The sequence below is a fragment of the Sceloporus occidentalis genome, unplaced genomic scaffold (genome assembly GCF_023333645.1).
Source record: "Sceloporus occidentalis isolate IW3139 unplaced genomic scaffold, rSceOcc1.0.p SCAF_82, whole genome shotgun sequence".
In the NCBI taxonomy this organism is placed as follows: domain Eukaryota; kingdom Metazoa; phylum Chordata; class Lepidosauria; order Squamata; family Phrynosomatidae; genus Sceloporus; species Sceloporus occidentalis.
The window spans coordinates 2,781,692-2,925,870 of NW_028317062.1; the positions used below are offsets into that span (position 1 = coordinate 2,781,692).

At 40.3% G+C, this 144,179-nt stretch overlaps 9 protein-coding genes across 9 annotated transcripts in view; 3 read left to right on the forward strand and 6 right to left on the reverse strand.

Moving 5' to 3' along the window:
* Nucleotides 1-2,766, reverse strand: part of LOC149285261 (disco-interacting protein 2 homolog B-like) — an 82,751-nt gene extending 79,985 nt beyond the window's left edge. The window contains exon 1 of the mRNA XM_089495612.1: nucleotides 2,682-2,766. Coding sequence (XP_089351738.1) covers nucleotides 2,682-2,766 — 85 coding nt within the window. The remainder of the gene's footprint in view (nucleotides 1-2,681) is intronic.
* Nucleotides 2,767-13,673: 10,907 nt separating this feature from the next.
* Nucleotides 13,674-33,907, reverse strand: LOC149285262 (la-related protein 4-like). Its single transcript, XM_089495613.1, has 15 exons — nucleotides 33,890-33,907; nucleotides 30,809-30,957; nucleotides 27,967-28,142; nucleotides 24,094-24,151; nucleotides 23,603-23,739; nucleotides 22,298-22,401; nucleotides 21,651-21,761; nucleotides 21,514-21,567; nucleotides 19,080-19,183; nucleotides 17,917-18,144; nucleotides 17,635-17,683; nucleotides 17,143-17,301; nucleotides 16,822-16,946; nucleotides 16,086-16,248; nucleotides 13,674-14,003 (listed from the first exon to the last, which is right to left on the reverse strand). The coding sequence occupies exons 1-15, from the start codon at nucleotides 33,905-33,907 to the stop codon at nucleotides 13,674-13,676; spliced, it is 1,965 nt and encodes a 654-aa protein (XP_089351739.1).
* Nucleotides 33,908-42,589: 8,682 nt separating this feature from the next.
* Nucleotides 42,590-72,444, reverse strand: LOC149285263 (ATP-dependent 6-phosphofructokinase, muscle type). Its single transcript, XM_089495546.1, has 22 exons — nucleotides 72,387-72,444; nucleotides 70,423-70,496; nucleotides 70,256-70,333; nucleotides 65,850-66,039; nucleotides 64,852-65,017; nucleotides 59,225-59,269; nucleotides 58,250-58,358; nucleotides 56,345-56,440; nucleotides 55,528-55,620; nucleotides 55,118-55,243; nucleotides 51,816-51,880; nucleotides 50,972-51,035; nucleotides 50,083-50,229; nucleotides 48,782-48,852; nucleotides 47,984-48,071; nucleotides 46,257-46,409; nucleotides 45,336-45,500; nucleotides 45,188-45,249; nucleotides 44,933-45,044; nucleotides 44,545-44,644; nucleotides 44,350-44,455; nucleotides 42,590-42,734 (listed from the first exon to the last, which is right to left on the reverse strand). The coding sequence occupies exons 2-22, from the start codon at nucleotides 70,492-70,494 to the stop codon at nucleotides 42,590-42,592; spliced, it is 2,253 nt and encodes a 750-aa protein (XP_089351672.1). The 5' UTR covers nucleotides 70,495-70,496; nucleotides 72,387-72,444.
* A 12,463-nt stretch (nucleotides 72,445-84,907) lies between these two features.
* Nucleotides 84,908-96,358, forward strand: LOC149285264 (sentrin-specific protease 1-like). The gene is made up of 16 exons (XM_089495614.1): nucleotides 84,908-85,001; nucleotides 86,696-86,881; nucleotides 88,496-88,676; nucleotides 89,150-89,300; nucleotides 89,762-89,862; nucleotides 90,031-90,278; nucleotides 90,448-90,508; nucleotides 90,904-90,942; nucleotides 91,036-91,120; nucleotides 91,879-92,010; nucleotides 92,405-92,536; nucleotides 93,165-93,368; nucleotides 93,564-93,643; nucleotides 94,025-94,109; nucleotides 94,206-94,301; nucleotides 96,296-96,358. Exons 1-16 carry the CDS (start codon nucleotides 84,908-84,910, stop codon nucleotides 96,356-96,358), a joined length of 1,938 nt encoding a protein of 645 aa, XP_089351740.1.
* A 6,498-nt stretch (nucleotides 96,359-102,856) lies between these two features.
* Nucleotides 102,857-103,789, forward strand: LOC149285265 (olfactory receptor 5AR1-like). Its single transcript, XM_089495615.1, has one exon. It carries the CDS (start codon nucleotides 102,857-102,859, stop codon nucleotides 103,787-103,789), a length of 933 nt encoding a protein of 310 aa, XP_089351741.1.
* Nucleotides 103,790-106,563: 2,774 nt separating this feature from the next.
* LOC149285266 (olfactory receptor 5G9-like) lies at nucleotides 106,564-112,521 on the forward strand. The gene is made up of 2 exons (XM_089495616.1): nucleotides 106,564-107,445; nucleotides 112,477-112,521. The coding sequence occupies exons 1-2, from the start codon at nucleotides 106,564-106,566 to the stop codon at nucleotides 112,519-112,521; spliced, it is 927 nt and encodes a 308-aa protein (XP_089351742.1).
* Nucleotides 112,522-113,217: 696 nt separating this feature from the next.
* LOC149285267 (olfactory receptor 5T9-like) lies at nucleotides 113,218-113,982 on the reverse strand. Its single transcript, XM_089495617.1, has one exon. It carries the CDS (start codon nucleotides 113,980-113,982, stop codon nucleotides 113,218-113,220), a length of 765 nt encoding a protein of 254 aa, XP_089351743.1.
* A 4,887-nt stretch (nucleotides 113,983-118,869) lies between these two features.
* LOC149285268 (olfactory receptor 5AP2-like) lies at nucleotides 118,870-119,805 on the reverse strand. The gene has a single exon (XM_089495658.1). The coding sequence runs from the start codon at nucleotides 119,803-119,805 to the stop codon at nucleotides 118,870-118,872; it is 936 nt and encodes a 311-aa protein (XP_089351784.1).
* A 16,584-nt stretch (nucleotides 119,806-136,389) lies between these two features.
* LOC149285269 (E3 ubiquitin-protein ligase TRIM39-like) lies at nucleotides 136,390-141,497 on the reverse strand. The gene is made up of 6 exons (XM_089495618.1): nucleotides 141,078-141,497; nucleotides 140,117-140,212; nucleotides 138,641-138,871; nucleotides 137,595-137,626; nucleotides 137,008-137,078; nucleotides 136,390-136,910 (listed from the first exon to the last, which is right to left on the reverse strand). Exons 1-6 carry the CDS (start codon nucleotides 141,495-141,497, stop codon nucleotides 136,390-136,392), a joined length of 1,371 nt encoding a protein of 456 aa, XP_089351744.1.
* Nucleotides 141,498-144,179: the final 2,682 nt, after the last annotated feature.

Here is a 144,179-nt window from a genome sequence, read left to right on the forward strand (position 1 = left end):
AGTGGTAGAGGCGAATACAGTAAGGGAATTTCAACATGCATGGGATAGGCTTAGAGTTATCCTGAATCTAAGACGAGCAAAAAACGATCAAAGTTTAGGTCGTAACATCAGGAAAATTGGAATGGAAATTCTGTGTTAGAAACGAATGGCTGAACATACAGATAATATAATTACGCAAAACATTCTCTTATCCATCAACGCGCTCGTATTCTCGCAAATATTTGTGAAAGACAATGGAGAGCTGACACCCCGGGCATTATTAATTAAGCAGCATGGAAACATTTCATCATTCCGAATAATCGAGCGCAAATAAAAAGGAATGCGACGGGAACACCCAAAAGATTAGAAAAACGCTCACAGGAAGTAGATACCTGCTAACCCGGAATTAAACAAACAATCAATCGTGTCATAAATCCGGCCCGGGGACTCATTACCCACAATAAGAAATACTTAAAATTAATCATTATTCCATCCCATGGCACTACGCGATAAACACTAGAGCCCAAAACGCCATTCTGGAGTATATAACACAAAGCGAATACCCTGGCTGCGGACTGAACCCAATCACAAAAATATTACTAATGTAAATTGTATATCGGCTTCTGTAAATATTTGAAATATGCGTGGAAGTGCCCACATATGGCATACATTTTTTCCCTACGCTATTTATAGGGCCATAGTTCCTCTACCATTTACAATTTCTAAAAATAATCTATGCAATCTATGAAAAACAGGCTCAGATGTAAAGGGTTGGCCGTAATTTAAACCCGACTAGGTCCAAACACCGTAAAGATCCTAAAGATCGCTCTGAACAACAACAAAAAAAAAAGACTATAAAAACTATAAATTTGCATCAAGCTAAATGCACGGCCGTCAGCAATTTCCATGAAGATCATCACTGTGGGTGATGGGAGTAGCGGCCTCACACTGGCTGGGGGCTGCCGTTTTGCTGACCCTGATCTGTAAACGTTCAGCCATTATTTATTGATCACCCCGACTGCTGCACTTCCACAGATTTAAAGGACCTTGTCACCGGAGATCCCTTTAGCCAAAGCGCCTTCTTTGATGAATAAGCCTTCGCTTCATTTTAGAAACCATAATAACACTCGCTGTACTGGCACTCAAAGGGTTGACTCCATGGCATCGTGGGATGCTGAGCGGAAAAAACCTAATTAATGCTAATCGTTTTAAAGCATAAATGTGTTACAAGCCCACATGTAAGCAAAAGAAATGGTCAACCATGTATCACCTGCGACACACCGCCATGTAAAAGTGGCTACTTATTAACACCAAATACCAGGTATCCGTCCTACGGGAGAGAATAAACATTCCTATATAAAGCCACGTAGGTCAACTAAACTGACCGCTTCACCAAAATAATAATAAAATAGCTGCCAGCCATTTGGGGGACGATGACCAAGTCCACGAGGTCCTAAGTGATGACCACAACCCCGACCTTCTGAAAATTCATTACTAGCATCAGCCGTAGGTATTTAAGGTTTCCGTTGAGCCGCTTGCGTTAAATACTATGTTTCCTAAAGCGCAGAACTTTAGAAACAAAGAATCAAAATAAGGAAATAACACACAACGGACTGCGAGTGAAAGTCAGGCAATATCTGCTGGCCTCCTGGAATATAAATGTTATGCGTCTTCCAAGCATGAAGGAGCACCGAGACCTGGAGGTCATCTAATCACCCAGCGCTGACACAGATGTGAGATGTCCCTTAAATACTGGTGTTACCCCCCTAAAAAAACACACGGCATCCAATAATAATGCAAATTAAAAGGCAGCAAAAGCTTCTGTTTGAGGAAACCGCTCGTTGGTTCTATGGGTGATTTGCATATAGATGCCATTGTCATAGAGCGCATGAATCGGTGGATAGGCACAAAGGGGGCCCCTTGCCGGTTTGCTACAAAGCCTGTGGTCCTTCTGAAGCCACACAGAGCAGTGTGTCTGGAGGCCACGTAAAATAAACACATACATATCATACAAAGCTGAACACGGCCTGCTCCCCGAGCTGCGCTGATCTACTAAGTGAGGAGGCTGCAGGACTGTCACGTCTCCTGTCTGGCACTCTACAGTCAAAGGGACCCTCTTTGTTTTACCAGCAGATGGAAACCTCACCCACCGCCAACTTAATTCATACTTATTGATAAGGTGCCAACACATTCCGCAGCTCGCTACCAATGAAGCGAAAGACAAAAGCAAGGCCAACAAAAATAAATCACAATGGAACCCGGTCCGTAGAGGAGAGAAGGTGGTCGCCGGCGCCGTACAGAATCACTCGGTAATATTACAGATATTCACCCATTCATCTCTACAGCAGATACAGCGCAGCGGATATCAGGCGTAATATTGTGTCTTGTCACCAGCGGGGTCACAATACAGGGTTACGTGTCATGCGTCCTCGCTATGCGGTGATCAGAGTCGTTTATTTCATGATTTAGCACAAAAAAATACATTTAATCAATTTCCCAACTGCAACCCCCCCCCCTCAGTTGGCACCCCCGCCGGCTCCATGGGGTAACCAGGAGTGTCAAGCTGTGGGCGCCCGCATTGACCCTCTTACTGCTTTTACTGAGATGCCAATGCACCCCCGATCACCGGAGAGGTAAAATGATCTCCCGATCTCAATGGATCCCGAGGCTGTGCATGCAGCCCGGCTCTTTCGCTCTCTTACCTTCTGACAGCTCGAGCTCCAACTCTGCCATCTGCTCCCTCACCTCCTTGGGGAGGGCGGACACGTCAAAGCCTCTTTCCGCCATGGAGCTGCCCTGAAACAATATACGGTTGGGATTTGATTCACCGGAGCTCAGTGCATAGCCTTCAACACGGCCGCCATGCCAGGCCCAGCCTCATGTCACATGACCACAGACTCTGTTAGACATCCCCAGCTACCGGAATAGAGCCTCCGATGAGTACGCCTGCCACCTGCCGAATACTGCTTGTATTGCAGCGTAGGCGCTTAGAAGACGCCTGAAGCACGGGAGCGAGGCTTTGCGCAGCGCAGGGACGTGGCTGACACCTACAGGGAAGAAGTGGAGCTACACTCAATCTTCCAACAGATAGAAGGAACTTTACTACTAATAAAAAAAACAAAAAACAAAAAAAAAAAACAGGTACCTGAAGAAGGGACCTCAGTGTCTTGGAAGCTTGCGTTCAATATTATACTCTCAGTCAGCCATTAAAATGCACATTTTTATTGCAAATATACCTTTACCCCACATCATAATTGCCAAGTGTCCCATTTTAAGCACTGAAGCAAAACTCAACAAGATGTCAATACCCGGGAAGTCTCTGGGTGAGGTTCTGCTTCCCTTACGGGGTTTTGTTCTATTTATCCTGCTGGCTAATCGCTACAATCCTATCTATGGATTTCTCTGGGAAGTGAGAGCTCAGTGGGTCGCATAACACAACAATAAATTGAGCCAGGTACCTGACAGATATGCTGATCGGGAGTATGGGTTTTGTACATGGGGGTCTACTTAGCCCCAGGTCAAAATGTGCCAGCCATTCACTGTGCCTAGCAGCAATTAATTACACAGGAGATGTAATTATTTCCAGCTTCAATGGGCATATTTGGGCACAAGAATGCCTTTGGACCCCCAACATTATGTGGGCCACATTGCCACACCTGGGATCTCTTTGCCTGTAGCCTCTGGAAACCAAAGTTGATTAGTAGCCCTTCCAAGGTCCACCATCCCGCATATATATCCTGACGATTTCAATTATTTTGGAAACTACTCTCATCCCTATGGGTGGGTAGCCCAACCATCATAGTTCACACACCCCATTCCTGCCTCCTATAAGGAGCACGAGAGCTCTGGCCTTTTACTTACATTTTACGTAAAACCCTGATGATGTCATCAAGCAGCAGTGTGACATATCCTTACATTTCCTTTAGAAAACTGTTGATGTGGGTGATCTTATCACTTTATTTTATTGACCTTTAAAGCAATTTTACTACATTCCAAAAAAATCTTATCTATTTTCTGCACCGATCCCATGAGCCATTAGCAAGCCATCCTATTGTCGCTTTTGCTAAACGCCTCTACTATCGCCATTAAAAAAACGCTCAGTTTGCAGCAATGAATCATTAATGAGCTATTAAAACTATATTTGTCATCATGCACTATTCATGCCCAAATGATTACATTGAATTCCAAAAATACAATTGAGAGAATACCAACATATTGTTAAAATATCAATTAATTGGATTTGGATATTCCAAAAGTTAAATGGATTTACGTAGATGTTAAAAATGTTTTAAGAGATCTCACTATACTTTACTATGCCAGTACTTGGCTGCAGCATGACAAGATTACTTGGATTACAAATCCTACAGAAGAAAGTCTGGAATTCAGACGTCATTAAAGGGCAGCATGGACTATTGAAAACATGGAAGGATAAAGTACCAAACAATACATTTTGATTTTTCTGGCACCATAACCACTCAGGACATGTGGTTGCAGATTCACCAGGGAGGTATACAAAATAACTGATGTAGGCAAAGACCAACACTGAGGGTAAGGGAGGATTCCAAGATTTCCTGCCCTACCAGGAAAAGCAGAGGAATAGGCTGTAAGAAATATCTGCATTTTAATTAAAAAAGATGGAGCAATTAGTACCAATTACATTAAAATTATAATACAGAATAAGAAGAAGAAAGCAGGACAAATATCAAAGAAGTGGGTTTAAAGGAGAAATGAGATAAACATGAAAAGAAGAGAAACAGGAATGTGTCAGCAAATACTGGGTTTTAAAACTGGGAAATAAGGTTGAAAAAGGGGGTTAAAGGGAGGGAGAGAGGGGGGAGGGGGAGAGAGGAATGGCTGCTTGCATGTCAGGAGTCCCAGGTACGTGTGTGTGTGTGTGTGTGTGTGTGTGTGTGTGTGTGTATGTGTGTGTGTATGTGTGTGTATGTGTGTGTGTGTGTGTGTATATATATATATATATATATATATATATATATATATATATATATATATATATATATATATATATATATATATATATATATATATGCACTGGGACCACTGAGTTTCTTCTGTGGTTCTGTGGGTTCCCTGCATAGCATATTCCATAACATATTACATGGATACAAGATTCAGTTAGAAATATAGGCACTACAGTAATTTTACTTTTTGCTGAGTGGGGGAATGAATAGTGTGAATGACTGAGAGAATGAATGAGAGAATGAATTGTGGATGCATTAGATAATTAATGTGTGGATGATTTGCTTGAATGATTTGTGTGAAAGAGTGGGATAATTAATGATTGTGTGAATGAAAGAGTGAATGAGTGAGTGACTGTATAAGTGTCTGTGTGTATCACAGATGTATAAGCGATTTGGGGAAAGGCAAAGATGGCACAAGCAGGGTGTTTGAGACTTGGGGACAAAGACGACACAGGGCAGGCTGGTTGGGGCAAAGATGTCTTATTGCGGTCTGTTTGGGGACAAATATGGCTCACGCTGGGCTGTTTGGGGACAAAGTTTGCTCAGACTAGGCTGTTTGGAGACAAAGATGGCAAGTCCTATGTGTGTAATCTGGGTGCTGGTCAGTTTCTATGTGGGCAATGTGGACGCTGGGGCTGGTCTTTGGGGTGTGCAACCCCAAATTCTTGCAGGTGGTATAGCTGCCCATTCATCATGGCAAAATGCATGAACCGCACGGTTGAGATCTCCCCAGAGTGGCTCAATGATATTAAAGTCAGGAGACTGTGATGGCCATTCGGGAACTTGCAAATTGCCTGCCAGTATTTTCTAACATGCTGCATTCATCTTGCCATCAATTTTCACAAGATTCCCTGTGCCTAGAGGTCACACACCCCAAAACATCAGTGAGCCACCACCATGCTTCACAGTGGGGATGGTATTCTTTTCGTTTTAGGCCTTGTTGACCCCTCTCCAAACATAGTGCTTATAGTTGTGATCATTAAGCTCTATTTTTGGTCTTGTCATCCAAAATTACAGTGTCCCGGAAGCTGTTAGGCGTGTTAAGGTGTCGTCTGGCATATTGTAGCCAGGCTTTTTTTGTGGCATTTGCACAGTAAAGGCTTCTTTCTGGCACGCAGCACATTTTTGTTCCGGTATCATCGGATTGTCCTCCTTGACACAACCACACTGTCTTTTTCCAGAGCAGCCTGTTTTTCTCCTAAGGTTACCTGTGGGTTTTCTTTGTATCTGCCTTGGCTTGGTTTCAAGAGAACCAAATTTTCCACTTCTTAATAAGTGATTGAACAGCATTTTCAAGGATCTGGATATCTTTTTATATCCTTTTCTATCTTTGTAAAGTTACATTACCTCGTTACGCAGGTCTTATCATAGTTCTTTTCTGCTCCCAATGGCTCAGTATTTAGCCTGCTCAGTGCATCCACATGAGAGCTAACAAACTCATTGACTATTTATACACAGACACTAATTGCAATTTAAAAAGCCACAGGTGTGGGTAATTAACCTTTAATTGCCATTTAACCTGTATGTGTCATCTTGTGTGTAACAAAGCCAAACATTCAAGGGTATGTAAACTTTTGATCAGGGCCATTTGGGTGATATCTGTAGTTGTGATTTAAAAAGGTTTAAATATGATAGCTAGCCTTAATTAAAAGAAAGTTTTTGCATGAGCAGTCATATTTTTAAAATCAATGCCAACATTTCACAATGTTTGCCAGGGTATGCAAATAAATACTATTGGCCAAATGTACACTATATGAACTAAAGTATTGGTACACCCGTCCATTACACCAACAGGGACTTTGATGACATTGCATTCTAAATACATAGACAAATTGATAAAACATGTTTTGGGGATATCTTCTGATTAAAGTATATCTTGCACCCGACTGACAAACTAAGCCACATTTGTTAATTTACATATCAGACCTCTAAAGGCTTTTCTGGCAGAATACGCTTTTGTTGTGGCCAGGCTGCACTGGGCGCAGAAAAGCAACCTCCTGTTTTGTAGATGATGTAGCCCTAGCAGCTTTAGACACAAAATACTGTTGTGTGAAGCAGAGGTGAGCCTAGGGTCAGTCGTCGCCGAGTGCAGTGTTTCTTTGGAGCGCCCGTTCGTAACTAACATACACACACATACTAACACAGAAATCCCCGCCAAAATGCTCTTCCCCAGGCACAATTAACCACAGGCTCACTTCTGACACTCTCAACACCACGTACCTTATACATACCACCTGTGTACACACGCCCTAAGAGAATATCATAAACATCATACACCTGCATATACACTCACTCTAACATACTGTCTCTCTCCTAGCGCAGAGCCCTGTCTTCCATACCACAGGTCAAGTAATGCACTACGTGACCCTACAGCTTCCTACGTGGAAAAAGAAATCCCTGCCATCACAAACTATGCTTCACCTACTATTGCTCGTAATCTCCGCTCATACAATGATCTCCGTCTTTCCTCTACTCTGATTCCCCCCCCCACCCCCTTTAGCAAGCCTTTCATACAAGCTTACAAGATTTCTCAAGAGCTCTCCCTATTCTCTGGAATGCCCTCACCCGGCCTATCCCCCTCTCCCCTGGCTTCGGTCCTTTAGCTCACCTTTCCTAGTCCCTCTCCTTCCTTCATACAATACTTATACTAGTGTGGCTGCTCCATCCCTAACAGCAGCACTAGATTATAAGATCATTTGAGCAGGGCCTTCCTTGCCTCCTGTTTCAATTATGCTATTAACTACTTGTTACGTCCTGTCTACCTATTATACAGCACTGCGGAATACAATGGCACTCAGGGCAGGACTGGCAATGAAAAGCAGCCCTGGAATTATTTGGACACCATGTATTGTATCGCGGGGTGGAGCTCTTGTGCTCACACACCACACCCCTAACACACGCCTATCTGAGCCAAATGGCTATAAATCATTCTTTTTAAAACTATATTAAATTTTTCCTTTATGGTAACAGAATACCACATTATTTTTCAAATCCCAGGAACCAAAAGTGTTAAAAGGCCCAAACAAGTACCTGGGAATGGACAGAATCTTAACAGAATGCTGCCTCGGAGTGACCCTAGACTCAAACCTATCTTTTATCCCTCACATCAAATCACTCTCTGAATCCTGCCACAGCCAACTATGCAACATTTCCAAAATGTGTCCATCCCTGACTGCCTGCACTGCAAAACAACTAATCCACTCCCTCGTAATCTCCCGTCTAGACTACTGTAACAACCTACTTACCGGCCTCCCTCTCTCCCGACTATCCCCCTTCCAGTCTGTCCTCAATGCCTCTGCCAGGCTAAATCTATCTCACCTGACGCTCTGCATCTAAGGAACCTCTCTGCGAGTCCCTCCACTGGCTCCCCATCCATGGCAGAATTAAATTCAAAATACCAACTATCCTATAAAGCTCTCACTAACACTGCTCCCCTCTACCTATCCTTTCTCATCAGCAAATATACTCCAGCCCGCCCTCTAAGATCCAACAACGACCTCCTCCCACACCCGCCTACAGGACTTCTCTTGCGCAGCATCAACCTTCTGGAACTCTCTTCCACGTGCTGTCCGACTCTCATCAACTCTACCCTCCTTCAAACGCTCCTTAAAAGCTTTTCTCTTCAGGGAAGCCTACCACTGACACAAACATCAAAACTTCTCTCTCACCCACTTACAACCCTTATCTCGCCCTACATTTACATCATTCACAACCACGCAGTCCTCACCTTCTGTTTCTCACCCCTTATCCACCTAGATTGTAAGTTCCTGCGGGAACAAGGCCCTTCATTCCTCTTGTATCTGTATGTAAATTGCTGTATTGTACTTGTCGTTTTCTGCAACATTTTCATCTTGTACAGCGCTGTGGAATCTGTTGGCTCTTTATAAAGTATAATAACTTCTCACCACCCATGTGTGCTGGATAAAGATGACATCAAAGCTCTGCAGATATATAAGACAATCTTATGTGATGGGATCTTAAAGTCATGATACACCTGAAGCCACAATCTAGTGCCACTAATCCTTTTAAATAAAATATACAGATTGAAATAGGGTGAACACAAATCCTTTACTTTTTCTCACTGATTTCTGGGCCACGAATGTTTTGTTCTCTGAAGTGACTACAAATTCAGTTTTATCTCTAGATAAGTAAATAGTTACATTTATTCCCACAGTAAGTAAAGTGCCAGGAAACAGATGACCAAAAACACACCAGGACGGGCTCTGCCACACCAACACCCAAAACACAGACCAAGAAAGGCTCTATCAAACGGGACACCTGAAGCAGATATGCAGATTGAAACAGGAGTAAACAAAACGTTTACTTCTCCTCTCACTGATTTCTGGGCCGAGAAACAATAGGACAGGCTCTGCCACAGCGACACCAAAACACACACCATTGCATTAGCGTCAACCACTGTTGATGGGTGGCTGTTTAATTTATCTACCACCCCTTACATATCCTTCGGGGTCTTAGAATTTAGTGCATACCCAGCAAATACTACTCAAAAACACCCAAAAGGCATAAATGTTGGGGATTCCACCACACTATATAGCCATATTTCACTGAGCCTGTCACTATGTTAAAGCATCAAGTTTGGCAAGTCCTACCTAATTTTTTTATGTCTAGATTGATTAAACAAGGAGCTGAGTCAGTGGGACTGCTCTGCATTTTAACCCAAGCAATTTAAAGCCTTCTCTGGACACCATTAATAAGGCACCTGTGTGGCAGGAGGGGCTGCTTAACCCCAAGGTTTGGCCAGAACCTACAAATATACACAGCAACGAATATACAAATTAGGGGGGCTCGCAAGCTAAAAAGAATGGCAGTCACATTCAGATTCCTGGGTTGTTGCTAGAATAATAATGACCAATAAATACACAAAAAGCAAGAAGTCTGCATGCCACTACATGGTCACATACTGCTTAGACCGCCATACATAAAGTAAACCAAAAAAACTTTGTGGAGTTGCTGACCAAGCCTGCACCCTGACTTTTGTCAATTTGCCCCCTATCTTGAGATCCTGAGCCTGTGTGGTATATTTCTCTCAAAATATCGATGTTTCGGAAGGATATCTACAGCACACATTGAAGATTCAGATTGAATGATGTTAGAAGTGAAGACTAGGAGAGCCAAACCCTTCTAGTGGAGTGTACCATTTGACTGCATTACTCCACCACGCTCAACGGAAGTATCTGGATGGTATCAAATAATGAGATGTGACATTTCACAGCAAAAAATAGGAAAAGCCTCAATAAGCATTTTATAGTCGCCCCAATGGGATCCCAGCTTTATTAGCCACTATCGCTTCAAATCTTTAGGACGCCAGTCAGGAGCCAAGCTTTTTCGATCACGCATTTGTATAAAATAGATTTTTTCCCATTTAAAATATTTCAAATAAATGCTACTCACTTTACGCACACAAGCTTTGGAGGTTAAATAAAACTGGGGTCTCTATCAAGCGTAGTCATTTACAAGACCTCATTCAAAGCACTTACCAGTTTGAGCTATAATCAGTTATGTGACTGGACCAGGGCTTAATCTACACTAAAGTGCTTTATAAATACAATGTTTGCATGAAATCATAATTATCCCCCAAGTAATAAAGTTACACGAAAATAAGTCAGTGATCAGGCAGACATTTTACCCTTTGAATCAGCTTTATTCGTCTAATTCTGTGTTATTTCAATATTTTTATAGCACCTTGGCAATGTCCAGAAGAATACAAATACATGTATTTTAACAATTAAAGCCATGAACTTCACGATTTTGAATTTGGACAATAGAATTAACTGGAACAATGTAATGCAAAAAGAAAACCAAATATTGTGTGCATATGTTTTATATATATATATATATTATCTGATATATGTCTATATACACACACAGCAGAATGCCAAGGTAAGTTAGAATTACCAAGAAATTGATGCACATATGATTGTTGCTTAACCTAAAAAGCAGGACTGTTAGAATACAGTTCAAGTTTAAACACAAGCTGTATTAATATGTGCCAAAAGGCCTATTAAACATGAATAAGTGTTTCTCAGGTAAACCAGATTCAATATCATTCAAAATTAACAATATAATCATACTATGTATTCCTTTATCATTCATATTTAGAACACATTTAGATAATACAAAGCTGACATCTCTATGGTACCATAGTAAAGGAAGCCCTGAACAAAAACATACAAAAGCCACGATTATGATTCTCGCACACTAGTGTGACTGTACCAGAATAAAAACAAACAAAAATAGATTTCACAATCTATTGTAAATAAAAATGTATAAAAGGTTTCCTTCACCTAGTGCATTTTCCACAGACAATGGTGCATTGTACAAAAAAATAAATTCAAAGAAAAACTTGGATATTTTATGTTCGGCCCATACTTTGTGTCAAAGTTGTAGTTAGAATTAACTTTGAAAAAGATCTAAACAAGTCCTACAATCCAATTGCAACGGCACATTGTCTGCTTTTATGCACAAAAAGGAATGTAGTAATACACCAAGTTAGATGTAACTCGTATGCTTTAAATTCCGCAGTGTACTGTAACATCCATAGTGCTAGAAACACTAGTCTGGATAAGGAAACAAAATCATGATCATAATACACAAAAATATGGTCTACTTGAAAAGGGGGGGGGATATGTACAGCCAACAAATTTGATTGCAATTAAGGTAGTGACTAGTAGTCAAAGCAGTCTGGCCCAGTATGATTATTGAGCGTTGCTTCAACCGTTGACCAAGCAATACAGACCAGAGATTTGATGGACAAGTGAAGCTAAGGACATGAACAACGATTGTTAGTCGATCAGTAAGCCATGTGCTCGTCATGCAACATACTGTCTTTGCAGAAGTTTACACACACACAAAGTATTTTCACAGCCTTGAGTAGAATTTGATAGCCCCAGTTCACAAAAAGGAATACCTAAAAAGGGTACAGAGAATTCAAATAAATACCTTAATTTTATGAAAGACCATTGTGTAGAGCTTAAGCTGGAAAAGCCACAATCCATAGGCGTTTTCTGTACAGGAGTTGTAATGTCGCTCAAAAAAAGCTATACACTACTTTAAAGCACATAGCATATCAGCTTTCATTATAGGACTTGCATCAGTCACGAAGCAATGAAAATTTATTTGACATCTATTGAAAAAAATATATAATGTACACTTGTTAGAAATGCTCAAGTATTCCCCCCCCCCAATGAAAACTTAAATGCACTAAATTGGACATTCTGCCAGGCCCTACAGAGAGTTGAGATGTTAGACTACATTTGCCCCAGGCTGCTGCCAGGACCAACACAGACGGGTCCAATCCATGGATAACAGTAGCCGTAGCTTAAGTTTGGCTGGCAGAGCCAAGGAGCCATACATAATGCAAGCATTACTCTGAACAAACCTCTGGCAGCAAAACAAATGCCATAAATATGAACAAAACGGCACCTTGTAGGCATTATCCAAAATGCAATACAAAGGCGACAACTTAATGAAAGGTGCAGACAAAAGGTGAAAAAAAAAGTCCATAAAAACCAAATTATATATATATATATATATATATATATATATATATATCTCACTCGTTCAGAGACAAACATCGATCATGATGAGACCCTTCTGCGGTCTTTAACGAACCATTTAAGTTATGCTTTTCTCCATGCGCTATCATGGACTGTAAGCATTTACAATTGCAGCTATATTAGTTTTGTTTTTATACTTTGGGGGGGAAGGAATAAAAAAAAAAAAAAAAAAAAAAAAAAAGGAAAAGAAACCAAATATATCTCATATACTGAAGAATATTTGGGCACTGCAAAGTCTACACTGAAGCTGCATCAGCATATATACACATATATAGCAAGAATGTGTAGGTCAAGAATAAAGCATTTTACTCTTCATTCCCATGAAACCCACTTAAAAGTCGTAAATCCCTTATGCATAGCCCTTTCTTTAACAAGACGTACATACACACACAGGTTGCATTTGTAGATTAGTAGCATGAAAACCATGCATAACATGGGGGGGGGAGAGATAGTTACAACAGTAAAGAAATGTGAAATAAAAACAAACAAGAGTTTACTGAATTACATGCTATTTAAACAAAACCTTCTCTACCATCTTGCAAAAGAGTGGAATATTCCCGATTTGTAAGACGGCTTATAAAGGAAGTAAAAGCTTGGGTAGAAATTCTAGTAAGGTCAAAAGACAAACTACATTTCCAGCCAATAAGGAAACAGCAGTACATTCAGTTATTATACCACCGACACAACCACCCGGCCATAGTTGACACACCGAGGACATTGATGGCGTTTAGAAAACGTATATGACCAACAAAGCCTTAAATAGATAATAAAAAAAAAAAAAGTTTAAACATTTCAAAAATATTTTCTCACCCTCTTTCTACACAGAAAGTTTCTTATATATCTGCACCCTGAAACTTAACAGGCATGTCATCTCTGCAACTTAAAATGTTAATTAAAAAAGAAAAAAAAGAAAATCCAATCCCCCAGAACTAAATTGCTCTGTTTTGAACTGCTATTCACCACTTCAAAAGCCACGGAGATGAATTTAGTAATTTCATTATGTCCATATTCATTGGTTTTTTTTTTTTTGTTTTTTTTAACAAAGTCAGTCCTTACGGCTGAGTATTTCAGAGTTCATTCCACCGCTGACATCAGTCCAGTTAAAGTTTGAGTTCTTTTTTTTTTTTGTTTGTTTTGATTACTTTGGTGATCTTGGTGGCACGTATTGCTCCTTGCCATTACGCCGTGTTGCTCCCTGAGGTGAAGACCTGCGCACAAACTGGCGCCTCTGATCCCTGATTTTCCCCGCACCACTTCTGGGCGTTCCATTGTTGCGATGTCCTGGAGAATCCTTTACTTTTCCTTCAAGCTTCTCTTGAGATTTTTCAACATTCTTTTCCGGAACAGCATTTTCGTCATTTTTGGCTGGCGGGGAGATATTTGAACGCAGTTCGCGGAGCGGCTGTACAGGAGCGGGAGTTTGTGGGGGCTTCTGACATACTTCGGCATAACTTAATTTCCTAGGCTCCTTTAAACAAAATGCAACAGTGAGAATTCACATATTTTTATCTAAATTGTAAAAACACATCCTTTGGAACACAGTGTATGAAATATGGTTTTGGAGGATTTAACTCAAACTGTCATGTTGGATACAAAAAAAACATTTCTCAGAGTAAGGCATTTAGAACTAGGGCTGAAACAACGAATCGATAAAATCGATAATAATCAACGGAAATCGTTGTCGACGATTTCCGTTATCGATTAATCGAGTGATCGATTCGTTGTTGGCGCACTCGGCTCCTTTTACTTACCTCCGCGAGCGTTCCCCGCTTCCGCTGCACTCTCCGCCTTCTTTTAGTTGCGTGTGGCTCCGTTCGCACAGAGCGGTTCGCTCTGTGCGAGTGGCTCCGTTCGCACAGAGCGGTTCGCTCTGTGCGAGTGGCTCCGTTCGCACAGAGCGGTTCGCTCTGTGCGAGTGGCTCCGTTCGCACAGAGCGGTTCGCTCTGTGCGAGTGGCTCCGTTCGCACAGAGCGGTTCGCTCTGTGCGAGTGGCTCCGTTCGCACAGAGCGGTTCGCTCTGTGCGAGTGGCTCCGTTCGCACAGAGCGGTTCGCTCTGTGCGAGTGGCTCCGTTCGCACAGAGCGGTTCGCTCTGTGCGAGTGGCTCCATTCGCACAGAGCGGTTCGCTCTGTGCGAGTGGCTCCATTCGCACAGAGCGATTCACGGGGGTGGGGGTGGGGTTTCAGGGGATGCAGGGCAGAGTGGGGGTGGGGGGGCAGGCCAGGGTAGGAGACTGAGTGCAGGGCAGAGTGGGGGTGGGGATGCAGGGCAGGGTGTGAGTGTGGGGGCAGGGCAGGAGACTGGGTGCAGGGCAGAGTTGGAGACTGGGTGCAGGGTGTGAGTGTGGGTGCAGGGCGTGAGTGCGGGTGCAGGGCGTGAGTGCGGGTGCAGGGCGTGAGTGCGGGTGCAGGGCGTGAGTGCGGGTGCAGGGCGTGAGTGCGGGTGCAGGGCGTGAGTGCGGGTGCAGGACAGAATGTGGGGGCAGGGCTGGGTGCAGGGCAGAGTTGGAGACTGGGTGCAGGGGCACAGTGCAAAGGGCTGGGGGCAAAGTGCCAGGGGGCAAAGTGCCAGGGCTGGGGGCAAAGTGCCGGGTGCAAAGTGCCAGGGCTGGGGGCAAAGTGCCGGGTGCAAAGTGCCAGGGCTGGGGGCAAAGTGCCGGGTGCAAAGTGCCAGGGCTGGGGGCAAAGTGCCAGGGCTGGGGGCAAAGTGCCAGGGCTGGGGGCAAAGTGCCAGGGCTGGGGGCAAAGTGCCAGGGCCGGGGGCAAAGTGCCAGGGCCGGGGGCAAAGTGCCAGGGCCGGGGGCAAAGTGCCAGGGCCGGGGCAAAGATTCTTGAACAGTAATAGTCCACCTCTTTTCAGAATGTTTGGGGTTATTTTGTTTCATAAATATTGTGTTTGGGTTTTTGTACTTTGAACATATTGTTTTTTTATTACATCATAACAAAATAAGAATGTTAATGTAAATTTTAAGTTGTTTTTTAACATCCAGTTCATTAAATTTTAAACAAAAAATTTGCATATTTTTTTTTTATCCGATTAATCGAAAAAATAATCGGCCAACTAATCGATTATTAAAATAATCGTTAGTTGCAGCCCTATTTAGAACATTAGATTCTTTGAGGATCCCTCCCCACCCCATGTTCTACACAAATTGGCTGGTAGAGCCTTATACACACACATTATATACACACACACATATACATATATACACATATACACACATATACACATATACACACATATACATATATATACACATATACATATATATACACATATATATATATATACACATATATATATATATACATATACATATATATACACATATATATATATATATACATATACATATTATATATATATATTATATATATATATATACATATTATATATATATATTATATATATATATATACATATATATATATATATATATACATACATATATGACATCCTGCAGTTATAAAAGAGGAATATTAGGGGAGTAAAGGGGGGACCGAATGATTTGGGTGACAAAGGACAGAGTTACAGGTGGAATTATGTTACCTGTGTATTCAATGACGGTGAGACAGAAGCTGATGACACAGCAGCATTTGTTTTATGTGGTTTTAATGTAGGAGTAGATGCAGGTAATACGGCAGGGGTCTGGCTCGCAACGTCCTTATGACATGATAACTCTGTAGGCTTCTTGTCATGAAGAACTGTGTTACTGAAGAAAATAAAGGAACTGGTTAACAGACAAGAAGCCATAACATACCTAAAGCCAAACATTCAGTTTTGCATATTCAGTACATGAGCGCATCAAATGGTTCATATGTAATATTTGCCCTCAGATCTCATAATCTTGCGATCATTGGAGGGACAATGCAAACACAGCCCAAGCAGAGAGGGAGAGAGAGATCTAAGAACAAGTGAAAGACAGAAAAGAGATTAAGCCGGAAAAGAAAAGAACTCAGGCTTGTGACCACATGTCCTTTTACCTCTAAGCGCGATACTTGATCATCACTGGGCACAGTTATACAAAAATTATGAAAAATATTCATAAGCTAAAGATTACACGGTGCATCAACTGTCAGAAGGCGCTTGGGTGGCAAGATGAAAACCTTATTGATCTATGCTATACTTAGAGCCATCTGGACATGAACAAGGTTTCAGATAATCTTAGTCTTAATTGGAGCTCTTTACAGTGTGTAATTAAGCCGTTTGTATGCTTGTAGTGTGGTTTGCAGGTGAAGGACACAATTTCGATCGATGAGCGTTCTTTTTTACGGCACACTCTCACCTTGGCAGTGGGGTCGTTTCCTCTGTGGTACGGGGAGTTGTGCATGCGACAGGCTGCTGGAGGGGAGTTTTTGCAGGTTCTTCCTGAGCTTGTGTTGACAAATTTGCAGGTAATTCCTTATTCTCCTAAAAAAACAAACAAAAAAAAAAAAATACACATTATGCATCTCAACACACAAAATGAAAAGGCTCATAATGTGTTTTAAATTAAGCTCACCACAAAGCATGTTTGCGGTATACCAAACATTCACTCAAAAAAGTTAAGAATCCAAAAGATTAAAAAACACCACCACAGGAAGGCTACAATCACTTATTCATTTACCTTTTCTTTGCAAATTCCTTTCACAACATCAGCCATCCTGCTTTCTAGGACGGGTTCCCCAGGGGTGCTGGCTATACTCCCGGGTAACGGAGGGAAATTAGATGCTAGCAGGTCAAACTTTGGTGCGGGTGCAGCTTCTTCCATTGTTGACAAGGGCCGCTAAAAAAAAAAAAAAAAATGAAAATTTGATTAGCTTTTTCATTTGAAGCTTTGAGAACTTATTAGCTGCTTTCTGGGTATATAGGCCCTCAGATCTCATAATCTTGGGATCATTGAGAAGGCCAAGCAGACAGACACTAAGGAACAGAAACAGAAGTAGAAGAGAAATAAGAACTAGATTGTAGAGTAGATGTGAGAAATGAGGTAAGAAAAAGAATCTGGATGCCGGCCCATTTCCCTCTAAGCGCGATACTTGATCATCACTGGGCTTCCACAACTTGATGCATTAAACAAAAAAACAACTAAAGTCAAACACCTCAGAAGCCTACTCACCGAAATACGATCCTCTTCTCTTCGTCTTCTACCTCTAAAGGCATTTCGCCTTAAAAGAAAAGGTGTTTTTTTTTTTATTCAAGGCATAGATTTCCATACAAAATCACAGATTATGAAAAGTGTCTATGCACTTATGGCATGCAAAGTTTAGAACCAAAACCAACTGCTCAACCGACAATCATTTAAGAAAAAATATTTTACTGATTAAGGTGCCAACCAAAAAAAAAAAAATAAAATAAAAAAAAAAGCTTTGCAACCAAGCAGCAGTTCGGAGATAAATACCTTCCACGGCCAGCTCCATCCGAACCATTCTGTTCTATCTGTAACGACTGTGTGTCCTTTGGAGAGAACCCAAGATCTAGGTGCCCTGCCGCTGTATGTCGATCAGATGGAAAACCCCTGGAGTTGAGTCTGCTTAAAGGTGCCTCTGTTAAGGATGCTGGAGCCGTTGTAGGCCCGCTGTCAGAAGTCCGATCAGAGTTTGAAGACGTTCGAAACGGGGGCTTGACACTACAAAAGATGGTTTACGTTAAACTACCCCATTTCTCTGGAGTTAACTTCATATGAAGTTATTTGATATTAATACTAAGATCCTACACGAACAATAACAAAAAGGTACACAAGATGACCGTTACAACTTTCACTGTTGTACAGCCTGATTACGAGTAACATAACTAGAAGTTCAGTTCTACTTAAGCCCTCAGATCTCATAATCTTGCAATCATATGGGAGAACCAACAATTCATATGCCAGAGGACATTAGGACTAATATTGTTCCACTGTCAGGAACAATAATGTATTACGTTACTGAACCTGGCATGGAAGACGTAAACCAATTTTAGAAAAACTAACTTAAAGTCCAATTCCTTAGCATAGGAATGCCGGCCTTTTACCCATCAAGCGCAAGCTGTCATCACTGGGCCAGTGCAAAGCTTTAATGTTAGAATTTCTCAGACTAGTGGATGGAAAAAAGTCAAATGAAACAGACAAAATTATGGTGTAAAAGCTGGTAAACCAGGCACCTGGGGAACACTAATCAGTCCACTAACCTCCTGGCACATAGTAAATTATATCCCTGTTAGAACAAGCAACGTAGACACTGAGAATTAGTGCAGCGCTCCCCAAGCTTGGCAAAGATGCATTTTCACACTGACCGTGACCTCATATCTTATCCAGTCATTAACAAATGAGATGCTAACTGGAAAATTCCAGAAAGCCGGCATCATACAGATTCAAACAATAGCCTGGAAAAAAATCGCTAAAAACTCAATTCTTTTGTTTGGAGAATTAAACGTCTACATGCTTTATAGATGCCAGGCAAATACTTTGTTTATCAAAACTATTTGCACTTAAGCAGAAATCACTAACAGGCTCAGAACGTTTAGAAACCCTGCATAACATTGACTCGATTGTCACCATTTGGGGAAAACCCCCACACCGCTTACCGATTTCGATGGAACGGCCTTCCTACACCCAACGAAGCAGCGCTTGATTTGTAAGATCCTGAAGAATTAAAACCATTTGCAAATCCACTGTTGGGAAATGGAGCCTGCACAGGGGAGATAAGAAAACAATCCAGATAACCACTAACAATTCAAGGAAGGATCCAAAACAGACATCCTAACACAAAGCATTGACCCGCTGCCAACGGCACCAAGCAAGAAACTGATCTGTTTAAAGAGATTACCGTATTTGCTCGATTATAAAAGACGCCCCCAATTATAAGACGCCCCCCAAAATCTGAATATTAATTTAGGGAAAAAAAGCCTGAATATAAGACAACCCTATAGGAAAAAAGCTTTACCAGTAAATGTTAATTCATGTAAACTATGTGAACAATTTCTTTTTTTAATAAAAGCTATGATTGAGAAAAAGATTGTTTAATTTTCCAACCTCCCCCCAGTTATGCACATCTGCCCCCAGGCTTGTCACTCTGCCCCAGAAATGCCTTAAACCCCCTATATGCCACTGTGCCCCATGATATGCCTTTTAACCCCCTTAATGCCAAGCTGGCATACAGAGGGTTAAAAGGCATTTCTGGAGGCAGAGTGGCATTAAGGGGGTTAAAAGGCATATCAGAGCACTCTGCCTACAGAAATGCCTTATGCCCCCCATTTAACACCCCCCCCCCAAAAAAAATAATTTACCGGTGCTTCGGACTCCCGGTGTGTTGTCAGGTCTGATTATAAGACGACCCCGATTAGAAAACGAGGGGTATTTTTCAGAGCATTTGCAAATACGGTACATCGGTAAATGGCGCTGAACATTTCAAATGGAAGGAGCTCTAGTTGGGGGTTTGCACTGCGCCCCCTGAAAGCTGGCAGGCTCTGACTAAGATGGAAAGCATTTAGGCAACATAACTGCAATGGTGCTTTTCACAGTCCAGATATTTTATGGGGTAGTAACTGATTTTTAAAACACAATGGCGGAGTCACGTGAATTTATGCCACGTCACATGACTCTGCTCTGTTCCTGCTTGCCTTGGCCAGCACAAGAGAATAGACGCTGTGTGCGAGCAACGCAAAGGCAGCCTTGCGAGAGTGCGCAGGAAATCTGCAGTTCAGGTAAGGGAGTTGGGTTTGTATTAATGAGTATGCGAGAGAGAATGCGAGAGTGAAAGAGAGAGAATGCGAGAGTGAAAGAGAGAGAATGCGAGAGTGAAAGAGAGAGAATGCGAGAGTGAAAGAGAGAGAATGCGAGAGTGAAAGAGAGAGAATGCGAGAGTGAAAGAGAGAGAATGCGAGAGTGAAAGAGAGAGAATGCGAGAGTGAAAGAGAGAGAATGCGAGAGTGAAAGAGAGAGAATGCGAGAGTGAAAGAGAGAGAATGCGAGAGTGAAAGAGAGAGAATGCGAGAGTGAAAGAGAGAGAATGCGAGAGTGAAAGAGAGAGAATGCGAGAGTGAAAGAGAGAGAATGCGAGAGTGAAAGAGAGAGAATGCGAGAGTGAAAGAGAGAGAATGCGAGAGTGAAAGAGAGAGAATGCGAGAGTGAAAGAGAGAGAATGCGAGTGTGAAAACCTGGAAACCTCAGTAAATTCATATAAAATTGATAACATTGGTATATGTACCAAATAACATTGGCTGGAGGCGGAATGTTGTATTAGATAGTTGCAGCAATCTTAAATTGATAAGCCCTCAGATCTCATAATCTTGCAATCATTGGGTAGGATCAACAATCCAAGCTGGAGTCAATGAGATAAAAAAAAAATCATTCCGCTACCGGAACAGCAACGTATTACTGTGCCTGGCATGGAATAACTTAAAAGCAAAATAAGATTATTAACAAAAATTCCAGACACTGGAATGTTACCCTTTTACCCATCAAGCGCAATTTCTCATCACGGGGCCAGACTGTAAATATGGTTAACAAAGCTTATCAAATGTAAGATGAAGTCTAGGAGGAATTTCATTGTAAGACTTACCAGTGGAGTTTCGAAATAAGGTGCTGGGTTTGGTGACCACGTTTGAGGCACAATGTTATAAATGGAGTACTGCTGATGAGGATTAAATACAGGCTGCATAAAAAGTGGAGAGGCAAACTGTGCTTGGGACTGAACCGGCTGAGCGTACACACTGGACTCTACGGACCGATATCCATTCTTTGCAAAGAATGTGTTGATGGCTTTTATCCTAGCCTGGTGGGAAAACATACAAGTTGGAGGATTAAAGCAAAAAATGTCTACTACTACTGGAGGCATTACACAGGGAAACTGCAGAAATGGCCAGGTTTAAAAAGATTGCACCTCTTGCAAAAATTTTAAAGCGTTACTATGTTATATAAAGTTTTATATCACAATGTTAAAAACCAAGGCCATCAGAAAACAAAGCTTTGAGAACGGTTTCACCATGCTAACAAAATCTACTAAACACACAGACTTACCATTATAGGCTTGTCCTGAAAAGTTTTCACTTCTTCCCGTAGATATTTAAATGCCTGCGCAATATAAAATTGATTCAGTGCAGTGAAGAGACTTACAATGGATAAAAGGAGAATACACTTTGGGTGGTGGATCTTACCTGTTGGGCATCGGTATCTGACTGGAATGTAACATACCAGTTGTTATTGTGAGCAAACTCACAACTTATAACTTTGGGACAATTTTCATTGTCAAAGAGTGCTTTAACTTCCTGGTGGGAGGGAGAAGAAATGCACAAAGACTTTAGGAAATGCTTTGAACGCACCATTTTTGAATATTCCAGGTTCAGTACCACAGTTAAAAGCCCTCTCCTTAAGGACTGGAGCTGATTTTATGGCAGATTGTTACAGCATTCAACAGTATCAAAAACAATGTTCCTTAGTGCTGTATTTCATTAAAAAAAAAAAGTGTAGGTGGAACAGCAGCTTTAAGAAAACAAACAGACGTAAAGCACAAACATGACCACATGGGAAAATAAAATATATGTTTTGTTAAACTGATCTAGCATCAAATAGGTTGATGGTGGTACTCACAGTAATCTCATCTTTGGGGTTCATAGATTCGAAAGACTTCCTCCTAATTTACATTCTTACAAACTACTGATGGCAGATAACTAGTTGTAGTGGCATTTTAAGGGTTAAAGTTATAGTTTTGCAGAAAAAAACCCCTGAAAAAATGATCTATACAGATGGGAGCTTTAGAGGTTAAGCTTGATACTTCTAAAACAAAAAAAACCACAACAAATACCTCTACAGGAGTAGTTTCTGGGATTTCACGAAGAATGATGATACACCGTTTATGATTCGGTCGCACTTTCTCCCCTTTTTCATCAACCTGCACCACAGGAGTAGCTAAAAGGAACACGGGTGGGATTGGTCGGGTGAGAGAAGAAAAAAAATTCAGTATTTATCCCGAGATGTAATGATGTAACTGATACAGCTTGAGAGATATATAGATATATTATTTAGGTGTCAATATTCGCAGCATTTACTTTTGTGGTAAGAAATATGAAAGTAACTTGGTTATGACTGGTAGAGAGCATAAGTACATGCAGCCTACACACAATCCATATGGAAGAACCAGTATTTCAGATGTGTACCAAAACTGTTTTGGTAGCAACATCAAGCAAAAAAATAAAAAAAAAAGTGCAGTGGTTTCTGTGCTCAACACAAAGATACGGCACTTTTGTGCTAGGTAGAAAAGGTATTGTTAAGGCAAAAGTGTAACAGTATAGGAGAAGACTCCATGTGCTGCCGATGAATGCATGAGATGTAAAGATGACGGCTTCATTTGATGGTGGGAACAATAAAACATGCAGGCTTTACAACATAAACGGACGTGTTTTGGGTCCTAAGGAGTGCACAGATTTATACAAGCAGCCTACAGCTGTGGATAACGAGAGGAGATCCTGCAAATCAATTATGAGGGGGGGTAGTCTAGTGTCCAAGGAAGCCTCCACTATGGCTGCTTATTACAGTGTTTGCAAGTATATTAATATGCTTTTTTTTTTTTTTTTAACCTATTTGGGGATGAGACCATCTAAAAAATCTGCAGCCAGTCAGCGGTAGGAAAGCACTCCCACTGAAATCAATGGGACGCTGTCTGCACATGCCCTTGGGCCCATTGCTGAGCCAGAGCAGACTGGTGGAGAGTCTTCCATGTGGAAGCAGGCAGGTGTGTCTAGCCAAACATGTCGCCAAGAAGCCGAATAGCCAAGGGCATGCAGGTTTTGCAGAAGGGGGGGTGGGGGGGGGGGGCACCGCCAATATACGCAGGAAAGAGCATTTGGTAGCTAGATCGGTACAGCAACCCAGCGAATGCTCACTTATCTAACTTAACCTCATCTCAAGTGTACAGATGAAGTTACATTGGACTGTCTAGACACCCATCCCAGCCAGTGTTATTTCAGTTATACACATGACCTGGCAGTCTACTTTTGCATTAAACCCACCATGTCTCCCTCACTTTTTGGCGAGTGAGGGCACCTGTGGCCACAGACATCAGAATAGTTCAAGTCAATACATTTTTGTTAATAAAGCTGTTCATACTTACAACGCAATACTTCCAGGATGAGGTCCATGTCAGTGGTCAGTTTCTTGATTCCTTCCATATTTGCTATTGTCCATATAGGTACAAACTGATCACTATCCATTTGTGACATCAAATAGAGATCTTTAGAAAGATTCTCTCTACAGAAGGGAGGAAAAATACCAGTTCTGTAAACGCTTCCATAAAGTGGCCTAAAAACAGCTCATATAACGTATATTCAGTAACAAAACTTACACAGAGCAGGCGCCAACACACAAGGTTTAAGTTTTGAGACACTATACAGTGACGGCATGGTTTACTTAATCTATTACTGTTGGACAGCCATTCACCCAACTTCAGACGGGACCATATGTACTAGTGTTGGCATATTCTCTAGATTAATAAAAGACCATTGGGGTGCCCAAAGCCTGCGCAACATAACGAGTCTATCGTCTCTTGGGCAAATACAGTAAAATGCAATTTTCTTACAGTAACATGCGTAGATAGGATCTTACCGTGAAAAGCAAAACTCAAGTTGCTTTTTGAGACATTCTTTTAGATCTTCGGCAGAAACTTCCTCTGGAACGGTAGAAGTGCCATCACCTAAAAAAGGAGGAGTTGTTGTGTAAACACACACCATTGGTTTTTGTGATCTTATCTCTACATATACATTTTTAAAACAATCCCACAGCTGTGTATTTGTTGTGTGCAAGTTTTTGGGTCTGTTGTCTGAAAATTCACTAGAGCCGAACGGTATAAGCTTTAGTAAGCCATTTGTTCTCTGCAAGCCGGGGGCCAGATTCAGGCCTTCCTAATGAATACAAACAAATAGTAAAAGTAAGCGCCACTCAACAAAATTCCTTAAACACCGCTGCGCAATGAAAAAAACCCAAAAAGCAAAAAAACTCGTACGCGATCATAAAGGCACAAAAGCCAGAGGAGCCTATGAATAGTTTTGCCGAGCGCCGCTTACCTTTGCTGTCTGTCTTTGCCCAGCCTACTCAATACCATAAACCCTTTTACTCTGTAGTAAACCTAATAGCCAACTCAACCACCCAGCGGAACCTCCAACCTATACCAGAGGTGATGCACTTCATAGGATAAGCGGGACCTCATTTTCATCCCCACGAAGTATAAGTCGAGTGGGGCATTTCACAGCCTCCCGGTGTGTAGAAGTTTAATGGAAGAAAAGCTACCATATTTATATGCCGAGTACTGAAACTTACCGAGCCGGACTGGAGAATCTCGAATCTCTAGGGGAGGGGCGAGCGGAGAACCCGCCTCCCCTGGGCCAGTCTTCAGGGCCACGCCGAGGTAGGTGCAAGATCGTGATCTCCCCAGCTAGCCCTGATCAGCAGGCGCCCGATGAGCAGGGCTGGTTGGGGAGATCACAACCTCCCTCTAACTAGCCCAGCATTAGGGAGCTCGAGGTCTAGCAGGGTTAGGATACAGATCCCCCGCAGCGGTGCAGGGGACCTGCATCCTACTCTCCGACACAGACAGCCTCCCGTGCTGTCACTTTCCGTTAGCGGCGATGCACGTAAACCCCCGCTGCCGGCACGTCTGCTCGGTGTGCTTTAACAATCTCCCTTGCCGGGAATTCCCACAGGGGGAGTCCCGGCAAGGGAGATTGTTAAAGCACATCGTGCAGACATGCTGGCAGTGGAGGTTGTTTACGCTCGCCGGTGAACGTCTGCGCGGTAAGCTTTAACCCCTTCGTGACAAAGGCTGATTCTATTTTTTGTACCCTTCGTGACAATGGCTGTTTTATCGTTTCTGCGGTGTTTGTGTTTAGCTGTAATTTTCTCTTAACCCATTTACTAAACCCACACAAGTTATATATTGTTTTTTTCAGGACAAGAAGGGCTTTCTTCAGACACCATATTTTTTTTATATATGATGTAATTTTCTATAATAAAAATAATAAAATATGACGAAAAATTGAAAAAAAAAAATTCTCACTTTTATTTGAAAAATCTTTTATTCATCATAAAAAACTACTGAAAAAACCTGCTAAATAGATTCTACTATTTGTCCCGAGTTTAGAAATACCCAATGTTTTTATGTTTTTTTGCTTTCTTCTACACGTTATGGGGCAATAAGTACAAGTAGCGTTTTGCTATTTCAAAACCATTTTTCTCTGAATCTGGTAATTCTGTCTCCATGTGGTATTTGGGGCATCTTTGAAGCCAGCAAATTAAATTTACCCCACCAAACCATATATTTTTGAAAACTAGACACCCCAGGGTATTTTAGATGCTGATAGTTTAACCCTTTCCATGCACTAATCCTACCACCAACCCTTGTCAAAGTTTGTGATAGTAATTGTTTTTGCTGTTTTTTTAAACATACTTTGTACTTCAGGTGTAAAATTACAGCTCCTGGTATGTTGTTGCTGTCACACAACACCCCGATATGTGTTCAGCAACATCTCCTGAGTACACTGATACCCCACATGCATGGGTTTGTCAGATTGTTTGGGGGCAAAAGGGCCAAATTTGGAACAAGCCTCCTCAGCCGTATACCGCTGCATGGCAACAATTGCAGCAAAAATAGTGGGGAAGGAAAGGGTTAATGGCTCTAATAAAAAAAATTAAAAAAACCCTAAAAAAAAGTACAAAAAAAAAAAGTAAAAAAAAAAAATGTAAAAAAAAAGAACCCCAAAAACAATTGCCACTATGCAAGATCACTGTTTATGCAGTGATCAATGGCAATGAAGGGGTTAATATTAAATGGGTGGCTCTTATAAGAGCCTTTGGATCAATATATATATATATTATTGAGAATACCTGAAAACACACTGATCTGTCTCTCTCCCTCACTAGAAGCAAGTGAAGGAGGGAGGCAGATCCAATACTGATCAAAACATTGCCTTTGATTTAGCAAATCATGATCACTCTTATGAGTGATCTGACCACTAGGGGTGTTATTCACTGGATGTCCATGACATCCAGCAACCCCCCCCCCCCGATGATGACAGCAGGCTCCGCCCCGGGCTTGATGGGCGCCGCCATCTTGAAACACCGCGTGTGTTTTGAAGACGCCGGTACCGGGAAGGTAAGTTAAGCATTTAGGAAGCGATCGCGGGTCGCTTCCTTTGCTAAACAGGTGTTGCAAAGATGCCTCGATACTGAGGCATCTTAGCAACACCAGCTAAGCAAAGGAAGCGACTCGCAATCGCTTCCTAAGCCCTTTTTTCGGCGGCGGGCGCCGCCATGTTTGAAAGACGTGCAGTCTTTCAAACATGTTTTTTTATTTGCTCCTAGGAGCGATCGGGGGGGGGGGGGGGGGGGGGCCGGGAATGTTTTTTTGGTGTTGCTCAATGCCTCGATGTCGAGGCATTAGAGCAACACCGTTTGAGTGAAAAAAAAAATAAAAAAAAAATAAAAAAAAACGATCACGGATCGATTTTTTCACCCGTTTAAAGACGTGCCGGTCCTGGCACGTCAATTGTCATAATCGTCACGATTTTCGGTGACGTGCCCGGACCGGCAATTGTCATCAAGGGGTTAACAATCCTCCTTACCAGTGCAGAACGGTATACAACTTCTGGTGCCGAAAGTGCCGGCATCTCAAGTTGTATACCGTTCTGCGTAGAATAGACGTCCCCTGTCGGCCCCGCAAGACACCGGGACTCCGGAAGTCTGCACTGGTAAGTCTAGGGGAGGGGCGCACATCGAGTGGCAGCATATCTCGGGGGGGGGGGGGGGGGGGTCACGGACACACAGAGTGGCAGTCTGTGTAAAGGCAGGGGTGTGTGGTGAGGGCAGTGTATAAATGTGTATGTATGGACAGGTGTATGTTAGTATGTGTAGACGTGTGTGTGTAAAGGAAGGGGTGTGTATGTCTATACATGTGTGTGTGGACAGGCATATGTTAGGGAGAGCTGACCCACCCAATCCAAGGAGGCTTTGTATACAACAACCAGCCAATCACCAGTAAGGTACATCGCTTGCCGTGATTGGCTGGTTGTTGTATACTGGGTAGAGGGGTAGTCTTATGCGGCGAGTATAGCCCAAATTCTATATTTTAACTGGAAAAGTTGGGGGTCATCTTATACGCCGGAAAATACGTTTTTGTTTTTTATATTATTATATATATATATATATATATATATATATATATATATATACATACATACATACTTAACCCCCCGCCCGAAAAAAATAAATAAAAACTACATCTGAGACTGTGGATTTTTATAAGGCAAGATTAAACAGTGAAAATCCTTATGTCCCTTTAAACTGGATATTTTGTTGTTTAAACAAGTAACTAAGGGGCAACCTACAAGAATACAATGATTATGAGGACTGTGCATCACATACCAAACACAATAACCGTTAAACCACTACTAGAGATACACTCCAGCTACCATGAATAGACCGCACTCGGCCAGACGCACTCACCTGATGCCTCAAACATTTGGTATCCGAGCTCATCCGGTACGATTAAATCCATTCCATTAGCAGCCGCTTCTTCCATACCGAGACCATTCTGGCTTGCTTCGCAAGTAGGGGAATACATTACTTCGAACTGCTTGCAAGCCTCACTCATATTTTCTAAGAGATAAGGGGGGAAAAATAGAAAATTGGAGAGACTTGCATGTCTAATTGAATCCAAAACGCAACTTTTGAAACATTCATGAAAGATGACAGTCTGGAAGCAGACGTTACGTGACCAACGTGTGGATGACCGGGACAGCGGACACTTTATATACAGAGAATTCACTAAAGGGCAGGATTACAGGAGAGATGCGGCTTCAACTGCCTCATTTAACTATTCATTATGAAGGGCCCACACTGGCAAGTCTATTCAGGCCAAGGCTGGCACTGAATAATGGATAGTTCAAGGAATGAGGAGATTCCAAAGACACCGGGCACGTGCGCCATTACACTGGCGTCTAGCACAAAGTAGCCCAGTCCTGAAGAGAAAGTCAATACTAAAGAACCATCCTCCTCCTGTAACCTGCACTGCAGCCAGAGTGGAAATAAAGACACTGGAGGGTCCAAGACCCCCTGAATGTCACTACGCCAGTGCTGGCTGGTGGAGAGTATCTCCGCATGGATATTGCATTGTGCAGGAACAAGGCAAACAGAGGTGAGGGGGAAACACACACACACATATATATATATATATATATATATATATAGATAGATATATATATAGATATAGAGAGAGAGAGAGAGAGAGAGAGGAAACCGATGCGCAAACACTGAGCTGCTCCATGCATTAAAGTGCATGCAATAGTGGAGTGCACCTATTAACACAATCTATAGATAAAAGCGTATCCATGTCAACGTTGGATTTTTAAATAAATAGGTCGCAAGTAATGTTAGCTGAAGAACGGTGGCCTCTTGTCCTGTACTAGCGTGAGTTATGTTCACAAGCACCACTGTAAATACAAGCCCTCAGATCTCAATCTTGCGATCACTGAGAACACCAAACAATCAGGCGCTGAGCAGGAGGAACAGAGAGAAGACAGACGTTTAAGAGAAAGCAGAAGGGAACAGAGAAAAACAAGGAAAGAGCTGCTCAGACACCCGATCGCTGGCCCACTTCCCTCTAAGCGCGATACTTGATCATCACCGGGCTGTCATGACAAATTATGATCAAACTGATTCTAAAGCATTTGAGATCAACAGTATATAACACAAAAAACCCACAAACATTAAAATGCAAATCAAACTCTGTTAAGTGATCCTGGGATAGAGCTGGTCTCATGTTGCAGAGTTTTTACACAAAAGTCCAACTCCTTGCACAATGAAGCTAAAGGGAACGCGTCAATTGGCCACCGGTTTACGATTTCTACATCTAAGCAAAGTACTTTATTTTGAAGGGTTTAATAAAACAAATCTGCTGCAGATTTCCCATTCCCAAAGCAACCTAGGCTTTCAGTCCACGAGCAACTCCTTTTTATATCTCATGACCACAAGCCAGAACTAAGAGCATAAAATGGTACAATCAGCGTAACATGTGTGCAGGTTTGGGTCACAAAAAGAATAAAAGTCCCATCATGCATCACTAAGACTCAGTTTACATTCTTCCAGCGAAATGCATGGGGTTTCACAAACATTGCTTGTTTACCTTTCTGAAGGCTGCGGTGTCGGCGCATGCACAAGCACGCAGGCATTAGGGGCAAGTGTCCAAGCAAGCATTTGGCAGATCTATTTTAGAGCTTTTAAAAAGGGAGCAAACTGCTTACTTGGCAGCTGCAGAAGCCGTTTCAAATTCAGATCAGGCAGTCGCTTCCTACTCGTGGACAGCAAACTTAAACGGGAGCTGTGACTAAATTTACACTAAAACAAAATCACAAGCTTGTGAAGTTAATTTAAGTTAACCCCACAAGATGCGATCATACGCCGTGTGTGCTAGAGCCAGCATTACGTCTATGTCTCCTTCCTCTTCAGAGGGCTACCGGAACCAATCCACAAATCGTCTGTGTGTTATATTTATGTAGAGCCACCATACTCTGCAACCCGGTATTCGCTATTTTCAGTAGGGAAGGGGGCAGAAAACTGACAGATCTGCCTCATTATCTTTTAAAAGGGACAGTAATGGAAATTAAAAATGCATATACCACAGAGAGCACTTAAAATGATATTTAACAGCTTCTGTGGGTTGTTCAGGATTCTGCTCAAGAGATTCATGGCTACAATAGCTTCACAGCAAAAAATAAACATTACTACGGTATGAAAGGATAATCATCAGCATGAAGCATCGAGCCACATTGTAAGATAGGAGGGGGGAGAAAACAATTGCAGATCGTCCATTGTTAATGCTTCATCGCTGTAACCAATAGGGTTGTTTTTTGTTTTTTTTTAATTTAAATTTATTCAAAATGTTTTATAGTTATTTCTGTAACTTTCCCCCCCAAGTTTTTGCTAGGCATATCTTTAACCGTGTCAGCCTGTAAACACAATCAACGGATCAGGCCCTTTACAAGTGAGAACCTTCCTTGGCTTTCTGAAGGGGGGGGGGGGTGTTTCCTAAGGGGCAGCTATTTCATGAAACACTCAAACCCGAGTTATTTGAGAATAACGAAAGCATTAAACACAGGCCTCAGTCACACATACGTCAGGGAAGCCTCCTCCTACTAGCATGGAGGAACACCCCATCTACCTTGGCCTGTCCTCTACGGTAGCAACATGAAATCTTTCCTTTACCAACATAATTATTGGGGTGCATCATGGCACCAGGCATAAGGCTTTTAAATAGAAAGAACGTCACTGTTTACCTTCTGTGCCGATCCCAGTTGTTGCCGACGCTTCATCCCAGGAATCATCAGTGCCATTGACAGCTTGAGACACCGCAGCGCTTCCTTGGGGGATTTCTTGCCATACTTTTGCATTAGGATTCAGGCCGGCACCTTTAGAGGCAACCTTTGAAAAATAAAGAGTGTTAGTGACGGCGGTGTCTGCAACAGAGTAATATAACAAAACTAAACAGACGAACAAAGACAGAAGAAAGTGAGGTCGTTAAAGAGGCTGAACGTGACATGCGCTGTAAACGCTGGATCTCTGTACATAGTATATATATTAGAGGCAGCAGCAGAACATTGCGGCTCCCGCATTACTTAAGGAAAACAGATATTTTTAGATTGGGGAAGATAGAGGGTTTAGTCCATGCTGATAGCATCTGTGTCGGCTCAAAAAACAAAACAAAAAAATAAAATAAAAATCTAACTTTCAGGCCATCTCCTTCAGAGTAAAGAAGGAAGCTAAGAAGCAGCGCTTCACCCTCGTCACACGCTGTTTGTATAAATACAACGTGTAACTGCAGCATCAGCCGTGCCGGCAGAGACCGTAACTCCTGAGCGTCTCTACACGATCCGAGCGACAGGAGGTATATTCACCGCGCGCCGTACACGACCGAGCGTTAAGCAGGAGCAGCTTTCCAGCAGTCATCTGATCTCGGATATCTCCTTCCAAAATACACCAAGACCTGACAATACAAGCAGAGCATGCAGCGCTCACACGTAGCTCGGGGAACCTGCCATGTTAAATATATTTGTACACGTAAGCCTCGAGACGACCATTCCCTTCGCTGAAAGTGCTCGGGGTAAATCACGTCCACACGCCAATGAATAATGGCGTTTATTCGGGGAGTCGTGGCGATTTAGTGATGAAAAGCCCTTTCCGTGGGTCAGGGCAGGCATTTAATGCGCGTTTGCAGTTGATGCTGCTGGTTGCCACAGCCAACGGCCCCTTTAAGGAAATCCTGTTTAAAGGTCACAGCACGCCAATAGTTTAAAAGGCAAAGCAGATTATTGCAGTTTATAGCTGCAGCCACACAGTCAGATGCTTTTAAACAACCAGAACACGCTACACGCGTGACACAGGACCCCTAACCAAACATTACCTATCCGGATCACGCGCCCAACACACTAGCAATGTAACGGTTTATGGAAGGACTATTTATAGTAACGACCTTGGCCTAAAACCGATAAAAGCCATACGGGTTCAGAAAGGTCCAGTAACAACTCGCTGATGCCGTCCAATCACGGCGTCCCAACATGAACCGGAACGCAGAACCGTTTGTGGCAGCTTGTTGTCACTTTCCTCGGGTCTACGCGGCAGCTTCCCGCTCTGCGACCTTTTAACCTCCGCAAACATCCACAACAGCCAGCCGGCCATTTTATGCCCGGATGGAGAGATGATGAACAAACCGCAGAACCGAACGCAGGGGATGGGCAGCCCGGCTGTTAGAGACTTTGCACACCGCAGAGACCATCCAAAATACTCGGCACACATTTAATGCCCGAGACATTTTCCGGCACATTTATCCTGCAATTCAACTTCCTAACAAGCGACCACGATCCACCAACTCAACAAGCAGCCCATAACCGGCAACTACTCGGCAAATCACCAGACGACGTTCACCAGCACCGGAAATAAAACCCCTTTAGCCAAAGTATGCGTCTGTCTGTATATTCTAGTCTTGCCATTCCCGCTGCTATAGGTAAGTAGCACGGAGTAAATTGTTGGCGCTATATAAAGATAATATTAATGTTGGTAGCACCAATTGTATGAAGTCAGAGGGGTCTGAGAAGTTACTCGTCTTCCCGAAAAACTGATTTTAAGGCCAAAGTCAACACATCGGCTGCCAAATCCAAATAAAAGCAAACAGAACGTTTGCAGAGCGCTGGTTTCTAAAGCTTACCTAAAAACCATAAATACAGACAGTAGAGAAACCCAGAGGAACTGGGCCGGAGCGATGGGAAACCCGGTGCCCGGTCCACTCAACTCTCCGTGTTTCACGGCACAGAGCTTCCACATTCTTGGGTCACACACTGGGATCCGAATGGGGGGGAAAAAATGGCATATGGAACTTTACAAGATTAACTTGTTCGTTGAGTTAAAAACTTTAATTCTTACTAAGAGGTGTTCCAAAAGCCTTCAGCCCCAAGAAGTAAAATGGTAGCCAGCGCAGCAATGTCCTTGGGCAACCGCAGAGCAGCCAGGAAGTGGCACCATAGCCAGGGCTAGTTACTTGTTGCACGTGGGGGGAGGGGCGCGTCTACTCGGTGTACCGATACGGAATCAAGTTATTTCCGATCCAAGACAGAGCTTCGGTAATCACGGCAGGCAGCGCATCGGCCAGTCACATGGGAGGCCACATGGTTTCACTTAAAGCGATCGCTTGCAGGACGGGAATAAAAGTGCTTCGGCCAACCGGAGCATGTTACTAAGAGCGACGGCAACAACATGCCGACTCGAATCATCCCAATACATACGCCTATCTGTAATACGGACGGGACACCGATGATGGCGGCAGCGCAGCAAACCAAGCGCTCTCCCTCCCAGGCCACGGAGCACATAATTGCGCCAGGCACTATACACAAATAACGCTAACAGGTCCAAAACGGCCAGTCCCACTCGAGAAGCCACCAGCACACGGAGGCCCGAGGTACCGTCCATATGGTGATCGCCTCTTACTTCTCTCCTCCATTCCCACAGAGGTCCAGGGGCCACCAGCCCGGCTGCCCTTCTCCCCAGTGATAACCTTCACACAGCGATCAGGAGCTTTGACAAAAGGTCACTGCGGTGCCTTTCAGCACTTCCCATCCCCCATCCCCGCCAGGCGACACACGTACAAAGTTAATAGCCTCATGGAGCAACTAATAACCGTTTGTCTTTCGGTCCGCGCCTCCCCCTCACCCGATCCTTGTATCTATCCCTTCACCGACCCGTATCGTCCAGGCCGCGGTGAGAGGAAGGATTGCTGTGTCAGCCCGGCCTCAGTCACATGGCGGCCTCCTATCCCTTGCTCCTACGCTCCCGCCCTCTTTCCCCTCCTTCACCCGGCTCTCACCTCCACGAATAATAGCATCCTATCACGGTGAAGAGAGAGAACCCCTGCTGACAGTCAGGCAAAAGGTAGCGTCAGAGGCTCGCAGACAGAAGAGAGATACCCCGGGCCTCGATAGGAAGGAAGGACGAGCAAGTGACAGCGGCGGGGCCCGCACTGCTTGTCACACAGGCCAAGCCCCCCACACCCTCCCCGAGCTGCGGCGCAAGAGTCCGACCTCTTCCGGCGTCTTCTCCTCCTCTTCGCGAGGCAGTAGCTGCGCACACTCCTTCCGAAAGAACTTCCGGAGTCAGGGCACACGCGCCATCATAACACGTGCTACTCAGGAACGTCCGAGGCAGGTCACGACGCGAGCCGCCATTTTACCGCAGGGCAGCGGTCGCAGAGAGGTGGGTCCAGGTCTCAACAGCTGCGCATGCGCTAACCTGGTGTTACCTGTTCCGCTCCGCATCATGGTTGTAGAGGGCGCTACCATTCTGGTCTTGTGGGGATGCGCTTTCTAGCCTCTGTATTGCCTGTTATAGCTGAGGGTGTTTATCATGTATATCAGGTCTTAGCCGACCGGCAATCATAGCCACACCTCCCAAAGAGGGAAACGTTTGTCTTAGGGGGTGTGGTTAGAGTCGTGTCCACGGGCGGGGCTTCACGTAGAGGAAGACATTGGTTTACGCTGTGACAGTTCTTCTGTAACGCCGAGGCTCCGGCTACACGGCTTCGTCGGTGAAGTGTAGGCTGGGGCTGGAGCGGATTTCCCCAACCACAGCGGGCATTGTCTATTTATCGAGCATCATGATGCATATGAATACATACAACCCCGAAACCTGTAACTTCAGATCCAAATATCACTGATGCATACGTCCAAACATTTTAAAATGTGAAAGAGGGATACTTTTTTTTTTTTTTTTTTTAAATCTCACGGAACTCACCAATACAAGCAATTGCATACTACTTCCATGATGCTGGCTATGCGTCATGGGAAGTGCAGCAACCGTAAAGCTGCAGATGCTTGCTGTGAACTAAAATTCCTATGATTCATTGGAAGAGTAGTCCACAGCAGCAGAGATTTCTTTTAAATTAAAAAAGGCTAATGTTAGCCTCCCTCCTGGGACCCTTACACACTGCCTTTACACACACCTGCCCATAAACACACATATACACATACACTGCCCTTACATATACACATACACTGCCCTTACACACACATACACGTACACCAGGGGTGGGCAATTAATTTTCCCATGGGGCCACATGAGAAATTGGAATGGTTTTAGAGGGCCAGACCTCTACAAACTACAAACTCCGAAGCCTTGTCCATTTTGTTAACTTATGTTCTGTTTAATAAAGTTATTCAAGCCTACGTCATTGGTAGAGGTGCTTGAATAAGTAAGGCCTGAATAACTATTAGCACAGCACAGAAGTGAACAAAATGAACAAGGCTTCGGAGTGCATACCGTATTTTTCGCTCTATAAGACGCACCTGCTGATAAGACGCACCTAGATTTTAGAGGAGAAAAAAAAGGAAAAAATATTTTGAGCTAAAAAATGGGCTAAAATATTTATTACAATAACTGAATAAGCTATGAACACAGTAAGACACACGCAGTAAGACACACACAGACACAGTAAGACACACACAGACACAGTAAGACACACACAGACACAGTGAGACACACACAGACACAGTAAGACACACACAGACACAGTAAGACACACACAGACACAGTGAGACACAGTAAGACACACACAGACACAGTAAGATACACACACACACAGTAAGACACACACACACAAACACAGTAAGACACACACACACAGTAAGACCTCCCTCCCTAACCCCCCTTCTCAGTATCTCCCCTCTAACTCCCTAACCCCCCCTTCTCAGTATCTCCCCTCTAACTCCCTAACCCCCCCTTCTCAGGATCTCCCCCCCCGCCCCGGTCACTTACCTTAAACTCCTGTGTTGGTAGCGTGAGGCGTTTGTCTCGGGTGCCGGCGCTTCACTGCTGATCGCCGGCGTCTGACGTCATATGCCGGCGCCCAGCGTAAAGCGCCGGCACCCGAGACAAACGCTTCCAACACAGGAGTTTAAGGTAAGTGACCGGGGCGGGGGGGGACACCGGACTCATTGGTGAGTCACCAGGACACTCTTTGCGGGCCGGTCCGAGCTATTCAGCGGGCCGGATGTGGCCCGCGGGCCGTGCTTTGCCCAGGTCTGACGTACACTGTCCTTACACACACAAATACTTGTAGACTGCCCTTACACACACAAATACTTGTAGACTGCCCTTACACACACACATATACATGCACACTGCCCTTTGATTTTGGAATAAAAAAATTTGCTACTGTAAACATTTTTAGATGAAAAAGTTCCATTTTATTCAGAGGAACAAAACAGTGATCACATTATTCTTCACAATATTCTTGTAAGAAACTTTTATTTCTTTATTAATTCATGTCAACTATTTTTTCATATTTAATAAAAGCTATGATTGAGAAATTTGTTTTTTATTTTTATTTCCTTTTATTTGCCAACCTGCCCCCCTCCAGTTATGCACATCTGCCCCAGGCTTGCCACTCTGCCCCCAGAAATGCCTTATACCCCCTTATATGCCACTCTGCCTCCCTGATATGCCTTATACCCTCCTATATGCCACTCTGCCCCATGATATGCCTTTTAACCCCCTATATGCCACTCTGCCTCCAGAAATGCCTTATACCCCTATATGCCACTCTGTCCCATGATATGCCTTATACCCCTATATGCCACTCTGGCATATAGTAGGTTAAAAGGCATATCATGGGACAGAGTGGCATATAGGGGGGTATAAGGCATTTCTGGAGGCAGAGTGGCATATAGGGGGTTAAAAGGCATATCATGGGGCAGAGTGGCATATAGGAGGCAGAGTGGCATATAGGGGCTTAAAAGGCATTTCTAGAGGCAGAGTGGCATAAAGGGGGTTGAAAGGCATATCATGGGGCACTCTGCCTCCAGAAAAGCCTTATGCCCCATATAACATTTCCCTCAACCTTACTTACCACTGCTTCTGGCTCCCTGGTGTCTGGTGGATGCCGGCGTTCATGAAATTAAAGGGGCTGGCGTGCACACACCGCGCTGCCCAATGGCTGTGCCTCAGCACTTCGTCCCACGTCTTAAAAGGGGTGGGACAAAGAGCTGAGACACGACCACTGTGCGGCGCGGTGCGTGCACGCCAGTCCCTTTAATTTCATTAGGCGCCGGCGGCTGGAAGAGGCTTTCAATCCTGCTCGCAGCCGCTCAGCGGCTGTTTTGAATGTTGGGGCGGCCCACCGGGAAATTTCCAGGTATCCCTGCAAAGCGGGACAGAGGAAGGGATAGGAAGGACGGACGGTGGGACAGAAAAGAAAAATCGGGACCGTCCCGCCTAAATCGGGACAGTTGGGGAGGACGCTGATGCAATTTAACAAGAAAAACGTAGGGCCACGTTTATCAAACAGTACCAATCAGATGTCATGCTATATCACAGATCCCCAGGATCAGACATATGATTGGTCTGTATCTTTCTTTAGACAAATTATACCAAAAAATGGGATAATCATTGGATTTTATTGGTTGTCCAATAGAAAATGCCTCTCGAGAACATTAAAGGTGAAGTTACAGATACCATCTACTGCTCTCTGTGCCAATCATACCCTCCAGAGCCATATACAAACTCCAGACCTATAGAGCCCTTATATCTGTACCCTCCTATCCAAATACACCCACAACCGCCCTCTTCATTCTCCTCATGACTTGTCTCTTGTCTAGATGATCGTCTCTCCCCCACATTTAGGATTTCACCCTTTCTGGATCCCTTCTGTTGAATTAATTTCCCCTCCCCATCAGACGTTCTCCCTCATACACAACTTTCAAAAGCTCTCAGGAAACCCACCTTTTTTGAGAAGCGTACAACCTTTCTTCCTGACACTCTCAGCCATCATCCTAATCAAGCTGTCTGAGCGACCAACAACTTCAACAGATCTTCCGGACCCTATCAACTCATCCCCATCCAAGCAGTCCTGTCCTACTCACTTCCTCCCCAACCACCGACTAGATTATAAGCCCGCAAGACGCAGGGCCCTCTTCTCTTTTTGTACCAGTTTGTTATTGTGTGTGACTTTAAATGATCACAGATTGTAACAGCACTATGGAATCTGCTGGCGCTATATCAATAAATGTGAGAAGCTGTATCACACATGATCACCAGGGAGATAGCAGTTCCTCCCAGAAATCACACACGGGTTTTCTGGTATCATTGTGTTTGGGCCGTCCTGCACTGTGTATACAAGCCCCTGTGTACATGGTTTATTGTTGCACTGTGGATCATGTTTAACACCTGCCATAGGTGATTTCTTGTCAAACTTGCTGGTGGAGTTTTGAAATGCTACCTAATAGAGGTGAGTCTGGTGGGTGATATTGCTGAGTGGGGGCAGAAAACCGAGGAGCATCGCTCTGTACAGTGAAAGGCTGTTGTCGTTTTTGGCCCACCATAAGCATGCACAAGTGATGTCACAATTTTACATACAGAGTATTAGGAATAATAAGTGTATTTTATAAAGGCACAATTTATACTAGACCCAGTATGTGAGATGTGATATCACATACAGGTTTGCAACAATATAGGATGAATGGCTGGCCCAAATACTCTATGTTCATGCCTCATCGTGTTGATGATTCTGCTTGATTTCTCTAGTTCTTTGAACTTGCTTTCAAATAAATCAAAATAAATAATGAAATAATGGCTCCCATGAAATATATGCAACACATTCATTGTGAACTTTAAAACAAAGCATGTGACAATAAATCTTAACATCCAGGAGTCTTAAATTAATTGTCCAAGATCAAGTGACACTGCAGGCTCTGTATAATGCAGATTGTCTACTTCTTGGTCATAAGGTTGTTGTTTGTGCTTTCAACTTTCTGACTTTACTATTCAGAATGAAGACACTGGCAGGTTCTTACATCACTATTCCTTGTGAAGACACTGGCAGGTTCTTACATCACTATTCCTTGTGAAGACACTGGCAGATTCTCACGTTTCTATTCCTTGTGAAGACACTGGCAGGTTCTCACGTCACTATTCTTTATGAAGACACTGGCAGGTTCTCACATCACTATTCCTTGTGAAGACACTGGCAGGTTCTCACTTTTCTATTCCTTGTGAAGACACTGGCAGGTTCTCACTTCACTTTTAATTATGAAGACACTGGCAGGTTCTCACTTCACTATTCATTATGAAGACACTGGCAGGCTCTCAGTTCACTATTCATTATGAAGACAATGCAAGAGTTTTTCCAGCAAAAAGGTGCTGTATAAGAAGACCCTGAAAACTTCTTGCTAATTTAACTACACTTTATATACATTATATAGGACCAGCCAAGCTCATCCAGCATCAGAAACTTGCTGGGGTTGGCTCTACTGTCCGTTCTCCCTTTGAGTACAGAGATTGAACCACTGTATGGACCCATCATGCTAATGGCTAAACTTTTGAGCTTACATTCTAACATAATAATAATAAAAACCCACGTACAGAGTTGACAATAATATTGTAATCTGTGTCTAGTGATTGGGTTTTGGTTGTAAGTGAATAACAGCAACCAGAAATAATTCAAATCTTTAAATAAAACTGTACTGACCACACAGAAATCAAACATATATTTGGTAGACTTTCTCTGCTCAGGCACAGCACAGATTATTTATGGTACTGTTAAGCCATTTTATGTTAGCCTGACAAGGAGTCCGGGCTCGAACACGTTCAAACGGCTAGTATTTAAATCATAACACTATACAAAAATAAAATAAACATAAAAACAGCACAATTATTTTATAATAAAACCTTTTCATTTGAAGAAGACCACTGCATTTTGAAAACATTTATGTGAGTTATTCTTTAAGACTGAGTCATTCTATTCTTCACCATAGTCCGTGTGATAAGGAGTCAGGGTGTTTGTCCAGAGGAATGGGCTAAGATAACAGGGCTAGAACACATAACAAGTGGATAATATTCTGTTGTCTGAAAACATATTAGTGCTCTATGTGAACATTAGAATGGTTTAAGTTGGAAAACAGTATTTTATATAATAAAGTCATATGATACGACTAGTAAAACAAACTTTAGTGGCAGTTTCCCAGAGTATAAACTTGCGAGCAGTGCCCTCTTTACCTTAGTCTCTCAGTTCTAGTTGTCATTCCCCTTGAATATGGAAATTGTTGGCGCTATATGAATAAAATATAATAATGTGATAGCTGTTTAAATCTCTAGTAATCCTATTTGTTCTAAGGTAAACACAAAATAAGACATCCCTTCTTAAAATTGGCCTTTTTATTGTGAATTATACTAAAATAGATTTTCAGATCCTTAGGTGGTACGCAGGCAGCTATGAGCTCATTGTTTATTTAAATAGTTAATGATATAGATTTGGAAACTCCCTTTTTATGCAAACATTATGCACTATATGGACAAAAGGTTTTGGGACACCTGGCCATTGCACCAACAGGGTTGGTGTAGTTGGTCCCTCTTCACAGATATTTCTGTGGGAATTTTTGCCCATTCATTCAGTTAAGCATTGGTGAGGTCAGGCACTGATGTTCTATTAAAAGGCCTGGCTCGTAATCTACGTTCCAGTTCTTTCCAAAGGTGTTCGATGGCGTTGAGGTCAGGGCTCTGTGGGGCCGGTCAAGTTCTTCCACACCAAACTCATCCAACCATGTCTTTATGGCCCTTGCTTTGTGTTCTGGGGCACAGTCAGGCTGAAACAGAAAAGGGTCTTCCCCAAACTGTTCCCACAAAGTTGGAAGCATAGCATTGTCCAAAATGTCTTGGTCTGTCCTCTTCAGCGAACGGATACATTTTGGACAACTACCAGTGACAGCCAAAGGTGGGTGACCTGGTACCGTTTATTTTATTTGAATAATATGTATGATTATGAGGATCACATAGTATTTTTATTTTTGGTACTGTGTGGCACAGTTGTGGCTGGTTCCACATAATTCTGCACTAGTTTACACGTTATCAAATGTACCATCTTCTCACTATGGTAGAACTGTAACAATTTCAGAGAGATTTGGTGTTTTAATCGCTATTCACAACCATTACAATTTCTGCTAAGTTGGCAGGAGAGCTTGCAGATTCAACTCTTTCATTTACTTATTATTCATTATGAAGGGCCAACACTGGCAAGCTTCCCCTGCAAGAAGGGCTGAGCCGGCCCTGCATAATGAATGGTTCTGTCAGGCTCATCATATTGCAGCCCTTAACTGGATGTTGGAGTCCAGAGTGCAGGAGTGTAAGAACGCAGTGATTGAAACAAACTTCACAAAGGACACAGAGTAGGAGGCATATCATGCATACAGACTGCTGGGGAGTATGAGGGTAGAAAAATCCAGGTAAGTATTCAAAAGGGTCTGGGACATGTAGCAAGCAAAAAAGGGTAAATCTAGTAGGCAGTCCGGGTGGCAGGCAGGCAGGCAGGCAGGCAGGCAGGCAGGCAGGCAGGCAGGCAGGCAGGCAGGCAGATCCAACAGGCAGATACAGCGTCTGGCATGAACTATGGCTCCAAAGAACTTAATGAACTCACACCTCTGTTACTGGGAGGCAGGGATATAAAGCCTGTTCATCAGATCAGGTGTGAGTTGTCTAGGCTTCAGGTGAGGGAGGCAGGGTAATGGTATAACACAAACACAGCTGAACATAAATACACAGCACATTAATTATATACATAGCAAGACATGCATACATGGTACAGGATGCCACAAAGGACAGGCAACAAGGCAAGGAATACAGGGGATGGAGTGAGGAGCTGAGATGTATAAGGGAAAGAGGGCAAAGGTACATAAAATACAGACAGAAATAAACGGGACAGCAAGCTGTGGAAAGGAGTTTAACTCCAGACAGACCACTTAAAGGGGCGGCCACGCCTGGAAGTTTGCAGGGCTGGGGCTGAACCCTGATTGGTTCATTGTGTAAGGAGACCAACCAGAAGCTTATTTGGGATAAGCATTCATAATGTATGGTGAAGTCAAGAAGCAGAAACTCTCAGAATATCAAATCTTCCTTTAGTGAATAAACCTCAGAGTTACTCCAGGAATACAGGGGCCACAGTTGCCGCACAGAGACTGCACCAACATAGTCCTTCTAGCTTAATGCACTAGACAGTCGGCCCGCTGGACGCTATCACAAAACACACAACAATTGTTTTCTTCATTTTTATGGGTTGCTTTGTTAGATGTACACAGACACAGTAGCCAATGGCTCAATGAATTTTATTCTAGATAAATTATTATTAAAATATGGCATGTTTGGTAAGGTCACTACACAAGAGTTCATGCATTTATCAGAAAACCCAGTACCACTAACCCTACAGAAACTGAAGCAAAACATATTAAACTTAATTATATGTACCCTTCTACTCACATTATGTAGATGCATTGTAAATCATGGGGTATGATGCACATCTAATCGCTTACACAGAGTGGGACATGTATTTCCGGGGGCTGCAATGTGCCCTCTTTTGCTTGACAAAAGTGTACTAATATTAAACTTTTATTTATTTTACAATCAAAACTTTGCTTAAGCAAACATAAAGTGTATCCTGATAATACTGCATGTGTAAACGTAACGTCGAACAATCTATCTTAACCTACTAGTAAAACACGCTGTGCAGAGCACTGAGTTTCTTCCCGTCTCAGATGTGGGATTCCACAGAACTCTTACGGGTAATGTGTTCTAAATGTGCTCTTTCAGACGTGTCCAGGGAGATGTCATATTTTGCAAGGATTTTCAGGATGGGCCGGAGTTTTAGCCACCATTGATCTTGAGGTAGACGATGCCTAAGAGAAAGCAATCAAAAAAAATGTTAATTTGGTGATTCGTTACCCAGATGGTTTGTGGATAGGTTTGACACTGGAGTCCTCCAATTCTTTTTGATATTTATCCTGGGACTATCTGCTGGTGTCCAGTGATGTGCCCAGGCCTAGGGCAGCGGCCGATCTGCCCCCGGTGTGCCGCTGCGGAGTTGGCCGGTTACAGGAAAGAGCTCTGTTCTCCTCAACCCACCCCATACACTCCATTGAAAGGCACCAGGGTATATAACATCATGTCCCAACACTCCACAGAGGGGATGGCAGACGTAAAAAGGGCGCTAGGGACGCTGCCCTAGGTCAGCACCCAGGGTAAATACGTCACTGCTGGTGACTCAATGGCTCATTTTCTGTCCCTCCCGCATTGTTTATGTCTGCACCCTATTCCACTTCGTATTTACCCTCTTTTTAGGTAAGATTTGAGCTGGCATTCAAAATGGCGAACGTTGCATCTGAAGAATGAAACCAAAGCGGCGCGCGTTCGATAGCAGTGTGATTTTACGAAAGGGAGATCTTCTCAGGACCAGGAGGCTCACGCTTGACCCGTTTCACGCTTCAGCGCTTGATCATGCTGCCATGGTTTCATTCTTTAGACGAGGGCGTGCGACATCCGATTCTACGGAGGAGCGCCTTTCAGTTTCTCCAGTTCACCGAGTAATCCCATGGTTTGTTTCTGTATATCCAATTTCAAATGCTTTCGCCGGCTGAAATCATGTCACAGATCAGGCAGCTTTCTACCTCTAGATTTTGTTAGCGGTCGGTAACTCTCGAGTTCACAGATGTACCGGTTCTTCGGTACATGCTTGAATAAAAAGGTGTACTATAGACCTGAGCTTGTATTTCCTCAGCACTCATCACCTCCACTAGAATACTTTTGTCGTAACCATTTATCTGCTCCCACTTCTCTCATTAACCTCTTCCCTCTTAAATAACCTCTGGTATCCATACACTTTCTCCTCGCATTGCCCATCTTTACTTTTCAAGCCCTGTTTATTTCCTGGTTTAATGCCCCGCTCCAATCTTGTTGATCTATCTGTGAGCTAAGAGCTGTCGCTGCCAACTAGCAGTGAAAAAGGATACTATGTATGAACAAAGAGGGGACTCAGAGGGTGGTAGATAAATGGAACAGCTTCCCAGCAGAGACTAAAATAGTGAGGGATTTTTAAAAGTGTTTAGTTTTAATTAAAAGAATATTAATATATAAAAACGAAACCGTATCCTATAGTGTAATGATTAATTTCAAACAAATGGACAAAAATGAAAGAAAGGCACTGTTTTAATTTTTAATTACTGCCACTAAATGCATTATCTCAGCCGGTGAATTAGATATCCAGTAACAGTCCTGCTTTTCATGGGTTTTTACTAGAAACAGTTCCAGAAACAGATAGATCCAGAATTTATACGACCACCTTCTCTACCTTTCTAGTGTGAATCTAGAACTTTTTACCCCTTTTGATGATACAGAATGGTGAGAGTGTGTGTGAGAGCGTGTGTGTGTGTGTATATATATATATATATATATATATATATATAATCTGTATAGGCTGCATGCACCACTTCTACTTCACATTTCATTTCAACTTACTCAAAGTCAGTTTGATCTTTAAGATCTGTCAAGGGTTGAAACACAAGGCTCCGTTTCCTCATTCCCAGCAAGCAAGCGGAGTCTGCAGTGTTGGCAAATATACGACCTGCGGGACGGAATAACACATCAGAAGACTACACAAGCTAGCCCGGTCAGTTCAATGATAGGCAAATATGTTTCTGTGATAACGTGTACCATGTCTACTGCATTCCTTTATTTTTCCAGTAATCCAAAGTACAGCTTTGGCACCCATTTTTGTGCCAAAGTTTCTATCAAATGGCGTAGGTGTTCCTCCCTACAACGAAACAAAATATTTGCCTTGAGTTAGAATATATTAAGATGCAGTATGTATGACGTCAACAGAGAACCAAGTCTGATATCTTAAACTTTTTTAACTCTTGCAGCATAACGGTCATAAAGCGAATTGCCCAAAACAACACTTATCGGCTTCACATACGGTAATAACCCTGGTTGCAACCAAGTGTCTCGTTGGGATTAATTCACTAAATGAGTTGTCAGGAGAGCTGTGTTGGGTCCCATAAATACATCATTGGGAATAAATCCTTTTTCTTCTCAACTTTACCTGCTGCATGTGACCCAGCACATTTTTCCTGCAATCAAAGATGCCTTTGCCTTCCTCCGAGTACAAATTAAATATGAACTCCGTAGAGTAGTTTTCGCTGCACTTCTCGTTCCTATCACAAAATAAAAATAAAGCATGTTTTTCAGGGCAGCCAAACGGAATCCAAAACACCAATTTAACATTAAAAGCATGAAGCGGCTTCTGGAAAGTCCTTGCTACCCAACAAGCACGCTACATACCACACATCGTGCTTACCTTAAAATCAATCCTCTTTTCACAGTGGTTTTCATTTTGTCGGTCAGATGCTCGACATTCATCTAAATCCAAACGACAACATATTAGGACAAAATCTTCACACATGAGGAATCACGACAAGTCGTTTGTTTCTCTAAATAATTCACACCTGTAGATCGTGGATAGAAAACGGATCTTCATAGATATAAGCAGCATCGGCTCCGGCCGCTAGACCTGCCATTGTGGCCAAATAGCCACAATAACCTCCCATGGTCTCGATGATAAATACTCTTCTCTTTGTCCCAGCAGCAGACTGTTTGATTCGATCACAGGTCTGAGGAGGCAGATAATAAGATCATTTTGGTGAGACAATGGTATCCTGGAGGAGATCTACGAACAGCATACAACGTTTAAATACATCATTCTAATTCAACAAAATGTAACAGGAGGAGAAATATTAGGTCGCAGGCTTAGAACTAATGTAAGGAGGTGGAAGATAAGGGTGGTAGATAAGTGGAACATCCTTCTAGCAGAAGTGGTAGCAGTTAATACAGTAAGTGATTTGAAATATGCATGGGATGGGCATAAGGTTATCCTGAGTAGACCAAGGACCCAGTGGTAGACTAGAAGGACCATATGGCTCCGCTGTCTATGCTTCTATGGAGCTGATTGCTACAATTTTAAATGAACCAATCTTCAATTCCTGAAATTGAGCCAATAGTCGTGTATAAAACATATCTGACATGGCAATGTGGCATATTCATGCCTACCATATACCTACAGATACCTCCTTATACCAGCCATTCAGCGGCAGCAGGTGTCCGCGCAGGTTTGTGCTGATGGTGCGGTACACGCTTTGCATTGATAAAGGTAGCGGAGCTTCAGAATTTTATGAAACACTAATAAAATATAGCCATGGCTGATATCTTAAGAAAAAAAGTATCTGTCGAGCGACACAGAACTCCTAAGCAGTTCATCCATATATTTTTATACATATACATGGATTATTCTCTTCTACTCAATAGAGTAGCGTTCAGTTCCTCGGTACGCGTTTTGTTACAGGACAGGCATCTCACGCTGATATACTCACAGTAGTAATTGTGTTCAGAGCTGTGTCCGCACCAATACTAAAATCCGATCCTGGAACGTTGTTCGAAACCGTGGCAGGTATAACAACAATAGGTATGCAGAGCTCCTCGAATTTAGAACGTCCTTCCATCATTTCCAAGCTACCAGTGAACGCCTAGAAGAAGGGACGGTATTTGGCAACTTATTGACATAAGTCATTTTTCACTTTTGGAGGCAAAGATCTTCTGGATTATATACATATTATGCTGTATGGGGGTATAGTAGCTATAGGGGGCATATAAACTAATTCAATAAACGGCAAAACCAATGGACTAGGAATTGAGTGACAGCAGCCACCAAAATGATGATCAGAGGTCTGCCGTAGAAAACCAAATTCTGCCCAGCCTTAGGTGTGAGCCACGGAAAAAATATCGTGGTTAAAGGGAATTAATAAAAACACCGGCGTCAATACTGTGTAAATAAAAGGGGGGTTTGTGTTTAATTCAACTCCACAAATCAAATCGAGATAAATGTCGGTTTTAAAAGAAATCTCCTAATGGCTACATAACTAAAAATCATAAAAATACATTTCTTAAAATCTTTTAAGGCGTCTGCCGCACGTGTCTGCTGATTTATACGTAGCTTTGAGCTATAGGTGAAAGTGCAGGCGGCTGAGAGGTTTACATATAGCTGGCGTATACAAACAAGGCATGAAGATTTGCATGCCTCAGCCTGAAATCCTTAATGTGCTCTGGAAACTTTGAATATTCTGGATTCAGGGCAGAATAAAAGAAGAATAATATGGGCCTTCAAAGCCAATGTTTCTACATGCTTCCTGTATTTTGTACGACACACACCGGTGTATAATACGCAGGTATAACTTAATGAGGTACTTGTGTATAATACGCACTGGCTGATGATCGGTGACACTGACCATGATCAGTGCTCTAAAGAGCCGCTAATCATTAGGCCACTGACACTGATCAATAACCAGTGATCTGAAATGCCACCGGTCAGTGATCAGATAGTAATCAGGCGTGTAATAGAAATATACATATGTTCTCTCTCTGTGTCACTGATGGGAGAAGTCATCTACTGCAGAGAGTAACTGATAGCAACTGACCCAAAAGCACTTTTATCTTCCAGGTTAGTGCCGTTGAAGATTTTTATTATTATTTTGAACTCTTTCCATATTGGTGCTTTACAGGAGGGAATGAAATGTTGGGCTTATTCATTTGTCGTGCTGAATGTTGGATTAAACTAACACGTTTATTTAAATGTTCCTCATTATTAACTATTGTTTTTCAGGGTGATGGATGTACATGGGTATTGGTGGTTTCCGTGAGTTATGGGCAGGATTCCAATGTACACATATACATATTTATAAGTATTTATGCTTTTTTGTTAATGGTCTGTGAGATGGAAAGGGTAATAGGTAAAGTTAGGGATAGAAGGGAAGTGGAAGGAAAAGGTAGATAATAGGTAGATAAGGATAAAAAAGTGAAGCAGAAAAAGCAAATCAAAGAATAAAAAGGTGGGAGTTGTGTACAGGGAATGGACAAAATGTGAGGTTTTAAAGACTACTATAATATGTTCCATTGTATATTGGTAGAGGAATCCTTGCACACAATCGTCATCAGCCATGTAGGTGGGTGCATCATCCAGCCAAACATAGAACAGAAGACACATTATTATTAATGGTAAATTATTACCATTAAATGGCGGCTGATAATAGAAACCAAAACTTACCTCAAACCCTCCAATAATGATCAGCCCGTGTATGTTAAAAGCAGTAATATTTGCACTGATCGCCTCAAAGTGTTTCTTTGGCAGAACTCTGTTGTAATAATCACAAAACTGTTAGCGCGTACAAACAACTGACAAAAACAAAACAAAATATTTTTTCACCCCCATTATCCTCCTGTTGGTTTTTGGTATAATAAACAATGTATGTCTCATACACCGAGGATTAAGGCGCTCACAAAACGTGAAAATCTCCAGCCGCCTCCAAAACAGAGAAATATGTCTGCATGGCATACGTTCCTCTATTGCGTGCAAAAGGTGTACTGTGATCAGAGCCCAAACGTAAGGGTTTACTGCGCATGCAAATCCTTCTTTAATACAGAAGGTGATCTGTGCATACATGCGCAAGGCAGGGGCCTCTACTGGAATCTTGTATTCAATATATTTATTTTATTATATTAGATTGTGAATTTGGAACTATCTTGTATTAAATGTTGATAAGCTTGATTTATCAATACGTTCTCTTAATTGGGAAATAGATTTTGTAGAAACTCCTTTGAAACCCCATTAAGAGAGTTCCTGCATACGTACGTCATTGTGGACCAAACATAGAATCGAAGGGGGGGCAATCCTCCCCAGGTTATATGCTTCAGTCACACTCATGCATACACATATACTTCAGTCACACACATGCATACACATATACTTCAGTCACACTCATGCATACACATATACTTCAGTCACACTCATGCATACACATATACTTCAGTCACACACATACATACACAAATTACATATTGTCACCTTTTTGTTCCAAGTCGGGAGCCACCTTGTCCAGTCCACCCACCAACACCACTCCAGCCAATTTCTTCAATCTAGAATGAAGGGAATAAACAATACCATCACAAACACAAGAATCTAGCTAATGGAAACGTGCATCTGGATAAAGATAATAATTTGCATACATTCCCATGTCCTCCCACAAACACTAATGCAGGAGAGAAATATGCACTCAACCCAATCTAGCTTCTATATCTGTCTTTGAGACACCTGATGTCGATAAAAATGGCATCCATAACACCTGTGCCTTTATACATTGCCGAGACATATAAAACAAAGGCATTAAATATAATACACCAGGACTATGATTTTTTATTTTATTTTTGGATTTGACTGTTCATTTCTATTACTCTGAAAACACCAAAATACATGCTAACAGGCAATATATCTTTATCAAGGGCAAAATTCCTACTTTTGTCATTAGCTCAGAGGGACTTGCTAGAAACTTTATTCACCCCTGCTAATAGATCTCCATGGCGCATTGTGTATAGAATCCAGTACTGTGTGCATAAAGACCACTTCAGATGCAAAAGTCTAAAAATGTGCTCGTCATTTAGCTGGCGTGATCTATGGAAACATTTTATTCCTATCAAATGGACCAGATCACGTAACATTCACTTTAAAACAAACTGTTATCATACAAACTTTCAAGCGATTGTACTTTCCAGTAAGACGCTGTGTTTATATCTATTCATTAACTGCTCAGTGCTACCAGGTATGACATTTAATACAATCTGAATAACCACATTCGACGTACCTGTCACAAACCTCCCAAGGCTGCATTGATGATAAAAAAAGATACATCGAGTTTTATTAGGTTCAGAAGTCAGTTAGAAAAATGAACATCCACTTTCCCAAGAGCCTTCATATTAGTGGTAGTTGGTAGGCGATTTCCAGCAAGAGCTTGGTTGGCGCTATATAATGCATAATGATATCAGTGACATGTAGAGGTCATCTCATAGATTGAGCTATGCATTAAAGAACGCCAATGTGTCAGGACCCGACATTGTTAGCGCACAATGAATTGGTAAGTTGCAAATACAATTCTCTGGATATTCCAGCACAGATAAGTATATCAAAGTAAAAGAGGTTGCCTTGTATTGTCATAAAATATTTGTCGCATGTGTATTTCGCTTTGGCTTTCTTTACAGATAAATTCTGGTATTACATACATTGCGGTTAATGCGAAATTAGGTATAAGGATACAGGTTCAATGAACACATGTCACACAAGGCGTTGGTTCCTACTGACAGGAAAGAACTGACCTGGCCTTTAGCAAGACCCTCAAACCCATCGTGGACAGCAAACATTCTGTGACCTTGAATGATGCCGATTCTGACCGCAGATCTCACTGCCGCGTTCATGCCGGCAGCCGGTGCTCCGACGTTCAGCACAGCTAGATTATAACCGCTCTGGAAGAAAGAAGAAAAATCCTCAACCACAGGCATGACCAATATGTATTATTTTTACTTGGAAAAGTACTTTGGGTGTGTGCGCATGTGTGTATATATATATATATATATATATATATAATTATATTTATATATATATATATTATTCTAAGTTAACTAATGATTTAGTTAGAATGCAATCTAGATGCATATTTGCAGTAACAGAAATTATGGTTTTCATTTTCTCTATAGTGGAAAAAATTGACTAATCCAAATTATAAAAAGTAGGTTACGTTTTGATTGGATGATCATCACGCACTACAGCCAATAGAAGTACCCTGTTTTCATTTTTGCACAAAATGTTTTTCTCACGTTTTCATGTTGAGAGCGATAACCTTACGGGTAGAATCAGACTGTGGTTTTTCATTTCCATAACACCTGATTTACATTTTTTGAATACATTACAATAACTCTTTCATAGCTATCTCAGCATGTAGATGACCAGCAGCATGTAGTAAAGAGAACAATGTAGTAGAAGGAGTTTTATTCTATGTTATGCCAGTTCTGTTCAACTCCAAGCCTTGAGGGCCACAATCGGGCATCTGTCCATCCTTGACTGAAAACAAGCGATTTAATGACTTTTTAATTTAGATGCCTTTGCTTAAGATGGAATATCCAAACACTGTTTGCCTGTTTGCTGCCCTTGAGGCTCAGAATTACACAGCACTGGGCTAAGAAATAGTTATACTGGAAAGTTATGTACCTTAGTAGAAGGTGGTCTTATGTGAGCCAATGTCCTGTAAACATTCCAGGTATTTTCAAAACTCCTGCAAAATAGTATAAATTAAACGTTAGCCTGTAATGGGTGTTGAAAATGCTTATTAATACGCAGAAGAACGTCTCTTGGTTTCATGGGCAGATCTGGTCATCACACTGCCTCCGCCATGTTTGACTGTTGGTATAATGTCCTTATTGTGGAATGCTGTGTAAACTTTACTTGGGGGTCATCAAGATGTTTTTGGCAAAATGTGAGATGAGCCTTTGTGTTCTTTTTTGGTCAGCAGTGATTTTCGCCTTGCAACTTTCCCACAGTCTCTTTCTTATTGCAGAATCATAACTACTGACCTCAACTAAGGTAAGCGAGGCCTGCAGTTCTTGTACGTGTTAGTCTGGGTTCATTTCTGACCACCTTGATGAGTCGTCACCACTGCTCCAGGTTTTCTCCATTTTTAGATAATGGTTCTCCCAGTGGTTCACTGGAGTCCCAGAGCCCTTTCCGGCCCGATAGATGTCAATAACTTTGTTTCTCACCTGTTATTTGACTTAGATCTCAGCATCGCGTGTTGCATTTTGAGACCATTTAGCCTATTGCACTATGCAAGACAGGTTCTATTTAACTGATGTTTAGAGTCAAAGGTCCTTCACTAACCTTGCCTTAGACTGGAGGGCAAGCCTCCAAGGGTCAATTCTGAAATGTGCAAGCCTGTGCATGTTCAGTACAGATAGACACTGTATTATTAGCTCCTATTAGCACATGGCATAGGAACACTTATTTACCTGAGGAAAAAATATATCTTGTAGATTAGTAGGAAAGAATCGGTTTTTACCTTCCCCTCAACTTTAGCGCCTCATCAAATCTCTTCTCGTTCATTGCTTGAGTCACATCCTTGGTCTGTCAAGATACAAACATTAAACATAGACCAAGCTAAAAACATTGATTGTGCACAAAATAAACCAAGACATAGAATGCATTAAACCAATGCCAATAAAACATTATTCAAATATCCATTTGTATAAACTGAAATTGTTTTCAAGCGGACTTGATTTGCATAGAAGCAAAAGACGATAAAAATATTCTGGTTGTTAAAAACAAACATCAGAATAAAAAACTTAAAATTTACATTAACATGTCATTAACCCTTTGATCTCTTATCACAATGTAATTTCTCTAATGGCCTTCTTATTTTACTGACATAATAATAATAAAAGCTATATTTAAAAGGTACAGAAACCAAAACACAATATTTCTCAAACTAGGTTTTAATACCTTAAAAAGTTTAAGTAATAAATACTAATTCACATGTAAATGTTTTTTTTCATATTTAATAAAAACTATGATTGAGAAAAATGCATTTCTTGGTTTTATTTCCTTTTATTTGCCAACCTGCCCCCAGTTATGCACAACTGACCCCAGGCATGCCACTCTGCCCCCGATATGTCTTATACCGCTTACATGCCTTATACCCCCATTATGCACTCCACCCCCAGATATGCCTCATACCCCCCAGATATGTCTTATGCCCCCCTGATATGCCTTATACCCCCTATGTGCACTCCACACCCAGATATGTCTTATGCACCCCCTGATATGCCTTATACCCCCTATATGCTACTGTGCCCCTGATATGCCTTATATCCCCCTCTATGCCACTGTGCCCCTGTTATGCCACTCCGCCCCAGATATGCCTTATACCTCCCTATATGCCACTGTGCCCCCTGATATGACTTACACCCCCCTTATACACCACTCTACCCCCCTGATATTCCTTATGCCCCCCCTATATTCCCTGGTGTCTAGTGGGGGCAGCCGGTGAACCACTGCTGCTGGCCGGCACTTTCGCTAGAGCTTCTATGACTGGGCACCGGAAGGTCATGTGACGTGATGCCGGCGCTCAGTCATAGAAGCCCCAGCGGAAGTGAAGGGCAGTGGAGGTTGTCTGCGCACACGTTCACCAGCTGCCAGAGAGGAGGATCTGGATCTTAGTGTTATAATCTCACCTCATTTTACAGTCTATAAAATCGATTCAACTAAGCGATAATGAAATCAATTAGTTGTTGTAGCCCTATGTATATGTATTCAGTTTTCCATATACAGACTAAAAACATAAGATACAATTACCGTATATTCCGGCGTATAAGACGACTGGGCGTAGAAGACGACCCCCAACTTTTCCAGTTCAAATATAGAGTTTGGGCTATACTCGCCGTATAAGACTACCCCTCTACCAAGCGTACAGCAACCAGCCAATCACGGCAAACGATGTACCTTACCGGTGATTGGCTGGTTGTTATACAGACATATACCGTATTGGCTCTAATATAGGCCGCACTTTTTTCCCCCCACTTTAAGTCTTTAAAGTGGGGGTGCGGCCTATATTCGGGGTCTAGCGGGCAGGGTTAGGATACAGATCCCCCGCAGCGGTGCAGGGGACCTGCATCCTACTCCCCGATACTCTTAGACAGCCTCCCCTGCCAGCACTTTCCACGGGGGGGGGGGGGGGGGTGCCGGCACGGGAGGTTGTCTAAGCGCATCGTGCGGATGGTCACCGGCTGCGGAGGTTGTTTACCCGCATCGCCGCAGCCGGTGACCGTCCGCACGATGCGTTTTACCTCTGCCCCCAAGACTTACCAGAGGAGACTCCCGGGTGTCTTGCGGGGCCGGCGGGGGACATCTACGCAATACGCGTATACAACTTCCGGTGCCGGCACATCAGCTGAGTGTCGGCACCGGAAGTTGTGTACGCGTATTGCGTAGATGTCCCCCGCCGGCCCCGCAAGACACCCGGGAGTCTCCTCTGGTAAGTCGGGGGGGGGGAGGAGGAGGACAGTGGCAGCATATCTGCTGTTTTTTTGGTGCTTTTTTAAAGAAAAAAAAACTTTTTCTTTAAAAAAGCACCAAACTTTTAGGGTGCGGCCTATATCCAAGCCAATACGGTACATACATACACTGCCCTTACACACACACACATATATATATCTACACATACTCCTGTCCATACATACACATTTATACACTGCCCTCACCACACACCCCTGCCTTTACACACACATATGTATGTATATATACATATATATATATATATATATATATACACACATATACACACACACACACGTGTATATACACACACCAGCTTACAAACACACAAATACACTGACCATCTCACACCAACATACATACACTGCACTCACACCCCTTTCTCCCCATCTCTTACCTTTCTCATCTTCTATCTTCTTTCTTCCATCCAGTTGTGGGAGCGCGAGGTTTGTCATTTCAGACCTCTGCTTTACTGCTCCCTCATCACTACGCGCCGGCAATTGATGCCGAGCGCCGGTACATGACGTCATCCCCGTGCTCGGCATCAATAGCCGGCGCGTAGTGATTAGGGAGCACGGAAGCCGAGGTCTGAAGTGCCAGACCTCGAGCTCCCTAATATTGGGCTAGTTAGAGGGAGGTCGTGATCTCCCCAACCAGCCCTACTGATCAGGGCTAGTTGGGGAGATCACGATCTTGCACCTACCTCGGCGCGGCCCTGAAGACCGGCCCAGGGGAGGCGGCTTCTCCACTCGCCCCTCCCCTAGAGATTCGTGGGACTCTCCGGCTCGGTAAGTACCCGGTACTCGGTTAGTACCCGGCGTATAAGACGACCCCTGACTTTTGAGAAGATTTTCTGGTGTTAAAAAGTCGTCTTATACGCCGGAATATACGGTATATGCAATTATATACAATTTTATAATATACTGCTTTTTATCCCTTGCTGACTAGCTGCTTCACAGATCCCTTAAGGATAAACACTCTAAATAGAGGTAATCTTGTTACGATCACTTCCATAGATAAAACGAAGGTGTCTCATGTCAATAGCTTATACATGGAAGCAAGTACACATCTTTTGGATGCCTACACCCATCTTTTATTCAGATTAAATGTTTTTTCTCCGAATGGGGTACACGTGGATATGGGTGGTGCCCATCCGCTTCTTACAGTACATGTATTCAATGAGTATGACAAAACTAGAATAGACGGGTGAAGACAAAGGGATACATTAGGTAAAGAGGACCCTGCCTGCAAGTTAAACGCTCTTCCAACGCTGGCTGCGTGTCACAGAATGTAGGGTGAAATATAACTTACCACTTGAACGCACTCCATTAAGGGCAGACGGATTGCTTGGTTTCCAGTCAAACTGACCACACAAGCTGGTGTATCAGGTGTCCCCTCCAACAAGGCCATAACAGCTTCAACACCCATTCTGCTTCCCTATCAAAGAGAGCATCACGGTCAGCCATTCTCTTCACATATTCGCCTGTATTACGGTTCCACTGTCCAGTTAGTGATATACATGGCAATTAATTCTAAGTAATGCGTAGGTTAGAGTGATTAATAATAGGTATACCCTACTATTATTGTTAATCGATATGCAACATAGAACCAAAATAAGTTACGGAAACAATAACTATTGAGAATTATTATTTTATTATTGATCATGGCAATTTCAGTGCATTTCCTATGGATTAATAACGTGAAAAAAAAAGAATTCTTACCAGAATCCTGTCAAAAGCCGACGGCGTTCCACCCCTCTGAACATGGCCAAGGACGGTGACTCTTGTATCATATGCAAGACGTTTCACAACTAGCTGCATGTATAAGAGAGAGCAATAAGTCATTTGTTTAAAGGGACGGTACACAGGAAAATGCACGTAATCTATGTATTTAAAAACAATAAAGAATAGATCGTGGTACTTGTTTTGAGTAAAAGTGTCTGTTTGGCTTCTTTCCCACCTGGTACACACGTTACCTAAGCCTTTCCTCTCCTCTTAACAGGAGAGCCTTTGTGACATTATTTATGGGTCCTGGGGGGAGGGTAATTCCAGAACTGTTAATTAAGAAATTAATCTTTGGTTGAATTAGTTCTGACCGTCATTATGGGTATCTGGTTGGAGAAAATGAGTTCACAGCACAGCAGTAAGATGCAGCAATATGTTATGGAACAAAGGCTATGGAGATAGAAACGGCTATGGACATGTCACTTCAAACTCATTAGTGTGGTGTGGATGGTTTGAGGCTCTTGTGGAGCCGACTGATGATTTTCCCAATAAAAATGCTTCATTCAGAGTCTTTCCTGATTCTCAAGGCAATGTGGGGTATAGAATTATAATGAGATGTGACTGGACCTATGACTTTTTATTGGGCAAGGTGGAGCTCTTGAGGGACACATCTGCCTTCACAATAATATACTTATAATTATGGGAAACATTTGTGAAAGGATCCTCGAGTAAACCTTATAAATATTGCTTTGGATGATCTTAAGTTCATGTTTGAGCAACACCTAAAAAATGAAAACATTTAGACAACACTTACATTTTTAACATATTCAGATGTGATAGGTTTGCCACTTATGTCAATTGCTCCTTCAGCAACAATAATAATGTTTAATCTCGATCCACGGTCTCTTGTCTGGAAGAAAAGTTAAGTCGTTAGCATTTCCGCAGACAGGAGGAGCTGTTAGACATGTCAAAGAACTTGAGGAGTATTATATTCATGGACATGGACCTTAAAATGCAAACCAAGTGCTTCGTTATGTTTGATGGAAATTTCGGTTAAAAATATATATATACATATTTTATTAATTTCATTTTCAACAAAAACTATGGCATTTTGTGTTTTTAATAAAAACACTTTCCTCAAGTTTTTATTTTTTAAAGGAATGTACACAAGGCAATTTTTGGTACGGTACCCCTGATGAAGCCGGTTTTGGGTACTTTTCTCACGGACCAGCCATTATCCTTAGCTTTCACATTATGTATGTGGCTTTGGGCAGTTTTATCTCTAAGGACATTAGCTACTCATTTTGACACCAATTCGGTGGATCGGGGCTGGTACTGGATAACGAGGTGACCCTGGCACTTTAAGCCCAGTGGCCACCTAATGAGGTCAGTGCGACTGACGGCTGGGTACAACAGGCCGCAGTAGGCAGGCATCTCCAGCTGGTGGCCGCAGACTGCAGCACCCTATTTGCCGCTGGAGAAGTGGATCAGATGTGTATGGAGCAATGGTTGGCAGCTGCCCGCTGCTTGTGGGACAATCACGAGAATTATTCCCCCCCCAATAGTAATCTCCCCTAATTTTACTTTTGTAGGTTGGTGTTTATTCCTCACCATCAACCACTTTCAGTTTTCCTAGACATTACATACATAGTTCTTTACATGTAGATGAATTCTATCTAATAGGATTCAGCTTTGCAGACCTCCAAACCCATTTTATTGAATAATCTATTAATCACCATGTTTTACAACTGACTACTGATATTGTTTCTAAGCTTGCGTGGCTGCTGATTTAGAACAGTTTGTTATTCTTTTTTAATTATCACAGTCAGTCGTGTATTAAGTCATGTATGAATGTTTCAATCAATTTCAGTTACTCATTGTCTTGTTAACTCCCTTCTGGGGTCATTTCGCCTTTCTTTTCAGAAATCTGCATTATCTTACTTAAAGGGATTAAGGTTGTGAAAGGAAATTAGGAAAGAAAGAGAAAAGTGGAACAGAATTTAAATGGAAAACCAATCATGAAATAAGTTTTATGGGTTCAGAGAGAAGTTTGTATTATTAAATTTAGGGAAATATCATACATATCAGAAACACAAAATGTAATGGAAGATCAGAACTATTTGGCCCATCTAATTTGCCTGTTTTTTCCTGCTTAAAAAACCTCGAGCCCCATTTGGTCCATGGTCTTCTCTTACTTTCAGCATAGCGATATGCCTATGCCATGCATGTTAAATTCCTTACTACCTCTGCTGGGAGACTGTTCCACTTATCCACCACCCTCTATGTAAAACTTCTCCTCTTTGAACTAATCTCCCCTGTTGTACTGTGTTGAATCTGTATTTATGTCACGTACCCTCTTCTCCGCTTCCATTGTACTATTCGCCATTGACAATGAATTGTACAAAAAGAAACAAAAGAGTTTCTGGATACTGATGAAAGCAAATAAAAAGAACATAAAGAGTGGATGGTGGGAATTCAGTTGCACTATGACTTGCTTTCATCAGCATTGGAGAATTATAATTGGATTGACCACTGAATCCAAAGATAAAAAGGACATGAGAAACATCATCCTTATGACAGATTTATACATTCTTCACAGACTTTTAATAGGAGAAGACATTTTAGTTTTGGTAGCAGCCATTTAGTTTTTCTTGATAATAAAAGTTTTAACCTTTCAGCTAATTTTATGTCATAATATCTATATGTTGGGTATTTGTACCTCCTGTAATCTTCTGCAAAGATGATCTTCCCAGTCCTCCTCTGGTGGAGACTCTGGAATAAAAACCCAGTCTGCACCACATGCAAGGGCTGTCACCAATGCCAAGTACCTAGAGTCCGGCACGAGAGAATTAAAATGGTTAGTGAAATGTAGAATACACTGGTGAATTACAAATACAGATGTTTACATAATACGCTTTAATTAACCCTAATCAGCCAAGCCTCTTTGCACCCTATGGGCGTATAGAAGAGGGAGAAGAGAGACCAGCGCCTAGTGTCATGGTCTATTCAAAATGGGATACTCCGTAAACTTGTCCACTGGAAGTAGAGTGAATTTTATCCCCTTCTTCACCACTCAAAGGACCTTAATTATCAAATCTAAAAGTCTGAGACACAGAAGTGGGTTTTAGCACTGTGTGTTATAATACCCACAGTTTGACCAAAACACAGACTAGATTAATGGCGGGGCACACAAAGCAATTGCTCCAGGGCCCCACCATTCTGAGGCTCCCTGCACCAATTGTTAGAGGCTTAAGGAGCTTTAAAATGTCCTTTACTACTATAGGAGCTGGAAAGTTAAGAGGAAGATCTGAAACTGTGCATTATGGATATTAAGAGACTAAGACATGACCCATTTTCTATTTCTCTAAAATTATCACCTACAACTAAAAACCATAGGTGGAAATAGAATGTGTCCTACATAAACACGCAGGCGTAGGATTTGCACAGGATGAAGTCAATCTAGTAAACTACAAATGCAAGTAACATTAGCCGCCGAATAATACTTGCATTTGTAGCTTACTAGCTTTACTCATCACTTTATTGCATTATTCGACCTGCTTCATCAATGAACGGACAAGTTCCTCCGATTCGAGACTAAATAGACTTGGCACGTTTAGTCAAAAGTTGCATTTAAACAACTGAAGTATAAAAGGATCACTAAAATGTTTTTTAAAACATTAATGATTGCACTTACCCACAGTGACGGCCCATCACTTCAAGAACAAAGGTCCTTTGGTGACTGAAAAGAAATATTTTTTTATATAACGTTTCATATCATAAAAGATACAATTAAACCCAAGCAACATAATCCCAGAGTCCTTACCACCAAACAATATCATATGCATGTCATTAAATATTGAGTTTAGCCAAGGCTTCTACATCATAAGGTCTCTGATCAGTGGCAACTCTAGAAACAATATATAGGGGGGGCACACAAGATACCACAGTCAAACTGGGGGGGCATTAATAATTTCCACCATTAAATCATACCACTGGAAAAAAAAAAAAAAAAAAAAAAAATATATATATATATATATATTTCCAAAAGTAATGTGCTATGGAATGATACTTGATCATTCAACATGGGAAGCCTGAAGCCACAATTTAGTAACTTTTGCACTAAATGATTTCAGGGCCTAATATTAGATTCTGCTGCTGATATATATATATTAGCCCCTGCTGCCCATATATATTAATATTAGTCCCTGCTGCCGATATATATATAAATATATATATATATATAAATATTATATCCTGCTGCTGATAGGAGGTATAGATCAACACATTAACGCACAAACCCAGCTTTGCATGTATAGCTCAATTGAAATTCACTTGTGATCTCAGCACTGAAGGTATATATCAAATAAATCAGACATACAAATCCTGTATTTGCAGGTATACAATAATAATATATGAAATGTAGCATTGCAGGTATAGATCAAATAAATACATGGAAACAGCTTTGCAGGTATTAATCAACTGAACAAGACATACAAACCCTGTATTTGCAGGTATACATAAATAATGTATGGAAGCATAGCAGATATGGATCTACAGAATAACACAGAAACCCAGCTTTGCAGGTGTAGGTCAATTGGAATTCACATAAAAACACAGTATTAAAGGTATATTTTAAACCCCCTAAATTACAGGCATAGATCACAGGTTGCACACCCCAAAGTCAGCCCTGGCGTCCACACTGCCCACATAGAACCTGGCCAGCACCCAGATAACACACATACAATTTGCCATCTTTGTCCCATATACACCCTGCCTGTGCCATCTTGGTCCCCAAGGCTCAAACATCCTGCTAGTGCCATCTTTGCCCTTCCACAATTATACATCTATGATACACACAAACACATTAACTCATGCTCTCCCTCATTCGGACAATTCATCCATTTTAAGAAACTATGCCCCTTGGAGCTTCAAATGAGGGGCTACATGTATTTCTAGGACAAAAGTTGACTGCACATATAATGATGGAATATGTCGCTTTGGCTAGAAAATATGTTTTTTCTAACCATAGCGACATGTTCATTTGTGTCTTGCGCACTCCAGGTTTGCACTAGAAACACATACAGCCCCTCATTTGATGCGCCAAGGGGTGTAGTTCTTGCAAATGTGTACTTTTTGTACCATAATTTAACTTCCTATGTGAGCAGTAATGCCACGTCAAGGCTTCAACCCTAATTACTGATCATTCACACGCCTTTCATATCTCCATTCACTCGCAGAAGCACACACCATACTTTCCATACATTCACTCACAGAAACACACACCATTCTTTCCCCTTACAATCCCAAAGAAATGATGGTAAAGGGAGAAAAAAATCACTTTTACAGCAAAAATAAGTTTTGCAGTAAAAATGCAAGGCACTCCAGGGATAAAATGGTTACTCACGTACCACACAGGCTAAATGGCTGATTTTATTAATATTTGCAGTTCATCAGGATTTCAAAAATTGCCTCCCTCTAGCATTGGCTAAATTTAACCCCATGATCAAAGGGATCATGGGATTAAAAATTAGTATCGGCCATTTTTAAAAAGGGAATGTGACTTTTTATAGCTATATGATCACTGTGGTAACATTGGCTACCACAGTGGATCATTTAGCTAGAATACTTAAACTTTTTTTTTTTAAACTACTTTATGTTTAAATAATTGTTTAAACTGTTTTTTTTAATTTTTATTTTTTTAACTTAATATTTTTTTTCATAATATTTTTATAAGCTATATACCGTTGGAAAGGTGAAGTAATTACCTTTCCAACGGTATATGTTGGGGGGCTGTAGCTGCTTAGATGCCTGAGATACAGGCATCTAAGCAGCATGCCCCCATACCTCTTTAACTGACAATTGTCAGTTGTTAATAAAGTTGCGCGGTGACGTCATCGCGTTATTGCGCGAGACGTCACCGGGCTGATCGGGTGGCCCCGGTGATGCCCTTCAGTTTGAGGGGATTGCCGGGGTAGGTGGTGATGGAGGTCCACAGACCTCCATCAAGGTAGGGTAGTGCTAGTGACGGCATGGTGCCGTCGTTAGCACCTGACTGGGACTGCTAGCGACGGCACCATGCCGTCGTTAGCAGTCAAGGGGTTAAAGTCCCATTGCGGGACTGTCCTGGGTGACTCCAAATTTGGCGGGGGGGCAATTGCCCCCCTTGCCCCCCTGTAGCGACGCCACTGTCTCTGATGTTAAAGTGACACCCAGCTATCATATGCACTAGAATGTATAGGATAGCTGTGATCCCTTTAAATTGGCATTTTTTTTCTACCCTTTGCAAATGCATGGAGGGCTTTGACATAATGCCCCCCATGCATTCAATCTATACGCAGCATGGGGGCTTCGTTTAACCCCATTCGTGACAAAGGCTGATTTTACTTTTTGTACCCTTCGTGACAATGGCCGTTTTAACATTTCTGCGCTGCTTGTGTTTAGCTGCAATTTTCTTCTTTCCCGTTTACTGAACCCACACACATTAGATATTGTTTTTTTCAGGACAAGAAGGGCTTTCTTTAGATGACATTGTTTTGATTGTATTATATTATTTACTATTAAAAAAAGTATAAAATATGGTGAAAGATTTAGAAAAAAATGACTGTTTCTAACTTTTAGTTGAAAAATCTTTTACTCATCTATAAAAGGCAATAAAAAAACCTGCTAAATAGATTCTACTATTTGTCCTGAGTTTAAAAATACCCAATGTTTTTATGTTTTTTTGCTTTTTTCTGCACGTTATGGAGCAATAAGTACAGGTAGCATTTTGCTATTTCAAAGCCATTTTTTCCAAATCTGGTAATTCTTCCCCCCATGTGGCATTTCGGGTATCTTTGAACCCGGCCAATGCAATTTACCCCATCAAATCATATATTTTTGAAAACTAGACAGCCCAGGGTATTCCAAATGCTGGTATTTTAACCCTTTCCAAGCACTTATTCTACCATCAGCCTTTGTCAAACTTTATGGTAGTAATTTTTTTGCATTTGTTTTTTCACACACATTTTACTTTAGGTATGAATAAACAGGTTCTGGTATATGTCACTATCACAAAACACCCCAATATGTGTTTAGCAACATCTCCTGAGTACAGCGATACCTCACATGAATGATTTTGCCTGGCTGTTTGGGGGCAAAAGGGCCACATTTGGGGCATGCACATTTTTCAATGTTGAACTTTGGCATTTGGGGATCCACTGCCCATGCCCTATTTGGTACATCTTTGAGCCGGGCCATTTCAGTGTGCCCAATAAAGCCATATATTTTTGAAAACTAGACACCCCAGGGTATTTCAAATGCTAGTATTTTAACTCTTTCCATGCACCATATCTACCACCAGTCTTTGTCAAACTTTGTGGTAGTCATTTTTTTGCATTTGTTTTGTCACACACATTTTACTTCAGGTATGAATTAAAAATTTCTCGTATATGTCACTATCACAAAACACCCCAATATGTGTTCAGCAACATCTCCTGAGCGCAGTGATACCCCACATGAATGATTTTGCCTGGCTGTTCGGGGGCAAAAGGGCCACATTTGGGGCATGCACATTTTTCAGTGTTGAACTTTGGCATTTGGGGATCCACTGCCCATCCCCTATTTGGTACATCTTTGAGCCGGGCCATTTCAGTGTGCCCAACAAAACCATATATTTTTGAAAACTAGACACCACAGGGTATTTTAAAGGCTGGTATTTTAACTCTTTGCATGCACACATTTTACCACCAGCATTTTTTCAAAGTTTGCAGTAGTATTTTTGTGTGTGTATTTTTCCCACACACACCTACTTTATGTATGAATTTACAGCTCCTGGTATATGCCGCTGTCACACGACACCCCAATATGTGTTCAGCAACATCTCCTGAGTACATTTATACCCCACATGCATGGGTGTGTCATTTTTGGGGGGAACTAAAAGGCCACATTTGGTACGTGTGCATTTTTCTAATTGGAAATTAGATGTGTGGCCATCCTTCCCCCCGTGTTAATTGGGACATTGTTGAACCCGGCCAATTCAATTTACCCCATCAAATCATACATTTTTTAAAAGTAGACACCCCATGGGCTCACAAAAATATATTTTTTATATATATATATTTTTTTTTTGCCTTTTTTTTTATTATTTTTTTTAACATTTTTTTTCATCTTGAAGGTTCCCCTGATAGTGACATCAGTGGGAAATTATTTTTACATTTTACTGGTTTTTTACTATTTTTTTTCTAATTATTAGTAATTGTATTTTATTTTTAATTTTTTTTCTAATCACACTGTGATTAGAAAGCTGAGCTCCATTGACTTGCATGGTTGAATGCAGTACCTGTGTTCAACCTGCAAGTGGAGCCAGAGTTCTCTAGAGGGTCAGGAGACCGTCTAGCGAACTTTTTCATCTTTATTATTTTTTTTCCCGGGCCGCCACCATCTTGCTGATGGCGAAGATCACCGGCAGCTGCGCTCTCCGGAGCGGTCACAGTCCATCCCCAGGTAAGTGTTTGGTGTCGCTGGATGCCTCCTGATCGAGGCATTCCAGCGACACCATTTAAGTTTAAAACGGGCGTCCGCCGCCATACAAAGTATGGCGGATGTTGACGCCCCGGCGAGGGGCCAGAGATGGCCCCTTTGTGCCGATAATGGCGTTGCTGAATGCCTCGAGGTCGAGGCATTACAGCAACGCCGTTTCGGTGCAGAAAGCGAAAATAGATCGCTTTCTGCACCCGTTTAATGACGTGCCGGTCCTGGCACGTCATTTGTCGTTATCGACTTGAATTTCCGTGACGTGCCCGGACCGGCAATTGTCATCAAGGAGTTAAAGTGCCATTGCACCAGAATCATTGTTTATCTCTTTAACAACAAAGTTATTCCTCTACTGCAGATATAAACCAGTTCCAATTTATTCTGAGAATGCAACAATAAACAATTTACTCTGTTAAACTAGCTGTCACAACTACTTAGCTGAATCAGGGACACCCTAACTAGTGCAATGACACAGGGTTCTTCCAACCACTGATCAACTTAGTCCATATATGTAGAACTTTTTGGTTAATGGTTCTTAAAATAGACTCTGCACTCAGTGACATAATTAACTACTATATTTCTATATATATCTTAAAATGAACTACTGTCTCAAAAATATTAAAATATACTTCTATATTTTCATATACTTGTATGTTGTCTAATGACCAGGATGCCCCCCCAAAAAAAGGACGATAGCCTTGTTAATATTTTCCTGGGGCTGCATAGCACATTTTTGTTTGTGTCCCAGAATAAATAGGACCAACTGAAAACCCTCTTATAGACAAAATAAGATTACATTTATAACCATACCTTTGAGCGGTAGTTGTAATTGCATCTACTATCTCCATGATTCTGTGGAGAGCAGAATCTGTACCAATAGTCATATCTGTTCCACAGAAGTCATTATCAATGGATCCCACCAAGCCAACAATATTTAGGAAACTAGACTTCTTTGCTTCATCGGCAGTGATCTTTCCTACAGAAATACACCATCAATTTCATTAAATATATGTATTATTTTGTTTAAGTAGCCATTTAAACATGTTTGGTCAGCCTTCTTATTTGCAGTTGCAAAATCAAGTGGTTATTTAGGTGTTGTCTAGGTGATTATAGACTCCTAGAGCTGGTATTTAAAATGTCCTCATTTGAGTACAAGTAGGACACTCAACGTCTTTTGGGTCTATTCCAAGTCTACACTGTGCCAACGTTGATGTTAACTCTTGGCAGACTTGTGAATGCCAACAGAAGAAACTCTCAATTTTCTCAGCAACTATTTTCCATGAGTTGTCCTGCATTCAGTCCTCAAAGACCAAACTAAGGAGCACAAGACTATTGTAAGTGAGAAGACCTCATGGTGACAGATAACCATGCGACAAGTTACGTTATCTATTTCAAGCAGATCCTAACTGTTGTTAGAGACAGGGAATGTGAGAAAAGAACAATAAGAGAAACAAAAAACATTGAAGCAAGACAGCTTAAAAGTACTTTTCCACCTATACTAAACAAAATTAAGAACCTGTTTTCTATGGTGCCCTTTTTTCAAGTTTCTATGGTAACAACCTATCAGTGGCTATTTGTGCCGCATGACAATTAAGTGTTCCCAGCAAAAAAACGAATGTGGAAACATTTTTTGCTTGATGAAAGAATTATTTCTGGACAGGGATTGGGCATTAAACAGAACTCGAAATGGGGTATCTAATGGTGCATTTATTTATAGAATAAAGTAGGAGAGTATGTGGAGTTGCACTTAACACTAAAGAGTAAATGAGCTTACCAACCCCAAGGAAGCAATATATCAAGATGCTTACCTGCTTTAACTAAGTCAGTAAGCAGGCCGCTCCATTCTGCACGGAATGTATCAGCTCCGGTCAAGCTGCCGTCTCCACCAATAACGCATAAGTTGGTAATGCCTTTCTTTACCAGATTGCACGCTGCTTTAAGTCTACCCTCTCTTCCTCGGAAATCTTGACATCGGGCACTTCCTATTACTGTGCCGCCCTATAGAAAGATAAGCGCATTCAACATATATTAAGAGCTTCAAAACTCTCTTTTTAGATAAAAAAGTTTTTAGAAGTGGCCCAAAATAAAAAAAAATGTGTGTATATAAATATATAGCAGGCTTTATTGAACACTCATCTACATCCCACAGAAATCTTGTAGTTCTACCACCACTGCTGCAAGGGATTCTGGGTTGGCAAACAAGGTTAACAATGATCACCTTTTTGTTTCTATATCCGGTTAAATAAAGCCCGGGACAGAGGAGCAATAGCCAGATCACCACTCATGGACAACTGTTTCATCCTCAATGGGACTCATCAGCATGAGGTTGGGATACTGGTCTTAAGGATTGGAGCTGCACCCAGGGTTAATACAAATCAAATTAGGTATGGTGGTGAAAAAGTGTGATGGGAAAATAGCAGGCATTATTAAACACTCATATATAAGTATATACTGTATAGCACACCTTTTTGTATTATGGCAAATTAGGGATTAAAAGATTATGCCTGGGCACTTAGTAGACATGAAATTCACAACATCTAAAACGATTGTCTGACATTACATGATATAAAAAAAATTATTTACCTGTTCTTTTAATGGCTGAGTTTAACAAATATTTTTAGCTTTTTAGATTTCAATGTATTTCAAAAACACAAACTCTAAGTAGCATTTTTTGTGGTGTTTTCTTAATGCCCTGCATGTACGATAACCTTTGATCGAGTACATTCTAAAGAAGAACTGGCCCGTTCCTTAGAGTTTGCTGCAGATGTGATAAAGCCCCATCACATTTCTAGAAATTCTTATATACAACATGCAGGGGGAGAGGCTTTGTGAGGGGAGGACGTAGGCGTATATGGGGTGGGGCTGTCTGGAGAAAGACGAGAGTGACCCAGAGACTCTTGTTAGCAGGGCTGCACTCTGAGACTCCAGGTCAAACCTGGAGCGTTTCCAATGCTGGACAACATGGTGCAATGAATGACAGGCAAGCATAGGTCATCATACATGGTTGCAATGAAGACAACAAACCTTACAAAAAGCTTTTGTTCTACTTAAATATAAGCGGAACTAGAATTTAATATTTCATGCAAACTGATCATTCACTTACTATAAATATAAATCAATGATAAGGGATATCTTTACCTGGGTTAATAGCCATGAAATGCAATAACCGTCTGTCTACACCTGTGACCTTGCGGATACCAGTAAAGCACAGTAAAGGGGATCCTTTAGCATGTTTCTTCTTGAATAGATATTGAGGTGAGTGAAGATGTCAGTGAAATGCATACTCTTCATGCCGGTTATATAGATGGCATGCAAGGTGATGCAGTCTGTAGTAACATCCAGATCTGCACAATGTCAACATGTCTTTCTTACTTTATATATGTATAATCCTTTAAAGGGGTTGCTATACCTACTACTGCAACAATTCTATAATTAAGCCTAAAAATACTTATTATAGCAAAAGTTTAAAGAGTTCCAATTTTCTCAGGTCATCCTTAATTCCAATTTGTGGTCATGTGACACACGGTTTTGCTTACCGCTTCATTTAATGTTTTGGGGGAACATTTTGGATTTTACAGATCAAACTGATTAAATAATGACATCGTTATATTTACTTACTGGAATAACTAAAAAGCGGGCACAACAATATTTCCTCTTATTAACTCAAAAAGCGATACAATTTGTTTTCTATTTTAAAAGATGTGATTAGGACTTGTTGCCATGGCAACAGAAACCAGACACTAACGGCTAAAACAATGTGACCTTCATACGTTTCTAAAACGGTTTCTCCCTGATGTGAAGAAACTAAGGACTGTCTCTTAACATGTGCCGCCAATGTTTATATACCACAGACGTAAAGATCTGATCCTCGCTCCTATAGATTTTAGCTTTCCATTAAAAAAAACGGCACTTAGTAGTATATCTTATGCATCACTTAAATGATTTAGAAATGTTGCTTGAGGTCCAGTCTGTCTAGTAGACTGAACACTAAATAGAGTCTTATGATTACCTATTTCTAACAGCAACACACACACACACACAAATGCAAAGGTCATGGGTATCATTTCTATTTATGTGTGGCATTTGAAATTTGACTCTAGGTAGAACTTTGACCTCGTTTGGAACCAAAGTGATGGGTTATTTTTGCCTTTGACATTGAGAATACCTCCCTGGGTATAGAATATCCCCAGACTAAAGTATCCTTTGCCTTCAAATGATAACCTCAAAAGATAATGTCAAGATGTCATGAAGAGTCTAAGGAATATTAAAAGATTTCTGAGTAAGCTTCGCACAATCCCTGGCAGTATGACTGAAACGGAGACATATGGTAAAAAAGTAATTATCTTTTATAATATTTTCTTAATAAATTAAGGCCAATGGATCACATTTAATTACTCATCATGGCCAGTATGAATTTAAGGTAACAAAAATAAAGTAAAAATAAAAAAATGCAATCGTATTCCAGCTGATGGTAAGTTTAGGATAGAATTTTAAGATTTTGTCACCTTTTTTTGGAAAAGATGACACTTGTCATATAATAATAGAATACAGCATGGAGTAGTCGATACTTTGATTCTCGGAATCACCCCGATTTATTCCAACCCTTGGAACCCTTTTATTTTATAGGATCCCTGTCGATATAAAAAAGAACCAAAAAAACCTGACAAGCACAAGCTTTAGATTCCAGAACAATACTTTGGCAGGCTACTATTAAGCTTTAAATATACTGAAAATACAAAAATTATGAGGGTTGCAACCATTAAACCAAAAAGTTTTTGTCAAGTTTAGTATTTTCCGTTGATGTTTTGAATGGAAACGCTATAGAATAGTTTGATGAGCTGGTGTTCGCTCGATGTGACTGCCTATCTCAGCTATTCTGGTCCTTCATATGGATGCAGGAGAGCTTTACTAGCTGAGCTGGGAGTCTGGCTTGGCCTACCTATCATTAGCACTCCCCTAAGGGCAATAATTTCACAAAAGGATCTTAGTTAAAAAGTACTGATTTGACAAGTAGATAACGGAAAAATATGTCATATGGTTCTACATGCAACCTAACTCCTTGACTTTTTGAAAGAGTAGTTGGATGGGCTATTTCTACCAAGACTAAAATCTGCAATCTGTGATAAAAATTGTACATTTGATTCCGTAAAGATAAGATATAAGGATGAAAGAGTTAGCATTTTTGTATTTCCCACAAAAGTACAATTAAGACCATAAGGAACACTTGAGCCCAGTGTAAGTGTAAAATGCATACTAGAGTTCAGTACGCATACTTACGATAAACAGAAAATTTAATCATTTCTCTTTAAAGAGGCAGTCTAGTTACATATTATATTTATAAAGTAAGATTTCTGCCTACTTAAGAATGCAATGTTCTTAAGACGAAAGTCTTACTTTCTACCTCAAATAACTACAATACAAAAAATAATGTATGACTAGTCTGTCCCTTTAGGAAGGCACAGTTCCAGTGTTTGTTTTAATTTATTTACATTTAGCACCATTCCCTGATGGAGAAGATAATTGTAGGTTATTGGGAACCAGACTCACAAGCCTTTTCCCTAATCCTACGTTGTACAGTTCTGTAAACTAAAGAGACCCCTATAATGGTGGTTATATGGATATCAAAAAGCCACCTGTCTGCGTATCAGTTGGAGGATACATTTTAAATCCCTGTTTTCTGAGTCTGGATGATTATTTCCCTCTTGATGCTTATTCCCCAAAGTGAGAGTTTGCAAGAGAGAAGCAGTTGCAGCTCCTTCACTTCACTATGCATTATGAAGGGCCAACCTTGTCAAGCTTCTCTTACAAGAAAGGGTGAGCTAGCCCTGTATAATGTACAGTTCAGTGGGTGAGTTGACTTTCAAGACTCCCTCTAAATCACACTTACAAATATACACATTTATGCTCTCACACACACTCCCTCTAACATACATACGTACTCTCTTACCCCCTTACCTGGCCCGCAGCTTACTTTCTGGCTGCTTGCACTCTGTGTAAGTAGCCTCGCTTTTACCGCAGGGTCACATAGCATTGTGTTACGTGACCCCCGCTGTGTTACTGCCTCCACGAGTAGCCCAGTCCAGGACCCTTTATAAAGATTTTTGGACTGACCCGGGGGGACAATTGCCCCCGATGATGCACAATGAAGACAGATATTAGAAGTTGTTGATTTGTGTTGCCGACAGTGCCCATTTAAGAAACCAGCCGGCCTTACCAACTGCAGCATCATCGAAACGCTTTCCCAAGTAGCTTCTCGTATGTTATCACCTCCATCGACTAGACCTTGGTAGCCCTATAAAAGAAAAAGGAATCTGTGTAAGTAATGCAAACTTTAGAATAATATTTAAAATGGGAATGATTACACAGATTACTGATACAGACCTCATGTACAAAGTAAACCTTGGCTCCTGTATAAATTCCAACTCTCACAACTGCGCGGACAGCTGCATTCATTCCTGCCAAGGAAATGCCATGTTTACAGAATCAGGAACAGGCACTGACTGAAGCCACATTAAACACTTATCATTATAACTCCTTTTCCCGCAGTTAAATTGATTCTATTAAATATTACTTAGCTATATAACACATAGAGCCATTTGAATATTATAATATTGGTTGGATTATTTTGGCTTGCTTGAAAAAAAATATATATATTTTTTTTAGAACAATTTTAATCTATCTGTGCAGCACGTGACTATGAACTTTGCCTTTAATTAGTCCTGCTAATTCTGTCTGCCTCCTTCATTACCACCTGTTGCCAAAAGTGTTGGGTTTAATAGGGGAGTTGGTTGTTATCAAGTTCTCTTGCCAAAAGAACTCATTTATCTTAATGAAAAGAACAACAATTTGGGGCCAGTCTACAATTCTTCATAAAAAGGGCCGGTCCAACCTGGACTGGGACATTTACGGAGGCAGTAACACAACATGATGTTAAGTGACCCAGCTGTAAAAGCGAAGCTGCTCATGCAGTGTGCTTGCAGCCAGAAAGATGCGGGCGAGGTAAGGGGGTGAGGCAGTATGTATGTAAGTTAGAGTGAGAGCGTGTGTTAGCATGAATGTGCAAGAGCATGAATGTGAATGTATAGGTGTGTGAGAGGGAGTGTGTGTTAGCATGAATGTGTATATACAAGCGCGTGTGTTAACATAAGTGTGTATGTGTAACTTACAAGGAGTCTTGAAAGCCTCCTCATCCATATAATATCTATATATTATCCAGGGCCATCTCACCTTATTACACATGGATGTATACAATAATGAGATCAACATCAATTGAAACCATATAAGTCTTCTGACTAATGTATGGAATGCTATCCAGTGCATGAATAGAATAACAACCAGTACAGGGCAGGGCTATACACTACTGATATTATTTTACTACACTACTACTATGTACTAATGTACTATTTACAAGTAGATTCAAAGGCCCTATTCTCTTTATGCGCCGGTATGTTTTAACATGTGTTTATCTTATTGTCAATTTGTATAGTTTCAATGTTAATGTTAATTTTTGCTGTCCCCCTATTGTAATAACTCTAAATCGTGTAGTTCTAAGGCACTCAAAAATAGACAGAAAGTGAGTATCTTACTTTGCAACATACAGATCACTAATGTGTTAGTTTCATTTTGGGAATGATTAGTTACACGGGGAGGCTTTATCACTGCGGCGTCATGCCATATCATACTAGTCTCACAATAGCAGTCACAACAAATAAAAGCAAAAGCCTTGAAACCCCCCTGCCCAATAATCTGTAAAAGATCTGCTTTAGGGAGTCAAAGTGTAATAGAAAGAAAAAGTAAAAACTCCCGTTCTACGATACGGTGAAACAGTATAACAGTAATCATAGGCTATAACTATATAAGTCAGCACTAAAATTACCCAATGTAGAAGTTTTCCTGTACTATTCAGTTCCAAAATGCCACGGGCTCACACGTTTATTGTTATGCCAAAAATCCACAATGCATTTCTATATTCTCTTTTGTAAGGTAAATGGTTACATTCATATTATTTCCAGTCGAAACATAACACTTGCAAAATAAGAAGAAAGGGGGTTATTAATTGCAAGAAGTCCTCTTCTCCTTCTGTACCAGTATGCTTTTACACGTGTTAATCTTAATGTCAGATTTTATATTGTCAGTGAATGTTGTGAATAATAGATCACTGGCCCAGCTCATTGCATCGTATCTTATCCATCTCCAAGTACCAAACACGAAGATGATTTGTACTCGTTTTACAAACAAGCCGGAGTCGCTGGTTAATGTGCTTGCAGTGGTTACTTGAACTTTACGTAAAATCTTTTAATGCAATGTGAACATCAAAGAGTTAATGTACACCATTTAGATATTACCTTGAGCATCTCCTCCGGATGTAAGCACAGCGATGGCTCTGCCAACCCCAAGGGATTGGGCGTCCTGCTGCTTAGTTGCTGTCCCCGGCATTTTATTGTCTGTAAAACAACACAAAAGCTGGCATGAAATCCCAGACTGGCTGTCTGTCTCTTCCCGGTAACTTGTAGACTGACACAGACAGAGGAGTACGAGTGTGTTTTGTAGGGCGGTCACACTATCTCCTACAATCACACTGCATGACCAGCCGAAATGTCACTGCGAGTTCCTCTTTTATGCAACGTCAGCCACACTCAATCCTCCAGATCCAGTGCAGCTATGCATTATGTCAACCACAGCCAGTGCCCACTCTTTGAATACATTTATTAAAGAAGACCCGTTCTAGCATATAGGAGAACAAATGGTTAACAGTTTAACTATTTTAAATAAAATGCCAAATATAATGGATTTTATATACATATTTTTTAAACAGTTCTAATTTTTGCATAGTATAATATTTTCAGACAGAAACATAGTCGCCATCTGTATGTTTTCTAGATCTGTTATCATAGCCCAACCTACTAGACAAACAGCCTGACTCCTTATCATGCTGCAGTAGGGTAAACAATAGAATGGCTCAGTGTTAATAACCCAGCAGGACACCCTGACTATAGAAAGCCTATAAAGGGACAGACTTTATTAACTTTATTGCTGTAAAGAATCATCTCTGTGTGGTGTTTGAGCAGGGGAAAGTCACTAATGACAAGAATGGCACAAAATGAGACAAAGCTTTGTCAGTGCTAGCCACCATGACTGTATGCAGCATTAGGGCCTATTCACTAAAAGGAGGGTTGGCAGCAGAGTTTGCAGAAGAGTTGTGGACCCAGCTACCTCAATTCTCCAATCATAAATTAAGGGCCAACACTTGTATGCATCTCCCGGGAGAAGAAAAACCCCACTGATTTACCTATACCTCATCCAGGGTCAGCCAAGCGCTTTGTAAAACAGAAGCTTATTGGGGTGGACTTAATATATAGTTAGGTCTCCTCCAAAATCTCCTGACAACCTTTATTTTAGTAAATAGAACCTGTTTTTTAGCCAAGGAGAAACATATTTTTTCCAGGGGACATCCCCTGTAACCAAGAATGGCTAGGCATGTGAAACGAAAGATTTATGCTTAAACCTGTTGTTCCAGGTATTTTGCTGAATTTAGCGATATAAAAACGATATGCAGTATTAGAACCATCATTCCTTATACTGCCCAAAACCTTCCCTGAAATGATTCTTTAATCATGCAAAGTTTGTCTCATTCTTCATTTTTGCTGGGGACATTTATCATGTGGCAGGCAGTGAAACTGAAATGGTTTCAGTTGTTTTGGTTGTTAATGTGTTAAAACTTCAGATGAAAGAATAAAATGACAGATATGCCTACCTACCAATGGCAGGTATAGAAAGTTTATTGGAGCGAAATCAAAGTCCACCTTAATGGCAAACTGCACTACTATATACGGCGCTGTATTTCTTTTTCTGACTACCTGTACCTTTTCTATATTTCTAATAAGTTTGTTACTTGCTTTATGCAGGTATTGAGGAAGAGAAAAAAATGGGGAAACAAAATTTGTTAAACACTGTCTTTCTAATTGATTTATCTATATCAAATCAATACTTGGTGTGACCACCCTTTGCATTCAAAAGGCATCAATTCTTCTAGGTACACTTGCAAAAAGTCAGGGATTTTGTGCTAGTGATCATCAAAATTAATATGTTGGCTGAAACACAATCGTCGGATGTGGTATAGACGCGCGCCAATATGAAAAAAATTAAGGAGAGCAGAAAAGCAGCTATGATCACCAGAGAGAGTTGTTCCCATTACACTCAGGAGAAATGCAGGAATGGAGTACTAATAACGAAAGCGCTTAAAAGGAAAAGAAGGTGATACTGCTATAGTACAATACAATACAACGGAGGTAGGTGCAATATAAGGGCAATCTAATCTAATAACAAATATACAAGATATATGTATAATGTATAAAAACAAATACACCAAAGTGGTGGAGCCCTAGTGAGGCACAGGAACCCCAATGCGTTTCACAATCAGGCTTCCTCAGAGGGTCTCAGCTCGCAGAGTACAGGCTACTGTTGGTGTGTGAAGGGTAGTAATGGGAGAGAGAACATAAGTTCCAATAAGAAAAAACTTTTTGCACAAAGTATGTTCTGAATTTTGTAATAAGGGACGGGCTTCCTGTATAGGACTGAGCGTGTCTGGATGCCAAGGCAAATGTGCCAAACATGGGGAGAGGAGTGTAGACAGCTGTATTAAAGAGAGCTTCTTCAGTGAAAACACAATCATTAACTTAAACAGCTGTGTAGGAGGAAGAAAAATGGGTGAAGGACAACCAAACTCGCTAACAAGGGGAACTTGCTGAAGACAGGTTAATGTCAAAAGTCATATACCTTGGCAAAACTGAGCACAGCAACAAGACAAGACTGGTAGTTATACTGCTTCAGCAAGGTCTCTCCCAGGCAGATGGTTTCCCAATTCTGTCCAAACTCTTTTGCAGAAGCACAAAGAGTCGGGCAATGTTGAGGACCGTAGACACATTGGTGGGCCAAGGAAACTTAGTGAAGCAGATAAAACACAAATCATGCTTGCTTCTCCTCACAATCGGAAGTTGTCCAGCTGTGCCATCAGCTCAGCATTATGACCCAGGTACTTCTAACCTGTAGAAGTCTGGCCAGATGTGGTCTTCACAGAAAACTCACGACCAAAAAGCCACACCTCGGACACGGAAACAAAGCCAAGCTGCTCAACTATGAAAACAAAAAAATCAAGGGTGCAGAAAATTCATTGCAGGTGCTCTGGACTAAAACCTCCAAATTTGGCTGAAGCAGAATGCAGTTTGTTCACTGAAGGTTTACAATAATGGGTGTTTGCAGGCAACACTGAAGCATGGTGGAGGTTCCTTGCAAGTTTTGGGGTGAATTTCTACAAATGGAATTTTGGTCAGAATAATGGTCTGCTCGATGCCGAGAAGTACAGGCAGATTCTTATCCATCATGCAATACCAACTGGAAGGCATATGATTGGCCCCAAATTTATTCTGCAGCATGACAACCCCAAGCATACAGCCAAAGCCATTAAGTGTGAAGAAGAACAAGGAGTTCTGGAAGTGACAGTATGGCCACCACAAAGACCTGAACACAACATTATCAAGTCTGTCTGGTATTACATTTTTCCCTTTTGTACCCTTATATATAAAAAGAAACTGAGAAAACTTTGAGTAGGCTTACCAGAAGTCTGGGTGATCTGCTTCTGCTCTGGTGTGCTCTCTGAAAAACAGATACACACGGGACATGAGATTTATTTGTGTTCTTACAGTGTCTTCTTGCACACGGTGAGTTTACCATCCGCAATGGAAAGAGGTATCAAGCCATCATCATAAGTTAACAGGTAAGGTACTTATATATATATAATACATATGGACATATAGACAGTCAGTATGCATTTTACTAACGGCTGCGTGTCTTTTCAAACTTCAGATACAATACAAAGACTGTAATGGAAAGTTAGCTTAACACATATCAAGCTCGTTACTGCTTACTGGTTGTTACTGGATAAAAAATCACTCAGTATGCTGATCAGGCAAATGTGAACCAGCAGAGATTCACAGAGCGTTTTATTCACTCAGTCAGGGTTTGCAAGAGAGCTGCAGTTTCATCTCCACTGCGCATTAGGAGCTTATTTTTGGCCCTGTACACGGCACATGTAAATCACAGATTCCTTGATTGAACTATGCATGGAGCAGGGCCAGCTTACCTTTTTCTTGCATTTTTTCTTTTCTTTTTTTTTAAACAATAATACTTAATCACATTTGCCATATTTTTTTTTCATGTTCCAGATCAGAAAGAATATGCTGGGCAGGCAACAGGCAAGTTAGAAAATTAAACTTCAAAGATGAGTCCTTGCAATTTTGTTGGAGATGGGTAGACCAAAACCCGGGAAACTCAGGAGACCAAAACTTCTTAAAACTGTAAATTCAAGTTCTAAAAGCAATTTCCCAACATCAATGTAGATTTGCAGAAAAGTTTTATTTTTGACTTTTATTCTTGACCTCTTAAAAAACATCCCATTCACCAAATGAACACTAAATGTATGAGAAAATTATTACATACTACTACTTATTACTGAATGGCTGCATTGCTGCTACCATACACAAGAACCAAACCTAAAAGCTGCTTTTATCCTCAATCATCCCCTATTCTTGTATGACACTTATATCCTTTGGGCTGAACTAATAGCTAGGTCTGGTCCCTGTGAATTCGGAAATATATATTATAGCTGTTGTTCGGGGGTGGACAAGCTCATCGCCGTTATAGAAAAGCTCGTTATATAATAATCAGTGAGCTTTGTGTTGTGTAAAACCAAATGTCACAGCCTTTGACAGATATACAGTATTTGATAGGAACCCTGTCCGCTCACTTAAAACTGTACACAAGAGGGCGCTGTGGTTAGCTGCACATGAAGGGGAACGAAGGGGATCTCATTATCTGGTAGTCATGGCTCATACATTTAATGCACGCTGCTTTTCATTCTATACAAACATATAGACCGGCAAAGAATGTGTACAAATCTTTAATTTCAACATGTGCTACTTAATTCTTACAGAATGAGTTATACGTTTTCATATATGTACTCCATTCCAGTTGTAAGCTGCAAACCCAGTAGAATATATGTGTTGCATTTCATAATGCGGATGTAAATTGTGTGACTAGATGGGAATTGGATAACAATAGAGGTGTTTATTCACTAAAGGGAGAGTTGGCAGGAGAGTTGTGCTTTCAACTCACCTACTTCACTATTCATTATGAATGGCCATCACTATCAATAAGATATGAGCTAGCACTGTATAACTCAATGGGTAAAGAGACTATGAAGAAACCTCAAAGCCAAGGTGGACCTGCAGAATAAGCTCCCTTTATAATGAATAGGCAAATATGAGCATTGAAGCCACAACTCTCCTGCCAGCTCTCCCTTTAGTGAATAGACCTTGGCCCAAGTACACACACCTACCTAATTTAAAATTTTCAAGACAAATGTACTTAAAACCGCTTTCTGAAAATAAAAAAAATATTAAAAATGAGATTTCACAGAAAATGCCGAAACTGGGAGAAATGTTGGTCCTTTTCGAAGCGAGATGGGTAACAAAGACTTACAAGATTATCATGCTTTATAACAACATATTCTACGTAAGCAATTAAGGAACGATGAAAAGGTGACAAAATACGAAAGAACAGATGATATTGGAAAATACTAACCAAAAGCACCCTTTCTTTTCTTGTAGAGCTGAAAAACAGAGAAGACGAGAAATATCCCGAAAGACACCGACACAGAAACGAGAAGCTTGATTAGAATGTTAGCGCCAGCAGAACACATAGCCTGTAGCTACGGTCATGGCTTCTTCATATTTATAGCTAGAGCCCATGAAGCAGGAGGCAGCTGCTAACAAAGCCCGTCCTACTGGTGAAATCAGAGCATTACGTGATGTGCTATTACACATGGTTTAAATGCCCGGACAGCTGAAATAAACTCCGCTTTGCTCCGAGAGGCCATCAAAGTGATACAGCAATTTCCATCTTCTCCATGATACTGGATTTATTTTTCTTCTCCGAGACTATTTGTTAAAGGCATTTTGTCCAAGGCTTTTCCTACAGAAACGTTATCTTAAATTAAAAGTCTTTATACAGTGTTAAAAGTTTTTAGAAAAGGTATAATAATATTCATCATGGAAACCATTGGGGGTATATTGTATAAAGGTGTCATAATGACATATACATCACAAAAAGCTTCATATCGGAATCATCAAATAATGCCAGTTTTTGAAAATTTGGAAACCTTTATACACAACCCTGAGTAAGTAGAATATCTATGGCTCATTCTGAAAATCGCAAATCCTCTTTCCTTTTTTTCATTAAACCATCTTCCATATTTAGTAAGTTTTGGGATATTATCTCATGCAGCCACCAACAGGGTGGACTTCTTTAAGGTGGACCAAGAGGGGTTGGTTTCAAAAAGGACCCTTCTAAATTGGAATGACGCCATGAGGGGCAGGAAAAATGAACGGCTGGACAAATGTATACAGCTGGCAGATTCATTTTTGATAAGCCAGTAGTGTATATAGACATAGAGATCCATATAATAACTTCAGAAACCGGGTGCGTGTAGAATTATAGGAGCCATCGCTATCTGTCTTCCAGTAGTTTCCAACCATGAACAAAATATTAACCGGCTTAGCCATCGATCAACTGCTGTATTAATTGATTTTTATTTTATTTTAAATAATGACACTATAGATGTTGCAGATAACGGTAATGGAGCGTATAATACATATGTTTAATATTACATATTGTGAAAATCAGTTGGTTACCAATGTGAGACATCAAACACTATGTTTGATTAATTTCATGAACTCATCTACTGTGGCAGGGGAGGGCTGGCAGCCTAAGGCCTGGAGGGCAAGTCAAGTCAAGTGGCCCATTGCGCCACCCTATCAGCCCACCATCCATGCCCATCTTTTCCTGATTTTCTAACGCATATTGATTATAAAAATACAAATATGATTAAAATGTGGTTTAACATAAGTATATTTAATAGCAACATAGGATGGTGAAAAAAAGCAAAACCTAATGTCCCCCTGATGCTCAGCCAGGTAAATGTCCCCCATGATACTGGCTGAGGATTATGGGAAGTATAGTAGCAGCAGGGAAATTGTAAAAGATATTATGAGTACCCTACCAGGATCATACCTTAAAGTGGGCTGATTGGGGGCAGAGCTGACACTGAAGAGCTGAATGGGGACAGCAGTGACATGGGGGGGCTGAATGTGGACAGAGGTGACATGGGGGGGCTGAAACGGGACAGAGGTGATACTGGGAGGGCCTGATATTTAAAAAGCATTATGTTGTTTGTCCCCCACGGACACACTTGCATACAACGAACACACAAAAAAAATTGGTTTACTAACCTTCTACTTTGGGGGGTTTCATCTAGGCCTCCGTCCTCTGGTAGCAGCAGACTGTTTTCTACATAAACAGGATGTCAGTGACACGACATCCGGTGCTCCAGCAGTCTCAGTGCGAGGGGGCGGAGCTTCCACCCCTCACGCTGCGGCCATCAGACTGCTGGAAAACGAATCTAAATGGCCGATGCGTGCGGATGCCGCAGTCCGGAGCTACTTTAATATTTGCCATATTAAATTTTAAAAAAAGTATTATAGTAGCGCCGGCCGAATCAGTGCGCATCGTCCATTTAGATTAGATTTCCAGCAGTCTGATGGCCGCATAGTGATGGGAGCAGCGTGAGGGGTGAAAGCTCCGCCCCCTCGCACTCAGCCTTCACCCCCCCACGCCGCTAGGTGCTGATGCCGCAGGCCGGCGCTACTTTAATACTTTTTTTTATAAATGTAATATGGCAAAAAAAAGTATTAAAGTAGTGCCGGCCGGCGGCATCAGCACCCAGCGGCCGTGTAGATTAGATTTCGGGCGGCCTGGGGGGCAATTGCCCCCCGGCCCAGCCTGCCCCTGTACTGTGGTAAGAAATAAGAATGAATACACCACCATAAGTCAGCTCCAGCGCTGGCTCAGCGAATGCTGAAGAGAAGGATCTATTCGGACTCCAGAGTCCGTTCCTGCGCCTGATCAGCTACTTCAAGCTGCTTCTAGGATAGATTTTTTATTTAATGGTTTGTTTTGAAGAATGTATACTAAAGTACTCAAGAGTACTTAAAAATGTATTCTTCTTTAGCAAAGGTGTCATGGACCTATTCCTTTTAATCAGCAACGGAACATGCATTTACATATTGGACATTTCAAGTCAGTGCTTGCCCAAAGATTCATTTACACAACACTTCTAGTCTTCGGTCTCTGAATCATCAGTCACATACATCTAAATTGAGTATTGCATCCATACTGACACATTGTCACCGTCCATAATGGTGCTGGAGAGCGGAGGTTAATACAGAAGGCTGGCGAGAAGATCATCGATTTCACAGGACGAGTACAAGATACGTATTTACCGTCTATCGATTGCTAACATAACAGGAGTCACTGCGGATAGAAACACATGAAGTACTACCGGACCTGTATCTTCATGCAAATAGCAATACACCAGACAGGTAAAGAGTGATTTTAAGGATTTAAGAACATTTTAGAAAATCATCAGTAAAAAGGGAGTATATCCCACTTTCTAGAGGCAAAACAAAGCCAACTGCGCTCGGGAGTAATAAATATCAGTATACCTGCAGGCTCATTACCGACGCTACTCATGGTTTATACTGATTGTACAAATCGAATAAAAGTTATATAGCTTGTATCCATTTGATTTCTCTTTGGGTTTTTTGGGAAAAAAAATATATATATATTTGTACTGTGATTGTACAATCAGCACATAGAGGACTTGCACAAGACAAAAGCAGGTTTTAAGCCACGGGAAGTAGGTATCAGATTTAACGTTAATAAATAAGGAAGCTGAGAGATTGAAGTGAACAGATAAACCGCGATTGGGGTCAATAAGTTAGCCGGGTTCGGTACACAGGAAACCAAACGCCAGGGAGAGCATCCAAAGCATCCACCGTGAGTGGGACTCGTGGAGCAGCTTTGAGAAGTGGATGCCCTGGGCAAACGAGACGAAGGACAGACTAAGACAAACCGATACATTTGGTGGAGAGAGCCCTGCTCGCAAGTTTACAATCTTGAGGGAATGGGGTGACAAACATAAGGCAAAGAGAAAGGGTGAGAGGTAGTGTGGTGGTTGTATCAATGATAAGGAGGTCCCAGCAGCTAAGATGGTGCGGCTTCTCTGTAGAAGTGAGTTTTGAGATGTTATCTTGAATGTCGGGAGGAAGGGAGAATGCTGAAGGTTCCTTGGGAGTAGATTCTGGAGATATGGGGCAGCTCGAGTGAAATCTTGTAGACCGGAAAAGGAAGAGGTGATAAGTGAGGAGAGCCTTAGACCACAGGAAGAACGTAGGGATCGAGTAGGAGAGTATTTGCTAATGAGGTCAGAAATGTATGGAGGAACAGTGTTATATATTATATGTCAGTACCAGGATTTTAAATTTAATTCTAAAGGTAATTGGGAGCCAGTGGAGGGTTTCACAGAGTGGGGAAGCAGAAGAGGAGCGACGGGCAAGGAAGATAAGCCTAGCAGCGCCATTTAGGACAGACTGTAGAGGAGAGAGTCGAGAAAGTAGAATGCCAACCACATGCGTGACTATGTGCTTTGTGCAAATTGTGAAAGTCTTTCAATAAACATTAAACGAAAAAAATAAGTGGGACTTGTGGGTATTTACAGGATTTAACTCCTTGATGTAAACCTGCAGTCACAGAGGTAAAGATGAGTTTGAAGACACGAGATAGGGACGAACTGCCACAGAGAGGATGAACTAAGCGCTGTGGAAATTATTGGTGCTATATAAATAAAAGATAATAATAATAATAATATCTACTCGCAAGCTGCCAGCTCTGACAAGGAAGAGAGAGAAGGGCAAAAACTCAAAGTGAGGAGAACAACTTTGGGAAATGTACTACTATTACACTATTATACTACCACTACTACACTATTATACTACTATTACACTGCTATACTACTACTATTACACTATTATACCACTACACTTATTACACTATTATACTACTACTAATACACTATTATTAGACTATTATAGTTTATACTATTATTAGACTACTACTACTACACCATTATACTATTATTACACTACCACACTATACTACTACTATTACACTATTATTACTACTACTATTACACTATTATTACTACTACTATTACACTATTATACTACTACCGTATTACTACACTATTATTACACTATTAGTGAAGGTCTGGACAGTCAAATGGAAATACGATTAATAAGGCACCGGTAGCGACAATAAACAGGGAAGAGTCATTGGGGGGCGTTATTCATTTGGAAGGCATTAATCACCAACAGCTTTAATACCCAATTTGTGGTGATAATCAGTACACAACGTATTGACATCACAAGTAACAAAAACACATTTCTCACCCACATGTGTAGCATCTTTCAAATAAAAGCGAGCTTTTGTGTACATGCTCAAAAGGAAAACAACAACATACTAAGAGAGAATACTGGTAATGGAAAGTCCAAGGCAGGGGTTAACTGAATCCCTACGTAGTTTTGGAATAGAGATGTTTTTAGACAGCGAATGTTATGTCTATAAAGTATACCTTAAATACTACCAGAATCTAATGATTTTACTATCCTTTCTCACATTTCCAGCACATGGTCACAATTTAATTTTCTATTTGTAAATGTACCAGCCAACTGTCTGTAAGCGTCCTGGAAATAGTACTCAATAGTAAAAATAAGAATCCCCACCTCCGTTATCAGCCGTTTTCACCACTATATTACTTGTGCTTAACTCATTCAGTGCTTGTCTTTCCTCCTCACTTAAATTATCCTGCTTAATTTTCGTAATATTTAATAGGGCAATTTAGCATCAGGCCCACAGCTTTCTACGCAACGACATAGGCGACCGGTGACACACTGATGATGGCTCAGGATATCCCCTCTATGGGACCCAAATCTCTTCGTCCATCTTTTGTAGGCGCCCAGAATGCTTGATGGGTTAGAGTCTCAATGTATCATGGTGCTTGAGAGCCCTAGAAGCCAGAATAACTTTGATAGAAACTAAATAAAGCATGTTTATAAATTAAACCGCGTAAATAACATTACTCTGTATTATCAAATGCCTTTAATACAGTCACGTAAAAATAACGTCCTACAACCTAGCTACACCTGGTGACGTATTCACCTTGGGCACTGACCCAGGGCAGCGACCCCTCCACGCTCGGATATGACATCATATCCGGCGCTCCGCTGCGTAAAAATGTAAACACGCCAGTTGAGGAGAGCAGAGATCTCCCTTGTAACCGGTACATTGAGCGGCGGCACCCCAGGGGACCCGACTGTCCAGGAGGGCGACCTGCTCTGTGTTTTTACGGTGGGGGATTTGCCACCCTAGGCCAGAATATGTCGCCGGCAGCACCTCTAATCACATCTTAACCAAAAGTGCCCGTCTTTGTTGTTTGGAAATGTTGGAACGCATGATACCAGAAGGGGTGGCAGTGGGATGTGCCGGGTAAGTTACGGCACCAGGAGCTTAGCAGTCTGTACGAGCAACCCTATTGGTCGGCAGCAGGGGGCTTGTCTGCCATCAACCAATGGCAGATGAGCCCCCTGCTGACGACCAATAGAGTTGCTCATACGTACATTTAAACTCCTGGCGCCAGAGCTGCGTTAAGCCCGTATTAACCCCTTAACCGGGAAAACAAAGAAAAAACGAACACGAAGAATGTCCACGAATATTCGCCCGAAGAGAAGACAGGAACAGGCGAATATTCGCGGAATCCGAAGATTTTTTTCCTCCCGAAGACGAGCAGGAAGAGCCCCCTGGTGCCCAAGTCTAATAAATACTATTATAAAAGTATAATGAATCCAATATAAACAATACAGTGGATACAAAACAAATACTTTAAACGCCATAGCGATTGCTTCGTTTCCTGTCCTCTAAAACCCACCTAATAAATCCCCCCCCCCCCCCCCCAATGCACTAAAGGGCGTTAATCCGGACCTCTACTAACTCATTAAAATAACAACTTTTCTTTTGCACTATTAATACTTTGTTCACGCTCCCGAGTAACAATAAGAGCGATCAGATATGAAAACCAGTCTAACTACACCCAGCAGACGGACGCATCACCTTCCCGTGGGGCAGACATCACTTCCCCGCTGATCGCTTTATCAGTCAGGTCCAGCGAAGCAGCAGATGCGGGCAATCTACACACCGCAGAGCGCTCTCTCAGCAAGGCGCCCCCTGCATGCAATTCAACCCCACGCACTTACTGCCGCCATCTTGGAAAAGGGCAAAGTGCCCTGCCTTGGCAAAGATTGGAGGTCCCTGTTTTTGTTCTGCCTAAATACCATTACTTTCAAACTTTAACGAATCTGTCGATTAAAACAATGTGAATAACAGAGAAATTTAGTGTCCGTTGTCTTTAAGATTACGTAGACATCACTATATGACCAAATCAAATATGGCGGGTTCGAGCGCCGTGTTAGACCATGTGACCCGAGTTCTACTGCCTGCCAACCATGTAAGCAGAGTGAGTAGAGAGTGTTGGGCCTCCGGTTTCTTATACACGGCTGTCGCAAAAAACAATTTTCAGCAAGCCGGCAGGCGAGGGAGGTGAGTCTGCGCGCCAAGACCCCGGCGTACTTTTTGAGGGGAAAAGGGGGTGAATATAACATTAAAACATTAAGCATGACTTCCGAAATCTCGTAGTTGAGACCACATGGGGTTGGTGGCATATATACTATTTGTAAAGTTCCGGTATCTGTGAGGAGCCCCTTACGGCGTCACTGTGCGCTTGTATGTCACACCCTCAAGTCCTTGGGGGGGCTTCTTCCCGGTCATACGGTGTTGCCCTCCGGGTCTTGGCAGTCCCGACATGCTGCGGATGTGCAGCACCCACTCGAGTCGCTGCCCACCGTCCATTGTTTACCTCTCGCACATGACACCTCAGAGGCGTAGAGTTCAGTCATGTGGGTGAGTGCCCGGGACATCCATGTACCCCGTACCACCAGCTAGGTAGCGGTATTAACCCTTTCCTGAATTACCCGCCTCGGGGTTAAGCTGAAGCACCGTGAGGTGCATAGAGCTTCCCTTTAACGCAGTACACTCGTGTTTTTGCGTGCTCTCCGGGTTGGGATGCGGACACTTCCCACGCTGCACATAATGGACAGCATTGTAACGAATTCAAGTGAAACTATGGACACGCCCACTGCAGCCTTATTGTAATGTGCCAAATCCATGTGCCTTCGTGACGTAAAGGGTTAATACTCCGAGCTCTGTCCTTTAAACGTCACAAGTCACACTGCTTTTAAATACAACTATTTTAATGGTGCTTTTTTTTAGGGTTCACGTATTTCCCCCAATTATTACTTTTTTTTTTAAACGCAAAGTGTATCTTTTTTCCTGGATGTTTTTAGTGTTCCGTTAGCCTTGTGTATCACACGGGTTATTATGAGTCTCGGGCAACATACGCGTAACGCAATGTGCTTTATTCCGACCAAAACACCTTTTGGAGAAAGAAACAGAATAGGAAAAACTATAAAAGGAACACAGAAAGAACCCATCCATGGTGCAAGTGTGGCTTAAAGTAATTTAGAGACCCTGGTGGCTATATTTGGAATTGCAAGTAAAATGTGAATACACTACATGTGGTGTTGCCAAATCAAAAGCAGCCCAGGGGGTAATTGAACTCTCCTGTGCATATTATACCCCGGATTTTACAATATTTTAGTTACGGCAGCTCGGACCTATAATTACCTGCTTCTAGAGTTTGAAGCCACTTTGATGTCATTTTTGTCGCGCGCAGCTGTCGACTTTTAGGAGCAGGGCGCGCTGACCTTTGTTGTGTAGAAATTGTATATTGATGTGATTGTTGCCACTTCATAAATACCGTATTTGCTCGATTTATAAGATGACCCCGCAAACCTTTGATCTTAAAGGAAAAAAGGCCTATTGGGAAGAAAAGAAAAAAATAAAATCACTGTTCTTGCTTCGCTTCTTCTCTTGCCTCTTCTTTCTTCGTCCGATTCTCCCTGTGTCTACTCCGTTATCCAGGTACTTCTGCCTACACACCCTCTGCTCCGATTGGAGGAACGGGGAGAGGCTGTCCCCGTGGAGAGCACTGTGGCTCCGCCCTTTTGCGGAAGTGATCCAAGAGGCCACAGTAATGCAGACAGATTTGTGGAGAAAGAGGTGCAGAAACGCTTCTCTTTCTCCACAAATCTGTCTGCGTTATTCTGGCCTCTTGGAGTACTTCTGCAAAAGGGCGGAGCCTCTGTGCACATACTCTGCGCCGGTTGGAGGAACAAATGTGTGTTCTTCAGCTTTTTTTACCTAGCAATTGTACCTTTTTTTTTTTTATATCCAAGGCCTGGTCATAGAACATTTTATTATTTTTTTTATTTTAAACAAAATCTATGCTCTAAAAAATATTCTGGAAAATTGTAAATAACATTAGTGGTTTTTTTTCTTCTCAGGCTTTGGAAACGTTATTTTTTATGCATGGATCGTGACAGGATATATTATGGGTAAGGACTTTCTAAATGCTGAATTTCCTCAGTAGAGAACGCAAAGTCGATGTTGCTTTTCAACACCCTAGTCACAAGGTATTACTACTCTTTACCGGTTAGACAATTTGTTTGACAATTATCTTCTTTCCTTTCAGATGATGATATGAAAGAAATGATATGGGAAAGCGAACACAACTCCACGCTCAAAGCACATCGTAAAGATTCTTCTCGGGATTCCTCATGCACTTATTCGTTTCAGGTTCGACTATACTTACGTACAACTCAAGCAAAATTGTACTTTTGTCGAGATGTGAAAGCCAGCCAAGCTTTTCCTGCAGCAAGTGCTTTCTGGTCTTGGACCTTCACAATGTAGCGTGAAGTCAGGGAGTTCGAATACAACTGTCCTGGAAACTCTCCCTTTGGTGATTTGAACCCCAAGGTTGCATCAGCATATGTGGCTTTACCTGACAAAACCATATTTATTATTATTATAATTTATTTATAAAGCCCCGACAGATTCTGCAGCGCTGTACAAGATGAAAATGTTACAGATAACGACAAGTACAATACAGCAATTGACATGCAGATACAAGAGGAATGAAGGGCCCTGTTCCCGCAAACATATATTTCCCAGCCCCATGAACATTGAGTACAGCTTATACCACTCATAAGATGCAAAATTAGTTAACATTAAAGTAAAAATACAAAAATCTGTTGGCAAATGTACAGTTAAAATAAGTCAAAAGAATAGTTATGACAAGTGATAGATATTCGATTATATTCATGCAACGTAAGTAAAACTCAAAATTACGAACAAATGTAATCTAAAAAAAAAATACTATATACAATAAAAAGTACAAAATCCTTAAAGTAAAAAAAAAAAAATGCAGAAACACCAAGAGCTATAATTTCAGAAATTGTGCCACAATTCAGTTAAAATAATAAAACAAATCTTAAGACGCGATGAACTAGAACATCTTTTCTACACCGTGAGACCTCCATCAGCTGAGATTCGCTTAGCAGTGTCTGGTTTTTTTAAACAAGTTCCTGACAATGTCTTGTTGAGCCTATATGAATGATGATGATTTCCACTTTTTTGTTACCTTTTAGCTTACGCCATTGAGATACAGACCTATGGAGAGACCAGCAATAAATTCTCTTTCAAAACCACATTTTTATAAAGGTGACGTATTAAATGCTGCCGCTGAAATCGGCTGAAGGTAAAATGATTACGGTGATAATGCACAAAAAAAGGTGTTGCATGTTAATGCATATGAGAGCCGAGTGTTGCCTTTACATCACCTTTTCCCCCACCTTGCAAATGCATGGAAGGGACCTTTCAGACGCCCAGCTATGCATTTGCCTCTTTCCTCACCTCCCAGTTCCTGAGCTTGCAGGACATGTGTCCAGCTGAACGCATGCGCGATATACTCTCTGCCAGCCAACTCAGGCTTGCAGGAGACTTCCAGGCCCCCAACCTGTATGTATACAAGCGCTTTCCTATCACTGATTGGCTGCCAAAGTGCTATGAAAGCCAGACCGATGAAAGAGAGGTACCCTGAAGCTTTAGGGTCTCTTAATTGTAAGTGATTCAATTAGATAAGGTAAGGTAAGGATGTATTTCTCATCGGTGGCGCTGTAGGTGACTCTGCGCCGTCCGTTTACATTGCTCTAAACACAATACACAATATAATAGGTGTTTGTAATACATTTACAGGGGATAAAGTCATATATAAACATAGTTGATGAGAGAAGTACTCATTATACTTGTAAACTATAATACTACATGATATTAAGATACTAGGAACTATCACAAAACGTACTGAAATATAGCACACCAAGACTCTTCATTGGGCCGCAGGGTGTTTGACTCCCATATTTACAAAGTGTGATGTTTAAGATGTGAAATACATACCGTTTTTTTGTAAGCTGTATTCTTCCCTTTTCTCTCTTAGACATATCAAAGCCTGGGAAGTCCATCGCTGCAGTGGACAAATCGATGTTCACGCCGTCTTTTGATCTCACGAAAGCGAAACAGAATGGCAGCAGTCATTCTTCTATATTTACAGCACAAAGCACGTCCTCTCGGAGTCCGAGACCCCCCAGGAATATTTACACAGACTCCGCAAAAGCCAGGTAAGGCAGGATATATGGAAACTGTCACATTTCAGCAAATTCATAACCCTAATCTTTATTTTTCCTTTTCACTGTAAGGTTACTGTCCCAATTAGACAAAAACATTTTTTGGGCACAAGACAAGTGTTTCCAGCAAAAAAAAAAAAAAAATGAACGAGACAAAGCTTTACTTTTTTTTTTTCTTTTGTAAAAGGTTTAGGCAGCAAAGAGTAGTTGTGAATGATGTTTCTAATGATGCATTTAGTGTTAAATGCAGGGCTTTTACTCATTTGACATTGAATTTAAAGTTAAAACCTGCTGTGCCATCTCTTTGGCATTAGCAAGGAAGCCCGTTAGGCTAGAGAGTCGGTAAGGATATAGTGAGGTGAAATCTGTCTTGATATTTTGAGGCAATAATATTTTTCCTAGCGTTAGTGTGTGCTTTAGATTGAGTCTCTTTGTGGTTGTCTTCATGTTTTGCTTCTATTTTGTAGCGGGCCCTTAAATACCGTTACTGGAAAGTGTTCTCCCACTTCTGGTTTCGAAAAGTTGTTTCCCATCAAAAGTGCTTCAGCTTCTTGGAGCGGAACGTGTCGGAGAAGTCCCAAAAAAGCTCATCGAAGACATGTCAGTACGGTGGAAGAAGTAAGTTTAAACAAATGAGACGCCCGCCGCAGTAAAGGCCTGATGATCAGCCTAGAGATCTATTAAGGAACGTCTCAGCTTGGTTCCTCAGCTGCAAATCTCCAAGACGAGCAGCAGTTGAATTGGTCAACATATTGCTGAGACTTTGACCGGTTCACCCTCAGGAGCCGAGTTCTTTTTGCCAATAACCATCAATGGCCAACTACTATGTATGAATAGAACAGGTGATTAGCTTTCTGGTACTTTTCACACCAAGCTGACGTTGGCGGATGCGAGTTCCTTCACCTGCCCGCTTGATCTCACACAACCTTTAGGGACTCCTGCTTCTCATTTTCTCCCGTTTAGTTTATAGAATATTCTGAAATCTGAAATGGTTTTAGCTTGTAGAAAAGCGAAGTTAAGCCTACAGTTCTGTCTGATTGTCCTGCCTGTTGTTTGAATTACCTTCAACTCTGTTTCAGACTGTCCGCGAGGAAGAAAAAGAAATTTATAGACAATTACTTCAAGTGGTGACGGGAAAAACGTATTTGTCCACAAAATCAACCTTCCTCCCTCCGCAAATGTAAGTCGCGATACAATATTAACAGCTGCCTCCTTAAATATGTATCTGTAATCTGCTTTCAGCTTGTGTTAAGCACACAATCCATTTAAATATGTAACTAATGCTTTTTTAAAAGGCCGTTTTGTCAAACCAGTGCAGCGTTTTTACTGTAAATGCGTTTTGTTGCAGATCGCGGTGCCTGAGTTCAAGTAACAGTATTTCGGGGCCGCCCGGCGCTTCGAGTCTCAGTTCTCTAGAACCTTCCAGTTTTGAGACAGAATCTGTATACCAGCCGTCGTCTAGTTTTTTGCAGCCACCAGCTATAGAACCACTGTTACATAGCAGCACAGATTTAATTCCTGCCTGTGAATCCGAAGCCTTTACTAATCATCAGCACTACGAAGAATACAATAACACCAGTCAACCGCAATCTGAAGGTGAATCAAACATTTACCATCAGCTTTACTGTAAATGGCAGAAGGCTACGCCTTGGGGGCGACTCGTCTTCTCTCTGCCATGTCCTTGAACGCTACTTCATCTAAGTTATGTTCTTTGAAACAATACAGGAGTATGATCTGCCAATCATGGCTTTGTGTTTGTTTTTAGGTTCTGGTTCCGATTCAGTGATTATAATTGATTCTGTTGCTAAAGAGAGAGACGCTCCAAAGTAAGTTTGAAAGAAATACTCCATCGCTTTATATTCTGTGAGAAATGGCTCATCACGAGCGTCTCGGTGACATGAAGGTTATTTATCGAATGCATCTCTTTGTCTCAGTCTGTCCGTTCTGGATTTGTCATACCCTTCGAATGTACGCGCTGTAAACTGTCAGATCATTAAAAGCTTGTATGACATTGTGTGGTTAGTTACATTGTTTTATGGCTAAAGGCTAAATTCTTTTTATGAAATTGTAGAGTTTTTTTTTTTTTTTTTTTTGCTATACAAATAGAAGAATCAAATGTACTGCAGTTTTTGGCGTAAAAAATGATGGGTTGATGGGTTCTTATGGAGCAATCTACAGCTTCGTCAAATTCACACTTTTTTTCTTTTCTTCTTTGTAATAGTCCATCAATTTTCCAAACATTACTCTGGATCAAAGAAATGTAAGTTAAAAACAACTATTTGTATACATATGTGCTTTATACAGATAGATAATGTATTCCTCTCATGGTAATGGTCAATTGTTTGTCCATTAGCTCGAGCAACTATGATTCCAGAGCAAGAGAAAGAAGGCGACAGATAGAAAAGGAAAAGGCACGTGCGTTACAGTTGCAGAGTGAGGTGATTTTTTTTTTTTTTTATTATATACAATTATACAGCATATAATGTGACCTACATTAGAGTTTTTCTTAATATTTTTAACATCACTCTGCTGACTGGAGATTATGGTTTGGATACTAGCATCGTTCCTGGTGAGTGGAACGTGAGTGACTTTTACGCACTTAGAATTACTGTGGGGCATCCGCACGTTGCAGGGTTTGGTATCCGCACGTTGCAGGGTTTGGTATCCGCACGTTGCAGGGTTTGGTATCCGCACGTTGCAGGGTTTGGTATCCGCACGTTGCAGCGTGTATTGCTGAACCCAGCAGCGCTGGTCTGAGACCTCCACAGTACCCTTGTTAGTCCTACTGGGCTATCGGGGTCAGCAAAGTGGAGCGGTGTAATCTCAAAGGAGTGTGCTAGAACCCTCTACAGCAATAACTTTATAATGACTCCTAAAATGAGTTCTATAGTACATGATTCCCACTCTTCTCACATGAAGTATAACCCATCATTTTAAAATTAACCTTGGCTTCCCAAATGACAGGGTGTCACTTTAGTGGCCCCCCATCGGTCATCTTTACCAGTCCATATAGATATCATTTCATTTGTTTGCTGTTGTAGAGCTTGGGACCATGTTCATGCTTGACTGGTCCTGGTGGGGTAACACGCTTTTCTTATCCAGCACCTGTTTTACGTACTATTATATTTTGCAGCAATCTATGTGAAGATTTGATATTTTATTTATTTGCTCTTTGCTACTGTTTTCTTGAACATAGAGGTTGCAGGACAGCTCTGTACAACAGTCCATAGACTTACATCTGCGTGTGCCCCTTGAAAAAGAAATACCGGTCACGTTGCCTCCAAAGCAAGACGATGAGCAAGAAGTGGAATTTCCAGAACTCACAGAGGTAATCAATAAAGGGCCATACCGCTAACCTTTGGGGCGCATCTGAAGCGTTCTCCAGAATCTTGCAGAATATTGCCTTTTTCGCATGCAACAAAAGAATACACATCTGCTATTTTGCTTGCCTACCACATCAAATGGTTCTGTAAACCCACACACCCACGGGGCAGTTTTCCAGGGGTATTACAAAATATAAGATTGTGGAGTAATTTAAAGTTGGCTTGAGATGGGTCAATCCATTAAAATAGAACGGTTGTTCGGTATGCGACCAAACACTGCACAGCTGCCTGCACTTCTGCAGCAAACCATTTTAAGTAATATGGTGTTTTCAGATTCTTTCTTTTTTTCCCCCAAAATACAAAACTGTGTTTTTTCTAACTGTATTTTTCCTTTCTAAGGAGATGGAGAAAGAAATTAAACGTGCCCTTTTTGGAGGCAGCCAAGATCAAATCTTAAGTGAGGGATTTCGTTTGACTATTACCCGTAAAGATATTATGACTCTCCATAACCTGAACTGGCTAAATGATGAGGTATGGATGATTGTGCGAGATGTAACACCGGTAGATGTGTACCACATATAATATGAAAAGAGCAGTGGCGCCTTTAGATTACTGTTTATCGTAAAGCACATCAGGCATGATGATTTTTTCAGACCTGTGTTCTTGTCTTTGCTATTTCCCGGCTGCAGGGTGAAGTTCTAACATGTTGAGAATTCCTTCTATTCTATTGCGATCTTCCTCTCTTTAAATGTGATTATAACTAAAGAATTACACTTGGCACATTCGTTGCCAGAGGGAGTTGGTGCGTGGAGCATGTTCAGATGTTTATTTTGGCCTAAGGCTCCGCTCTGCTTCAAAATGGGGTCAGGCTCCCCGGTGCAGCGATCAGTAGGCATGTTACAAGGGACACTGCCGATAAGGCCGCGAACATGGATACTTACATGGAAGCTTATATCCTGACGCTCAGCAGCACTATGGTCACTGCAAGGATACCCAACATGTTGGCAGCTAATGTGTATATATACATCATGACAAAAAAAGCACTATATATATATATATGCACTGTTTTGCATTTAATTGCTAGTTGACTAAAATAGGCGACTTTATTTGCTGAATTAACCTCACACCTGTTGGTTTTCCTTTCAATTCCTTGCTACAGGTTATTAATTTTTATATGAATCTCTTGGTGGAAAGGAGTAAGCGGAAGGGCTTGCCGAAAGCTCACGCATTCAACACTTTCTTCTTCCCCAAGCTGAAAAGTACTGGCTACCAAGCAGTGAAACGATGGACAAAAAAAGTGGATATATTCTCTGTGGATATGTTGCTGGTGCCAATTCACCTTGGTGTGCACTGGTGTTTATCAGTAAGTAGATTTAACTATATATTAAAATGATCTATAATTGCTTCCGCTAGCACACACCTTTTATGCGATTTGTATTAGTGATTTATGAAGTGATCAATGACTGTGTAAACCCTGTCTGCTAGGGCTGTCAGAATTTTCTCCATGAAGGTATTTGTATTAGGATGAGGATTTGTCTAAAAATGTGTTTATTTCTAGGTTATAGACTTCAGGAAAAAGTCCATCACGTATTATGATTCCATGGGAGGTTTAAACAATGAAGCATGCAGGTTATTACAGTAAGTAATCTAGTAATATTGTCTAATATTCCCATTGGTTTAAGATTTTTATTTTTTTTATATGATCTTATTTTTGTGATTTTATTTTTTCTGCTTAATTACTTTATGATCTAAGAATTTCCCAATTCCATTTTTGTTGTGGAACATTGCTGGATATTAAGCTGCACTTAAAATAAATGCTGCCCGTATGTAGTTCATTTCATAAATATATGGATGTTTAATAGATGTGCTAGCTTTCGGCACCTCTGATGTCATTTGCTAACACTGCAAATTGAATTTATATTCTAAGTATATTCACATGTTTTTCCCCAGTGGTTCATAAATGTGTTTGGTGTCTATGTGAATAATCTGACAACTAATGCACAATTTGCCTCCATATAGACATTATCTAAAACAAGAAAGTTCGGACAAAAAGGGAGTCAGTTTTGATACAAACGGCTGGGTTTTGACCAGCAAGAATAGTGAGGTATGTTTTTAAGTGAACTTTGAATGTATGTTCCTGTGAAGTGTGTGTATAAGCATCGTTTCCTACTGAAGAAGCTTTATTTTATTTTTAATTCAGGAAATCCCACAACAGATGAACGGCAGTGACTGTGGAATGTTTGCCTGCAAGTATGCGGATTACATTACCAAAGACAAATCAATCACCTTTACTCAGGTAATTGAAGATATCATGGGCAAAACTGTTTACCATCACCTGGTTCAAGTCAAAAAGAGGTGCTTTTTTTAAGGGAATAAGCTTGATGGACTGTAATTATTTGCGTGTTTACTCTCCTACGCAAAGTGCCCCTTGGTTATTGATGATAAAGCTCCCTAAACATTTGTTTCATAGTAAGATGAACTTTGGATATGCGGTGGTTCTTGCGTCAGAAAATTGTTTATCTGTAGTAAGATCTTGTTACGTGGTAAATACTTAGCTGTATGGTTGGATATATGTATATTCAATAAAAAAAATAATTGCGATAAATTTAAAATCCTCCTAAGTATGGACCTCATTTCCCCAAATGTATGTATTGCAGCCGATTAATCCTAAATTACCAGGCCTGCTGGATCTGATTTATATTTCCAAAGACATTTAAATTGGGTCACAGCCACATTCTGGTCAATCTGCTAAATATTTGTAGTACATTTCTTTCCATTCTATTTGGACCAGGATTGTCTTATGGTTCATTCCGAAATGGGTTATTTGTGTAATTAGAGACTAGTCGTGGGCATTGCCACCGATGGGTCCACACTGCGTCAGGTAGCATCAGCAGGCCAACATGTATTTTTATGACCATGTAATGTTAGATGAGTCGTAATCTATCCGTTCCTCACTGTCGTGGAAGTGGCACACTGAAGCAAAACTCTTCCTGAGCTGATCTTGTTTTAAGTAGATTGCATTCAGAGTAGAACCCACATGGAATGGATTGAATCTGTGGTTAAACTAAAACATAAGAATATGTGCTAATGACATACTGCGCTGTGCCAACATTTTAGGCAGGTCTAAAAAATGTGGTAAAGTAAGAATACTTACTGTTAATAGTTTATTTTTATAATTTAACAAAACACCTACTGATGAAAAATCTAAATCAAATCAATATTTAACGTGACTGCTTTTTGCCTTCAAAACAGCGTCAGTTCTTCTAGGTACACTTGCACAAAGCCAGGGATTTTGTTGGTATATACTTAGGTGTATGATTAAATAATCATACCAAACAGAAACAAGACACACGGTAGTTATACTGCATCAGCGAGGTCTCTCCCAGGTGGAAATTTCAGAGCAGGCAGGCCTACAGGTTTTCTTTCCAAGCTGTTTTGCCGCCTGTCATGTGGAGACAAGGCCAAGCGACTCAACTATTCATGAAAACGCAAGAAATGGAGTGCAGAAAGTGGCAAGTTGACATATTTGGCTGTAGCAGAATGCAGTTTATTCACCGAAGGGCTGGAGAGTGACACAGGAATGAGTGTTTGCAGGCAACGTGGTGGAGGCTCCTTGCAAGTTTGGGGTTAAACTTCTGCAAATGGAGTTGAGGATTTGGTCACAATGAATGGTATCCTCAATGCTGAGAAGTGCAGACAGATCGTGCAATACCATCAGGGAGGCGTGTGACTGGCCCCAAATTTAATCTGCAGCCTGACAACAACCCCAAACATACAGCCAAAGTCATTAAGAACTATCTTCAGTGTAAAAAAAGAACAAGGAGCTCTTTAAGTGATGGTATGGCCCCCACAGAGCCCTGATTTCAACATCATTGAGTCTGTCTGAGATTGAATTAACTGATGCTGCCTAAATCCACAGAAGAACCGTGGGTCTCTAAGATGTTTGGAACAACCTACCTGCCCAGATTCCTTAGTGTGTGCAGTAGTACCTAGAAGAATTGATGATATTTTGAAGTTAAAGGTGCTCACACCAATATTGATTTGATTTAGATCTTTATCATTTAACAAAATGCAAGCGATTAACATTAAACATTCTTACTTTACTGCATTTGCACCCTACTGCATGTTTTTAAATATATTTTTTTTGTAGATGTAAAAACGGTACACTGTACTTGCTGCTTTATTGGAGAAACCATTAACATGTTTTGTATGTTAACCCAAACGTTTATCACATACAATGAATTAGGTGCCATCAAGGAAATATTCTCATAAGAATGTCTTTCTCCACAGCGTCACATGCCATACTTCAGAAAAAGAATGGTTTGGGAAATCATTCATCAGAAACTGCTTTAAAATGTCATAGGATTCAAGCAAGAATGGGGACGAATTGATGACGTTTCAGAACAGAATGTTAATTGGACCAAGAAATGTTTGATATTTTTCTCCACAAGTTTACAATTGTAAAGTAAATGAGAAATATTTATGGCTAGTCTCCATATTTTTAATCATGTTGCCAAATTTTCTGACCTTGTCTTTTTTTTGTAAATTCCTGTGTGAATATTGTCGGAGAACCGTTTTTTGTTTCGAGGAACATCAACGCCTACTAAAGGAATCCTTTTAGACCTGTCCTTCGGTGTTAATAAGTACATCTATTGGGATCCGAAGAAAATTGACAGAATTACTATTCAAAGACTTGCCTTACAATTGTATTTCATGGTTTTTGCAAAAGATATATTATTTAATTCGAAGGGTTCCATGTTTAAGTTAAAGGTTTCCAGCACTATTTGCTCTGTTAATGAGCATTCATTATTTGTATTTTGTATAAAAAAAAAAAGTTTATATTTCCACGATTGTAAACTACTACTGTTTTATAAAGTATTGTACTTAAGTGTTGTGGCGCAAACCGTTTTCTTATCTTTTGTATAAGGTTACATACACAGGATGTTGAGGGTTTTTTTGACTTGGTTTACTAAAGAAGTTTTACTACTTGGAACATGATTGTACTTATGTATATTACTAGTCGGCTTTCTTTCGTAGTTTAGTTATAAAGTACCTGTAAACTTTATTTTTAACACTTAAGAAAACGATTAAATGATGCTTACCTGCGCAAAAAGCAACCTCTGCACACTTAAGTTTGAAGAAAACAAATCTTACGGCGCAGTCAGTCGCTTCCGATTACCATTTTTTTCCTCTTGTCAGAGAAAGAAGATGGCAGGAAGTAATTGGTGGAGTAGGGTTTTTTTATTATTTGTGTTTCTTAAGATCACAATTGTGTAAACCTTCTTTTTCATGTGTTAAAAATAAAGTTACATGGTAGTTTGCGTTTCTGGCCTACCTCAATTCTGCTATCTGGAAAATTGCTGATTACCAGGTATGAACAGTAGGATAAACATTTTTCTAGGTTAATTGGTGATATCAACTTGACCTTGAGTGTGAGTGAGGAGCTGAAGGCTATAGGGCATCTTTTGGGAAGAAAGTTATTTTTCTAATACTTTTTTTTTTTTTTTTTTTTCTTGTGCGGAAAGTGTTTTATTCTTTTTCTATATCAAAAACTTGTATAGCAACAATTTTGTGGTTTGGATCCCCCACGATCAGGATTTTTTTTTTTTTTTTGTACCTTTTCTTGTGATAATATTGGATGGCTATTTTATAATTTAATAAAACGTGAAACCTGTGTGCTTCAGTGTGTCAATGTTTTTAAATCCTGACAAACCAGGTAAGTACAAAGAGTAACAAACTAGAAAGGAACAACATGTTGATGTGAGTTAATAAAATCAAATCAAAGGAACTTTATTATCCGAATATTTCTCACAGACCTCTGTAGTGGATTTTTCTGCCTATCCACCTGTATATTTATGAAATTCCTTTTTCATTGGCAAAGATTTCTATGGTCTCTGTTTTTTTTCACCTTCAATACAGATGAGAACTGGAAGAGTTTTTCAGAGGCTTCTACTGCAATAAAATTATATAAAATGGTACATATTTTCAATATTTTATCCAATATCTGTGATGGAATTCAATAAAATCAACAAATTTAGATTTTGTATCTTGATACAACTAGCACAAAGCTGCTTTTTAGCTTTAGTTATTTAATACAGAGGTATAGATACTTAGTCACAATAGTAGTAGTTTGGGGATAAAAGGTATTTTATATTTCCCTTAATACAGGCGAACATTTTGACGTCCAGGCCATTTTGCATTCACCAGTTCTCGGATTAATCTTAATAATAAAGAAACTATAGGGTTCTTTGTGTGTGGGTATGTGCGCAACTCTCTGCATGAAACCGCTGTAAAAGAGCGATAATGTCTTACTGCTTGTTCTTGTACTTTTATATGCCCATTGTAATGTGTAAATCCAATAAAGGTGGCGCTTATACTTTTTAAGTGATTGTGTGCGCTGTTTTTACATTTGCTATTGGAATATGCGTGGGACTAATAGGAAAGGGGTGTTAAAGATATTTATCCTACTTTGGGTTGATTATATTACAGGTGTATTGTTTCTGAGAGATGAGTATGCTCCTTTTTTTATATCACCCATCTGATCTTTAGCACTCTTAATATGGCACAAATCAGCACTTGGTATTTATATTCTACACCCCATTATCATAGTCCTTCGGTGCTGAGCATCATTTATTACAACTAAATAAAGGTTTAGCAGCTAGTTTCCTAGACCCTTTACATGTTATTGTTCTTATTACGCGTTATTTCTAAAATGCCAGCAAATTAAGTAGCACTGTTACATCATACCTAACGTGTCCTTTACAACCCAAATCCTTTTGTCTGGCTTTCCTCAGAATGATTTGTATGAGTGTATCACAGGGTTTAACAGCCCTGAGAGTCACAATAATGTGTTTATAAAGTAAGTGAAATACATTAATTTTATTTCAGATGCCCTACTCAAATTCTAAATCTTCTCTTTTAAGTGTACTTTTCATCTTGTACAGTAGGAGGCGATCACTACTGTTTGTCTTTTTTGTTGTTGTTGTAACGGAGCTGCTCCCCAGTCATCGCATCTACACAGTCCACCCTGATAAACTTGTAACAAGAATTCTAGAAGGTCTCATATGAGGTACATCGAAGGTTCAAGTGGGATCTGTGAGTGTACATATGGACTTAAATAGCTGATCATCCTAAATATCTCCTGCAGTCAGAATGCAGGATGAGTTATCCAACTGGATCATACCATCCAATGCTGGTCCTGATTCAGCTAATTTGTCCTCATTTTGAGCCTTGGGAAGCCGTGGTAGGTGACGCTTAATTTCCAGCACCTTAGTGTCCACAACATGTCCTGTGCTAATAATGGGCACTCATAGGCAATGTTCCATCTAATTTTTCTTAGTTGGCGTGCGCAGAAAATTTCTCTTGTGCAGAAAATTTTCAGAGAGCAAAAATTTTGTGCGCACAATATCCGCGCCGCATAAAGTTTCAAAAAAATAAATTTTTTGCGAAAAACTGTTGTGCGCGCAATTTTTGGACGTGTGCGCTCTCTAAAAAAAGCTATGTGCGTGCGCACAGCTTAGAGGGAACACTGCTCATAGGCCACATCTGTAGCTTGGAACTAATATAATTTGAAATATAATATTGTGAAAACTGTGAAACCATGTGCGATTGTCTCAAAACCCTTTCTGACCTCTGGGAATTTGAATGTTTTTCAAAACATCAACTGCAAGACCGCTTACTTTAACCATATAATGTATAGATCAACAATTTAGCCACAGCCTCTCAAGGCAGATATCAAACACATTCAATTAGGTTTTTTTTACATTTTTTTCATAGCAATAAAGAATAATGTGGCATCCATGTGCCAGAATACAAAGAAGGGATATCCATGGCTTCGTTTCGCCTGTTTTTGTGTTAAAACACAACTAAATGAGGCTTTATTAAGGAAACGCAGGTTAGAGATATTGCATTTGTAATTGTCTTAGTTATTACATTTTGTATTTGAGTTTACTCAATCATCTTTATAGATCGGGATCTCTTATAGAGATTGTAGTGTGACATCTTGTTTTCTTGCTTTGTATCGTGAACTTGTCTATTAATTTGTCCCTACCTTGTTGAATCAGAGATAACATTACAAGGAACAGAGTGGAGAAGGTGGCTTGTTCAGCTAGATGTGCCAGTTTTCCCATTATCTGTGTCATGGCTGCAGGTACCAGGTCAGGTTGGAATCACTGTGCAGATACACATGGTTGTTTTGAACCCTGAGCTGAGCTGGTGACTCCCTGACTGCAGATGGGGTCTGCCACATAGTCTTCTGGGAAAAGTTTGGAGAGTTGAGGTAGGAGTACACAGCAGACTGCAGGAGTATTTGACAGAGTGATACCCGGCTGGAATTGGAGTGCTGTGAAGGGGACTCGACTGACCAGACTAGCATGCTAACACTCACAAAACATGTAAAGTTCAATGAAAATATTTCATTCACTGCAACACATTAGGTAAATAAATAAAAATAAACCAGGAATAAGTTGTTCATAAGTTAAACCAGGGGGTATAGACATATATAGACCTCAATTTAACCACCCACTCAGGGTGCCTCCCTCTCACTCCAAATCCCATTGTCGGTGGCATGTGGGGTTTAAAGTAAAGATTTGTCGTTAGAGCCAACAGGAGTTAAATGTACTAAAAATCCCCTTGGAAAGGTATGAACTCCATCCGTGCGCACCTCCAGCGCTGCCTTGTGAGATGGAGAGGTTTAAGTCACAAAAAAAACCTTGAGACAATTTTGTACCTGAACCCCTTTCCTTATTCTCGCAGGTAGGGGTTACATACATCTAAGCACCCTTTTGGTCCCATGAAGGTAACACTCAAAGGGTGCTTCAGGTGAAAGAAAAGTCCCTTAGCATTTAAGCCTTTCAGTGCCAACTATGTATGTGATACCATGTTGACAATGTGGATCCCATGAGCCAACCTCATATGTGGTGGAACACTAAGGTCTCAACTCTGTAGTACAGAAGGAGGCTGCTGATTGGCTCATGAGTTGATTATGGCAGCCATCTTACCTTACTCCTAAACTAAGAGGACTGCTGCATGTTGGTCATATATAGATAAGAAGACTTATCTTACACTGAAAAGGGGAAAACTAATATCCAAACCCAATATGGCTGCTTGCTACAATGGTGACAGACACTTTAGACAAGCGGTGGCATGCTGGCAGCTGATCTACTGTGAGATCAGCTTGCTAGTATGCTGGTTGAATGCATGATCCATCCAACATCCCATTATAACAGATTAGTCTGCAATTTACACAATCTGTCACACATTCACTCCCTGTGCACGCAACCCAACTATATATATATATATATATATATATATAAATGAAAAAAAAATGTAAATGAGCCATGAGTTTAACTCTCAGATGAAACAATAAGTCAAACATCAACTGCACTTGTGAAGCACAAATAGCTCAGAGACCTCAAAACGAACACGGTGCTCAGCGCACACCCATTCTCCCCGAAGATCTCACTGTAAATATAAAGCTGAGTGGATCCGTCACAATCATTTGTAAAGAAAGCGGCTGAGAGGAAGTCTGTGGAAAGTACAAATATTATCTAGATTGGCCTTTTTGTGTTGTGTACTTTTTTGGCGTTGACTCATTTAGATAATGCAAGTTTTCTTCAATAAATGAATGGTAAGAAATCTACCGTAATATATTTCTTGCATGAGATGCTGAGCATTATTATGTTATTACCTGTGTAGGAGATTAATAAGGTATGTTGGGAAATGACTCATTTAGTATTTCCTTTAAGAATATTCAGAAATAATAATTATTGTTTACAAGAAGAAGCTTTGCTAGTCTCTAGCCTTATCTTATATCTAGGATAGCCTTATGCTTATCCCATGCATGGTTAAACTCCTTCACTGTATTGGCCTTTTCCACTTCTACTGGAAGGCTATTCCATGCATCCACCACCCTCCCAGTAAAGCAATACTCTCATTTAAGACTAGGTCTTTTGTTGTGTTTTTCTTCTTTTAAATATACTCTCTTCCTTTATCATGTCTTTTTTCCAGGCTATATAGGTTAAGACCCTTTAACCTGTCCTGGTAAGGTTTATCTTGTAATCCATAAACCATTTTAGTAGCCCTTCTCTGAACTTTCTCCAACATTTCTATATCCTTCTGGAGATACGGTCTCCAATACTGTACACAATACTCCAAGTGAGGTCTCACCAGTGCTCTGTACAACGGCATGAGCACTTCCCTCATTACAGTTACAGAAAGGATGCATTAAATAATACGGGATCGACATCAATACATTTACAATCTTAGAACATCAGGGAATTATCACAATAAATAGGTCAGTTTACTATTTTCTGATAACGCTCTATTCAATGTTCTTATAACACACCCAACTAATTATAATTATTTCCTCTATGCATATTATAATACTCTTTTAAACAGCAAATTCTTTTTGCTAATTTAAATGTAAAAACTTATTTTTGACCTAATAATACCATCTGAGGTTCAACAGGCAGAATTATAGAATTTAGTAAATGTAAGGTACACACACCATTTACTTTTATGTAATTAAATATATTTTATATTATTTGTAAAGGCTCACTAACATGTCTAATTGAGAAATGTGTATTACATTCACATTTTTTGCAACCCCACCCAAATAATTATATAGAGTTGGTTCTCATATAATACATATGATACATGCTCATGTTTACAACACAAATATTACTGGTAAAGAATCATTTTAACTTTATCAAGTGAAATAAAATAATAATATTTGAATGTGTTCTGTTACCCCTCTGTGCCAATAAGTGAAACAGTATAAAATATGTTAGTTTCTTTAACCACTTTTATTCTTTGGTCTACTTTACAGTTTTTCCGCAATAGAGCTGACATATGGAAGGAAGTAATCAGTCCGCTATACGTGAATTCTTCTTTATGGGAGTCACCAATGAACCAAATATAGAAGTATTCCTTTTCACATTTTTCTCATTGATTTACATCGTTACTGTTTTCGGTAATATTGCAATCATATTTCTGGTCTTGATCACTTTACGCAGCCCAATGTATTTTTTTGTAGGTAACTTGTCCCTTTCTGATCTATGTTATTCTACAGTTGTTACCCCAAAAATGCTGAATGATATTTTGTCGGAGAGGAAATCTATCACTTTTATTGGCTGTGCTCTCCAGCTATACTTCTTTGCATTATTTGCAAGCACTGAATGTTATATTTTGTCTACCATGGGTTATGACCGCTATGTAGCAATATGTCACCCCCTCCAATATGTAGTCATAATGAATAAAACAAAATGTATACTTCTGATGAGCGCTGTGTATGGTGGAGGATTGCTCACTGCGGGGATTCACACCTCTTCTACATTTACTTTATCTTTCTGTGGACCTAATGTCATCAACCATTTCTATTGCGACATCCCTCCTCTGATGGAACTCTCATGCTCTGATACATATATCAACAAAACCATTATATTCTCTGTGGTTTTTGTTCTAGGATTTGTTTCAGTAATAGTTACGGTGTCTTCGTATGTTTATATTTTTTTTACTATCATTAAGATTCAGTCTTCAGAAGGGAGACACAAAGCCTGTTCTACATGCACCTCTCATCTTTTGTGTGTCTCCTTGTTTTACGGGACTGTTTTCTTCATGTATCTACGTCCAGCTTCTGGTTATTCTGTTACACAAGATAAAGTGGTCTCTGTTTTTTACACGATGATCATACCAATGCTGAACCCTATTATCTACAGCTTTAGAAACACAGAAGTAAAGGAAGCAATAAAAAAGACTTTGTTCATAAATGCCTGTTATCATTAACCATGAGACCAGGCTGCCGGTGTGAGTTTTGCAATTTAATATGTTAGATATAATGCGTGTTAGTTACCCAAAACATGTCGAATGTAGTAAATTAGGATTTTTTAGCAGCTCTTGTATAAAAGCTTTAAATTCATTTGAACCTATTTTATGTCCTACTCCAAAAGACATGAGTTTTTATTCGCTGGATAGATAAAAGATAAGTAAAAGGAGAAAGTGTAAAAATCAACTGAACTCTGTAAAACAGGTAGAAATCGCAATTTACATTTTGTAGAAAAACGCTCCGATTTTTGTCTAAACTGGGAGTCAGGAAAATTAATTATTTAGCCAAAAAACAAATGCAGTAAAAACAAATAAAAATATTTTCCTAATCAATTCTCTATTATTTATCTGATATTATATATCTAATTTTTTGGGGTTTTGTGGATGCTTATTGACTCACTGGGTCTTCCTAACAATTCTATTGAAGTACTGTCAATATTGGTGTATGTGTCGAAGGTCTTTTACAAAGTGAAAATAAAATATGCTTTAACGCCTAAAAGTATATACCGTGTTTGCTCGATTATAAGACGACCCTGATTATAAGACGACCCCCCAAATCTGAATATTAATTTAGGAAAAAAAGAAAAAGCCTGAATATAAGACGACCCTATAAGAAAAAAGTTTTACCAGTAAATGTTAATTCATGTAAACTATTTTTTTAATAAAAGCTATGATTGAGAAAAATATTTTGGTTTTATTTCCTTCTATTTTCCAACCTGCCCCCCCAGTTATGCACATCTGCCCCCAGGCTTGTCACTCTGCCCCAGAAATGCCTTATACCCCCTATATGCCACTGTGCCCCATGATATGCCTTTTAACCCTCTAAATGCCACTCTGGCATTAAGGGGGTTAAAAGGCATATTATGGGGCAGAGTGGCATATAGGGAGGTGTAAGGCATTTCAGGAGGCAGAGTGGCGTATAGAGAGTTAAAAAGGCATTTCTGGAGGCAAAGTGGCATTAAGGGGGTTAAAAGGAATTTCATAGAGCACTCTGTCTCCAGAAATGCCTTATGCCCCCCATTTAACACTCCCCCGCCTCCCCCCCCAAACTTTCCGGTGCTTCTGACTCCCCTGTCATGTAGCCGGGGCAGCGTGCAGCTGGAAGGAGGCGTGGCTAGCAGCGGGGGTTTCTGCGTCCATCGCGCAGACCTTCCCCGTCTGTCAGAGATCAGAGTTCCTCTGGTCTACAAAGATTAGCAGTTTTTTCCTATATTTAATGTATTAAACGTTCATTATTTTTGCCAGTGTTTCAAGTTATATATTACTGTACGTGTTTGCAAATAAAGAGATGGGGAGAAAGTGTGGATCTGATGGGGGAAATGCTATCCCCCCCAGATTTTTAGGGGTTCCTACGCCCATGCCTCAACCCCATTAAACACATTTGGGATGAACTGGTACAGAGATTGCGAGCCAGGCCTTCTCATCCAACATCAGTGCCTGACCTCACAAATGCTCTGCTGGATACATTGGCAAAAATTCCCACAGAAACACTCCAGAATCTTGAGGAAAGCCTTCCTAGAATAGTGGAAGCTGTTATAGCTGCAAAGGGGGGACCAACAACATATTAATATCTATGTATTGAGAATGCAATGTCATAAAAGTCACTGTTGAGTAATGGTCAGTTGTCCCAATACTTTTAACCATATAGTGAACAATTTTACCATTTTTTTTCCAAGTACCGGTATTTGGAAATATCCTATTGTAATATTTTAATTTGCCTTTGTGATTTTGTGATCATGTTTGAGATTTGGATTCTCTTCTGTGTTTAACATAGTTATTCCCAGAAGAAATACCACTGTTATACCCATTTCCTATATAATAACAGCAGCATACACACACAATGTTCTTCGCTGACAGATATTAACCATGCAACCAGATAATTTCAGCTGAGGTTGATTGCAGAGACTGTGTAAATACAGTGCAGCGGAATGGCAATACACAAAAAATTGGTATGTGCTCCTTGCAAAGTTTTATTATGTCTGTCGCACCAAAAATATCCACACTAAACTCAAGATTCTGGCAAATTCTGGCAAATTTAGGTTTTGGACATTCTTGGATCATTAATCAAGGCTGATTTTATTGTCTAGATAGGCCTTTATTGGAATGTTTGAATAACCTCATACTTGGTAAAATGTGAACAATGGCTTTTCTTGTTATATGTTCCTTTTAAATTTGAATATAGTTACACACTTTTGTTGGAGTGTACAATACCATGGGTCCTCGCTTTAAACCTTCAGGACAACCAATGAGCTCAAAAGTAAAGAAACCATAGCATCAACAGATAGTAGAATAAACAAATCCATAATAAACAAATATCCTTATATTTAAATTAGAAGCCTTCCGTGTATCATTCCTCAGAAATACATAGGTTAAATCTGCTAAGAAAAGCTTTATCAAACGGGTGAAATTGTCTTTTACTCGTACCAAAATGATAAATCTGCCAAGAAACACTAAAACTTACATACAAAGTCCACAAAAAAACAAAGCAAAGTCAGATTTGTAATGCAACCTCTCCATGCTACGTGTTTCACCCTTCTATTGTTTCTACCATATCTACAATATAAATTTATATATCTCCTTGTCTCTCTGCATGTGTGTAAATTGTTAATATGTAAGATCTGGACTAGATTGTGTAACACTAGTTGCAAAGGGCCCTGTAATGCCGCTTTTTGTTGGCTCATTTTTTTGTCTCCTTACAGCCGATAACTGAAAAAGATTTAACAATATGAACTAAAATGTGGAATAACACAGAATTCAAGGAATTTGTTCTCTTAGGGCTGACAGATAGTCCTACGCTTCAGATATGTCTATTTATTCTGTTTATAATATTTTATATCATCACACTTCTTGCAAACTTTGGGATCATATTGACTGTCACATACGATTCTCATCTCCATACTCCCATGTACTTCTTCATCAATAACCTGTCTTTCTTAGACATTTGTTATTCTACCATCATAACGCCAAAGACGCTGGCCAACTTCTTGTCAGATAAAAAAACCATAAGCTACGTTGAATGTATCCTGCAGATGTATTTTTTTTGGGCGTCAGTTACAATTGAGTGTTTTTTACTTGGGATAATGGCCTATGACCGTTGCATTGCAATTTGCAACCCGTTATTGTACTTGATGGTCATGAACAAGAGGTTTTGTGTGCAACTTGTAGGATTTGCTTACGTTGGAGGGTATCTTAATGCTACAATCCATACAACCTGTACCTTTCATTTACCATTCTGTAAAAGCAATCAAATTGATCACTTCTACTGTGATGTGCCCCCACTGCTAAAGATCTCTTGCACAGATACAACAATGAATGAACTTGTTATGTTCATATTTGGTGGGCTTGCAGAAATGAGCTCACTCACAACTATCACTGTATCGTATACCTACATTATATCTACTATAGTGAGGATTCGTTCCCAACAGGGAAGGAGAAAAGCATTTTCCACATGTGCATCTCACCTTACGGCCGTCACCATATTTTATGGGACAATAGTCTTTATGTATATGAGACCTTCCTCAACATATTCCATGAGTCAAGACCGGGTTGCTTCTGTGTTCTACACAGTAATTATCCCAATGCTCAACCCACTAATATATACTTTAAGGAATAAAGATGTAGCAAGATCATTGGAAAAAATTTGGAAAAAATGTTTACCTACATTGGTATTCTAACCAAATGATTCTGGATGGTACCCAAATAGACATCTAAAGGGATGGATGAAAAAAGGACTTTTGATAGAACTACTATAGTAATTGCAAAGTCTGTGCATATTTGTTTAAAGAGATCCCAGATTTTGAAAAAATAGTTATCAACTATTTGAATTGCTATTTTCCAAATATTTAACCATATTACTGTAATCTTCTGAAGAAACAACAGAAGCAAATGAAATTAAAATAAATGCATTTAGAGGATGATTTGTGGCTTGATCATTTCGTGTTGCATTAATGTGAAAATTACTGCCTGCATTGCAGTATGATTGGAGGTTTTACCTTTCTTTTGCCACAGTATTATATGATGGTGTTCAAGCAAACACATTTATACTATCCTTCAAACTGAACTGTTTTGCTTTTGATGAGTTTCTGCTATTATATTTTATTATACTGTGTAATGTTATTCAGGAGATTTTTTAAAGGATTTTACAGAGAATGAGTTTATGAAATGAATAGAGTTTTGTATTAATGCCAATTATTGTGCCAAATGATAAAAGATGTGCAATCTTCATGGCAATGTAAATAATGAACCACAATTATGAGTTAGTACCAGCATAATTGTTAATGCGTAACCCCCTACAGTTCACACTCCTGTCCAGCTCAGCAAGTTCCAGGTATTTTACTAGTTTTTAGTGCTTTATTTCATGTGGTACATCAGAAATATGTGTTTCTTGTGTGTTTTATCAAAGACATCCTGGTAAATGGCAGAGAAAGATAAAACTTTGAATAAACTTGGGGTCTTTCAGGTATACAGAGGTGATTTTCAGTGTTGTGATGCACAAGCCATATCATACAAATATCTGGTAACAAAAAGAAAGTCTAATTATTATAGAAACAAAATTAAAAAAATTACATAGCAAACACTTTTTTAACGCAATGAAAATATAAGAGAATATTAGTATTTTTGGCAATATACCTCCCAAAAATCCCATCCTATGTTTTCTAAACCAATCTCCGCATAACCCTTAATACCTAATTGCCATGTGAACACCAACTGCCAGGAGTAGACCTGTCTTCGCTCTACATGTGTAAGAATAGAGCAACCAGGCAGCCACAAGCCGTAAGTTGAATTTAATCTTACTTGTGATACATTAAATATTTCCCTTTCATATTAATTTCAAAACAAAATAGGGTTATAGCACGGCTAGGTTAGAATTCTAAATGAAAAATGTGTGAATTGAACAGTCCCACTTACAGTGTAAACATCCCTTGCACCATACAGTTATATAAAAAGGAGAACATTTCAAAACAGTTGTTTCTTCACCCCCTATAAGATACAAAAATATTAGGAGGTACAGTTATTTCCACTTTAATTGATCAGTTTCAACCATCCTGTTACCACCCATTGTTGCCCTCTCACCATGTACATCTACCCATTGCCAGTGTTTTTTTCTTGATTGCTTATAGTGGTCTTCCTCCTGCAACCTTCGAATGGGAGGAGTACCCTTAAACACCTGTGAAAAATATCAAGAGATATACTTAAATTTGTGGAAAATTTACGTTTGCAGCAATGGGTCTCCCGTCCTAATACATGTAGACCACATCTTCAAAAATGTTCTTACGCTCTCTTGTTTGGTGAGGTCTGTGCTTATCTAGTCCATACAAAACATATGGTATAATTATTCGTAAAATCTGCAATGGATGGATGGATGGTTAAAGTCATCAGAGATGGTCGTTCTAGCCACTGATGTTTTGATGTGTATCATACTTTTACTCAAATTGTGTTCCACAGCGAATACTTCTAAAATAAACATTGGTAGATCTAAAGAGAATCTACAAATGTGTGAGTTGTCGTAAACCTATGCATCTCCCTCTAGAATTTTAAACAAAACCAAAACAATGGAGTAAATTAGCATTGGGCTTTGGATATTTTGGACAATTGAAGCTATTATACAGATCCTTATGTGAAAAGTATGCGTCATGGGATCCCCAAACCAGCGCTGGAGCTGACTGGAGGTGATTGTATAAGTTACAGGGAGATTTATTTGGCTAAACACATCGATTACATGGTGTCCCCCAGACCTCTTTTATGCCTGCTGGCATACCCAATTCTAGTACTCTGCATTACAGCAGAGGATGCCCAGAAAAGCACATGGTTGTTGATACTTGAAATATCTTCCACTATATACCGTATTGGCTCGGATATAGGCCGCCCCCGTATATAGGCCGCACCCTAAAAGTTTGGTGCTTTTTTAAAGAAAAAGTTTTTTTCTTTAAAAAAGCATCAAAAAAACATGCTGCCACTCTGTCTCCCCCCCCCCGAGATATGCTGCCACTGTCCTCCTCCTCTGCCCCCCCGACTTACCGGAGCAGACTCCCGCGTGTCTTGCGGGGCCGGCGGGGGACATCTACGCAATACGTGTATACAACTTCCGGTCCCCACTGCCTGCCCGGCGCCCGGGACTGCATGTCCCGGGCGTCGGGCGCTAGACCCCGAATATAGGCCGCACCCCCACTTTAAAGACTTAAAGTGGGGAAAAAAAGTGCGGCCTATATTCGAGCCAATACGGTAGTTCCCGCAATGCCTCCAAATGAGGTTTAAAGTCTTTCATGGAGGTATATTGAGAAGGAAGATGCCTGGTTCTGATAGTAAGAGTAGCTGGTAAGGGCAGCATTTAAATCAAAATAGGGGCATTAAAAGAAATGATCAAATTTTCAATTTTGTCTCTGGTAATAGCCTGGGGACACGTGAGAAATTATTGATTGTTGATGCAGAGCAGTGGACTCTAGTGATATGTGTATAGTCTCTAGGGGTCAGGTAAAGAGTCATCCGTGGCTCCACTAGGTGTAAGGTGTGTACAAGTATTGTAATACCTTCTAGTACCAGGAGCATCACCTTTGTCAAAGGTACATATCTGTCAAGCCTGTGGCACAATACTGCGTTGAAGTCCCCACCTACTATTTGTATTGAACAAATGTATCCACTGGGAGAGAGTCAAAGTTGTTGGTGTTTATAAGAAATGAGTTAATTGTGGTATTGTGAAGCAGTGTCTGAACCTCTGCTGCAGGCGTTTTAAAGGTCACTCCAGTGAGCTCTGACTTGGGCTGTCTCCATGTCAGATACCCTTTCCCTAAAGGCCCTTTCCCCCAAAACGGTGGTTAAGCCTGGGCCTGCATGATAGCTGGGGAATAATCGCTCACCTTTGCCAGGAAGCGTTGGTGAGGGGATTGGTGAACACCATCTTTTAGGCATAAACGTATTTCCTGTCCTATCAGGGAGGGAGGAGCTAAGCAGGCATAAAGGAAAATATGGTAAGTATGAGAACAATTTCATCCACAAATAATGGATCATAATCAACAAGTGTTCTCTTTTCGTTGTTATTGTCGTTTGATTTTTTACGAGTAAACATTTGTTTCACATTTTTGAAATGGAAAAGTAAACAATTGTTATCTGCCAAGAAAGCAAAAATCAAGGAGAATGGGGGGCATATTTACTATGGGATATTTGAGGCATATTTACTACATCCTCTTTGTTTTATTTACAGCAAGGCGTGATTAAATGAGTGTACTTATCATGGCATAAAATCATAAATCTCACTGTATCTCTACAGGGATTAATTTGCTTCTAATTACAAATAAATTGCTTCAATTTATAAATATACATATCTCAAGTTTCTGTGGGAAGTTTTGCCCATTCATCCAGTAGAGCATTTGTGAGGTCAGGCACTGATGTTGGATGAGAAGGCCTGGCTTGCAATCTCCGTTTCAATTCATCCCAAATGTGTTCGATGAGGTCAGCACTCTGTAGGGCCGGTCAAGTTCTTCCACACCAAACTTATCCAACCATGTCTTTATAGACCTTGCTTTTTGTACTGGGGCACAGTCAGGCTGGAACAGAAAAGGGCTATCGCCAAACTGTTCCCACAAATGTCTTGATATGCTGAAGCATTAAGATTTCTCTTCACTTAATTGGAAGTAAGGGGCCCAAACACTTAAAAACAGCCCCAGACCCTTATCCCTCCTCCACCAAACTTTACAGTTGGCATGATGCAGTCAGACAGGAAATGTTCTCCTGGCATTCACTACACCCAGACTTACCCATCAGACTGCCAAACAGAGAAGGTTGATTAGTCACTCCACAGAACACATTTCCACCAGTGCTTTACACCACTTAATCCAATGCTTGGCATTGTATTTGGTGATGTGATGCAGCTGCTTGGCCATGGAAACATATTCCATGAAGCTCCTGCAACAAAGTTTTTATTATTATTTATTGTTTCATATAGCACCATCAAATTCCATAGCGCTGTACAATGGGTAAACAGGACATAACAAGTAGTATATAACAAACTGACTTACAGAAACAAGAGGTGAGGAGGGCCCTGCTCAAATGAATATACATATAAATGAGGCATTTCCACATATCAAGATACTCTAATGTATTGTGTGGTATTTTTGTCAATACTGCATCATACTGATGAAACATGTTAGAGGTGCAGACCTATAGACACGTATATCGCTACCTTTACGATTGACTGTAAATGTTACTTTTCTTTATCGAAAAATTTTGTATAAAATGCCAACGAGTAGCCACAAGATGGCGGTGCAAATATAAAAATTAAAGAACAGGACCAATACATAGACTTAGGACCTTCAAGGACTTTGTGACCAGGGAGTTTTTAAACACTAAAGGTTTTGTTTTTTTGGCTGGCCAATTTTAACAACATGTTTGTTTAACAATAGCTTCCCTTTTTTGTGGTTAATCATATATTTTTTTCCAACTAGAGCTTTGATATGTGTAGTACATCATTCAGAATTAAAACCTTTTGCCTGGATATAGAGGAAAAACAAGCCCTCTGGCTTGTCTGGTGTCTGTAGATGAGTGTTTAATAATGCTTCTACTACCCCCTTAAGGGGTGGAAGGGTTTTCCATCACCTTTACCCACCATAACAATTTGGCTGTTTTTAAAAATTTACTTTGGGTTTCTAGCCCAGATTAGATGCTGCTTAAAAAATATCCTTCAACCACATGCACAGTAATACCTGAATATATATAGGTCTTTTTTAATGTTTTGGCTCTGTTACACTTTAAAATATTTTTATATAACTACTTTTAAGAATACCAGATGTAATTGTAGAGTACAAAGTATTTATTGTTATGTATAGTTAATCCCGTGTTTTAGAGTCATTATGGCTTTCTTTATTCACTTTTTTGCAACAATTTTACTACATTAGGGTGGTTTACACACACATATACATTTGTTCACTGTTCATTGATTTTGCATATATTTTCATACAATGTAATATTGGTTGTATAATATGCTACATCCATGTATCATCATTTTTAGCTAACAGCTGTATGCAATGGACATATCAGCAAGAAAGGTAACCAAATAAGCCTTTGTGTCCCGGCTTGACAGTTGCTCGCCTCTCATCTTACATTAACTCAACTCAGAGCAACGCACAAGCTGTGAGTTCAATTCCTGTGAGTGGTTATTGGAAACTCAGGGATCAGAACTGTAATTAGGGCTCCTGGCACCTGGGGCAGGGTCAAAAGTCTTCCGGACTACTGGAAGCAGAAGGAGTCCCAATTGCCCCTCTTGTCCAATGCATGTTTTGGTATGTGGGATGCATTCTATACACTTCACGCAAACTCCTCTCCAGTATGGTGGATGCTAGTATGAGCAAATGTGTTTTTTTTTTTGCACAATGGCGTTTGACAAAAATTCTAAAAAGTTACACAACCACATTCATTCTTCTTAGAATTTTTGTAAGGGCACTTTTCAGTTCCCTGTTCCTCATGCTGTAGATTATAGGGTTTAATACAGGTATTACCACGGTATAAAATACAGCCACCACTTTGTCTTGATCAGAAAAATATTTGCCACCAGGACGGAGATACATAAATAAAATAGTCCCATAGAACACGGAAACAACAATAAGATGGGATGAACAGGTGTAGAACGCTTTTTGCCTTCCCTCTTTAGAACGAAGTCTCAGCACAGTAAATATAATGTATCCATAGGAAATTAGAATGGTGATCACAGATACACCACTGACGCAAGACACTGAGGCTAACAGTACCAGTTCATTCACAGATGTATCTGAGCAGGACAGCTTTAACAGAGGGGGGTAGTCACAATAAAAATGATGGATTTGTATAGCGCTGCAGAAGGAGAGCTGCAGAGCGTAAGCGGCATTTAACATAGAAGTTGTTATGGAAATCATATAACAACTTGCTATTAATCGTTTGCATACGGAATCTGTCATAATGAGGTGGTAAAACAGTGGCTTGCACACTGCTACACTTCGATCACAGGCCATCAGTCCAAGTATCAGGCACTCCAAACTTCCAAAGATGCTGAATACGACAAGCTGGGTCATGCACGCAGCATAAAGGATTGAACTATCTCCAATAATCAATCTCTCCAATAACTTTGGCGTGATCACAGAAGAATAACAGAGGTCAGAAAATGACAGGTGGCGAAGGAAAAAGTACATGGGTGTTTGTAGATTGGGAGTAGTCCAACATAACATTATGATACCTGTATTTCCCACAATAGAAACAATGTACATGACAAAGAACAAAAAAAAGAGATAGAGTTGAAGATAAACATCCGAGGTTAGTCCTAGTAGAAAAAATATTCCTTGGAAAGTTTCATTGGTTTTCTCTGAATATCCGGTGTAGGAAGTGAAGCGGGATATCATGCTATGAACTGTGTTCAAAATTAAACACAGATGTACCTAATCTGCAGGTGGTGAGATTACAAGTATAATGACAGTGGCCGGATTTATCAAAACTATGACTGGATCAAAGGACCCTAAAAGCAGGAAAATATTGAATTCTACTTTGTTCTGTAATGACATTTATTTACTGCCAAAGAACTTAACTTGATACTGAAGGTCATCTTAGACATTTTGTGCATGTGAACGCTTTTCACATCCTGATCCGTGTGATCTTCCATGCAGTGTATCGGAAGTGTTTTTGTTATTACTTGTACCACAAGTATTGAGTTTCCTCCTTTAAAGCGCAGACTCAGTCAGCCGAATCATTTCATCCTCTTCAAAGAGCTTAACTTTTGTAGCATCTTCCTCCCAACACATTCTATTATATCTCCTAAAACAAAACCAAAAAAAAGAATTATACAGGTGCATGTGTGTGTAATGAATCCTATATTATTATGTACCAGGGTATGTATCTAAACATTATTTGAAGAGATTGATATTTGAATGTGTACTTATGGAAACATTTAAAATCATTCTAAAGATTATTGAAAGCTGTGCAGAAACTTCTCATGGTTTACAAAAGTTATATTTTTAGACCATTGATAACATTTTTTATCTTGTATTTTGAATATCTAAAGACATATTAATTACATATATTGTACTCTTCGAAATCCAAATGACTTTAATATTGGAAGAATAAAACTATTACTATTCTTTATAAAAGAGCGATTAGATTGGATCTCTTATTACACATTGTCAATGAGTATTTAATCACTTGCTTTTACCACAATTCTATTCAATCAAGTTTTGGAATATCTTTTTAATATGTCTGCTTAACTTAAATCTAAATTAATTCCACTTTTGTTGCCAAGGTTTAGACATTAATGGCTGTGTGTTGAGTTATATTTGAGTGGACAGCAAATTTACATTGTTATACAGGCTGTACACTCACTACTTTCCATTGTAGCTGAGTGTCATTTCTTCAGTGTTGTCACATGAAAAGATATAATAAAATATTTATAAAAATGTGAGTGGTGTACTCACTTCTGTGAGATACTGTATGTTCCTTCTTTGATTTAAGTTTGTCATTATAGCACATTTAAAAATTGAATTGTTATCAGGTTTTTTTTTACAAAGCTCAAAGAAAACAGAAATATATGCATAGGTAATGCTTAAAAAAAGATTACGATGGAGAAGCTTACCCTTAGACAAAATGACGACTAGTCACATTTTTTTCATTTTGTTTTTTTTCTTCCCCTAGATAAAAAAAAGATCATAATGAGCAATTTGAAAAATTAATCCTGATCAGTACAATGAATTACTTGATTAGTGGATTACTTATCTAAATGGCTAACAAACAAATTGAAGCCTCACCTCCCAAAATTCAAATACTCCTCCTATGAATAAATATAGATATTAGCAATTATTATATATTGTTTTATATAGTGCCATCATATTCTGCATCTTTGTACGATGGGACTATGAAACAATAATATATATATATATATAAAACAGAAGCAAAAAAGTGCCTTAACCTTCAAAGGACTTAAACATACCCACTGCTTACTGAAGAACCATTGTTTAAATAGGAAGATGAGAAACACAAAATATTTATATCTTAAACCGTGGAGAGTAAGAAATCCCTTGGTTTTAAGTAATTGAAGAGAGATGTGAACACAGTTAGAATGCCCCTAAGGTAATTAATTCAAATATGAGTACTTTAATCAGATGCTGTACTATAGCTACCAACTTTTCTGATGGCCAAAGAGTCAAATACTGTGTTTAGAGGAAACAGGTATATTTTAGTTTCCTCAATATGCTCTTTTAGCATATTTTCTGCTGTTTGTATACTCATTACTTTAACTGTTTTAGCTATAGAACACAATGATACCTTCATGTCAAGCTAACATTGTGTCCAAATGTGAGAATGTCCCTGCTAAAAAGGATGGACCAAGTGGGGAAGGGTAGGATGGTTCTAATTTCCTACCCTTTGCAGTTGTCTTGTTATCAGTTTAGTAGTATTCTTGGCCAGCATTTGCTCATTTGGGTTTTGAGCACACACAAGTAGCCAGTTTAGGTTTTACTGAGGAACTTAGTAGGAAGACAGATGTAATGCATTATTTGGGTTATAGATATGTCTCTACCTTGGGGTTAAACTCATTGGATGTGCTTCGATCACCTCAGACTGGAATAAGCTGTGAGAAGCCTTGCACGCTTAATTTAGGCTTTACTTTTGGTTGCCTGGTTTAGTTGGGGAGGTCTTCGAGGTTTCTCCTGATCCATGATCTGATCCAATGATAAGGCCAAAATTATTGGAGGTAGGAAGTAGGAACAATACCAAACAGAATTTGCCAGCGTAATTAGTCGTATGAGAAGAGATTTAGTTGAATTGTTATCTTCAGTTTATATGGTCTGTACTTGTATCCCAGACACAATGGAAAGGTACTTGTTGGTATTGTGGTTAGAGACTAAAAGTTGGAAGGGTAAAACTCAAGGTTTGTTATGCAAGGAGGGAGTTAGTTTCGTATCCCAACCCTGGAGATGATGTAATAGTAGAAAAGATGGTGGCTGCAGAGGGGATTGTGTCTGATAAAAATGTACCACTGATTATAGCACTGTGCTTATTTCCAGAGTAATACATATTCTGATCGATTTGACTATACGGTGCTGTGAAAAAGTACTTCCAGTTTCTTTTATTTTTGCATGTTTGTCACACTTCAATGTTTCAGATCATCAAACTCATTTTTATAAAATGCAGCTTTGAAATTATGATTTTATGTATAGAAGGAAAAAGCTATCCAACCCAACCTGGCCCTATGTGAAAAAGTAATTGCCCCCTTAGTTACTAAATAAACCAATTAACCAAATGTAATTGATAATTGGGCTCAATTTCACTAGACATACCCAGGTATGATTACTGCCAGCCCTGTTTAATCTAAACATCAATGAAATAGAACCAGTCTTGAAAGTGAAGTAGGCCAAAAGGTCTCATAACATGATGCCACAATCTAAAGAAATTCTAAAGAAATTCAAGAACCGATGAGAAACAAGGTTTTTATCAGATCTATCAGTCTGGAACATGTCACAAAGCTACTTCTAAGGCTCTGGGACTCCACTATCTTCAAATGTAAAAACTTGAAAATATGGTGGACTTCCGAAGAGTGGCCGGCCTACCAAAATAGAATATTTCCTTTCTATCTTCAGTGGTCTTTGATTGATTAAAGCAGACTTCATCTTTATAGGTAATACTAGCCAGTGTATAAATCCCAGATCCTCTCTTACCATTATTAGATCAAGTTAGAATGCTTGCTTCTAGTTAGAATTAATTGGAATTGTATCACTAATACTGAACCAGTTTCGTATATTGTTCCTTTTTAATTTTCCGTGTTTTTTGTGATCTCATTTGTCATTCCAGACTTTTAATGCATATTCATAATTACATTTTATTTGTTTTATTCCTAATATTCTGAAGCATCATATATATCCATTTGCATCAAAAAAGGTACAATGTGAATGAAGAAATGTCTCTATTATCAATCCAGATAAGTCAACAATTAAATACATAGTTAATAAAAACTATTTTTTATAATCCATTTATTGTGAGCCAAATCATTTAGTCCCTCTCATTCATTGGTCATGTTCAGGTGTATAAACAGAGATGGCACTTTTTTACCTCCTTTTTTAACCAGGATCAGGCAGGGAGAAGATCTGGAATTTTCCCACCCTCCTGCCTGGAACGCATTGCTAAGAAGACTAACATTGGTATTTCTGCAACAGCGGAAATTGGGAGAGATCAAGCCAGGGTGTGCTGATGCGTAATACTGGTTTGAAGCTCTTGGTGTACTCGTTGGATGCATCTGCCTGACGTGCTAACTTGGTCGTCAGCTGGCAGTGGTTTATTCCCCAATTTCTCTAGTGATTAACATGGATTAATATTCTGTTTAGTCACGGCTGTGGTTTGTGGTCACCTTGCCAGCGCCTAAAAGGACTATATGGCATCCGCAACTGTGGAAATTGGGAGAGACCAAGCCAGTGTAGGCTGATGTGCAATACTGGTTTGAAGCTCTTGGTGTATTCGTTTAGTATAACTGCCTGATGTACTAAATCACCCATCAGCTGGCAGGTAGATAATGTCCTCAAGTTGGCCTGGCGGTGAATATGTGTTCAATGAAGCTGTGGCCAAGCCCTTGCCCACATATATGTTTCTGTTGCTTTATTGGGGAATGGTGAAGATATTCTACTGATATCTGCAATGATGCTATAGGCCTAAGCAGTCATGTAATGTTCATCACCCTTGCATATGTATGAAATACAGTATAAAATAATGTTTTATCATGCTGGGAATAATTCACAGTGGATATACAGCAAACAAGATTGGATTTCTGTCTTCTAGTAGAAACAGTTTTAATGGAGCCTTACAAATTTTCATCTGCTGGCGTGGGATGTATTGCCCTTTATTAATTTTATCCTTTTGAGACATGCTGACATGGTCATGCTGACAAGTCAACAAGGCACAGGACAAAAAAAAATAATTTAAAAACTACCACGTTGTGCATAATTTTTTTCTCACGTATCTATAAACAGCTACTTAACTTATCTTCAGTCCATGAACGTACAACGGAGCCTGTAATTTGTATTTATTTCATATAATATACAATATATTTATTTACAACAATATTTTGCTTTAATTTTTTTCAAGGCTTGCGCTACTTCACTGTTTCTTAAACTATAGATGAGCGGGTTCAACATAGGAATAACGACACTATAGAATACGGATGCAACTCGATCCTGGCTCATGGTATAAGTAGACGAAGGACGCAAGTACATGAAAAGGATGGCACCGTAGAATATATTGACGGCAACAATGTGAGATGCGCATGTGGAAAAGGCCTTCTTTCTCCCTTCTGATGAGCGTATCTTTAATATGGTGGATATAATGTAACTGTAGGAAACTATAATGGTGGTAAGTGAGCTTGTTTCAGCAAATCCTCCAAATATGAACATCAGAATTTCATTCATAGTTGTTTTAATACAAGACAACTTCAGGAGTGGAGGCACGTCACAGTAGAAATGGTCAATCTGGTTGGTTTTACAGAAAGGTAGACGAAAGGTACAGATTGTATGAAGCGTTGCATTGAGGTAGCCCAGGGTATATGCCCCTGCCAGCAGCTGTACACAGACCCTTTTCCTCATAATAATAGTATACAGCAAAGGGTTACAAATAGCTACGTAGCGATCATAGGCCATTATTCCTAACAAGAAGCATTCCGTGGTGACTGAGGCAGCAAAGAAAAACATTTGTAGTGCACACTCATTGTAACCGATGGTTTTTGATGTCGAGAGAAAATTCACCAATGTTTTTGGTGTTATAATTGTTGCGTAACACAGATCTAAAAAGGATAAATTATTGAGAAAAAAATACATGGGTGTATGCAGTCGCGAATCTGCTCGGACAGCTACTATAATTCCAATATTACCTACAAGAGTGACGATATAAAAAATAAAGAAAAGACAAAATAGGAAAACCTGTAGTTTTGGGTTATCCGTAAGTCCCAGAAGAATAAATTCCTTGAAATGTGTGTTATTCCACCCTGCCATGTAATGTTCTCCTATGATACAAAGCAAATATTATTTTAACCTTTAACAATAACCTATGAAATTCACAGAAAATGAATACTGTATATCAGTTTAAGATTGTATTTTATCATAGCTTCTTTGCTTGTGGATATTCATGTGCTTAATATCATTAGACCTATGAATGACCTGGTAAATCGAATTGTCTACCAACAGCTACTACCTACTTTATAGAGGATTTGGGTAAGGTTTCTTATATAGTTCTGTTAAATAAGTATATGACATGTCAAATGAGAAACATATATTTTTTAGAAACTGGAATTTAGATAACTATCATTGCTATGTGCACCTTTGTCAGCTTGCTAAAGTATCAAGAAGCACAATGCTCTCATTTCATTTTTTTCACATAAAATAAAAAAAAAAACACGACATAGGTACAAAATCTACATGGCGTAGCTAGAAAAAGTATCCAAAGCAAGCAGAGACACAACTAGCAATCCTGGAGCCTAAAGTACAGAACATGAAAAAAGACCTCGACCGTAAAATAGGTTGCGGCAAGCCAGAGGTCCCACACTATGCGGATGCCACTTATCGGAGGCATGAGAAGGAAAGACACATTGCTGCTAGATGGCTCAAGGCATGGTCCCCCAACTTGACTTGGGCAAGTAAAAGCCTTAAAAGCAAGGCACCCCAAAGTTTAGAGAGAATAGACTGGTATTACAGAGCAAATTAGTCTCTTTATGTCAAAGGCTCACTGGAGCATATTTAAAGCCATGCCATCATTTAAAGAATGCTGAATTTCTTAAATGATTTGGTGAAAATGTGATAAGTAGAAGACATGGAATGGGTGACCACTCAGATCTCTATGTTACTCTAAATGGTATATTTGAGGTTCCAAAAATATAAGGAAAATGGGAATGGAGAAAATGCAAAAAAACTAATGTTTTGTCGGCTTGTGAAAAACAGTGAAGCCTTGTCTTTTGAATATGTTGAAAGGCAAGGGATCGGAGGTTGAATGCAGCAGAAAAAGAACACAAAAGTTGAAGAAGAGTTAAGTGAAAATATAAATAGACTGGAACATATAGTATTTTTTGGTGGTATAACGTCCAGCCTAGATAATTTTAACATCTAGCCTTGTATAAAAAAAAAAAATGTTACATCTTACAGTAGTAAGTAGTAGCATAGATATGCCATACAATCATCATTTAAGATCACTCAGAGTGGGACCTACATTAATCCATACGAAAGGGCAATAAATAAATCAAATGGTAATTTTGCATAATTGTACCCACAAGCACTCAAAGGGTGATTATCATGTACAGGACTGGATGTTATGCTTGCAGGATCACTCACATTATTTGTCAGTTCTCTTCCAGAAGTGACAGGTTTCCACATGGATTAGCCAAGCATGTTTTATCAGTAGATATTTTAAAAGCATCAATTAAGTAATATTTTAATATATTCTATGAAATAGAATAATGACTAAAATGAATTTTAATCAGGAAGAGGGCACTGACACTACCCGTCAGACTAAAAGTGTAAAAAGAATGCAGATACATGGGCACTCATTTGTGTCTAATAAATAGATTCTTTTTGAGATAACAAATACAGACCGTGGCAGCTTTTTGGTACCTATAACTATATAAAAAACTATATAAAAATATATACTTTCATATTTTAATACTGGTCTAAGGTGCCTCTTGTAGGTTCAAGGTAAGACATTTATAGAAGCATTACACTGATTCCTTTTAAATCTTTAAGTCTCTAATGTGGTTGTTTCTTAAAAATACATTTGTGTGAATTTTTTGTTTTTTGCATAATTCATATTTTTTTTACTTGGGCTATAGATGGGGCCCTGACAAAACAAAGTATTATTGTAAATTAACATTTAATATTGTATAAGTATAGACAGACAGTCCTTTGACTGATAACATTTCATAAGAGTTAATGTAAAAAGTGTAGCCTCAATAATGATGTACCTACCTGCAGAGTACTCATATGCAGCATAACAGAAGACCACTTTGATATGGGGTGTAGATATACCATCATCGTGGTCTTCTGGGGCATATTTCCCTAGGTGTCCGATACCTCCCTGTGCTACAAGAACAGCAACATCTATGTCGCCTGAGATTAATTTAATAGAGCAATATAATTTCCTTATGTTTACACCATTACGCTGTGAAAAAAGTATTTGTCCCCTTCCCGTTTTCTTTTATTGTTGTTTATTTGTCACATTGAAATGTTTCAGATCATCCAACCAATTTTTGACAAAGACAAGGTGAGTAAACACAAACCATAAAGTGATCTTTTAATTTATTGAGGAATAAATCAAAAACCTATATTTCTGGTTGTGACACACTTGCTGGCTATGAGTCTTTTACATCACTGTGGAGGAATTATGGCCCACCCTTTTCGGCAGAATTGTTCTAATTCATCCATGTATTTTTGGAGCACAAATCAGATTGAATTAGGACTTTGACTAGGCCATTTGTAGCCATTCAGAGGTGGACCTGCTTGTGTGCTTTGGATTATTGTCCTGCTGCATAACCCAACTGTGCTTGAGCTTTAGGTCACATACTGATGGCCAGATGTTCTCCTTCAGTATTTTCTAGTAGAGCATAAATCATGGTTCCATCAATTATAGCATATCACTCAGACCCTCAAGCAAGAAAGCAGACCATCACACTACCACAGTGTTTGACTGTTTATATGATGTTCTTATTGTGGAATAGTGTGTTAGATTAATGCCAGATGCAATAGGACATATATCTTCCAAAAAGTTCCACTTTTAACTTCATTTCACAGAATATTATCCCAAAAGTTTTATGGGTAATTTAGTTGTTTTCTTTGGCAAATGTGAGAAAAGCCTTTGTGTTCTTTTTTTGGCAAACAGTCATTTTTTCCCAAGGATGGTGTTTTGGCATAGTCTCTTAGTAGATAATCTCTCTCAGCATGGATCGCTGAAGTCACAGAGCCTTAGAAATGGCTTTGTAGCCCATTCTAGACTGATAGATGTCCACGACATCTTGTTTCTCATCTGTTCTTGAATTTCTTTAGATTGCAGCATCATGTACTGCCTTTTAGCCTACTTTACTTTGCTAAACAGGTTGTACTTAATTGATATTTAGAGTCAACATGGCTGACAGTAATCATGCCTGAGTGTGCCTAGTAAACTAAAAACCTATTATGAATTACATTTGGTTAACTGATTTATTTACTAACTAAGAGGGAATCAATTTTTCACATAGGGCCAGGTAGGATTGGAAAGCTTTTTTCCTTTTATACTTGAAACAATTTAAAAACTGCATTGTGTGTTTACTCTGGTGATCTGATACATATATGGAAGTAATCGAGAAGGTGGTAAATACTTTTTCACAGCGCTGTACTTTTTACACTTTATAAACTTTGTATTCCATACTGTATTTTTGTATAGTGGTCATGGCAGATATTCAGTCTTACAGAACAAGTTTCTGAAAATAACATTTTATTAAAGTTACTCATTTAGGTGAAATTTAGTAACCCAAATTAAAAGTCTATCTAGTAACACAAACCCTAATTACTTAATAAATAATGGCAGAGTCAGGGGCGGGCTGGGCCGGGGGGCAGGGGAGCAATTGCCCCCCAGGCCGCCCGAAATCTAATCTAAACGGCCGCTGGGTGCTGATGCCGGCGGCCGGCGCTACTATAATACTTTCTTTTACTTACTATGGCAAGCCAATCCGGCTTGCCATATTTAAAAAAAGGTATTAAAGCAGCGCCGGCCAGCAGCATCAGCACCCAGCGGCCGTGTGCGACGGCCCCCTAGTGATGGGAGCAATGCCAGCGTGAGGGTTGAAAGCTCCGCCCCCTTGCACGGAGCTTTCACCCCTCACGCTGCTCCCGCCACTATGCGGCCAATCTAATCTAAACGGCCGATGCGTGCTGCTGATGCCGCTGGCCGGCGCTACTTTAATAATTTTTTTTCCAAAGAAAAAAAGTATTAAAGAAGCTCCGGCCGGCGGCATCAGCAGCACGCATCGGCCGTTTAGATTAGATTGGCCGCATAGTGATGGGAGCAGCGTGAGGGGTGAAAGCTCCGCCCCCTCGCACTCAGACTGCTGGAGCACCAGATGTCAGTACGTAGAAAACGGCAGTCTGCAGCTACCAGGGAACGGAGGTCTACACGAAGAAGTGGAAGATGTACAAGGTTATTAAACCAATCTATATTTGTACAAATTATATATTATTTTTTTGTATTCGTTAAAAAAACAAAAAAAAAACCGGTAGTGTCACCTCCGTCCCCAATCAGCCCCTCCCAGTGTCACCTCCGTCCCCAATCAGCCCCTCCCAGTGTCACCTCTGTCCCCTTTCAGCTCCCCATGTCATTGCTGTCCCCATCAGCCCTAACCAGTGTCACCTCTGTCCCCAATCAGCCCCCCCATGTCATTGCTGTCCCTATTCAGCTCTCTAGTATCACCTCTGTCCCCAATCAGCCCCTCCCAGTGTCACCTTTGTCTGCATTCAGCACCCCCATGTCATTGCTGTCCACATTCAGCTTCCCAGTGTTACCTGTGTCCCCAATCATACCCTCCCGGTGTCACCTCTGTCCACAATCAGCCCCTCCCAGTGTCATTACTATCCCCATTCAGCTCCCCACTGTCACCTCTGTCCCCATTCAGCCCCCATGTCATTACTGTCCCCATTCAGCTCTCCAGTGTCACCTCTGTCCCCATTCAGCACCCCATGTCATTGCTGTCCCCATTCAGCTCTCCAGTGTCACCTCTGTCCCCAATCAGCCCCTCCCAGTGTCACCTCTGTCCCCTTTCAGCCCCCCATGTCATTACTGTCCCCATTCAGCTCTCCAGTGTCACCTCTGTCCCCATTCAGCCCCCTGTGTCATTACTGTCCCCATTCAGCTCTCCAGTGTCACTTCTGTCCCCTTTCAGCCCCCCATGTCATTACTGTCCCCATTCAGCTCTCCAGTGTCACCTCTGTCCCCATTCAGCCCCCCGTGTCATTACTGTCCCCATTCAGCTCCCCAGTGTCACCTCTGTCCCCATTCAGCCCCCGTGTCATTACTGTCCACATTCAGCTCCCATGTGTCAGCTCTGTCCCCAATCACCTCTTCCAGGGAATTAATATTTGAGAGTGTATGGGCCCACTTGATCCTGGTAGGGTACTCATATTATGTGTGAGAAAAGGGAGATGAAAACCAGTGTGAAATAAGGTATATAGAGAGCAAAAAAATGTTCCAAATACTTTCCTTAAGATTGCTGGACCGGATACCCAGCTGCAACCCGTACAAAAACACTCTCCGCGTGTTTTGAAATTCCAACAAAGACCACTAGGGGGCGCTCGTGTATACCGGTTGGGGGAAAAAAAAAAAAAAAAAAAAGGTGATGATGGTGTAGGATTATGCACAGATGATGACACTATGTGTCTATTTATGCACTCACAATGTGTACGTCTTATTCAGGCTTCCTTAACATCAAGTCCTCCGGGTAGATGTGTAGCCAATATGTGTAGGGAAGCAGAAAACAGATGGGGACCACAATGGTGTGATATCAAACAATTCTTACAGCACGCAAATGTAGAAAAACACTTACACTTAGTGTGAAGGTATGATGCCCATATGTATCAAGTGCTGCTCCTCTGCTTTCCTCCAACGTCTTTGGATATTTCCCAGTGTAAATCAAACTGAATCCACAATATAGTGGGATAAAAGTAAACACTATTTATTCAAAGCTTTAAGCCAAAATAAAAACTAAATAACAATAATCCACCAAGGGATGTTAAAAAGCAAATAAAAAGTCCAATAGGAAGTCGTAAAAAGAGCTCTATAAAATCCTCAACGCGTTTCGCCAAGTGTGTGGCTTCATCAGGAGTATCTTCTATATCGATATGCGGTTCTTTTAAATCCTGCGGGGCGCCATCTTAATTCGCCGGCGTCTGACGTCAATGCGTCCGCTGTCGTCATTCCGTCTGTTGATGGACCTTCGATCCTTCCACGGAACTCCAAAGTAAGTGTAAAAACAATTTTATTAATCAACAGACCCGGTATTTAATTTGTGTGTATGGCCGGTATGTCTGGTGTATACAAATTATAAGCGGAGCGGCAGTTAAAAGTGCCGATTGCTAATAAGATGATGGTTCCGTACACTATTTTCAGTGAAGCGGTAACCGAAAAGGGGCCGATCATGAACACGATGGTGGTGCCGTACAACATTCCAATGGGTACATACCCACAAGATTAACCATATGTGGATTGCAATATCTAACAATGTCGTCGAACGTAATGTGCGCCCAGCTTGTGTATTTAGATCAAACAAAAGAAAAAAACCCAAGTAGATGAAAGAATGAATGAACTCAATGTCGATCCCCATCTACCGAAGAGACGAAGAGAGAGCCGTACGTGGGTCAAATGAGTGTGTATGAAGGTATGTAACTGAATGTTAATAATCGGACTTTGTTGTTTCTTTGATAGAAACGGACCCCAACACCCATCCAGAGAACTACAAATAGTGTCCTTCGAAGGACAAGGCTACCCTGGGGGAATACCTACGTAAATATAAATATCTAATGAATTGTCAAAAATAATGGATAGATGAATTATTAATATGTTGTTGATATTTTAATACTTTACATGGATATTAAATGAATTATACATAAAAAATAATATAAGAAATGAATATAGATAAAAATCATTAATAAAAATTATTATTATTATTTGTGTGTTGTTTCAATGATTTTTAATTTATTTCTTCTTATTTCAAGTAGTGCTATACTACTGGGTGATTTTATAAAATAAACGTTAATAAAGATGTGTATTGATAAAAATGTGTTCTTCATACCACTATACGGGGATATGTTTTATATTCTTATCTGTTCAGTATATATATATATATCTAAAGGTTATCACATATATGTCAAAATGTCCAGCTCCATATTCAGACCACCTTTTTAAAAAGTTTTTAATTTGAAAATCCATTCGGTTTCGCGTCTGGATAAATTATCTATTGTACTACCGCCTCTCCAGTTCGGGGGAACCCAATCTATACTTATAATTTTTAAGGATTCTGTAGAATATTTTGGGCACGTGTTACAATGTCTGGGAACGCTATGTTTAATGTTCTTGTTTCTTATGTTCCCAAGATGTTCTAATACCCTCTCTTTCATGGGTCTTATGGTCCTGCCCACATATTATAGGCCACACCCACACTGAAATAGGTAAACTATGTTTTTCGTTAGACAGTTTATGAAGTGTTTAATGGTGTATGTTTGACCTGTTTTCGAGCCTATAAATTGGTTGGTTTTTTTGGGTAAGAATGTGCACATCTTACAATGACCGCATTTATGAAACCCTTTGGGTTTATTTCCCACAAACATTAGGGGATTTTGTCTTATTGTTTGTTTTGGTAGAACACTTGGGGCCAATAATGTTTTTAGTGATTGAGTTTTTTTGAACATTATTTGTGGTCTATCAGGTAATACCGTTCCCAAAATCTCATCATTTTTTAATATGTGCCAGTGTTTGTCTATAATACGTTTAATCTTACTTGCTTGGGTGTTGTATTGTGTTAAAAAGGAGAAACTGAAATCCCTCTCTTTAGATGTTTTTAAAGACGTATTTTTATTTTTATTTTTATTCCCCAGTAGTTGCTGTCTATCTATTGCTTCTACCTGGCGGAGGCTGTTATTTAGCTTTTCTTCTGGGTAATTTTTTTCGATGAATTTTCGTTTAATTTCATTTGCTTTAATTTCGAAGTCCTCTCTTTTCGTGCAATTTCTTTTTACCCTCAAAAGCTGACCTTTAGGTATGTTATCAAGCCATTGAGGATGATGGCAGCTGTTGTAATTTATGTACCCGTTTCTATCGGTGGGTTTGCTGTAGTTCCTTGAGCATATCTGGTTATCCTCCGAAAAAAGTTCTACGTCCAGGAACTCAATTTGTTGAGTTTGTATATTCGAGGTAAATTTCAGGTTGAAACCATTACTATTGGTGTATGTTATAAATTAATTTAGATTATCTTCTGATCCTCTCCAGATTATAAGGATGTCATCTATATATCTCTTCCAGAGCACCAGGTTTGCACCGAATGGGTTGTTGTTCCATATGAATTGGTTCTCCCATTCCGCTACGAACAAGTTGGCGTAGCTCGTTGCAAACCTGGTGCCCATAGCTGTGCCACAAAGTTGGAGGAAGAACTCGTCCTCGAACCAAAAATAATTATGTTTTAATATATAGTTAATGCATTTCAAAATTAATGATTTTTGTAATGGGTCCATATTCTTATCTCTGGATAGGGTGTTATTTATAGCTTACAGTCCCTGTTCGTGGTCTATAATTGTGTATAGGGAGGAAACGTCCATTGTGGCCCATAGCCACCCTGGGGACCATGATATATCTTTTAGTGTGTTAAGAAGGTGAGTAGTGTCTTTTAGATATGCTGGGATGTTAGGGACGTACTTCTGGAGGAAATGGTCGACATATTCCGATATGTTGCATGTGAGGGAGTCTATACCGCTAATAATGGGTCTGCCAGGTGGCTCCTTTAAATTTTTATGAATTTTGGGAAGGAAGTAAAAAACCGGTAATTTCGGATGTTCTTTTCTCAGGTAATTAAACTCCTTCTTATTCAGGACCCCTTGTTCTAAACCTTCTTCCAATATATCGTACAAAACTGTACTAAATTCCTTCGTAGGGTCTTTGCCTAGTTTTCTATAGGTGATAGTGTCTTCCAGGATCCTTCTAGATTCCTTTATATAATAAAGGCGATCCATCACCACTGTCGCTCCCCCTTTGTCCGCCTGTTTGACTACTAAATCATGTTTATCTTTTAGTGCTCGTAATGCCATATGTTCATTTTTGTTTAGGTTATATGTTTTGGTCTTATCACCCAATTGTTCCAGGTCTCTTTGTATGAGATCAGTAAAAACTTCTATATGTTGGCTTTTTTCATTTTGCGGGAAGAATTTAGATTTGGGTCTAAGGCTTGTATGTGAGAATTGTTCTGTGGTTATATCTCCATTCGTATCTATTCTCTCTGGTCTGCAAAAAAACCTTTTTACGGTAAGTTTCCTTAGATATTTTTGAGTATCTAGGAAGAGTTGAAATTGATTGGGGCCTTTAGCTGGCGCAAATTTTAAACCTTTTCTGAGTAGACTTATTTCATTTTGTGTAAGTGTGATGGACGATATGTTAATGATGCCTTCTTTTTCTGGAATCAGTACCTGCTCATCTGTTGTCCCCTTTCCTCTCCCCCTCTGGCCTCTTGTTCTCTTGTGTATTTTCTTTTCTTCCAGGGGCTCTGCTCTAGGGGTATGTACCTGTTTCTCAGTTCTATGGCTTCCCTTCTCGGAGGGGTTTCTTTCCGTTTTGTGCCACCCTTTCGGGATGGCTCCCTGTCTAAAAAAGCCTGTTCATGTGAAGAATCTGTGCTCGTGTGGTTAGTGTTGATTGTAGTTTTTTGTCTTGTGGGGAAGACATTTGTCTAGTAGGTGAAAAAGATTGAATTCTAGACCGTGTTTGTGAAAAATGGCCCCTATTTGGTTGTTCAAAACGTGTTGTCCTAAAGGGAATAATTCCTCTATTGTGTCTGGGTCTATCCCATCCATTTCTTTGTGTATAATTATTGTGATTGTGTGGGTTGTGTGCAGATCTTGGTGCATGAATTCCTCTTTCCATATCTTAGCCTTAAAAACACTTTCCCTGCTGCTGTGTACTATATGTCCCATAATTCTCAGCCAGAATCATGGGGGACATTTACCTGGCTGAGCATCAGGGGGACATTAGGTTTTACGTTTTTTTTTACTATCCTTTGTTGCTATTAAATTTACTTATGTTAAACCACATTTGAATCATATTTGTATTTTTATAATCAATATGCGTTAGAAAATCAGGAAAAGATGGGCTGATTCGGTGGCACAATGGGCCACTTGACTTGACTTGCCCCCCAGGCCTTAGGCTGCCAGCCCTCCCCTGAGCAGAGTAGATTTGGGGTACTAGTGTACCGAATATTCAAATATTTCACCATTTATTCCTTTGATTTTCTCACCTGGATGTGAATCTGATGATCTATTAAACTGAGATAATATCCATATATATACACCGATCAGCCTTAACATTATGACCACCTGCTTAAGATTGTGTTGGTCCTGCTACAATATTTTTTTCTGCCAAAACAGCTCCGACCCATCGAGGCATGGACTCCACTAGACCTCTAATGGTTTGCTGTGGTATCTGGCACCAAGACATTAGCAACACATCCTTTTATGTCCTTTAAGTTGCGAAGTGGGGCCTCCATGGATCAGACTTGCTTGTCCAGTACATTCCCCAGATAGTCAATTGGATTTAGATCTGGGGGTTTTGGAGGCCAAGTCAACGCCTTGAAGAGGGGTCAGCATGGGCACCCTGACTTGTCTGAGGGTACACAGTTCCATACACAACAAACTGAGATGCTCTGTGTGTTCTGACACCTTTCTATCAGAACCAGCATTCTGAGCCACCCATAACCCTGTCACCAGTTCACCGCTTTTCCTTCCTTGGACCACTTTTGATAGGTACTGACCACTGCAGACCGGGAACTCCCCACAAGAGCTACAGTTTTGGAGATGCTCTTGGCCGAGTCGTCTAGCCATCACAAGTTGGCTCTTATCAAAGTCAAGATTATAAGTGTTATTCACTTAACCTGTCAGTGGTCGTAATGTTATGGCTGATTGGTGCGTCTATATATATGTATATGCCATTGGACTGGCAGGTGCCACCACGGTCAATGCTAAACCTATTTACTATAAATGTAAATATATGTGGGTTTGTACTGTACCAAATGTACCTAATAAAATGTTTTTTTTCATTGTATCTTTAGACCCTTTGCTGATCCTCAGAAGCAAATATGTTAACATTCAAAAGTGGCAATTACTTATATAGATAACTATATATAAGAAAATGTATAAGTGCCTAGACACTAAGGACCAATTCCTCTACCATACCTCCCAAGTGTCCCATTTTCCACACACTCAACTTAATGAAGAAATTTGATGGAGCTTCCAAAGTGACTTTCAAATACTTTTATGTGGAACCATTAAGCAAATGGGTTTACGATGTCTTCATCTGTTTTGTAACATTTGTGAGTCACATTTTATCTGCAGATGCTTTTGTAAAAATGCCTGCCTTAGATTTAATATAGTCATATGTCTATCCCACGCATGTTCAAATTCACTTACAGATCTCTCTTTCACTCAAAATCCTGGCACCTCAACACACACCAAACAATACGCAAACAAGTATTAATTAGTGGAAACTTTGTTTCAAGCTAAAACCCCATGGATTCTAGATAGTCATCAATCCTCAGGGATTCATTTTCTTAACTTCTTTCCTCATGCAACCTTTATTAAAAATAATCCTCCAAGACCTGTGTGTTAGCGTTGTATAGTTTCGTGATACTGTTCCCTAGAGAGTTCATTTATGTTTATTTAAACTCACATAAATTGGGTGCTAGGAAATTAATTTAAAATGATGATGAAATTAAATGTAAAATGTACACAGCAGTGAAATTGCATGGTTTTTATTTGAAGTAGAAAATGCATATGTAATCATCTCCCAGGGGGATAATTATATGGAGGCTGTGAATAACAGTTGTTGATTTCCCGGGATAAACCCCTTTATCTAATAGGAGAAGGTAAGCTTGTCAAATCACTCTTATTGGTCCAGAGTGATCTGATCATCATTAGCACACTCCTGATTGGCTGCAAAGCTAAACGACAGCAACTGACTTGGACGCAGCTCTGATTTTCAGGTCATCGCTTCAACTATAACAATGCTGGGTCAACATAGGAGCATAGCATTGATTTTCACCTTGTCCCCACAAGCCTCCAGATGTACGTAACTGTCATACCTGGGATCCCTCTTCACATAAAGGGCATCTCTACCCGTTCTATAACTCCTTTACAGACCCCACCAATCCCACAATGGCAGGTGCAACCACTTACAGCACTCCAGTACCTCCCGGGGATGTATATAACTGGTTAAAACTACTCAACTGAGTTCTCCCAGGGTATGTACATTGTTGTCCAGGCGGCGTGACCTTTCACAGTTGTCCAGCACCAACATGGTAACCACTAACCATCCTGCCCTTCCTCTAATTAAAGGTCAATTAACAACCTATATTAACCCACTCCTACACAGAATCAGTGCTTCCTGATTGTGGAGCTGCCAGTTGTTAAGCCTGTTATTGTATTCCTAATCTAGGGTTCCTGATCGCCATACCTGGGAACTTCTTAGCTCCGGCTACCCGGAGCCTTCCCATGAGGGACGCAGCCAGGACTGCCTATTGACGTCAGCGGGAGGTCCCATTGACATCGGTAGCCAGTCCTGTTGACGCTGGTGGGCGGTCCCATTGACTTTGGTGGTCACCGACATCACAGGAAACACCCCCATTTAAAGCAGAAATGGGCGGGGAGGGGGAATGACCCGGAGGATTCAGGTGTTGACCTGGAGAACCGGAGCTTCACCCGGAAATGTCTGGGTCAAACCCAGAGAGTTCCCAGGTTTACAGACCGCTGCCTGAATTTTGACCACACTCCTGTTCTGTCAGCCCCCGACCTAAGCATTCAACCCACTATGGTCCTGCCTTACCCTTACCTGTACCTATTTATTTACTATTCGTACAGACCTGCCCCAACAACCTTCCCTAAAGCAAAGTCTCCAGAAATTAAAAATGTTGGAAGGCATGTTAACAGCTATATTCCTTGGTCTTACCCATTGCAATGAACGACTAAGGGAATTTGGCCTATGTGTTACCTAATATTTATACCCCAGTGAAACAGGAAGTCTTGGTTGAACGATTTCCCGTCCCTAGTCACCCAGGTGTACTAAGAAATGTAAAATATCAATGGGAATATACGTCAAATATATCTTTCTCATATGAGTTCATAGGGGTCCCAATAATTGTTGCACATATTTACACACATATTTAACAACCTTTTTTTGCATAAACCTGTGTGGTGTTTGCAATTATTTGATATAAAGAAGAGCAGAGTATTTTTGTGCAATTTTGAACAAGTGTGAAACATTCAATTTTTTTGCCTTCTTTGCTCATATTTACCAAGGGTGACAACATTAGTGGAGGGCACTGTATTAATTTGAACATCCGAACCCAAGATTTGCATTCTTATGGTTCTTGATTGGCTGTGGCAGCCTCACAACGAAGAGTAAGGAAAAGGAAGGCAAGATCGGGTATAGGAAGTCATTTGTGTCAAATTTGCCAATGTCTGCAGAAAACTCTGCTAAACCACAAATTTCAAACAAGTTACATTGAAACTGAAAAAATTTCAGCCAGTTCAAATAAATGAATAATGATGTTAGTAGATTAATAAATTCCATTACACTTTTACCCAGGCATTGTGAAATTCCTTCCTGGAGGAGAGATTCTCCCATGATCTCATAAATGGTATGTATTGTGATGACCTGACCTTTTTAACCTAATACTGTATATTGAAAGCCTGCTTTCTTATTTATGGGTTAAAAAAATGACTAATAGTCCACCGCCTCGCCAACTGGGACCTCTGACTGGTTTCCTTGATACATTTTTGGCTGCCCTTTCCATCCAAAATGGGGAAAGTCTCGCAGTGTGTGGCATTAGCAGAACTTCTAGATAAAAATGCATTTTTGCAAAACTGTGTTAAAAACCAAAAGGAAAGGTGGGTCCCAAACTATACTATCTAAATCCTTTTTTTTTTTTTTTTTTTAAAGTAGCTTGAACAGATGAATGAAATGTAAAAGCTCTGTCTAGTGACCAAAATGTTGAAAAAAAGGAGTTTCAGGATAAAAAAAAAAAAAGTGCAAAAGTTTCATGCCCTTCATCACATAAAGGATCCTATAATCTGCAGGTAATGCAGCAGTGTGCCACTGAGTGGTATGTGCCTGATGTCTTTAACCAACCTACTCACTGGCTTCTTCAGGGACAAATAGTGGGAGTCTGGCTTAAAGCTCCAAGTAAAGATGTAATGATTAATGAATGGTGACACATCCACAGAAACTTCACTTTTTGGCGGGATGATGACTTGCTGGATGATATACCAAAAGTAAAAATATACATCTTTGCATGGGAGAGTGGGTTTTATTTATATATTAGGACAAACATATTAAATTCGAATTGTCACATGTGAAAAGTGAAGTTGCATTCATGCCCCAAGAGACCAAAGTTAAGCACTAGTGGTAAGTTGGCCATATCCCAAAATATATCTGTATCCTTGTTATCCCTCGCATCGTAAGTCAACTGGCTACACATCAGGGCGTCATCGGTAAGGATCTTATGAAGGATTACATAATACATTTAACAGAAGGTACTCACTTAGCTTAATAATACTTCATGATGTAATTGTAAAAGATTTTAAGAATTTGCAGTTACCATATTGGCTCGATTATAGGCCGCACCCTAAAAGTTAGGTGCTTTTTTAAAGAAAACTTTAGATTTTTAGAAAAAACACACGTAGTGGAATAGTAAAACAGTATTCTAACTAACACACTGTATTTTAATATTTTTGGTATCTATTATGCCCTTTTAATGCACCTTTGCCCCCAGATATGCTGCCACTCTGCCCACCCCAGATATGCTGCCACTCTGCCCCCCGAGATATGCTACCACTCTGCCCACCCGATATGCTGCCACTCTGCCCACCCCAGATATGCTGCCACTCTGCCCACCCCAGATATGCCCCCCCTTAGACTTACCAACGCAGACTCCCTGGTGTCTAGCGGGGCCGGCTGGGGACATCTGCGCTATACTCGTAGACAACTTCCGGCGGAAGTGCCGGCAGCGGAGATTGTTAAAGCACATCGAGCAGACGTGCTGGCAGCGGAGGTAATTTACGCGCATCACCGCAGCCGGTGAACGTCTGCGTGATGCGCTTAGACAACCTCTCGTGCCGGCACCCCGCCCCCCCACCAGTGGAAAGTACTGGAAGGGGAAGCTGTCTCAGCGTATCGGAGAGTAGAAGCAGGTCCCCTACAGCGCTGCGGGGGATCTGTATCCTAACCCTGCTGCCTGCCCGGCACCCGGAACTGCATGTCGTTAGGCAATATGAATTGCGCGTTCCTGCGCTAAACTCTGAATATATGGCGCACCACCACTTTAAAGAATTAAAGGGGGGGGTGCAGCCTATATTCGGGCAAATATGGTGTAAATCAGTGAGCATCATTGTAAAAAATAAATAAATAAATATATATATATATAATATATTTGTCTGGCAACATGATTTATATAAAGTTTTATAAAATAACAAATGGATACATTGATCAGAATACAAAAATATATTTAAAAAGGATGTTTTACAATATATGAACAGGAACAGCAACAATGATGAGGGCAATTTAATCATCTAGACATTAACCATCATTTTGGTAAAATTATGTCACAAAATTAAATAGCATTAAACATCAACCAAGTTGGCAGTGACTGAATTCTGAGAGTACGAAATAAGGGCAGCATGAATTGCGTAAGTTTGATACAAAACCAAATAGCTGCATTACACAAAATATTGGAAAACTCATTCCATGATGTTTACAACTGATGAATAGATACAGTTGCAAGAATAAAAGCTATTTAGTATTGAAAAAAATGGGTAAAATTATAACTCATTAGTACTAGGGAAAAGCGTATCTAATTCACAAATTCCAAAAGATTCCCTTTGGAGTAAAATTTGGGTTTGTGGTACCTTTCTTAGTCCCACAAAGTTTTTCTAGTCCGAAAAACAGGACTTTCATATTTCTGTGATGGTAAGTTTTTGGAAGTGTCAATGAGACCATTTAATGAATATCCTCTGAAAATCTTCTGTGAAAGGGATGGAAAGTTTTCCCCATATGTTGTAAACTGCAAATAGACATGATTAAAGTGTGTAGCAGAGCAATGTGGAAATAGTTTGATAATATAGTTTTTAGATCTCTTTATGTGTCTTGGGGAGGTAAATTGTGACTACTGTGGGTTTGTTCAGTAAAGGAAATTTACCGTATATAATAATTTATAAAGCTTTTGTCTCCTCCCTTTGACAATTCGTGATACCCAAGAGCCAGTGGGGATTGTCAACTGAACCCGATTGTCTTGCATATACTTAAGACACAGGTGATAATCAGAATCATTCATGATGACAATATTCCTGCCCTTGTCAGATGGCTTTATAACTAACAATTTGTTAGATGATAGATCTTCCATAATATTTACTTGACATCAAGATAGATAAGATTTATCAGGTGTACGAAAGCTTTACATATATATATAGACAATGCATACATTTGATAGGAGCATTTGAAGGTAGCCCACCCAGTGCTTGCGACCTTTACATTTAATAAGGCAGTGAATTAATAAAAACGGTGCTACAGCTAAACTAATCTTTACATCTGGAAACTCTTGTCTGTTTTAAATAAAATATCCCACTTAAAAAAAATTAATGTAAAACTGCGATGGGATCTTAAAAATCATTTTTGTCAAAAGCAGTTTCTAACCCACTAAGCTTTTCATATTTAGAGAATTGTAGGAAAGTTCGACTTTCAGGAATGTTTTGCATTCTATTACTCTCCTCGATAAATGGCACTAAAATGGTAGAAATATTTAGTATTGCTTTGCTCAGAACTAGCTAGTCAAGTCGAAGCTCTGTTCCCATAGCACCAACACAGAAAAACGGGAATAATTTGTCTGCCGACTGCACAGATGCAAATGTGTGAAGGAGCTCCATGGTGTCAGCGTTATAAAATGAAATATAATGTTCTTCACAATTCAAAAGTACACCAATCCTAACAGGGTGCTCTCTAGGATATAAGAGAATATCAGGGTTAGTGAATGCATAATAGCAGTCAGCATACATGCCAAGTAACCCAATTGCCCAAATGCCTCCACGAGGATCAATCTTAAAGAATCCTTTCCTACACACAGACTGCTTTGCCACCCCAACACTCCAGTATATTCCGCCACCCACTTCTACTTCCCAGTAGCGTTTCCCAATTTTGTATCCCGTAATTCCCAGCACACAGGGTTTCGTATCAAATCTTTCAGGATATGGAATAACGTCCCTTGGGTACTCTTCATATCGGACCAATTTTCGATTTCCAGAAACAAAGAGATTTGGGTTCGCCGTTTTTTGGTCCAATGTCACAGAAACTAAAAGAGAATAAAAAAAATAAAAAAAAATAAAAATTAAAACATTCCCAATATCATTCTGGAGTGTTAAATTTCATGATATTCAATTAAAAATTACCTGTGTACATCTTTAAACGTTCCAAAGTAGAACTTACTGAGTTGTTTGTAAACTGGGGCTCATGAGAAGGTCTTGGAGGAAAGAAAAACAAAACAAGATAAGTCATCAATCTTCTTATGTATATGAACAAAATATATCTGGACCAGTCATCTATAGAGAGAAAGAGTATAGATTGTGAAGTTATCCCTGGTAGAGAGCATGTAGGCTACTGGACCATTAAAGTCTATTGTTATATTTATTGCAACACAGTTATCAATATTTTATGTTTTTAGTGATAACATCAACTTGAGAAAATGGCAGCTGTAAAATTATTCAGTCAAGGGTATGTTTTTTTGCGAAAGGAGAACATTATCTGCTATTGAGTTACAACTAGTATATAACGCCTCACTATGGATGTGAGACCTTAATATCTGGCCTATTTAAGAAATCTACCACGTCTGGCATTGAGATTCGTATCTACTAATTCAGTAGAAAACGCGTGTGTCGGTATCCTAGCCTATCACAGATCATGGCTGAAAGTAACATTGTGGGAGAGGGCCGCAACGTTAAAGAACAGGCATTCATACAAACAGTTTTAAGAAAATTACCTGCTTACTGTGCTTTTGAGCTCTTGTTTAGGCTGCAGTAGAAAGAAAACTTGTCAGAATGAAAAACATTTCAGGGTAAAACTATAACATATACGTTTCCTGAAAAATAAAAATACAAATCCCGTACCTTAACCCTTCGAGTGCTAGGGGCTGGGAGATCACACCAATTGTCAAAGAGTCGCTGTTTGATTTACATGGCAACCCTATAAAAAGCTTTACCTGAGGAAACCTGTATATTATTGGCAGTTTATTGCACCATAACATAATGGAAAAACTCTCATTTACTTTCTTTATATATCAAACCAGGTAGTTAAATCATTTTCTAAAAATCCTCCACCTGCTTGGTAAATTTATCCAGTATATGTTGGTGACCATACATGCAGAATGCACCCAAATCCAGTGTAGGCGAGAGAACACAACATATCCCAGGTTAAGCACAGAAAAGGGGTTCAATTCCACAATTATAGTAAAGAAACAAAGTACAGGCAGAGAAATATATATTTCTATATACGCCAACCTCTCTACACTTTTAATGGGTTCTTGAAAAAAAAGAAATGGAAGCTGTTTTGATTTCCCCCCATACATTATTCTTTGTTTGTGAGGCAGTTGTAGAGCCACATGTAACATCGCAATCATTAACGTGTACATGTTTAATGGATCATGGATAAATCATTTACTTTCTCTGCTAGTGTTTGAAAAGCTGCTGATCGATCTAAAATGCGATCTGCAGCACATCCTTTACTCTAGAGGAAGCCATTGCAAAGCTTTCTCCTTTAGTGGAAATGTTGCCTTATGTTTGTCACCCCATTCCCTCTAGATTGTAAGCTTGCGTGCAGGGTTCTCTCCACCTAATGTATCGGTTTGTCTTAGTCTGTCAATTCCCCTTGAATATATGTATTGTATTAAGCGCTGCGTAAACTGTTGGCGCTATATAAATAAAAGATAATAATAATAATAATAATGTTGCAGCTACAGTTGAACAAGCAAGACTTCTGCTGGGAGGGGAAAAGCATACGAAACATGATAAATCTAAACTCATTTCTCACCTGATGTTTCTGACAAGAGGGGGGTAGTCCATTTTTTTCAATATCTGCAATGCTTTTCTGGAGAGCAGCAAGTTTCTCGTTAAATCTGGTTATGCTCTCATTTCTTCTTTGTATAATGGTTTTCTCCATCTTTTCCAGTCGGTCATTGAGGTCCCGCTCGTGGTCAGCCAGAAGTTGGCGTAGACACTCAAATTCAGAAGCTAACACTCTACGTTTCTGGCCAACTAAACACTGCAAAGAAGTAATAAAATGTTTGAACGCTGGATACAACAGAGAATAAAGTAAACAAAAAAAATGGTTTGGTTTGTCTATTATAGAAGCATATGTTTAAAGGGACACCCAAGGAACCCACTAACCAATCAATGCATAAGGAAGAACGTTGTAAGTACTTTCATATGAGCCACTTGAGGCAGCCAATCTGTGACACGAAGATGCTCCCATGAAATAAATAGGAACGACTTTCACACATGCGCACGGGGTCTCCTAGATTCCTTCCTGAAAGATTCCCAGAGCACACCGCAAACCTCAGCAAGTAGTATATATATATATAGATATATATATATAAGAAATCTAAAAACTTTATTTATTAACGTTTGAGAACAACTTTGCACTTTGTAATAAAGTTGTCCCCCAGGAAGCCGAAGTGGAACATCTTTCCCTTCGCTAATGTCAGCTTTTACCAAAAAGCACCTCTTCCTTACACTTTATGTTGAGAACATAAAACAACCTCCAACCCCTTAAAGGTGAAGTTCCATAAAAAAAAAATGTTTTGTTCCAGCAAGCCTCCTTTAAATGTAAATCTGGTGGCTGCCATTGCTGTCACCCTGCTTAACCACCACACTAAGCTCATTCTTTATGGCAATGCCCTTCCTATATAGACTTTCATAAGTCAGACCATCCGGCTATGAGCTATTGTATTGTTTATCGCAGGCAGTATGATAAGGAGTAAGGGTTTGTCTAGTAGATTGGGCAACAGACAACTGAGCATACAAATGGCTAATATGCAGCCGCAAATGACTTATAAAATCTCACTAGGACAACTAAAACTAGAAAACACTAATAAAAAATAGTTAGAGTTCCCCTTTAAACAGATACAAAGGTTTTGAAAATTCACCATTGCTAAGGGATGATATGACCTAAGCTTTCCATCACTCATTTATGGAATACTGATAGCAAACACGGATTCACACATTTGATTGGAGGACTTCGTCATGTCATTGATCCTTTTTTGCTATAATAGAAATGAAAAACACCAAAAATTCCAGTAATTCAGTGACTAAAAATGGCCAACTGTTCATCTAGTCTTCATAGAGCTGTTCCACAAAAAAATTAAAAAAATAAAAAAGAAATCACAAAACAGCCGCTATTTTTTCCTACTTTATAACAAGAGCTGGTTTATATTTTTAGAAAAAAAGCTGTACAAAGTTATACAACATTTTTATTTGTTCTACAGATTAACCACGCGGAGTTTCAGACCTGAAGATTTTGGGATTTTTCCTGCTCATCAGATTTGCTTTGAACAATATTGTCCACTTCCCTTTTCAGTGACTGGAGTTTTTCTTTTAGATGGCCCTGAAAAATGAAAAAAAAAAAAACATCAATGCTTGTGTATGTACATCAAGGCAAATTTTAAAAGGAAAATAAACGCATTATCGAAACTAGACTTTAGAGATGCTATTTTATATTTTAAAAATAATAGAAATTTAAAAGGAGATTTAAATGAAATGCCTATTTATTGTACAACAAACCATTTTGTATTAACCAACGCTTTAAAGAGAAAATAAAACAAAAAAAATAATGACATTTTTGGCATGAAGCCTAATTGGCGAAAACCCCGTTTACCTTTTTTGTTCACATTTTTGGTCAGCATCACAATAGCATATGATGCCTGTGTGGTCCCTTTAAATTTTCATTTTGTCCTATGGGGGCATTCATCGTATTATCAGCATTTGCCCATTTCTCCACCCTCACAGTTGCTGTGCAGAAATATGTTCGGCAGAACACATCTCCCCAAACGTTATATGCGGAGGGGAACAGCTAATATATCATTTTCCCCATTTTTTTTTTTTATAATAATTCACAATAAAGTGCTATATACTTTAATATGCATTCTCTTTTATTAGGGCTGCCAGTGACATTAAACTGCCCCTTTAACTACTGGTAAACTAGTTATTTCATTGAGCAATTATATTTTACTAGCATTAAGACCAATAATGTACTAAGATTCTATTAATTAACCATATATTTGGGCGTGAGGTTTATACCCCTTTTTTTAACATTCCAAAACTGGTGCGTACTTTGCAAACTGTTTTGTAATTAGCTAAAAATCAGGAAATAATAAAGTTATATGCATCCTAAATGTCAGTTAACATTTTGTCTCAATTTATTTTGGAAATTAACAGTTAACATGCTTTGGTTTCTGGTGGCCACTCTTTACCTTAAAGTCTCTTGATGCTTCTTCCAGTGGAATGACGTTATGGGTCTTATGAAACACTGACTCCCGACACACCAAGCAGATTTCTTGATCATCGTCATGGCAGTAGAGCTTCACTGGCTCCTGATGCTTTTTGCATGTCTTTCCATAAACGTCATTGATTTTAGCCACAAGGAGACGGTTTGTAATTTCCACCATGTTCTCCACAAGACGGTTAGGTCGCAGAAATTTCCACTTAGAGGTCTTCCGGCACTGAGGACACGGGAAATTGCTGTGAATTCCTCTCCACGTGCGCACAATACAAGGCCGACAAAAGCTGTGCCCACACTCGATCGATACAGGTTCATTGAAGTTGTCAAGACAAATGGGACATGTCAGTTCTTCCTGCAGGTCTTTTATAGGATTGGGATCTGAGAAAGCCATTACTGGAAGAAAAGACAAATAATTCTGAATTAAGAGCAAATTCCAATATAGTTGATAATCCAGCCCTCCATATCTGTCTAAAAACTGTAAAACACCCCCCCCCCAGCAGGGGAGGGCTGACAGCCTAAGGCCTGGGGGGCAAGTCTAGTCAAGTGGCCCATTGCGCCACCAAAGTGGCTGCGAGCGACATTGAAAGCGGCCGCCGTGCGGCAGTCACTCCACCGGCGCCTAATGACATTAAAGCGGCCGGCGTGCACGCACCGCGGCGCCCAATGGCCGTGCCTCAGCTCTTCATCCCACCCCTTTTAAGACATGGGACGAAGAGCTGAGGCACAGCCATTGGGCCTGACTGCCGCACGACGTAAGGGCGTACCTAGAGTATTTGGCACCTGTGGCAGATCCTGTATGTGACACCCCCACCCACCCACACACACTTTAAAACTGCATAGTTTCTATGGTTAGGCAAACATTGACGGTGGTACAGCATAACTGCTATCATTATATACTTAGGGATTACGCGGTACCACCGTCAATGTGTGCCTATACTTTGAGCCAGACACTGACAATACTGCAGTACAACCCCTATCACTGTAAACCAAGCCAAACATTGATGTAGTGTAGGCCTAAAACGTCAGTGACTGGCTTAGGTCATAGTAGGGATGCACCGAAATGAAAATTCTGGACCGAAACTGAAAATTCAGCATTCATTTGGCCGAAACAAAAAAAAACAAACAACTTTTAAAATACTTTATTAAAAGTAACACACCAAAATTAGACAAAAAAAAAACATAACAATATTAATAATTATATATATATATAACAGCAATCACAATCCTATCATGCCCAGGTTCTAGCATGTACTGGCTGAATTAGCATGATAGGCGTGTGATTGCTGTTTGCAATCATATATATCTATTAATACTGTTATTGAAATTTTCTGTCCAATTTTGGTATGTAATTTACTTTTATTATAAGTGTTGTTAACGCACCACAGTTGGACAAAAAAAATTGATAACAGCAATCACACTCCTATCATGCCTAGACAGCCTCCCTATGCCATGCTATCCCCCCACACTTCCATGCAATCTGAAACTCTCATTCACAAACATTCATCATAAACTACAGCATAACACCCATCACTCTCACACACTTACTAATATTTTCCTAACTTTCCTCTGGCACTGTCACTTTTCCTCCTCCTCTTCATTCTTCCTCTTCTGTGTCCCGTCCTTCCGGCGCAGAGAGCGCGGAAGACGGTGGGCGTGACATCAAGTCCCGACGCACATCCACAGTCGCCGCGCGCATTGTTTTTGGAGGCGTGCCGGCACCCCTCAGTGAGCGGCACTCCAGGCGGACCACCCCCCGCCAGCTACGCTACCGGCACGGCGGCCAGTCCCGGTGGCAGCCGCTTAGTTTTTAACTTTGCGGCTGCCATGAATGTTCGTCTGCCAGCCGCCTGGCTAGCCCACCGGCCCGGATTCAGGGCGGCCTGGGGGGCAATTGCCCCCCTGCCCAGCCCGCCCCTGCCCCCCAGGCAGTTACATGCCAGTTACAAAGGCACCATGCAGCTATAACATGCATTAAAGTACATATTTGCCACATAAAAAAAAGAAAACTATTAGGTGCCTCTGTAATGCTTTAGGTGCCAGATTGTCTGCAGAAAGTCGCAGAAAGTATAAATATGACCTTGGAAATAGGGAGTACAACACACAGATAACACAAACTGGGGGGGGGGAACTAAAAGTTCTGAATCACCTACTAATAGCTGTTAACCCCTCTCTAACCCGCTCAGCAAGAGCTGGCAACCCATTATCCTTCCTTATTTGTTTTAACCGCATACTTGTAGTGTTGTTTGTTTAATACGAAAATCATGAAAACATCTTATTTTTACACGCAGAAGACTTACATTTCCAGTTGAGGGGAAACATACTATCTATATATTGTGGAGCGTCATCTATTGGGTGTCTGATTAATTAAAAAACTAAAGTAACATCAGCAGTTTTGCCATTAGGCTGATTCCTCTGGGCCTATCTTTTCCAGGACACACATGCAGTACATATATTGCCGAAGAGCGCATGTAAAGTGCTGTCCTGCTGTACGATTGCTGCATGGACAGGGAATCAATTACTCAATTACTGCCCGCCTCTCGCGTACATTGTATTATCTGACCACACGTCAGCCTCTAGCATTAGAAAAAAAAAAGCATGATAATAAAGATATTGCATTTATTTTGGGAAAATCAGTATTAAGGATTATCTGAATTCCTTCTTGGATTTCATAAAATAATAATAAAAATAAGAAATAATTGTACACGTATTGTTTGCCTTTAAACACGTCTCGCAGTGTTTCGGACGAACGCGTATGTCGTGGAGAGGGCTATCGGCCGAGCCGTGACGTGGGAGTATGGGTGTACAAAGGGTTAAACGCCAACCAGACTTCCGGTGCGTTTGGTCACTTTCCACCACCAACCCCAACCAGTCACCCCAAAACTCCCAGTGTAAAACACGCTGCCGCCACTAAGAACTTTCAAACCGGGCGTCTTAGGTTACCCAGAAAACAATAAGACTGTGATACACACACAATCCTCTAAGATAACAATACAGTTACCCCATTAGTAACGGGATATATAAAAACAAAGGCAATCTTCAAGGCTGAATTCGTTTAGAGAACAAAGACAGAACT

Coding starts and splice junctions, on each gene's coding strand:
- LOC149285266 (XM_089495616.1), top strand. CDS start 106,564: ATGTGGAATAACACAGAATTCAAGGAATTTGTTCTCTTAGGGCTGACA. Junction 107,446..112,476: donor ATACTTTAAGGAATAAAGAT/GTAGCAAGATCA, acceptor TTTCTAGCCCAG/ATTAGATGCTGCTTAAAAAA.
- LOC149285265 (XM_089495615.1), top strand. CDS start 102,857: ATGGAAGGAAGTAATCAGTCCGCTATACGTGAATTCTTCTTTATGGGA.
- LOC149285269 (XM_089495618.1), bottom strand. CDS start 141,497: ATGGCTTTCTCAGATCCCAATCCTATAAAAGACCTGCAGGAAGAACTG. Junction 137,627..138,640: donor CCTCTTGTCAGAAACATCAG/GTGAGAAATGAG, acceptor TTTCTACTGCAG/CCTAAACAAGAGCTCAAAAG. Junction 137,079..137,594: donor CTCAAAAGCACAGTAAGCAG/GTAATTTTCTTA, acceptor CTTTCCTCCAAG/ACCTTCTCATGAGCCCCAGT.
- LOC149285263 (XM_089495546.1), bottom strand. CDS start 70,494: ATGAATGCAGCTGTCCGCGCAGTTGTGAGAGTTGGAATTTATACAGGA. Junction 45,501..46,256: donor CTCTGAACACAATTACTACT/GTGAGTATATCA, acceptor CTGCCTCCTCAG/ACCTGTGATCGAATCAAACA. Junction 42,735..44,349: donor AAAGATCAAACTGACTTTGA/GTAAGTTGAAAT, acceptor GCTTTCTCTTAG/GCATCGTCTACCTCAAGATC.
- LOC149285264 (XM_089495614.1), top strand. CDS start 84,908: ATGCTGCGGATGTGCAGCACCCACTCGAGTCGCTGCCCACCGTCCATT. Junction 90,509..90,903: donor AAAGAGAGAGACGCTCCAAA/GTAAGTTTGAAA, acceptor TCTTTGTAATAG/TCCATCAATTTTCCAAACAT. Junction 93,644..94,024: donor GAAGCATGCAGGTTATTACA/GTAAGTAATCTA, acceptor GCCTCCATATAG/ACATTATCTAAAACAAGAAA.
- LOC149285262 (XM_089495613.1), bottom strand. Junction 22,402..23,602: donor CATCCTGGAAGTATTGCGTT/GTAAGTATGAAC, acceptor TGTTCCTTTTAG/CTACTCCTGTGGTGCAGGTT. Junction 21,762..22,297: donor CAGAAACTACTCCTGTAGAG/GTATTTGTTGTG, acceptor CCCTCCCACCAG/GAAGTTAAAGCACTCTTTGA.
- LOC149285267 (XM_089495617.1), bottom strand. CDS start 113,982: ATGTACTTTTTCCTTCGCCACCTGTCATTTTCTGACCTCTGTTATTCT.
- LOC149285268 (XM_089495658.1), bottom strand. CDS start 119,805: ATGGCAGGGTGGAATAACACACATTTCAAGGAATTTATTCTTCTGGGA.